Here is a 144,179-nt window from a genome sequence, read left to right as displayed (position 1 = left end):
TAAATAAAAGTTAACTTAACAACAACTGCACTGGTCACTGTGGTAAACTCTGTCTGCACAATCTCTCTCTCTCTCTCTCTCTCTCTCTTCTAATCTATTCTAATGGAGAGGACGCCAGCCACGTCCTCTCCCTATCAATCTCAATGCACGTGTGAAAATGGCGGCGACGCGCGGCTCCTTATATAGAATCCGAGTCTCGCGAGAATCCGACAGCGTCATGATGACGTTCGGGCGCGCTCGGGTTAACCGAGCAAGGCGGGAAGATCCGAGTCGCTCGGACCCGTGAAAAAAAAAGTGAAGTTCGTGCGGGTTCGGATTCAAAGAAACCGAACCCGCTCATCTCTAATTGGGACATCATTTTACTGTAAAATATATTCTGATTCTCATCTTGGAATTATACAGCTGCATTCTACAGTATTATTTGGGGCCCCCAACACTGCAAATCCATCATAGTAATCTGAGTTACTAACACTACAGTGACAACTATAGCACCCTTAGAGACTATGAACTATTATATTATAGTTTTATTGTACATATTGTTACCAGTTGCGTGATTACGTGTGACTGCAGCATTTGGGGGAAACACCTCTGTTTTTTAATGGTATTTATTGTGGGAGCACACATCATCAGCGACATTGGGGGTACACGCTAGGCGATGTGCCCGATATGTCAGCCCGATCCAGCGAATCAGATGACATATCATCTAGTGGGTACCCAGCTTTAAACGGCGAGGGTGTGTTGAGCTAGGTAGCCTAATGGATCAACTGTAATTTTATTGCCCCAGGAAAAGCAACAAAGATCGTTATCTGCATTTTAAAAAAAAGACCAATAGCAGCAGGTAGTCCCTTAAACAGCAAAGTACAGAATTTCTTTCTATTTGTTCTATGAGCTATACCTTCCTCTGCTGGTTCTGCATTATTCTGGATTATTCATTATTTTAGTCTGTTTTGTAGGTCTTCAGTTTCATTTGATAAAGCAAGATACTTTTTGCAAAATCACTGAAAGTTTTGGAGATAGTAGTCTTTGGGGTATATTTACTAAGCTCCCGATTTTGACCGAGATGGCGTTTTTTCTTCAAAGTGTCATCTCAGTCATTTACTAAACACTAATCACGGCAGTGATGAGGTCATTCGTATTTTTTTGCTAGTCCAAGTTCAAAATTACGAATGAATACACCATCGGTCAAATTACGCCTGTTTAGATATGAATCTCGGTCATTTACTAACCATTCGTAATTGCATTTGCTGCCGCGAAAATGATTTCGCGGCCGCGAAAAATTACGTTTCGCATTTTTTTCCTAAAAAAAAAACGCGCCAGCCTTTGAAAACCGCGTTTACATGTGAACTTAATTATCCATTACTCACACCTGTTTTTTTGGGCCTATAAAAGTGTTTCAGGCACATTCTGAACTACTCTCACTCTGAAATGGCGGCTGTAGTGTGTGGCAATGGTTTTTTGTTGGCTGTGGGATACGTTAGACTGCTCCATGAGGCTTCCAGGAATCAGGACCAGGTAAGTGAACATGGCCAACAGGTTGTCCAGGTACCGCGGAGGCTGCGCCAGCCTCGTTTTTTTAGAGGGCGTTTAAACTTAAATGCATTGTCCGATGATAGGGTCATACAGATGTTCCGCCTAAATAGAAACAACATTTTCCACCTGTATGACCTTGTCAAACTGGGCATAGACCCTGAGACAGCACGCTCTCGCTCTGTCTCAGGCCTACACAAACTCCTGGCTGTGTTACACTTTATGGCTACTGGGAGCTTCCAGGCTGTGGCAGGCGACGTCATTGGGATCTCACAGCCCACCTTTTCAAGATTTTTGATGCAGGTGAGTCTAAAAATACATATGCGGTTATGGCTAAGTGTTGCTTGTGTAAGTTGAAACACCACAGTATTGTAGAGAATACCTAACATGACACTCACCTTAGCTTATTTAATGTCCACTCAGGTTTTGGATGTGTTGGAGCCACACATTAAAGCCTCAATCTGCTTCCCTACTGAGGAGTCGGAGTGGAGTGCTGTCAGGGTAGCTTTCTATGAGCTTGCAGGCATGCCCAATGTGCTGGGGGCCATAGATTGCACACACGTTCAGCTGAGATCACCTAAGGGCCGCCAGTATATATATACTAATAGGCATATGGATCAATCAACTAATGTCCAGGTGGTCTGTGATGCAAATTTAAAAATTATGAGTATTGTTGCAGGTTACCCTGGTGCCTGCCATGACTCCTTCATCCTCAGTCAGTCATCGCTCTTCGATAAATTTGAGGAGGGACAAATGCCTGATGGCTGGCTGTTGGGTATGTTGAAAATGTTATGTGTGTATGTCTTTTAACCACAGCCTAGATTTTGGAGGAGGTGATAGAATAATCTAACATATGTCCTAATGTTGACTATATATGTTTTTCAGGTGATGGGGGTTACGGCTGCTACTCTTGGCTCCTTACTCCATTGTCCCAACCTGATTCTCCTGCTGAACACAGTTATAATCATGCACATAAGGCTACGCGGAATGTGATAGAAAGATGTTTTGGGGTGCTGAAGTCACGTTTTCGGTGTCTGGATAAATCTGGTGGCCTTTTGTTGTATAGTCCCTCAAAGGTGACTCGGATTGTGTTCTGCTGCTGTTTTCTCCATAATCTGTGTTTAAGTCAACATCTGGCACATGGTGAGGGAGAAAGCAGTCAGCAAGCAGAGGAGTTAGATACATCTGGTGACAGTGTGAGTACAATTGTAGGGAGGCAGGTACGTCAAGAAGTGATCCTGCGATATTTTACAGGTAAGTTTTATTATGCTGTAATTATCCTTCACTAAACACTTTGCTCTACTTTCTATTGTGTGTTCTGTTACTTACTGTTTGTTGTTTATAGTGGTGTGTCCATTGTGCTTAGTTGATGCTAACAAAACATTTACAGTCATTACCCTTGAAAAACATAACTACATACATACAGACCAGCTTAAAAAATTTTGGAGACGGACACAGGAATGTGTTTTTTTAACAAATTTTTGTATTTATTTGCACAAAAAGATTGGTGTTATTTTTTTCGCTTGTGTGTGCTGGGTGCTGGCTCACTGGCACGTGCTCTTGAGGAACGCCGGACAGGGGAGGTTACTGGCGTTTGAACAGGGGTCGTGGTCCCCGAGCTGGAGGTAACTTGCTGAGCTCCCATCATAGCAATATTGCTGCTCAAATTATTTAAACTGGCAATCAGCTGAGTGTTTGTAGCAGTGTGGCTGGCTACAATCCTGGATAAGGCCTCATTCACCACTTGATTGTGTTGAATGATCTGAACGAGTGCCTGCTGATGTCGCTGTTGCTCATCTATAATGCGGGATAAATGTGCATTCATTTGGCTGTTTTCAGCCCTAATTTGCTCCATTGAGGTAGCCATTCTCCCTACTTGTACTATCAGTCTGCCCGAGTTGCGACTAATACGCGGTAGATGATGGGGCAGACTGGCAAGGTGTTGTGTATGTTGGGTCAGGGTGGCATTGCTTTGGGCCTGTTGGCTTGTCCAACTGGCCCAAAAATCGCCAGGAATTTGGCTTGGGGGCGGAGCTTGTGCCAGTTGGGGACTGATGGATGGTTGGGGTATATCCTGCAACTGTATTGGCATGCTTGGATCAACAGCTGTAAGTTGCAGTGTGAAGGATGGCTCTTGTTCTGGTCCCTGCTGGTCCTCGGCGGACATCAAGTTGTGCTCTGTATGGGGTAGGCAACATGCAATGTTGTAATTTTTTTTAATTTGGCCTGGCTAATGCAACACATTAATACATTCCTAATACTACATTTTTGCATTATTAGCACTTGTTTTTCTCAACGTTAACAATTTATAATTTTTATATTTTAAAAAACCAACACAGGCGCAAACATTGCCAAATTTGCATATTCCTCACTTAACTAACTTCCCTCCACACCATTACACTGTTAGATTCCCTCCCCTCACCACGATATAGACTACTTACCTGTATAGTCCAGAGGAGCGGAGCAAGTAAGCCATCTACATACTGGACAGGGGCGATGTGTGAACACTCTAATGGTTTTTTTTTTTCGGTCCAACATTTAATTTTATTCATATTTTTTTAAAAATGTGAACGTGTGTGTGCTTAATGTATCCTCAAATCTGTTCTTTTCATACAAATAGGTTGTCTAGACCATCCACTAAGACCTTATCTAATTTTATTAAAGCACCTTGAGCAATTGAAGACGTTACATCACATTGATTGTTGAGGAAAACATGTAAACTCCAAACCAACTAACAACATCTTAAGTGTACTGTGTATATTATTGCTTATGTGTTTAATTTATGTTTTTACTCACCAGATAACTGAGGTGATCTGGCCTCATCACTCTGCGAACTCGACAATAGTGCCAGTGGTGGCTGGGGTGACACTGCCGAAAGTCTTCGCCTGGGTGGGGATGATGGAGGTGCGGAATCAGAGCCAAGACGCCGTGTCTTAGTTGGCCTCCTGGGTAAGTGGCCCAAGCCCTGTGATGGGCGCCTTACAGGAGGTCGGCTTCCAGAAGCAGAACCTAAGTGCAAAATTTAAACTTAATATTTTGTACTTCTATGTGTTTTCAGAATATGTGACTACAGTGAAGACTTACCTGCAATACCGGCATCATCCTGACTTGTGTGAGGCCTGTCTGGGCGGCTGGTCTGTGTGACTGTGGAAAAAGTGACCCCAACATTATTACCATGTTTTTGGAAAAATGACCCACTGAAAACCATTAATGTACTGTAAGCATCTATATGGTTTTGTTTAAAACAAATTTTTAAGCTTAAGAGCTTCTACATTCATGATTTTGAGTTGAATATCAAAATGTACTTGATGTGGCACACAATAAATTTATTTAAAATAAGTTTTTGGTCTCAGATATTGCAGAGATTGAGTACTTGCAAATATTTTTAAAATGTAATGTTTTAAAAATTTCCCCGCTTTTCTGTTTTTAAAAAAAACAAAAACCTTTTGTGGATTTTAAACAAACACACATGTTCAAGCATTATCGCCAAAAATTGCAACAAAAAAAGAAAAAAAAACATTCAAAACACAAACACACCTTAAGGGAGCATAGGCATGCAATCTGTTTTGTGAGAAAAAAATCATCCTTTAAACTTTAAAAATGAAATTAACTAAATTTTACAGACATTTTAAGAACAATATTACAAAACAAACTTACCATCCTGCGTGGGTCGGTCCGAATCCCGGACATGAGTAGCAGACACCACTTCGCCAGGAATCAATGCCCGCACAGGCTCCTCCCAGTCCCGATAGCTTACACGTAAAGGTGGCCCACCTCCGGTTCTCCGTGCAGATTTGGACTCTTTGGCCATCTTGGCCTTGACACGCCGCTTAATATCATAGAAACGCTTGCGGCACGTGTCCTCTGTCCGCCTCACCACACCCTCACTATTCACAGCAAGTATGACTTGCCCCCACAGGGCAGACTTCCTGCGGGAGGACACCCTGGCAGCATCCTGACCAAACAATTGGCGATGGTGCTTCATCAGCTCACGCACCAACGCCATGTTTTCAGCATAGCTGAACTTTATATTCCTGCCAGTCTTGGTAGTGGTGCGTGGCTGCGGTGCCACAACACCATCACTATCACTGGAAAATCCAGCAACAGGCACCCCCTCCTCCTCCTCCTCCTCACTAACCTCCTCCCTCTCACTACCCCCCTCCACCTCACTACCAGCCTCCACCTCACTACCAGCCTCCACCTCACTACCAGCCTCCACCTCACTAACCTCCGCCACCACACTGACCTCTGAGTCGGACATGACAAACAACATAAAACACACAAAAATGAAAACACAAAACACACTCCTCCACTACTCCTACTACACACCACACAGCCAACACACACGCTCACTCACTCACAAACAATGACAAAAGACTGAAAAAAAAAAACAAGGACAAAAAAGTTTACAAACTGGGAAAAAACAATACTACAAAGATCACAAGACTACTAACACACACAGTACAGCACTCAACAATCACCAAACTCCTCTCCAAATCCACCAAAAACTCCACCAAACTCACCAACTCCAAATACACCTTCCTCTCTCCTCTCCACTAGCTAAACCCACGAGGTGCGGAGTGTTTGGGGCGTTTTTATAGTAACATGCACAGACACTCCTCCTTCACGAATACAACCAATCACGGCCGCGTGACGTAAACGAAACTTAGGAGTAAAAACGCGGCCGCAAATTCCAAATCACTGCCGTAACAGACTTGTGACGCAGTCGTAAAAAAAACGCAACAACGCGGCCGCAAAATAGCAAACGCGGCCGCATTCAGCAGCAAAAAAGCACGAATGACATCGACATCGGAAGATACGGAAAATACGAATACGACTGCTTAGTAAATGAGTCGTAATCAATTCAAAAAGTTGCAGATTTACACTGTCGATGTCAGTCGTGATTGAACTTGAACATGATTCTGAAAAATACGAATCTTAGTAAATATACCCCTTTGTGTTTCAAGAGCAGTAAAAGGATTTCTATGCTGTGTCTATATATTGTGACAGTGAAGAATATAATACAGATATTGCTTATTGTCTGGGATCTTTAATGATGGTTCTCTTTATTTTTATTGTTATAGGCTAATTAGTTCCAGGAACAAGAATTAATCAGTGAAATCATTTTAGAAATGAATAAAATAAGCATCTGAACATCAGTATCAGACCCTACAGTGTCTTTTTCTGAATACCAGCAACTATTTTCATAGACCAAATGCACTGCTTATAGAAATTGAGGGTTCAGTATCTATTGCCACATGAAATTTATCAGCATCTAGCTACTCTGTTTCCCTGTAAGCAAGATGGTGGATTTCATTCAGCTGCATCCGTGTACGCTCATACAGTACAGTCAGAGCCGGTTCTGGACCTTGTGGCGCCCAGGGCAAAAGTTTCCTTTGGCGCCCCCACCCCCCGAGACGGCGGAATAGGGTTAGTGCGCGCCTTAAGCGCGCGTAAAAAATGGGGGAGTGGCTTCATAGGAAAGGGGCGTGGTCAGTTTTGCTCCCTGTAGTTTTGCCCCCTGTAGCGTTGTGCACCCTGTAGAGCTGTGCCCACAGTAGCTGTTGTGCCCCCTGCAGCTGTGCCCCAGTAGCTGTTATACCCCCTGCAGCTGTTGTGCTCCCTGCAGCTGTGCCCCCAGTAGCTGTTATGACCCTGCAGCTGTGCCCCCATTAGTTGTGGCCCCAGTAGTTGTGCCCCCTGCAGCTGTGCCCCCATTAGTTGTGGCCCCAGTAGTTGTGCCCCCCTTAGTGTGCCCCCTGCAGCTGTGCCCCCATTAGTTGTGGCCCCAGTAGTTGTGCCACCCTTAGTGTCCCCCTGCAGTTTTGGCCCCAGTAGTTGTGCACCCCTTAGTGTGCCCCCTGCAGCTGTGCCCCCATTAGTTGTGGCCCCAGTAGTTGTGCCCCCCTTAGTGTCCCCCTGCAGTTTTGGCCCCGGTAGTTGTGCCCCCCCTTAGTGTGCCCCCTGCAGCTGTGCCCCCATTAGCTGTGGCCCCTGCAGCTGTGCCCCCATTAGTTGTGGCCCCAATAGTTGTGCACCCCTTAGTGTGCCCCCATTAGTTGTGCACACAAGTAGCTGTGCACCTAGTACAGGCCTGGCCACCAGCTGTTGTAAAACTAAAAGTCCCATCATGCTTTGCCACAGTTTTGCTATTAAGGAATGCTAAAACTGTGGCAGGGCATGCTGGGATGTGTAGTTTCACAACATCTGGAGAGCCACAGGTTGGCCAGGCCTGACCTAGTAAAAAAAATAAAAAATACTTACCAGCCCCGTTCCTGTTCCCGACCACTGCACTCTGTCTCCGCCGTCGCTCCTCTGATCTATGGGAGAGACGTCATGACGTCTCTCCCATAGCGCTGCACAGAAAGGTCCTCTCTGCGAAGGGAAACTAGATGCTACCTCACTGCGCGTCTCGATTCCCTTCGTGGAGAGGACCTTTTCAAAACCACGCCGCCATCCTAGTTAGTAGCGGCTCTTGCCACGGTGCCCCGGGCAAAAGTACTGCTTGCCCGTGGCAAGAGCCGCTACTGAGTACAGTAATGTGCTCCCTTAGTTTAGGACTACAGAGATGAGTTTAGAGCTCCGATTGCACCTGTTATTACCTTGTACCGTTAAGCAAAACAAGTGACTAGTATTGGAGAATAGCCCTCATTCCGAGTTGATCGCGAGCTGTCGTTGTTCGCTGCGTAACAATCATTTAAAAAAATGGCAAAACTATTCATACATATGGGCCGTAATGCGAACGCGCTGTGTACGGGTACAAAGAGCATCAGTGTTTTGCATTGCTTCTAGCGACGATTCCATTCGCAAGGAGATTGACAAGAAGAAGGCGTTTATGGGTGTCAACTGACCGTTTTCTGGGAATGTTTGGAAAAACGCAGACGTGACCTGGCGTTTGCAGGCCGGGTATCTGGCGTCAATTCCAGGACCTTCGTCGCAGCAATCATCGCACAGAATAAGTAACTACAGGGCTGGTCTTGTTTTGCACAAAATGTTTTTGTACTACTCAGCTGCACATGCGTTAGCACTCTTGCAAAGTGAAAATACACTCCTCCGTGGGCGGCGACTCTGCGTTTGCACGGCTGCTTAAAGTAGCTAGCGAGCGATCAACTCGGAATGAGGGCCAATATTTGAGCAAACCAGCAACAATCTTAACGTGCTACATATAAAAACAGCATTCACCAGATCACTGCCCTGGATAATGCAACTCACTGATCTTATTTACCACTATTTCCTTTATTTCCTTAGCCCTTTGCTACTGATTATTCATATTGCCTGTTTAAATTCAAGTTCTCATTAACTTCTCCATACTCGCTGCTTAATAGCAATTACCTAGAGTGTTTAAATCTTAAAATCATCTCCACATTATGGAATGTGGGTACCGGTCATTGGGTCGACTCAACTTAGGTCGACAGTCATTAGGTTGACCACTGAAGGTCGACATGGGCATTAGGTCGACATGTACTAGGTCGACATGTGAAAAGGTCGACATGAGTTTTTGGACTTTTTTTGATGTTGTTTTCTTCGTAAAGTGGCGGGGAACCCCAAATAGTGCTCGCTTCACTCGCCATGCTTCGGGCAAGGTGCCTCGCATCGCTCGGCACAGGTTACCGGTCCAATCGTAGTAAACGTAGATCATCAAGTATGGAAAAATCCAAAAAATTGGAAAAAAGTGAAAAACTCACGTCGACCTTTTGACCTGTCGACCTAGTACATGTCGACATAATGACCATGTCGACCTATTGACCATGCATGTCGACCTTCAGTGGTTGACCTAATGACTGTCGTATCCCATGGAATGCACACACTGGGGTTGATGGTGAGTTTAAACACATTTGCTCCCACAGACACAGACTACCCCTTCTCTCCACCATCCAGCCACTGCAAGATGTCAAGGCTGACAGCAGGGCCGGCTCCAGGCCTACTAGCACCCTGAGCGAGAAAATGTAAAAGCGCCCCCCAACCCCTATGTGCGCGCGCTTTGGGGAAAGTGGGCATGGCCTCCTGGGAAAGTGGGCGTGGCCTCATAACTTCATATTATCAAACTATAAATAAATATATTTTCACACACCCTCTATGCACACAATTAGCAGCCTTACACAGAACAGCCACAGTAGTGTTCCTTACACACAATGGGGCAGATGTATTAACCTGGAGAAGGCATAAGGAAGTGATAAACCAGTGATATGTGCAAGGTGATAAAGGCACCAGCCAATCAGCTCCAATATGTAAATTAACAGTTAGGATCTGATTGGCTGGTGCCTTTATCACCTTGCACATATCACTGGTTTATCACTTCCTTATGCCTTCTCCAGGTTAATACATCTGCCCCAAAGAACCTTAGGGACATTTTAATAAATCTACCCCAATGTCTCCAGAATGCCAGATACACATAGGGGTATATGCAATTGCGGTCGAATTCCCGAAATTGTCGAATTTCGGGTCATTTTCGACCAAAAAAAAAATTAGCCTATGCAATTCAGTGCTTTCCGACCAAAAAACGGACTTTCAAAATTCGACTTTTTGAAATTCGAATTTTTGCAAATTCGACTTTTCTGCAATGATACAAGTGCTGCAATTCGACCAAAGCATATTCAATTCAAGTTTGGAAATTCGACAGCAGTGCTTTTAGACAGCAAATTCGTCTTTTTCAATCCGCCACACTTTGGAGGGTGAAAACAATAAAAAAAAATTTAAACATGTTTTTTTTTTTTAGGAATAGCATATCTATTTATATTAGAAGGGATTAGGTACTTTTTTTTTTTTGGGGGGAGGCACAAATATTATTTATATTTTTTTTTTTTTTTTTTTTTTTTTTTTTGCTGGAACGGTAAAATCCTTTAAAAAAATGGCGTGGGGTCCCCCCTCCAAAGCATAACCAGCCTCGGGCTCTTCGAGCTGGTCCTGGTTCTAAAAATGCGGGGGAAAAATTGACAGGGGATCCCCCGTATTTTTAAAACCAGCTCCGGGCTCTGCGCCTGGTGCTGGTGCCAAAAATACGGGGGACAAAACGAGCAGGGGTCCCCCGTATTTTTAACACCAGCATCGGGCTCCACTAGCTGGACAGATAATGCCACAGCCGGGGGTCACTTTTATGCCGTGCCCTGCGGCCGTGGCATTAAATATCCAACTAGTCACCCCTGGCCGGGGTACCCTGGGGGAGTGGGGACCCCTTCAATCAAGGGGTCCCCCCCCCCAGCCACCCAAGGGCCAGGGGTGAAGCCCGAGGCTGTCCCCCCCATCCAATGGGCTGCGGATGGGGGGGCTGATAGCCTTTTGTGATAATAAAAAGAATATTGTTTTTTCCAGCAGTACTACAAGTCCCAGCAAGCCTCCCCCGCAAGCTGGTACTTGGAGAACCACAAGTACCAGCATGCGGGAGAAAAACGGGCCCGCTGGTACCTGTAGTACTACTGGGAAAAAAATACCCAAATAAAAACAGGACACACACACCGTCGACAGTAAAACTTTATTTCATACGTCGACACACACATACTTACCTATGTTCACACGCCGACATCGGTCCTCTTCTCCATGTAGAATCCACGGATACCTGAAAAGAAAAGTTCAATATACTCACCTCAGCCATGGTCCAGAGATACATCCACGTACTTGGCAAAAAAACAAAGCGAACACCCGCTCCATGCCGGACTGAAAGGGGTCCCATGCTGACACATGAGACCCCTTTCCACGAATGAGACCTGTCAGTGACAGCTGTCACATAAAGGTCTCTAAAGCCAATCAGGAAGCGCAACTTCGTTGCGCTCACCTGATTGGCTGTGCGCTGTCTGAACTCAGACAGCGCATCGCACAGCTCCGTCCATTATATTCAATGGTGGGAACTTAGCGGCTAGCGGTGAGGTCACCCGCCGGTCAGCCGCTGACCGCGGGTTAACCCCCCCGCTACCCGCAAAGTTCCCACCATTGAAAGTAATGGAGCGGCTTTGCGATGCGCTGTCACAGCACAGACAGCGCACAGCCAATCAGGTGAGCGCCACGGAAGTAGCGCTTCCTGATTGGCTGAAGGGACTTCAGTGACAGGAGTCACATGATGTCCCGGCATTCGGGAGAAAGGGGTCTGATGTGAAAGCATGGGACCCCTTTCTTAGTCCGGTGGATCGGTGTTCGTTTTTTTTTTTTTGCCAAGTACGTGGATCATCTCTGGACCTGGATTTACCTCTGGACGCTGGAAGGTGAGTATAATTTTTTCACAGGTACCTCGGATCGTCGGAGACCGTGGCAGTCGGCGTGTCAACATAGGTAAGTATGTGTGTGTCGGTAGTGTGTAATAAAGTTTTACTATCAAGGTGTGTGTGTACTGTTTTTATTTGGGTATTTTTTTTTCCAGTAGTACTACAGGTACCAGCGGGCCCGTTTTTTTTTCACCCACATGCTGTTACTTGTGGTTCTCCAAGTATCAGCTTGCGGGGGAGGCTTGCTGGGACTTGTAGTACTACTGGAAAAAACAATATCTTTTTATTATCACAAAAGGCTATCAGCCCCCCCATCCGCAGCCCATTGAATGGGGGGGGGGGGGGGCAGCCTCGGGCTTCACCCCTGGCCCTTGGGTGGCTGGGGGGGGGACCCCTTGATTGTAGGGGTCCCCACTCCCCCAGGGTACCCCGGCCAGGGGTGACTAGTTGGATATTTAATGCCACGGCCGCAGGGCACGGCATAAAAGTGACCCCCGGCTGTGGCATTATCTGTCCAGCTAGTGGAGCCCGATGCTGGTGTTAAAAATACGGGGGACCCCTACTCTTTTTGTCCCCCGTATTTTTGGCACCAGCACCAGGCGCAGAGCCCGGTGCTGGTTTTAAAAATACGGGGGATCCCTGCCCAATTTTTCCCCTGCATTTTTAGAACCAGGACCAGCTCGAAGAGCCCGAGGCTGGTTATGCTTTGGAGGGGGGACCCCACGCCATTTTTTTTTCCGGGTTTTTCACGTTTTTCCCCGTTTTTTAAAATCGCAGCAAAATCCGCCAAATCGGCCGATTTTCGCCCGCGATTCTGGCGAGCCCGTTTTTCATTGAATATGGTGAATTCCGGCAGCCACCTGCCAGAATTCACCTGGCGAATTGAGTCGAATTAAAAAACGGCGAAAAATTGCCGCGATTCGCCGTGAATTGCATATACCCCATAATGTGCAGTGCCAGATAGACATGATATACCCCCAGCAGTGCCAGCTACACATGACATGCCCCGCAGCAGTGCCAGCTACACATGACATGCCCCGCAGCAGTGCCAGCTACACATGACATGCCCAGCAGCAGTGCCAGCTACACATGACATGCCCCGCAGCAGTGCCAGCTACACATGACATGCCCCACAACAGTGCCAGCTACACACAATATGCCCCCCAGCAGTGCCAGCTACACATGATAGTGTTCACGGTTTAGGGCAGGGTGCTGATCACAAGGAGGGCACATTTTTAAGTTAGGAGGGCAAAATGATGTACATACTGTAATGCTTGGTGCACCTCCACCCACATGCAGAAGCAGGGACAGTGCGCGCCGAAGGCGCGCAGCAAAAATTTAGGAGCGTTGCTTCGTGGGGAAGGTGCATGACCACATAATAGTGGCAATTCGCACTACACCACATAGTAGTGCAGCTAATACACATTGCACCAGGTAGAACCTCCTATACACTTTGCGCCAGGCAGAGCACGTTAGACACATTGCCTAGCCACAGACGCCTAGTAGATACACTACATGATATGCCCCCCAGCAGTGCCAGCTACACGTGACATGCCCCCCAGCAGTACCAGCTACACGTGACATGCCCCCCAGCAGTGCCAGCTACACGTGACATGCCCCCCAGCAGTGCCAGATACATAAATGGCCACACAGTGCAGATATGCCCCCAGTGCCAGATACATAAATGCCCCCACAATGCCAGATACATAAATGCCCCCACAATGCCAGATACGTAAGTGCCCCCATAGTGCCAGATACATAAATGACCCCACAGTGCCAGATACATAAGTGCCCCTACAGTGCCAGATACATAAGTGCCCCCACAGTGCCAGATACATAAGTGCCCCCACAGTGCCAGATACATCAATGACCCCACAGTGCCAGATACATAAATGCCCCCAGTGCCACAAAACATAAATGCCCCCACAGTGCCAGATACATAAGTGCCCCCACAGTGCCAGATACATAAATGCCCCCACAGTGCAGATATGCCCCCACAGTGCCAGATACATAAATGCCCCCTGTGCCACAAAACATAAAAGCCCCCACAGTGCAGATATGCCCCCACAGTGCCAGATACATAAATGCCCCCAGTGCCAGAAACATAAATGCCCCCACAGTGCAGATATGCCCCCACAGTGCCAGAAACATAAATGCCCCCACAGTGCCAGAAACATAAACGCCCTCACAGTGCAGCTATGACTCCACAGTGCCAGATATTCACTTACATGTCACTGCGGTGCTGGGAGCCGGGAGGGGGAGTACTGCGGTGGGCGCGGGCGGGTGGGCGGACGGATGAACACTTCTGTATGCGCGCTGTTCGGCGCCGGCGTCTAACATCAGACGCCGGCGTCGCACAGCGCGCTGCATAGCGCGCACACAAGCGGCCGGGACACTGAATGAAGGCTGGCTCCAGGCAGGAATATGGCGGCCGCAGCGTGCGGCGCCCATTAAGGGTGGCGCCCCGCGCGGCCGCTCTAGTCAAACATGCCTGGAGCTGGCCCTGGCTGACAGTGTCAGTGAACCAAGGCTATCTGTAAACCAAAAAGTTCATTTGACGACCAGGAGCAATGGACATGAAGACATTAGTGTGTCTCAGCAATGCTCTAAAGTTTATTAATACCATTGGGTTTATAAAGCTTTCTAAAGTAGGCATCATTTCATATGTAAATCATTAAAAATAAAGTCATATATATTTTAAACTAAATTTCATATTAATAGCAGAGGGCAGAATTGGCTAAATTATTAATAAGAAGATAACTAAAATTCTAGATTTTTCTAAGGCCTAGCAGATATTAAATACCCATTGTTCGTTATTGTATGAGAATGCTAATACTGACCTTGTAACAGATACAATTGTATATCCTTGCACCTGCCAAACATATAGGAACAATGGCTCATGTAGCAATTTTGCTAAGTAGTATGTGGGAACTGAAATCCAGCTACTTTTGTTAAAATATTTGAGATTACAAGCCTCAAAGACAGATGCACATTTATAAATGTCATCATATATTTGAACAAAACCATTATTTAGAATTTATGGATGAATCTGCCTCCATGTCACCTATATGTTGTTTTATGTATTTCTACTTTGATTGAATAGTTAATTTCCTTACAGGTGCCTATGAACTGCTACTTAATAGGGCTATATAAGTCCATTTAAGACACATACCTTTTACCTTTGATATAGCTGTTACCCCAACACAGCGAAATGCGCTAAGGGCATCTTCATCATCCACCTATTAACCCTTGCACCATCTGTGGCAATTCCGGACTAACCCCTGCTTCATTTTAAGTGCCGGACTACAAACCGGGAAGCTGTAAATCCTACATTCAACAAAAACCGGACCAAGTACCCTCACCACATTGCATAAGAACTCCAACATTGTTTTACAACTAGTTTGATTTTGGAGAACATCCCTCTAGCAGTGGATCCATAACTATAACACAAAGGGGCAGTGTATACCCAGGACTTTGTTCAGGATCTACACAAAAGGGGTCATTATAGGAACTGACACGTTCACTGCATATAGGGGGTAATTCTGAGTTGATCGCAGCAGGAACTTGGGGGGTAATTCCAAGTTGATCGCAGCAGGAAATTATTTTGCAGTTGGGCAAAACCATGGCCCTCATTCCGAGTTGATCGCTCGGTATTTTTCATCGCATCGCAGTGAAATTCCGCTTAGTACGCATGCGCAATATTCGCACTGCGACTGCGCCAAGTAATTTAACAATGAAGATAGTATTTTTACTCACGGCTTTTTCTTCGCTCCGGCGATCGTAGTGTGATTGACAGGAAATGGGTGTTACTGGGCGGAAACACGGCGTTTTATGGGCGTGTGGATAAAAACGCTACCGTTTCCGGAAAAAACGCAGGAGTGACCGGAGAAACGGAGGAGTGTCTGGGCGAACGCTGGGTGTGTTTGTGACGTCAAACCAGGAACGACAAGCACTGAACTGATTGCAGATGCCGAGTAAGTCTGAAGCTACTCTGAAACTGCTAAGTAGTTAGTAATCGCAATATTGCGAATACATCGGTCGCAATTTTAAGAAGCTAAGATTCACTCCCAGTAGGCGGCGGCTTAGCGTGTGTAACTCTGCTAAAATCGCCTTGCGAGCGATCAACTCGGAATGAGGGCCCATGTGCACTGCAGGTGTGGCAGATATAACATTTGCAGAGAGAGTTAGATTTGGGTGGGTTATTTTATTTCTGTGCAGGGTAAATACTGGCTGCTTTATTTTGACACTGCAAATTAGATTGCAGATTGAACACACCCCACCCAAATCTAACTCTCTCTGCATATGATATATCTGCCTCCCCTGCAGTGCACATGGTTTTGCCCAATTGCTAACAGAATTCCTGCTGCAATCAACTTGGAATTACCCCCTTTGTTAGCAGTTGGGCAAAACCATGGGGGTCATTCCGAGTTGTTCGCTCGTTATTTTTTTCTCGCAACAGAGCGATTAGTCGCTAATGCGCATGCGCAATGTCCGCAGTGCGACTGCGCCAAGTAAATTTGCTATGCAGTTAGGTATTTTACTCACGGCATTACGAGGTTTTTTTTTCGTTCTGGTGATCGTAATGTGATTGACAGGAAGTGGGTGTTTCTGGGCGGAAACTGGCCGTTTTATGGGTGTGTGTGAAAAAACGCTACCGTTTCTGGGAAAGACGCGGGAGTGGCTGGAGAAACGGAGGAGTGTCTGGGCAAACGTTGGGTGTGTTTGTGATGTCAAACCAGGAACGAAACTGACTGAACTGATCGCAGATGCCGAGTAAGTCTGGAGCTACTCAGAAACTGCTAAGAAGTGTCTATTCGCAATTCTGCTAATCTTTCGTTCGCAATTTTGATAAGCTAAGATTCACTCCCAGTAGGCGGCAGCTTAGCGTGTGTAAAGCTGCTAAAAGCAGCTTGCGAGCGAACAACTCGGAATGACCCCCCATGTGCACTGCAGGGGAGGCAGATATAACATGTGCAGAGAGAGTTAGGGTGTGTAACTGTACACACGGTGAGATAAATCTGTAAGATTTTGACTATATAGTCAAAATCTTATGAAAAGTTAGTGCATATCTCATGGTGCTAGGCAGCTTGCGATACAGATTCGATCCCGATGCGCGCTCCCGTGGGGTCGGTATCGTAAGGCTAGATAGACTGTGCAGGCAAGTCAATCTTGACTATCTAGTGTACTATCTAGTATAAAGTATAGTCAAAATTGGCACTTAGTCAAAATCGTACATAGACAAAATCTCAGGCACAGATAGTCAAAATCTGTCCTATCTGCGCTATCTGGGCTCTGGGGGAGTTCAAGGGAAATCGCATAGTCAAAATCGAACATAGCAGGGATCTCACCGTGTGTACACACCCTTAGATTTGGGTGTGGTGTGTTCAATCTGCAGTCTAAATTGCAGTGTAAAAATAAAGCAGCCAGTATTCACCCTGCACAGACACAATTTAACCCACCCAAATCTAACTCTCTCTGCACATGTTATATCTGCCCCTACCTGCAGTGCACATGGTTTTGCCCAACTGCTAACAAAGTTCCTGCTGCGATCAACTCAGAATTACCCCCATAGACGGTTGGGCAGGACTATACATTGCAGTTTCATTGTATAGGTGTTTGATGTTTTAAACCCTGCTATATGCATACAATGGATGTTTTTAAGTATTTAGATTAAATCTTATTTTTATGTATTGAATTGTGTAAATTACCAGCACTGACAAGCTAGCTCATTGTATATTTCTTTATCTGTAGGAATAACTATCCCCAAATGTGGTAGCTGCTATACAAAACAGACCATTACAAGCACCCGAAAAATATCTTGGTATTTCTCTTTCTCTACTACTACTAGTCAGGGCCGTAACTAGATGTGTGCAGAGTGGGCGTTGCACACAGCGCACTTGTACAGGGAGCGCAGCAAGAGTCCCCCGCTGTGCTGCGAGGACAGCCAGGAGTCAGGGCACTACATATAGTAGGCGGCGCCGCCACGACAGTTATAAAATGTGGCTTAAGTTATTATATGCATGGCCGTCCGGTCTGGCTGTCCCCTTGCCTGCTGAGCAGTCCCGCCTCCCACTCTACACTCCCACCGCCTCTGTTATCTCCTCTCTCCCCCCCCCTCCACCTTCCCACAATGCCGGTGCGGGCGCGACATCATTGCGCATGGCATTCTGGGAGCGGACGCGGTGGTGGAAGAAGACCGAAGAGCTGTGAAGATCAAGGAGCGGTGCGTGGTGACCAGCGGCGGCGTGTGGTAATCAAGGAACGACCAGCGGTGGCGCGGGGTGGCCGAGGAGCGGAGCAGATCAACGAGCAGCAGCGATGGCGCCCACCTGCCCTCTAGCACCAGCCAGGTCTGCAGCCATCCTGCGCCCCATCCTGCGCCTCTGGTACTGAGTAGGAGTCACCAGCAGCAGCACAGCTCAGAGCCAGTTTCAGCACTGCAGGGTGAGTATATATGCAGATGTACAGTATATATGCCCTGACTGACTCTCACTCTTTCTGTCCTCCCTCTCTCTCTCTCTCTCTCTCTCTATTCTGTCTGCCGCAATGAGTAAAAAGGGGGACTGTCTGCCGTAATGTGTAAAAAGGGGGACGCTATCTGCCGTAATGTGTAAAAAGGGGGACTGGCTGCCGTAATGTGTTAAAAGGGGGACTGGCTGCCGTAATGTGTAAAAAAAGGGACTGGCTGCCGTAATGTGTAAAAAGGGGACGCTGTCTGCTGTAATGCGTAAAAAGGGGATGCTGTCTGACGTAATGAGCAAAAAGGGGGACTGGCTGCCGTAATGCGTAAAAAGGGGGACACTGTCTGCCGTAATGTGTAAAAAGGGGCACGCTGTCTGCCGTAATGCGTAAAAAGGGGACACTGTCTGCCGTAATGAGTAAAAAATGAGTTTTATGGTAAGAACTTACCTTTGTTAAAACTCTTTCTGCGAGGTACACTGGGCTCCACAAGGAATGGACAATGGGGTGTAGAGTAGGTTCTTGATCCGAGGCACCAACAGGCTCAAAGCTTTGACTGTTCCCAGAATGCATAGCGCCGCCTCCTATATCACCCTGCCTCCCTGCACAGGATCTCAGTTTTAAGTTAACCAGTCCAATGCAGTAGCAGGAAAAGAGACGACAACGGTTAGTAGCCACAACACCGCATTCTCGCAACAGGAGACGTGTCAGCGGCTAATGCCATACCAACCCAAAGAAGCTAAGTGCGTCAGGGTGGGCGCCTTGTGGAGCCCAGTGCACCTCGCAGAAAGTTTTAACAAAGGTAAGTTCTTACCATAAAACTCGTTTTCTGCTGCGGGGTACACTGGGCTCCACAAGGAATGGACAATGGGGATGTCCTAAAGCAGTTCCTTATGGGAGGGGACGCACTGTAGCGGGCACAAGAACCCGGCGTCCAAAGGATGCATCCTGGGAAGCGGCAGTATCGAAGGCATAGAACCTTATGAACATGTTCACAGAGGACCACGTAGCCGCCTTGCACAATTGTTCAAGGGTCGCACCACGTTGGGCTGCCCAAGAAGGTCCAACCGACCGAGTAGAATGGGCCTTAATGTGATCAGGAGCAGAGAGACCAGCCTTCACATAAGCATGTGCAATCACTATTCTAATCCATCTGGCCAGAGTTTGCTTGTGAGCAGGCCAGCCACGTTTGTGAAACCAAAACAAAACAAAAAGAGAATCTGATTTCCTAATAGGAGCAGTTCTCTTCACATAGATACGGAGAGCCCGTACCACATCCAAAGACCGCTCTTTGGGAGACAGATCAGGAGAAACAAGTGCCGGAACTACAATCTCCTGATTAAGGTGGAACGAAGAAACCACCTTAGGTAGATAGCCGGGACGAGTCCTAAGAACCGCCCGGTCACGGTGAAAAATCAGATATGGGGAACTACAGGACAAGGCACCCAAATCCGACACTCTTCTAGCTGAAGCAATAGCCAGCAGAAACACCACCTTAAGGGAAAGCCACTTAAGGTCAGCTGAACCAAGAGGTTCAAACGGAGACTCTTGTAACGCCTCCAAAACCACCGACAAGTCCCAAGGAGCCACAGGCGGGACATAGGGAGGTTGGATACGCAACACGCCCTGAGTAAAGGTATGCATATCAGGTAAGGTCGCAATTTTTCTCTGAAACCACACCGACAAGGCAGATATTTGAACCTTGAGGGAGGCCAGACGCAGGCCTAAGTCCAGGCCCTGCTGAAGAAAAGCCAACAACTTGGCTATACTAAACTTGGAAGTGTTATAATCGTTAGATGCGCACCAATCAAAGTAAGAATGCCAGACCCTATAGTAAATCCGAGCCGAAGCTGGTTTCCGGGCCGGCAACATAGTTTGAATGACCGCCTCAGAAAACCCTTTAGCCCTTAAGACGGAAGCTTCAAGAGCCACGCCGTCAAAGACAGCCGGGCCAGGTCCTGGTAGACACAGGGGCCCTGAACGAGGAGGCCTGGGCATTGTGGAAGTAGAAATGGACGCTGTGACGATAGGCCTTGCAGGTCTGAGAACCAGTGCCGTCTGGGCCACGCTGGAGCTATGAGAAGGAGAATTCCTTTTTCTTGCTTGAACTTCCGAATTACCCTGGGCAGGAGTGACACCGGAGGGAACACGTACGGCAGCCGAAACCTCCACGGTACCGCCAGCGCATCCACGAATGCTGCTTGAGGATCCCTTGTCCTTGCTCCGAAGACCGGAACCTTGTGATTGTGTCGAGACGCCATCAGATCTACGTCTGGAAGGCCCCACCTTTCCACTAGGAGTTGAAACACTTCTGGATGGAGTCCCCACTCGCCGGCATGCACGTCCTGACGACTGAGAAAGTCCGCTTCCCAATTCAGGACTCCCGGCATGAATATTGCCGATATGGGCGGTAGATGGCGTTCTGCCCACTGTAGAATCCGTGAGACTTCCTTCATTGCTAGGCGGCTTCGAGTGCCGCCTTGATGAATTATGTAAGCCACTGTGGTGGCATTGTCCGACTGTACTTGAACAGGACGGTTCTGAATTAAATGCTGGGCCAGGTTCAAGGCATTGAAGACCGCCCGCAACTCCAGAATATTAATTGAGAGGAGGGACTCCTCCTTGGTCCACCGCCCCTGATGGGAGTGTTGCTCCAGCACCGCGCCCCAACTCTTAGATTGGCATCTGTCGTCAACAGGACCCAGTCGGATATCCAGAACGGACGGCCCCTGCACAGTTGTTGGTCCCGGAGCCACCAGAGCAGCGACAGACGGACCTCCAGAGTCAATGAGATCATTTGAGACCTGATCCGGTGAGGCAGGCCATCCCATTTGGCTAGAATCAGCCTCTGGAGAGGGCGAGAATGAAATTGAGCGTACTCCACCATGTCGAATGCTGACACCATGAGGCCCAGCACCTGCATCGCCGAATGTATCGACACTTGCGGACGAGATAGGAAGCAACGAATCCTGTCCTGAAGTTTCAGGACTTTATCCTGAGACAGGAACAACCGCTGGTTGTGAGTGTCCAATAGTGCTCCCAGATGCACCATGCTCTGAGCAGGGATCAGGGATGACTTCTTCCAGTTGATGAGCCACCCGTGGGCTTGCAGAAACCGGACCGTCACATCTAGATGATGCAGGAGAAGTTCTGGGGAATTTGCCAGGATTAACAAGTCATCCAAATACGTCAGTATTCTGACCCCTTGACAGTGGAGTACCACCGTCATCACCGCCATGACTCTTGTAAAGACTCGCGGAGCCGTTGTTAAACCAAAAGGTAACGCCCGAAACTGGTAATGGCAGTTGCCAATCGCAAATCTCAGGTATTGCTGATGAGACACAGCTATAGGAACATGCAGGTAAGCATCCTGTATATCCAGGGAGACCATGAAGTCCCCAGGTTCCAAGGCCAGAACTATAGAGCAAAGGGTTTCCATCCGGAACTTGGAAACCTTCACAAACCTGTTCAATGCCTTGAGGTTGAGAATGGGCCGGGAGGACCCATTCAGTTTCGGGACTAGAAACAGCGGAGAATAGTACAAGAGGCACCTGTACTATGACCCCTGTATCCAGGAGGGTCTGTACCACCGAGTGCAGAGTGTTTGCCTTTGTCTCGTCCAACGGGACATCTGTCTGGCAAAATCGATGAGGGGGTCGGTGTTTGAAGGCTATGGCGTAACCTCGTGTGACAACTTCCCGTACCCAGGCATCTGAAGTGGTCTTCAATCATTCCTGGGTATACCCTAGAAGCCGGCCTCCTACCCTGGTATCCTCCAGAGGGAGGTCCGCCCCGTCATGCGGCAGGCTTATCTGTCTTGGAAGCTGGCTGACGGGCCGCCCAGGCTCTTTTGGGCTTAGGCTTACCAGGTTTGGAAGTGCGGGCCTGCTTGTTGTACGCCTGACCTTTTGCTTTACCTGAAGGACGAAAGGGGCGAAAGGAAGTACCTTTAGCCTTCGACACAGAAGGAGCAGTACTTGGCAGACAGGCAGTTTTGGCAGTAGCCAGGTCAGCCACAATCTTATTTAAATCCTCTCCAAATAGAATATCTCCCATAAAAGGGAGTACCTCCAGGGTTTTTCTAGAGTCCAGAACCACAGACCAGGATCTCAGCCACAATATCCGGCGAGCCAGGACTGACGTAGTAGAGGCCTTGGCTGCCAGGATACCGGCATCAGAAGCCGCCTCTTTAATATAACGAGAAGCTGTGACAATATAAGACAAGCATTGTCTAGCATGGTCAGAGGAGATTTCAGCATCTAACTCCAAGGCCCATGCTTCAATGGCCTCTGCAGCCCAAGTAGCTGCAATAGTGGGCCTTTGTGCAGCACCCATGAGGGTGTAAATCGCTTTCAGACAACCCTCCACACGTTTATCCGTAGGCTCTTTTAGAGACGTGATGGTGGTGACCGGTAGAGCTGAGGAAACCACCATCCTAGCCACATGTGAGTCCACTGGAGGAGGCGTTTCCCAATTCTTAGACAGCTCCGGCGCGAGGGGATAGCGAGCCAGCATCTTCTTTTGAGGAACACACTTCGTACCCGGGTTTTCCCAGGGTTTCTGACGTATATCAATTAGGTGGTCAGAGTGAGGTAAAACTTGTTTAATCACCTTCTGACGCTTGAACCTATCTGGTTTCTTAGGAGGAACGGATGGCTCGGGATCATCCGTAATCTGTAAAATTAACTTAATAGCCTCCAAGAGATCAGGAACATCTACATGGGATCCACCCTCCCCATCAGCCGTATCTGAGTCAGAACCTGTGGGGTCAGTGTAAGTGCCGTCTTCATCCGACGAGGTGTCAGTGACAGCAGTGGATTGTGAGGAGACAAGCGCTCGCTTAGAGGACCCCTTGGACGTAGGCAAGCGACGGTCAGACTTTTTAGTAGTCAGGGACTGGTTCAACTTCTTTATTTGAGCAGATAAATTGTCCGCCCACGGCGGGTTAGCTGCAGGGACCACAAATGGTTGTACCGGCATTAGGGGTCCCATAGGGGGTGTTAGTTTATGAACTAGCGTATGCAGAAGCGTGGAAAAAGCGGCTCACGGTGGGTCATTATTTGCCCCCGTTGCCACCGTCCCACTGGGGGGCAAGGAGCCCCCAGAACCAGAGCCCAAAGCTGCTATATTCTCCTCATAGGTATCTGCGGCTTCAGCAACACCGGCAGTGTGTTCAGCCCCAGAACCGTTACCCTCAGAAGCAGACATGATATAACTTGCAGTATCAGGTAACACAGTACAATTTGTCAGCAGCACGATACCTCTAGCCCAAACCCCTGCGCAGTGTAGTCAGCACCAGCAGAGATAAAGGAGAGATATGGTGACTAAATCACAGGGAAAAATACGTAAAACAGTATATCTTTGTGAAAATCCTATATTAGATAAAACATGACGCACCAAGCCCCCTCAGGTTATGGAATATAGGGATAGCAGGTTGAGTGAAAGACACGAGATGGACACCACTCAGCTATCAAATGCACACACAAATAGTCACAGTTTGTACAATGCAGAGGTTATTACTAACAATAATACTGCACTGGACTAGCTTACACAGCTATATAACAATAGATATAACAGTACACAGTAAGAACTGGATGTATATCACAGGGTAATTGTACTAGGAAACCCTGACTAAATGCACTCTTTCTTACTAACACTGACTAAAAAGGCAGGTAGAATACTTAAGTGTCATGTAAAGTCACAGCACTGACAACCAGGCGTCTTTATACATAGGAGGATTTGCCCAAACAGTCCCAGGAACAGTGAGCTGAGGGATAATGGCGCCGCAGACACTGCCAGGGAGTGAGGGAGAGACAGATATGCAGCTCCAGGGCGGGAACATTTGCAGAAAATGGCACCCTGGGTCTGGGGGAGGGGCTTCAGGTCCAAGCTCTATCCCCCTGCTGGCAAAACCACCAGGTACTGCGGGCTCTAATAAAACGGTTTATAGAGAAAACCTGACCTGTGCCATGCCCTGGTGATCTAGTGGGATCGCCTGTACTGCCACAGTGTCCACCGCCAGCGCGCGGCACGCCTCCCACTGACCGAGCCGGATCGCGATAAAGACAGGGTCCCGCAAGCGGGACCCACTTACCACCTCCCGAAGCGCGGCCATGCGATCCCAGAGAGCCCCCGTTGTGTGTGCCTGACAAGAAGAATACCGGAGCCTCCAGCTGTAGTTACCCGGCAACCAGGGCTCGGGAGTGTACAGCGCCGCTGGGGAGAGCCGGAGCTGCAGCCGTGAATGTCCACTGACATGTAACACTGCTGCTGCCCTTGAAGTCTTCACTTTTTTCCTCAGAAAAAAAAGCTCTTCTTAGGGCTGCCTGGAGCAGCCCCTCTGTTAATTGCCTGCTACTGCAGCACCAACTACAAAACTGAGATCCTGTGCAGGGAGGCGGGGTGATATTGGAGGCGGCGCTATGCATTCTGGGAACAGTCAAAGCTTTGAGCCTGTTGGTGCCTCGGATCAAGATCCTACTCTACACCCCATTGTCCATTCCTTGTGGAGCCCAGTGTACCACGCAGCAGAAAGGGGGACTGGCTGCCGTAATGCGTAAAAAGGGGGACGCTGTCTGCCTTAATGCGTAAAAAGGGGACACTGTCTGCCATAATGAGTAAAAAGGGGGACTGGCTGCCGTAATGCGTAAAAAGTGGGACGCTGTCTGCCGTAATGCGTAAAAAGGGGACACTGTCTGCCGTAATGAGTAAAAAGGGGGACGCTGTCTGCCGTAATGTGTAAAAAGGGGGACTGACTGCCGTAATGTGTAAAAAGGGGACGCTGTCTGCCGTAATGAGTAAAAAGGGAGACTGGCTGCCGTAATGCGTAAAAAGGGGATGCTGTCTGCCGTAATGTATATAACGGGGGACTGGCTGCCGTAATGTGTAAAAAGGGGGATGCTGTCTGCCGTAATGTGTAAAAAGGGGGACGCTATCTGCCGTAATGTTTAAAAAGGGGGACGCTGTCTGCCATAATGTGTAAACAGGGGGACGCTGTCTGCCGTAATGTGTACAAAGGGGACGCTGTCTGCCGTAATGTGTAAAAGGGGCTCTACCTGGTGTAGTGGCACTACTGTGCATCGTAATTTGAATAATGGAGACTACTGTGCACTGTAATATGAATTAGTATTATTTTGTGGCCACGCCCCTATATATTTTTCACACGCCTACGGCGCGCACTGCCCCTATTTTACGTAGGGGGGGGCGCCAACGCCATTTCTTGCATACAGCGCTAAAATGCCTAGTTACGGCTAGGGATGTGCACCTGAAATTTTTCGGGTTTTGTGTTTTGGTTTTGGGTTCAGTTCCGTGGCCGTGTTTTGGGTTCGAACGCGTTTTGGGAAAACCTCACCGAATTTTTTTTGTCGGATTCGGGTGTGTTTTGGATTCGGGTGTTTTTTTCAAAAAACCCTAAAAAACAGCTTAAATCATAGAATTTGGGGGTCATTTTGATCCCATAGTATTATTAACCTCAATAACCATAATTTCCACTCATTTTCAGTCTATTCTGAACACCTCACACCTCACAATATTATTTTTAGTCCTAAAATTTGCACCGAGGTCGCTGGATGGCTAAGCTAAGCGACCCAAGTGGCCGACACAAACACCTGGCCCATCTAGGAGTGGCACTGCAGTGTCAGGCAGGATGGCCCTTCCAAAAAATACTCCTTAAACAGCACATGACGCAAAGAAGAAAAAAAAGAGGTGCAATGAGGTAGCTGTGTGAGTAAGCTAAGCGACCCTAGTGGCCGACACAAACACCTGGCCCATCTAGGAGTGGCACTGCAGTGTCACGCAGGATGACCCTTCCAAAAAATACTCCCCAAACAGCACATGACGCAAAGAAGAAAAAAAAGAGGCGCAATGAGGTAGCTGTGTGAGTAAGCTAAGCGACCCTAGTGGCCGACACAAACACCTGGCCCATCTAGGAGTGGCACTGCAGTGTCAGGCAGGATGGCCCTTCCAAAAAATACTCCCCAAACAGCACATGACGCAAAGAAGAAAAAAAGAAAAAAGAGGTGCAAGATGGAATTGTCCTTGGGCCCTCCCACCCACCCTTATGTTGTATAAACAGGACATGCACACTTTAACCAACCCATCATTTCAGCGACAGGGTCTGCCACACGACTGTGACTGAAATGACTGGTTGGTTTGGGCCCCCACCAAAAAAGAAGCAATCAATCTCTCCTTGCACAAACTGGCTCTACAGAGGCAAGATGTCCACCTCATCATCATCGTCCGATTCATCACCCCTTTCACTGTGTACATCCCCCTCCTCACAGATTATTAATTCGTCCCCACTGGAATCCACCATCTCAGATCCCCGTGTACTTTCTGGAGGCAATTGCTGCTGGTGAATGTCTCCATGGAGTAATTGATTATAATTCATTTTAATGAACATCATCTTCTCCACATTTTCTGGAAGTAACCTCGTACACCGATTGCTGACAAGGTGAGCGGCGGCACTAAACACTCTTTCGGAGTACACACTGGAGGGAGGGCAACTTAGGTAGAATAAAGCCAGTTTGTGCAAGGGCCTCCAAATTGCCTCTTTTCCCTGCCAGTATACGTACGGACTGTCTGACGTGCCTACTTGGATGCGGTCACTCATATAATCCTCCACCATTCTTTCAATGGTGAGAGAATCATATGCAGTGACAGTAGACGACATGTCAGTAATCGTTGGCAGGTCCTTCAGTCCGGATCAGATGTCAGCATCAGCAGTCGCTCCAGACTGCCCTGCATCACCGCCAGCGGGTGGGCTCGGAATTCGTAGCCTTTTCCTCGCATCCCCAGTTGCGGGAGAATGTGAAGGAGATGTTGACAGGTCGCGTTCCGCTTGACTTGACAATTTTCTCACCAGCAGTTCTTTGAACCCCTGCAGACTTGTGTCTGCCGGAAAGAGAGATCCAATGTAGGTTTTAAATCTAGGATCGAGCACGGTGGCCAAAATGTATTGCTCTGATTTCAACAGATTGACCACCCGTGAATCCTTGTTAAGCGCTCCATCCACAAGTCCCACATGCCTAGCGGAATCGCTCTGTTTTAGCTCCTCCTTCAATGCCTCCAGCTTCTTCTGCAAAAGCCTGATGAGGGGAATGACCTGACTCAGGCTGGCAGTGTCTGAACTGACTTCACGTGTGGCAAGTTCAAAGGGCAGCAGAACCTTGCACAACGTTGAAATCATTCTCCACTGCGCTTGAGACAGGTGCATTCCACCTCCTTTGCCTATATCGTGGGTAGATGTATAGGCTTGAATGGCCTTTTGCTGCTCCTCCATCCTCTGAAGCATATAGAGGGTTGAATTCCACCTCGTTACCACCTCTTGCTTCAGATGATGGCAGGGCAGGTTCAGGTTTTTTTGGTGGTGCTCCAGTCTTCTGTACGCGGTGCCTGCACGCCGAAAGTGGCTCGCAATTCTTCTGGCCACCGACTGCATCTCTTGCACGCCCCTTTCGTTTTTTAAATAATTCTGCACCACCAAATTCAAGGTATGTGCAAAACATGGGACGTGCTGGAATTTGCCCAGATGTAATGCATGCACAATATTGCTGGCGTCCGATGCCACAAATCCCCAGGAGAGTCCAATTGGGGTAAGCCATTCTGCGATGATCTTCCTCAGTTGCCGTAAGAGGTTTTCAGCTGTGTGCGTATTCTGGAAAGCGGTGATACAAAGCGTAGCCTGCCTAGGAACGAGTTGGCGTTTGCGAGATGCTGCTACTGGTGCCGCCGCTGCTGTTCTTGCAGCGGGAGGCAATACATCTACCCAGTGGGCTGTCACAGTCATGTAGTCCTGTGTCTGCCCTGCTCCACTTGTCCACATGTCCGTGGTTAAGTGGACATTGGGTACAACTGCATTTTTTAGGACACTGTGGAGTCTTTTTCTGACGTCCGTGTACATTCTCGGTATCGCCTGCCTAGAGAAGTGGAACCTAGATGGTATTTGGTAACGGGGGCACACTACCTCAAGAAATTGTCTAGTTCCCTGTGAACTAACGGCGGATACCGGACGCACGTCTAACACCAACATAGTTGTCAAGGCCTCAGTTATCCGCTTTGCAACAGGATGACTGCTGTGATATTTCATCTTCCTCGCAAAGGACTGTTGGACAGTCAATTGCTTACTGGAAGTAGTACAAGTGGTCTTCCGACTTCCCCTCTGGGATGACGATCGACTCCCAGCAGCAACAACAGCAGCGCCAGCAGCAGTAGGCGTTACACTCAAGGATGCATCGGAGGAATCCCAGGCAGGAGAGGACTCGTCAGACTTGCCAGTGACATGGCCTGCAGGACTATTGGCTTTCCTGGGTAAGGAGGAAATTGACACTGAGGGAGTTGGTGGTGTGGTATGCGCGAGCTTGGTTACAAGAGGAAGGGATTTACTGGTCAGTGGACTGCTTCCGCTGTCGCCCAAAGTTTTTGAACTTGTCACTGACTTATTATGAATGTGCTGCAGGTGACGTATAAGGGAGGATGTTCCGAGGTGGTTAACGTCCTTACTTATTACAGCTTGACAAAGGCAACACACGGCTTGACACCTGTTGTCCGCATTTCTGTTGAAATACTTCCACACTGAAGAGCTGATTTTTTTGGTATTTTCACCAGGCATGTCAACGGCCATATTCCTCCCACGGACAACAGGTGTCTCCCCGGGTGCCTGACTTAAACAAACCACCTCACCATCAGAATCCTCCTTGTCAATTTCCTCCCCAGCGCCAGCAACACCCATATCCTCATCCTGGTGTACTTCAACACTGACATCTTCAATTTCACTATCAGGAACTGGACTGCGGGTGCTCCTTTCAACACTTGCAGGGGGCGTGCAAATGGTGGAAGGCGCAAGCTCTTCCCGTCCAGTGTTGGGAAGGTCAGGCATCGCAACCGACACAATTGGACTCTCCTTTGGGATTTGTGATTTCGAAGAACGCACAGTTCTTTGCTGTGCTTTTGCCGCAAGTCTTTTCTTTTTTCTAGCGAGAGGATGAGTGCTTTCATCCTCATGTGAAGCTGAACCACTAGCCATGAACATAGGCCAGGGCCTCAGCCGTTCCTTGCCACTCCGTGTCATAAATGGCATATAGGCAAGTTTACGCTTCTCCTCAGACGCTTTTAATTTTGATTTTTGGGTCATTTTTTTACTGATCTTTTGTGTTTTGGATTTTACATGCTCTGTACTATGACATTGGGCATCGGCCTTGGCAGACGACGTTGATGGCATTTCATCATCTCGGCCATGACTAGTGGCAGCAGCTTCAGCACGAGGTGGAAGTGGATCTTGATCTTTCCCTATTTTTTTAACCTCCACATTTTTGTTCTCCATATTTTGCGCACAACTAAAAGCCACCACAGGTATACAATGTAGATGGATGGATAGTATAGTATTACTTATCCTTATGGACGACGAGTGACGACACAGAGGTAGGTACAGCCGTGGCCTACCGTACTGCTGCTTAGTGCTTATATATAAATATAATATACTGTATAACGGACCTGGTGGACAGTGTCAGCAGACTGCTAAACTAGTATGAAGAAAGAAAAAAAAACCACCACAGGTATACAATGTAGATGGATGGATAGTATAGTATTACTTATACTTATGGACGACGAGTGACGACACAGAGGTAGGTACAGCCGTGGCCTACCGTACTGCTGCTTAGTGCTTATATATAAATATAATATACTGTATAACGGACCTGGTGGACAGTGTCAGCAGACTGCTAAACTAGTATGAAGAAAGAAAAAAAAACCACCACAGGTATACAATGTAGATGGATGGATAGTATAGTATTACTTATACTTATGGACGACGAGTGACGACACAGAGGTAGGTACAGCCGTGGCCTACCGTACTGCTGCTTAGTGCTTATATATAAATATAATATACTGTATAACGGACCTGGTGGACAGTGTCAGCAGACTGCTAAACTAGTATGAAGAAAGAAAAAAAAACCACCACAGGTATACAATGCAGATGGATGGATAGTATAGTATTACTTATACTTATGGACGACGAGTGCACTGACGACACAGAGGTAGGTACAGCCGTGGCCTACCGTACTGCTGCTTAGTGCTTATATATAAATATAATATACTGTGTGTATAACGGACCTGGTGGACAGTGTCAGCAGACTGCTAAACTAGTATGAAGAAAGAAAAAAAAAACACCATAGGTATACAATGTAGATGGATGGATAGTATAGTATTACTTATACTTATGGACGACGAGTGACGACACAGAGGTAGGTACAGCCGTGGCCTACCGTACTGCTGCTTAGTGCTTATATATAAATATAATATACTGTGTGTATAACGGACCTGGTGGACAGTATCAGCAGACTGCTAAACTAGTATGAAGAAAGAAAAAAAAAACACCACAGGTATACAATGTAGATGGATGGATAGTATAGTATTACTTATACTTATGGACGACGAGTGACGACACAGAGGTAGGTACAGCCGTGGCCTACCGTACTGCTGCTTAGTGCTTATATATAAATATAATATACTGTATAACGGACCTGGTGGACAGTGTCAGCAGCAGACTGCTAAACTAGTATGAAGAAAGAAAAAAAAAACACCACAGGTATACAATGTAGATGGATGAATAGTATTACTTATACTTATGGACGACGAGTGACGAGTCGACACAGAGGTAGGTACAGCCGTGGCCTACCGTACTGCTGCTTAGTGCTTAATTATATATATAATATACTGTATAACGGACCTGGTGGACAGTGTCAGCAGCAGACTGCTAAACTAGTATGAAGAAAGAAAAAAAAACCACCACAGGTATACAATGTAGATGGATGGATAGTATAGTATTACTTATACTTATGGACGACGAGTGACGACACAGAGGTAGGTACAGCCGTGGCCTACCGTACTGCTGCTTAGTGCTTATATATAAATATAATGTACTGTATAACGGACCTGGTGGACAGTGTCAGCAGACTGCTAAACTAGTATGAAGAAAGAAAAAAAAACCACCACAGGTATACAATGTAGATGGATGGATAGTATAGTATTACTTACACTTATGGACGACGAGTGACCACACAGAGGTAGGTACAGCCGTGGCCTACCGTACTGCTGCTTAGTGCTTATATATAAATATAATATACTGTATAACGGACCTGGTGGACAGTGTCAGCAGACTGCTAAACTAGTATGAAGAAAGAAAAAAGAACCACCACAGGTATACAATGTAGATGGATGGATAGTATAGTATTACTTATACTTATGGACGACGAGTGACGACACAGAGGTAGGTACAGCCGTGGCCTACCGTACTGCTGCTTAGTGCTTATATATAAATATAATATACTGTATAACGGACCTGGTGGACAGTGTCAGCAGCAGACTGCTAAACTAGTATGAAGAAAGAAAAAAAAAACACCACAGGTATACAATGTAGATGGATGGATAGTATTACTTATACTTATGGACAACGAGTGACGAGTCGACACAGAGGTAGGTACAGCCGTGGCCTACCGTACTGCTGCTTAGTGCTTAATTATATATATAATATACTGTATAACGACCTGGTGGACACTGCAGTGTCAGCAGACTGCTAAACAAACTAGCATGAAGAAAGAAAAAAAAAACACCACAGTGTTTTTCAGGCAGACAAACGTATACTGGACTGGTGGTCACTGTCAGCAAAACTGTGCACTGTACTCCTGCTATAACTGCTCCCCAGTCCCCACAATTAGGCAGTGTGAGCAGTGCACTCAGCACAGATATATCATGCAGCAGTGCAGCACACTGAGTGAGCACAGATATGGTGGAGCGTTTTTTTTTCAGGCAGAGAAACAACGGATTAAACTCAAAACCCTGCACTGTACTCCCTAACAGCTGCTCCCCGTCCCCAATCCTCCCCACAATTATAACTAACTAAGTTCTAATATAATACAACGGACTCGGAGAGGACGCCAGCCACGTCCTCTCCCTATCAATCTCAATGCACGTGTGAAAATGGCGGCGACGCGCGGCTCCTTATATAGAATCCGAGTCTCGCGAGAATCCGACAGCGGGATGATGACGTTCGGGCGCGCTCGGGTTAACCGAGCAAGGCGGGAGGATCCGAGTCGCTCGGACCCGTGTAAAAAAAAGGTGAAGTTCGGGCGGGTTCGGATTCCGAGGAACCGAACCCGCTCATCACTAGTTACGGCACTGCTACTACTAGTAGTAGTAGTAGTAGTAGTAGTAGTAATGATAATAATAACATCAAATAAGTGTTAAAATACATGTTGGAACAAAATACACAAAACGTAACCATGGATCCCTGTACACCAACTAATGCTTAGCTATATTGCATACAGTATAACAGGTCATTTATGGGAAGTCCAGCAATGAAGTACAGCTCTAGTTATGAATCTGTGTGAAGGAGCACAATGTCAGAAGAGGACTCATAATTGAACAGATTGTGGTCACTGGGCGTCACTTTTGACTTAGTTCCAAGGCTGGTAATCTTCCTCATTAATACTCACTTCCTGAACATGGATTCTGGCGTTTGCAGTCTATTGTATTCTTGGCATTGCATTTACAGACATTCATTAGAATGGTGAACATGTTTACAGATCATGGCAGAATGTATTTGTTATTCTGTTTGAATAATGCAGTGCAATCCGATGGTTCCCATTTCTGATTTACCAGGCCTCCTTCAGCTTGTAATCAAGATCATATGTTTGAATGGATGTGAAATCATTGCTATTACACTTAGAGATGAGCGCCTGAAATTTTTCGGGTTTTGTGTTTTGGTTTTGGGTTCGGTTCCGCGGCCGTGTTTTGGGTTCGAACGCGTTTTGGCAAAACCTCACCGAATTTTTTTTGTCGGATTCGGGTGTGTTTTGGATTCGGGTGTTTTTTTCAAAAAACACTAAAAAACAGCTTAAATCATAGAATTTGGGGGTCATTTTGATCCCAAAGTATTATTAACCTCAAAAACCATAATTTACACTCATTTTCAGTCTATTCTGAATACCTCACACCTCACAATATTATTTTTAGTCCTAAAATTTGCACCGAGGTCGCTGTGTGAGTAAGATAAGCGACCCTAGTGGCCGACACAAACACCGGGCCCATCTAGGAGTGGCACTGCAGTGTCACGCAGGATGTCCCTTCCAAAAAACCCTCCCCAAACAGCACATGACGCAAAGAAAAAAAGAGGCGCAATGAGGTAGCTGTGTGAGTAAGATTAGCGACCCTAGTGGCCGACACAAACACCGGGCCCATCTAGGAGTGGCACTGCAGTGTCACGCAGGATGTCCCTTCCAAAAAACCCTCCCCAAACAGCACATGACGCAAAGAAAAAAAGAGGCGCAATGAGGTAGCTGACTGTGTGAGTAAGATTAGCGACCCTAGTGGCCGACACAAACACCGGGCCCATCTAGGAGTGGCACTGCAGTGTCACGCAGGATGTCCCTTCCAAAAAACCCTCCCCAATCAGCACATGATGCAAAGAAAAAGAAAAGAAAAAAGAGGTGCAAGATGGAATTGTCCTTGGGCCCTCCCACCCACCCTTATGTTGTATAAACAAAACAGGACATGCACACTTTAACCAACCCATCATTTCAGTGACAGGGTCTGCCACACGACTGTGACTGATATGACGGGTTGGTTTGGACCCCCCCCAAAAAAGAAGCAATTAATCTCTCCTTGCACAAACTGGCTCTACAGAGGCAAGATGTCCACCTCATCTTCACCCTCCGATATATCACCGTGTACATCCCCCTCCTCACAGATTATCAATTCGTCCCCACTGGAATCCACCATCTCAGCTCCCTGTGTACTTTGTGGAGGCAATTGCTGCTGGTCAATGTCTCCGCGGAGGAATTGATTATAATTCATTTTAATGAACATCATCTTCTCCACATTTTCTGGATGTAACCTCGTACGCCGATTGCTGACAAGGTGAGCGGCGGCACTAAACACTCTTTCGGAGTACACACTTGTGGGAGGGCAACTTAGGTAGAATAAAGCCAGTTTGTGCAAGGGCCTCCAAATTGCCTCTTTTTCCTGCCAGTATAAGTACGGACTGTGTGACGTGCCTACTTGGATGCGGTCACTCATATAATCCTCCACCATTCTATCAATGTTGAGAGAATCATATGCAGTGACAGTAGACGACATGTCCGTAATCGTTGTCAGGTCCTTCAGTCCGGACCAGATGTCAGCATCAGCAGTCGCTCCAGACTGCCCTGCATCACCGCCAGCGGGTGGGCTCGGAATTCTGAGCCTTTTCCTCGCACCCCCAGTTGCGGGAGAATGTGAAGGAGGAGATGTTGACAGGTCGCGTTCCGCTTGACTTGACAATTTTGTCACCACCAGCAGGTCTTTCAACCCCAGCAGACCTGTGTCTGCCGGAAAGAGAGATCCAAGGTAGGCTTTAAATCTAGGATCGAGCACGGTGGCCAAAATGTAGTGCTCTGATTTCAACAGATTGACCACCCGTGAATCCTTGTTAAGCGAATTAAGGGCTGCATCCACAAGTCCCACATGCCTAGCGGAATCGCTCCCTTTTAGCTCCTTCTTCAATGCCTCCAGCTTCTTCTGCAAAAGCCTGATGAGGGGAATGACCTGACTCAGGCTGGCAGTGTCTGAACTGACTTCACGTGTGGCAAGTTCAAAGGGCATCAGAACCTTGCACAACGTTGAAATCATTCTCCACTGCACTTGAGACAGGTGCATTCCACCTACTATATCGTGCTCAATTGTATAGGCTTGAATGGCCTTTTGCTGCTCCTCCAACCTCTGAAGCATATAGAGGGTTGAATTCCACCTCGTTACCACTTCTTGCTTCAGATGATGGCAGGGCAGGTTCAGTAGTTTTTGGTGGTGCTCCAGTCTTCTGTACGTGGTGCCTGTACGCCGAAAGTGTCCCGCAATTTTTCTGGCCACCGACAGCATCTCTTGCACGCCCCTGTCGTTTTTTAAAAAATTCTGCACCACCAAATTCAAGGTATGTGCAAAACATGGGACGTGCTGGAATTTGCCCATATTTAATGCACACACAATATTGCTGGCGTTGTCCGATGCCACAAATCCACAGGAGAGTCCAATTGGGGTAAGCCATTCCGCGATGATCTTCCTCAGTTGCCGTAAGAGGTTTTCAGCTGTGTGCGTATTCTGGAAAGCGGTGATACAAAGCGTAGCCTGCCTAGGAAAGAGTTGGCGTTTGCGAGATGCTGCTACTGGTGCCGCCGCTGCTGTTCTTGCGGCGGGAGTCCATACATCTACCCAGTGGGCTGTCACAGTCATATAGTCCTGACCCTGCCCTGCTCCACTTGTCCACATGTCCGTGGTTAAGTGGACATTGGGTACAACTGCATTTTTTAGGACACTGGTGAGTCTTTTTCTGACGTCCGTGTACATTCTCGGTATCGCCTGCCTAGAGAAGTGGAACCTAGATGGTATTTGGTAACGGGGGCACACTGCCTCAATAAATTGTCTAGTTCCCTGTGAACTAACGGCGGATACCGGACGCACGTCTAACACCAACATAGTTGTCAAGGACTCAGTTATCCGCTTTGCAGTAGGATGACTGCTGTGATATTTCATCTTCCTCGCAAAGGACTGTTGAACAGTCAATTGCTTACTGGAAGTAGTACAAGTGGGCTTACGACTTCCCCTCTGGGATGACCATCGACTCCCAGCGGCAACAACAGCAGCGCCAGCAGCAGTAGGCGTTACACGCAAGGATGCATCGGAGGAATCCCAGGCAGGAGAGGACTCGTCAGAATTGCCAGTGACATGGCCTGCAGGACTATTGGCATTCCTGGGGAAGGAGGAAATTGACACTGAGGGAGTTGGTGGGGTGGTTTGCGTGAGCTTGGTTACAAGAGGAAGGGATTTACTGGTCAGTGGACTGCTTCCGCTGTCACCCAAAGTTTTTGAACTTGTCACTGACTTATTATGAATGCGCTGCAGGTGACGTATAAGGGAGGATGTTCCGAGGTGGTTAACGTCCTTACCCCTACTTATTACAGCTTGACAAAGGGAACACACGGCTTGACACCTGTTGTCCGCATTTCTGGTGAAATACCTCCACACCGAAGAGCTGATTTTTTTTGGTATTTTCACCTGGCATGTCAACGGCCATATTCCTCCCACGGACAACAGGTGTCTCCCCGGGTGCCTGACTTAAACAAACCACCTCACCATCAGAATCCTCCTGGTCAATTTCCTCCCCAGCGCCAGCAACACCCATATCCTCCTCATCCTGGTGTACTTCAACACTGACATCTTCAATCTGACTATCAGGAACTGGACTGCGGGTGCTCCTTCCAGCACTTGCAGGGGGCGTGCAAATGGTGGAAGGCGCATGCTCTTCACGTCCAGTGTTGGGAAGGTCAGGCATCGCAACCGACACAATTGGACTCTCCTTGTGGATTTGGGATTTCGAAGAATGCACAGTTCTTTGCTGTGCTGCTTTTGCCAGCTTGAGTCTTTTCATTTTTCTAGCGAGAGGCTGAGTGCTTCCATCCTCATGTGAAGCTGAACCACTAGCCATGAACATAGGCCAGGGCCTCAGCCGTTCCTTGCCACTCCGTGTGGTAAATGGCATATTGGCAAGTTTACGCTTCTCCTCCGACAATTTTATTTTAGGTTTTGGAGTCCTTTTTTTACTGATATTTGGTGTTTTGGATTTGACATGCTCTGTACTATGACATTGGGCATCGGCCTTGGCAGACGACGTTGCTGGCATTTCATCGTCTCGGCCATGACTAGTGGCAGCAGCTTCAGCACGAGGTGGAAGTGGATCTTGATCTTTCCCTAATTTTGGAACCTCAACATTTTTGTTCTCCATATTTTAATAGGCACAACTAAAAGGCACCTCAGGTAAACAATGGAGATGGATGGATTGGATACTAGTATACAATTATGGACGGGCTGCCGAGTGCCGACACAGAGGTAGCCACAGCCGTGAACTACCGCACTGTACTGTGTCTGCTGCTAATATATAGACTGGTTGATAAAGAGATAGTATACTCGTAACTAGTATGTATGTATAAAGAAAGAAAAAAAAACTACGGTTAGGTGGTATATACAATTATGGACGGGCTGCCGAGTGCCGACACAGAGGTAGCCACAGCCGTGAACTACCGCACTGTACTGTGTCTGCTGCTAATATATAGACTGGTTGATAAAGAGATAGTATACTCGTAACTAGTATGTATGTATAAAGAAAGAAAAAAAAACCACGGTTAGGTGGTATATACAATTATGGACGGGCTGCCGAGTGCCGACACAGAGGTAGCCACAGCCGTGAACTACCGCACTGTACGGTGTCTGCTGCTAATATATAGACTGGTTGATAAAGAGATAGTATACTCGTAACTAGTATGTATGTATAAAGAAAGAAAAAAAAACCACGGTTAGGTGGTATATACAATTATGGACGGGCTGCCGAGTGCCGACACAGAGGTAGCCACAGCCGTGAACTACCGCACTGTACTGTGTCTGCTGCTAATATATAGACTGGTTGATAAAGAGATAGTATACTCGTAACTAGTATGTATGTATAAAGAAAGAAAAAAAAACCACGGTTAGGTGGTATATACAATTATGTACGGGCTGCCGAGTGCCGACACAGAGGTAGCCACAGCCGTGAACTACCGCACTGTACTGTGTCTGCTGCTAATATATAGACTGGTTGATAAAGAGATAGTATACTCGTAACTAGTATGTATGTATAAAGAAAGAAAAAAAAAACACGGTTAGGTGGTATATACAATTATGGACGGGCTGCCGAGTGCCGACACAGAGGTAGCCACAGCCGTGAACTACCGCACTGTACTGTGTCTGCTGCTAATATATAGACTGGTTGATAAAGAGATAGTATACTCGTAACTAGTATGTATGTATAAAGAAAGAAAAAAAAACCACGGTTAGGTGGTATATACAATTATGGACGGGCTGCCGAGTGCCGACACAGAGGTAGCCACAGCCGTGAACTACCGCACTGTACTGTGTCTGCTGCTAATATAGACTGGTTGATAAACAGATAGTATACTCGTAACTAGTATGTATGTATAAAGAAAGAAAAAAAAACCACGGTTAGGTGGTATATACAATTATGGACGGGCTGCCGAGTGCCGACACAGAGGTAGCCACAGCCGTGAACTACCGCACTGTACTGTGTCTGCTGCTAATATATAGACTGGTTGATAAAGAGATAGTATACTCGTAACTAGTATGTATGTATAAAGAAAGAAAAAAAAACCACGGTTAGGTGGTATATACAATTATGGACGGGCTGCCGAGTGCCGACACAGAGGTAGCCACAGCCGTGAACTACCGCACTGTACTGTGTCTGCTGCTAATATATAGACTGGTTGATAAAGAGATAGTATACTCGTAACTAGTATGTATGTATAAAGAAAGAAAAAAAAAACACGGTTAGGTGGTATATACAATTATGGACGGGCTGCCGAGTGCCGACACAGAGGTAGCCACAGCCGTGAACTACCGCACTGTACTGTGTCTGCTGCTAATATATAGACTGGTTGATAAAGAGATAGTATACTCGTAACTAGTATGTATGTATAAAGAAAGAAAAAAAAACCACGGTTAGGTGGTATATACAATTATGGACGGGCTGCCGAGTGCCGACACAGAGGTAGCCACAGCCGTGAACTACCGCACTGTACTGTGTCTGCTGCTAATATAGACTGGTTGATAAAGAGATAGTATACTCGTAACTAGTATGTATGTATAAAGAAAGAAAAAAAAACCACGGTTAGGTGGTATATACAATTATGGACGGGCTGCCGAGTGCCGACACAGAGGTAGCCACAGCCGTGAACTACCGCACTGTACTGTGTCTGCTGCTAATATAGACTGGTTGATAAAGAGATAGTATACTACTAATATTATATATACTGGTGGTCAGGTCACTGGTCACTAGTCACACTGGCAGTGGCACTCCTGCAGCAAAAGTGTGCACTGTTTAATTTTAATATAATATTATGTACTCCTGGCTCCTGCTATAACCTATAACTGGCACTGCAGTAGTGCTCCCCAGTCTCCCCCACAATTATAAGCTGTGTGAGCTGAGCAGTCAGACAGATATATAATATATATAGATGATGCAGCACACTGGCCTGAGCCTGAGCAGTGCACACAGATATGGTATGTGACTGACTGAGTCACTGTGTGTATCGCTTTTTTCAGGCAGAGAACGGATATATTAAATAAACTGCACTGTGTGTCTGGTGATCACTCACTATATAATATATTATGTACTCCTGGCTCCTGCTATAACCTATAACTGGCACTGCAGTAGTGCTCCCCAGTCTCCCCCACAATTATAAGCTGTGTGAGCTGAGCAGTCAGACAGATATATATAATATTATATATAGATAATAGATGATGCAGCACACTGGCCTGAGCCTGAGCAGTGCACACAGATATGGTATGTGACTGAGTCACTGTGTGCTGTGTATCGCTTTTTTCAGGCAGAGAACGGATTATAAATAAAACTGGTGGTCACTATCAGCAAAACTCTGCACTGTACTGAGTACTCCTAATGCTCCCCAAAATTAGTAAATCAAGTGTCTCTCTAATCTATTCTAAACGGAGAGGACGCCAGCCACGTCCTCTCCCTATCAATCTCAATGCACGTGTGAAAATGGCGGCGACGCGCGGCTCCTTATATAGAATCCGAGTCTCTCGATAGAATCCGAGCCTCGCGAGAATCCGACAGCGTCATGATGACGTTCGGGCGCGCTCGGGTTAACCGAGCAAGGCGGGAAGATCCGAGTCGCTCGGACCCGTGAAAAAAAACATGAAGTTCTGGCGGGTTCTGATTCAGAGAAACCGAACCCGCTCATCTCTAATTACACTACCAGGCTCAGATTGACACACATGCTGCTTGCAATCAAGATCATATGTTTGCATGTATGTGATGTTTTTCTTGTCATTTCCTATGTATGTGATTGAATTTATTGTGGATAGTTGTTAGAGTAATTTTTGCCTGTGTAACCACCCAGTGCACAGTGCAATCTACTGTATGTTCTTTGATCAATTAGCATTTCAATCAGGTGACCAAATGTTCAGAGGTAGGCCTGTTCTTAATCAGAGACATTAATTCTTTAGAATAAGTCAAGGGGTCAGCTTGCTTGGGGTAGCCTGCGTGGAATTTAATAAGTGTGGAATTAAGAAGTGTGTTATCCGAACAGTTTAAAAAAACAGTTGAACAAACATTGAGCAACATCAAGGAAAGGTAACTTACTTAAACAACTTATTCCTACACCACTTAACCCCAAAATATCCCACAAACAACCACAGCATGTGTTCACAGGGCCGATTCTAGACCTTGTAGCTCCCAGGGCGAAAGTCCCCCCCCCCCCCCCACCGACAGGTAAAACCCCCAAAATAGGGGTGTGTCTTTATATGGGAGGGGCGTGCCCCCAGTAGTTGTGCCTCCAGTAGTTGTGCCCCCAGTAGCTGTGCCCCCAGTAGCGACACCTACAAATACAAAAACAAAACAAAACCACACAATACTTACCAGTCCCGCTCCTGCTCCCGACTGCTGCAGCCCTCCGTCTCTGACCGCCTGCTTCTCTCTATGGGAGAGGCATCATGACGTCTCTCCTGTAGCAGCGCCGCACAGACACTAGAGGTCAATTATGACCTCTAGCGTCTGACAGTGGCGCCGGCTGCAGTGGGCACACACACAGCCCACTGCGCCTGCTGCAACCGGGGAGCAGGATGCGGGTGGGCGGCGGGCACCTGCGGCCGCACCCGCAGCGCCCCGGACGCCCGCACTGCTTGCCCGTGCCTAGAACCGCTCCTGAGTGGAGTGATGTGTTTAGTCTGTGCCTGCTTCCCGATTTTGTTTGTACAGAGTCGCAGTACAGATTTAGATGCATGTTAGCAGAATTGTATTGGAAAAGTTTGGGGCATTTCTGGCCAGTGACAGAGGTAACAGGGTAACAGCTTATCAGACGCATGGGCAGCCTAGATGGGCCAAGTTCTTATCTGCCGTCAGATTCTATGTTTCTATGTTAATTTGTTGAAAGTGCCTTTGTTATCACAAGGAGAGGTCTGTTCTCATAATTACACGGGAGAAATTAATTGCACATGGGCATAAAGTCTTTGGGCCTAATTCAGACGGGGTACGGTCGTTAGGTCGACACTCATTAGGTCGACCACTGAAGGTTGACAATGCCATTAGGTTGACATGTATTAAGTCGACATGGCCGTTAGGTCGACATGTACTAGGTCGACAGGTCAAAAAGTCAACATGAGTTTTTCACTTTTTTTTCATTTTTTGGATTTTTTATACTTATCGATCCACGTTGACTATCATTGGAACAGTAATCTGTGCTGCGAGGGGACACGGTGCACTAATTTGGGTTCCCCGTCACTTTACGGAGAAAACTACACCAAAAACAGTCAAAAACCTCATGTCGACATTTTGACCTGTCGACCTAGTACATGTCGACCTAATGGCAATGTCAACCTTCAGTGGTCAACCTAATGAGTGTCGACCTAAGTTGGGTAGACCCGACGACCCATACCCATTCAGACCTGATCGTAGCAGCAAATTTGTTAGCAGATGGACAAAACCATGTGCACTGCAGGGGGGGGGGGGGGGGGGGTAGATATAACATGTGCAGAGAGAGTAATGGGCCCTACACATTTAAAGATCCGCCGCCGAGCTGCCCGACTGCGGATACGACCGACGGGCGACCCGCGGCGGGGGGGCAGTGATGGGGGAAGGGAAGGCAAATATGGACGAGATCGTCCATATTGGCCTGCATGCATAGCCGACTGGGCACCAGCGATGAACGAGCGCGGGGCTGTGCATCGTTCATCGCTGGTGCCTCCACACTGAAAGATATGAACGGTATCTCATTCATTAATGAACAAGATCGTTCATATCTTTGACGATTGTCGGCCAGTGTGTAGGGCCTATTAGATTTGGGTGGGGTCTGTTCAAACTGAAATCTAAATTGCAGTGTAAAAATAGAGCAGCCAGTATTTACCCTGCACAGAAACAAAATAACCCACCCAAATCTAACTCTCTCTGCACATGTTATATCTGCCCCCCTGCAGTGCACATGGGGCCTAATTCAGACCTGATCGGTGCTGTGCGTTAGCGGTTGGGCAAAACCATGTGCACTGCAGGTGGGGCAGATATAACATTTGCAGAGAGAGTTAGATTTGGGTGGGTTATTTTGTTTCTGTGCAGGGTAAATACTGGCTGCTTTATTTTTACACTGCAATTTAGATTTCAGTTTGAACACAACACACCACAAACAAAAATATAACTTTCTCTGCACATGTTATATCTGCCCCCCCCCTTGCAGTGCACATGGAGGGTATTTCAGACCTGATCGCTCGCTAGGATTTTTTTAATAGCAGCGCCGTCCGGGACTGGGATTGACGTCAGGAATCCTCCCTACAAGCACATGGAAACGCTTGCGTTTTTCCAACCTCTCCCTGAAAACAGTCAGTTGCCACCCACAAACGCCTTCTTCCTGAAAATCTCCTTGTGATCGCTCTTGCAAATGGATTCTTCACACAAACCCATCACTGAGCGGCGATCCGCTTTGTACCTGTGCGACGCGCCTGCGCATTGCTGTGTATACACATGCGCAGTTCTGACCTGATCACATCGCTGTAAAAAATTGCTAGCGAGCGATCAGGTCTGAATTACCGCCATGGTTTTGCCCAACTGCTAACAAATTTGCTGCTGCAATCAACTCTGAATTACCCCCATTGTCCATTAGTCTGGTCAAATCTAGTCCTGATTGGCTAGCTAATGACAGGCTGCCCTCTCTCCTCGGATAACCCTGCTTAAATCACCCACTAGGATTGGGCAGGATTATGCTTATATGACTTGATGGCAGTAGTGAAACTGCTTTTGTGTTTGTATAAAAGTATGTTGATGTAGTGTTGTTTATATGGTGTGTATATTCTCAGTGTACCATCACTACCTCACAGTAATGTGTAACATCTCTTCTAAAGAACCATTATTGAGCAATAAATACCACTTTGCCTATAAAGTTTTTTTTATGACATTGATGTTAATATTTGTAAGTGCTTGTAGAAAGGGCATGTCTATAACACCATTAAAAAAAAAGCTAGTTTGAGAATGAGCTGGCAGTACTGTATGTTCAACTAACCATTATCACGGACAATTATAAATATTTTTTTTACAAAATAAATATTCCTAGCTGCCAATTGTGCTGGTAATTAAAAGTTGAGCAAAATCTAAACTACTTTTTATAGCATTTTAGTGAGCTATTTTTTTATGAGTTAGCGCTGACATGAGGGTGTATGTGCTGTCAGATATCTGTAAGGTTATGGGCCTAATTCAGACCTGATGGCTAGGCTGTGTTTTCGTACAACGGGCGACCAGGTCTAAACTGCGCATGCGTATGCACCGCAATAAGCAGGCGCGTTGCACGGGTACAAAGCGGATCGCCGCTCAGTGATGGATTTGTGCAAAGAATCCATTCACACGGACGTTCGCAAGGAGATTGTCAGGAAGAAGTCGTTTGTGGGTGTCAACTGACCGTTTTCTGGGAGTGGTTGGAAAAACGCAGGCGTGTCCATGCGTTTGCAGGGAGGGTTCCTGACGTCAATTCCGGTCCCGCACAGGCTGAAGTGTTCGCAGCGGCTGAGTAAGTCCTGGGCTACTCAGAGACTGCACAAAATCTGTTTGTACAGCTTGGCTACACATGCGTTCACACACTTGCAAAGCGAAAATACACTCCCCTATGGGCGGGGACTATGCAAAACGCAGGACTGCAAAAAAAACCTAGCGAGCGAACAGGTCTGAATTATGCCCTATGTAACAAGGCTGAAGCAGACACAGGGGCAACACAGCCATCCAGTTGTGGGCCCAATAATCCATTAGAGTGCTGCTTAAGAAAGTAATAGCCAGGGTTAAGCGTGCAACCAAACTTTAACTATAGTCATGCACTGACTTCAAAAATGAAATGACACAGAGATACTGTATAAGGGGGACTATATCAGTGCTATAAAACATGCAAGATGGGGTATTTGCACTGAGAATCATGAGACATCAATTTTATTACTATTATCTATAAATCGTAGTTATCTGCCCTATTTAGGTGGAATAGCGAGTATGAAACTGAGACACCTAGGGCGGTTTCAGTGCTGCATCTTGCCACAAAATGTATTTCTGCATTACATGTACTCTCCCTATTGAGTGGCAGCGCTGTGTCATTACTGTAGGTGTTAGAATAACAGAAATGGGAGCTGCTGTTCGTGCTCAGTGCCTGCAGTGCCTCTCATAGGTCATTGTGAAGCTCAGATGCAACCCGTGAGCCGTGGTTAGAGAGCTAAAGCAGGAATCAAGTAAAGATTCAAAGTTAATCTCACCTCATTGCTACAGCAACCCTGATAATCTCATTCACATCTCTCCCACAAACTCCTACCCCCTATCCTGTGCCCTCTGGAATGCTAGATCTGTTTGTAACAAACTGGTCCCTACTCATGACATTTCATTTCCAACTCCCTACACCTACTAGCCATTACTGAAACTTGAATTATGCCCTCTGACACTACTTCTCCTGCTGCTCTCTCTGTTGGGGGCCTCACATTCACACACACCCCCCCGACCTGGGGGTCGCCATGGGGGTGGTGTTGCGGTCCTTTTACCTTCTAGTTACTCCTACCAACTCATACCACCAGAACCATCCCATACATTCTCTACATTTGAGGTCCATGAAATACGCCTCTTCCAACCAGTACATCTTAGGGTAGCTGTCATTTACCGCCCCCCTGGCACTGCTTCCAAATTCATCGACAACTTTGCTTCCTGGCTTCCTCACTTCCTCTCTTCTGACATTCCCTCCATTATCCTAGGCGATTTCAACATCCCTATTGACATCCCCACACAATCCCCTGCCTCTAAACTACTTAACCTCACCTCTTCACTTGGTCTCTCCCAGTGGACCTCCTCACCCTCCCATGTTAATGGGAGTTCACTGGATCTGGTCTTCACTCACCGCTATGATATTTCTGATTTTTCCAATTCCACATTTCCCCTCTCTGACCACCACCTGCTTTCCTTTAACCTATCTCTCTCGACTTCCCCATCGCTACCTCCTAAGGCTACCATCACTAAGCGTAACATTGAAGCTATTGACACCACATTCCTTTCCTCCCTGTTTGACTCACTTCTCTCTCCTGTTCTCTCTCACTCATGCCCTGAACAAGCCACTTCCACATACAATGCATCCCTTACTTCTGCTCTTGACTCTGTTGCTCCACCAACCACTATTCACCCTCGCAAATTAACACCTCAACCCTGGCACACCAAATGCACCAGATATCTGCAAAAATGCTCACGTACTGCTGAGCGACACTGGAGGAAATCACGCTCTAAGGCAGACTTCCTCCATTTCAAACTTATGCTCTCATCCTTCAGTGCTGCCCTTTCTCTTGCTTAACAGTCATACTTCAAGAACCTCATCTCCTCCCAGTCTTCCAACCCCCGGCACCTCTTTGCCACTCTCAACTCACTCCTCTGCCCACCTCCACCTCATCTCCCTTCCTCACTCTCTGCTCTTGACTTTGCCACGTACTTCACATCCAAAATTGACTCCATACGTCAGGACATCACACCAGACCATCAGTAACCAGCCTTCTCCCATCCCTTACCAACCCTCCCCATCCCTCGCACCAACTCTGACATCTTTCTCCCATGCATCTGGAGAGGAAGTCATGGCCCTCATTCGTTCCTGTCCCCTCACAACCTCCCCACTCGACCTTATCCCCTCTCGCCTCCTCTGCTACCTCTCTCCTTCTGCTTGTTCCCATCTTTCCCACCTTCTCAATCTCTCCCTCTCATCAGGCACTGTCCCCTCTGCCTTCAAGCATGCACTCATCTCTCCTATTCTTAAAAAACCTACCCTTGATCCAAACACTCTCTCCAACTACCGACCCATCTCTCTCCTCCCTTTTACCTCCAAACTCCTTGAGCGTATTGTCTACAACCGCCTTACTTCCTTTCTTTCCTCACACTCACTGCTTGAGCCATTTCAGTCTGGCTTCCATCCTCTCCACTCCACTGAAACTGCCCTTACAAAAGTATGCAATGACCTCCATGTTGCTAAATCTAAGGGACACTACTCTCTACTTATTCTACTTGATCTCTCTGCTGCTTTTGACACTGTGGACCATCCTCTCCTACTGCAAATCCTTCACTCCATTGGTCTGCGTGACACTGCCCTCTCTTGGCTGTCTTCCTACCTCTCTGACCGTTCATTCTCTGTCTCCTCTCATGACTCCACCTCCCCCTCACTTCCACTAACTGTAGGGGTACCCCAAGGTTCTGTCCTTGGTCCTCTTCTCTTCTCTCTCTATACGTCCTCACTAGGTAAGCTCATTAGTTCTTTTGGTTTCCAATATCATCTCTATGCTGATGACACTCAAATCTGTCTTTCCTCTCCAGACCTCTCCCCTGCTCTCCTCACTCGTATCTCCAACTGTCTCTCTGCTACCTCTTCCTGAATGTCCCAGCGCTTTCTTAAACTTAACATGTCTAAGACCGAGCTGATCATCTTCCCTCCCTCCCGCATAACCTCACCTCCTACAATCTCATTATCTATTGATGGCACTACTATCTCCTCTAGCCCCCAAGTGCGCTGTCTTGGAGTAATCCTTGACTCCTCCCTCTCCTTCAAACCACACATTCAGCACCTCACAAACCTGCCGTTTTCATCTAAAAATATTTCCAGGATCAGACCCTTTCTGACCCAGGATGCTACTAAGACTCTAATCCACTCACTGGTCATCTCCAGACTGGACTACTGTAATCTCCTGACTGGCATTCCTGACAAATACCTCTCTCCACTCCAATCTATCCTCAATGCTGCTGCCCGGCTCATTTTCCTCACCAAACACACTACGTCCACCTCTCCTCTCTTACTAGACCTTCATTGGCTCCCCTTCCCTTTCAGAATCCATTTCAAGCTTCTCACACTTGCTTACAAAGCCCTCACCCACTCCTCTCCCATCTACATCTCTGACCTTATCTCCCTTTACACTCCCACATGTCCTCTTCGCTCTGCTAATGCACGCCGACTCTCCTGCCTACGGATTACTTCCTCCCACTCCTATCTCCAAGATTTTTCACGTGCTGCACCACATCTCTGGAATTCCCTACCTCTCCCCCTCAGACTCTCCACCTCTCTACAAAACTTCAAACGGGCTCTCAAGACCCACTTCTTCACCAAACCCAGCCAAATGTCATCCTAAACCTCTGTTTCATGCTCTCTATGTACCCCATCTGTCTCACCCCTGTCTGTCTACCCCTCCCCTTTAGAATGTAAGCTCTCACGAGCAGGGCCCTCTTCCCTCATGTGCTTATCCTTTTCTTAGTCTAATAATATTCAACTGCACCAAATCCAGCAGTCTTCTGCCACCTGATACTTATTCCAGTGTCATCTGCTGATGTAGCTATGCTTATTTACCCTGTACCTGTCCTATATTGTCATCAACTGTAAGTTGCTGTTTTCCTGCTTGATTATTTGTTTATGTACTCTGTAATTGGGCACTGCGGAACCCTTGTGGCGCCGTATAAATAAAGGATAATAATAATAATAAAACACAATCGCAGTGGCTTTTAAAATTGTCAGTCCTCTTCAGCAGAGGTGTCACTGGGTCTGGTGACACCCGGAGTGCACTCTGCATCCGCTAGCGCGCCGGAAGTATGACCGTGGTCAAAAAGGGGGCACGGCCTCGTGAGGGAAAACCGTGACATCACTCCGGGGGCAGCCCAGCATCACCCGAAGAAGTTTGACTGCCCCCGGAGACCAGTAACTGCAGTGTGGGCTGCCGTGTATGAAAGGAGCTGAGTGCTGCAGGAGACTGTCACACTGCAGCATCTGGCTCCAGTGAGTCTGAGAAGCTGGCATTTTGGTGTTACCCCCTCCGAGGGTGACACCTGGGTGCGGGCCACATCACCCTTCTGACGCCACTGCTATTCCGCTCCAGAGCATTTACATTCAGTGTATCGGTCACTGTCTGTCTGACCGCCCTTCTATATTATTAATAGACTTCCATAATCTATCATAATTATACAGATACAAATGTATCTAATGTATAGTTGTTAAATTTGGCAACTTAATTTGTACTGTAAATTACGCAATACTGTAACAGATCAGCCTGACTTATATAGGCACTGTTTTTTAAAGCAGTCTTATACCCCTTTTACACAGAAAGTTAAATTACTGGGTGAAGAAGTTCTATCCGGTAATTTGCTGATCAACGCGGGTCTTTTTCTGTGTGAAAGAGTCAACCCAGGTTGAAATTCCCGTGATTTCCAACCAGGAATTTACCAGGGTCGGAGACCTAGCAATTTCGACCCTTGTTGACCCTCTTACTACTCAAATGCCGGGTAAAAGCCGGGGCTTTCAGACATTTCTCTCTGAAAGTGGTATTATCCTAAAGTTATACATATTTATTTATTTACTTCTTTATTTATATAACTATATATTCTATTTTTATGTATATCATATAGAAAATATTCTCACAGTACTCCATCAACTGAGGCATATAAGCTGTTATATCTGAAACTGTGTGCTTTAAATGACCAGCTGATGTCTTGTGCACAGGGAGTTTATATGCCATTTATTGTTGGTTATGAGATTACTGTAGTTATTATAAAGCACAAAAAATGACTTTGTACCCAAATTAAAAATCATTTATATTAAGAATAAACATATTATTTTAATGAGAAACATTTGTTTCATATATTGTATATCGGAAATGAGCCAAGGTAATTATCAGGTACAAATCCTGGAAGTTTTTGTTTGTGTGTTTTTATATTTCTTTTACTATGTTTTGACAAACAGGTGAAAAGATAAATACTAAAGAAAAAGGCTACCTGTGCCAGAGGCATTCCAGGGGTTCATTCATTTATTTATTTGTTTTTCCTCTGTTTTCATGCTATGCGCCATGTGCAGTACTTTGTTGATGGCCGAGAACATGGCATGACGGCCCTGGGGGATGAGGAGAGAGGTCCTGAGCAGCTGTTTGCAGATGGCTTCTGGTGGCAGAAGGTGGGCAGCGGGATGCTAAGCTCTTGGCGCTGTGCAGATGGTGCTGCCGCCTTCTCCAGTAGTTGCCCCACTCAAACATGTCGTATAAGGAGGGGTGCAGATACTGCACTTCTCCTCCATCCAGCCTCTGTTCCATCAACTACTGCCTCCCCCCCCCCGCTGCTCCATGGGAAGATAAGTATTTAGAATAGCATCACTACAAAAACATGCAGCTCATCTATATTAGTAGTATTTCACATACAGTAATTGAAAATAAGAATTTACTTACCGATAATTCTATTTCTCGTAGTCCGTAGTGGATGCTGGGGACTCCGTAAGGACCATGGGGAATAGCGGCTCCGCAGGAGACTGGGCACAAAAGTAAAGCTTTAGAACTACCTGGTGTGCACTGGCTCCTCCCCCTATGACCCTCCTCCAAGCCTCAGTTAGGATACTGTGCCCGGACGAGCGTACACAATAAGGAAGGATTTTGAATCCCGGGTAAGACTCATACCAGCCACACCAATCACACCATATAACTTGTGATCTAAACCCAGTTAACAGCATGATAACAGAGGAGCCTCTAGAAAAGATGGCTCACTACAGCAATAACCCGATTTTTTTGGTAACAATAACTATGTACCAGTATTGCAGACAATCCGCACTTGGGATGGGTGCCCAGCATCCACTACGGACTACGAGAAATAGAATTATCGGTAAGTAAATTCTTATTTTCTCTGACGTCCTAGTGGATGCTGGGGACTCCGTAAGGACCATGGGGATTATACCAAAGCTCCCAAACGGGCGGGAGAGTGCGGATGACTCTGCAGCACCAAATGAGAGAACTCCAGGTCCTCCTCAGCCAGGGTATCAAATTTGTAGAATTTTACAAACGTATTTGCTCCTGACCAAGTAGCTGCTCGGCAAAGTTGTAAAGCCGAGACCCCTCGGGCAGCCGCCCAAGATGAGCCCACCTTCCTTGTGGAATGGGCTTTTACAGATTTTGTCTGTGGCAGGCCTGCCACAGAATGTGCAAGCTGAATTGTACTACAAATCCAACGAGCAATAGTCTGCTTAGAAGCAGGAGCACCCAGCTTGTTGGGTGCATACAGAATAAACAACGAGTCAGATTTTCTGACTCCAGCCGTCCTGGAAACCTATATTTCCAGGGCCCTGACAACGTCTAGCAACTTGGAGTCCTCCAAGTCCCTAGTAGCCGCAGGCACCACAATAGGTTGATTCAGGTGAAACGCTGAAAACCACCTTAGGGAGAAACTGAGGACAAGTCCTCAATTCCGCCCTGTCCGAATGGAAAATCAGATGAGGGCTTTTACAGGATAAAGCCGCCAATTCTGACACGCACCTGGCCCAGGCCAGGGCCAACAGCATGACCACTTTCCATGTGAGATATTTTAACTCCACATATTTAAGTGGTTCAAACCAATGTGACTTTTGGAACCCAAAAACTACATTTAGATCCCAAGGTGCCACTGGAGGCACAAAAGGAGGCTGTATATACAGTACCCCTTTCACAAACGTCTGAACTTCAGGGACTGAAGCTAGTTCTTTTTGGAAGAAAATTGACAGGGCCGAAATTTGAACCTTAATGGACCCCCATTTCAGGCCCATAGACACTCCTGTTTGCAGGAAATGTAGGAATCGACCTAGTTGAAATTCCTCCGTCGGGGCCTTACTGGCCTCGCACCACGCAACATATTTTCGCCAAATGCGGTGATAATGTTTTGCGGTTATATCTTTCCTGGCTTTGATCAGGATAGGAATGACTTAATCCGGAATGCCTTTCTCCTTCAGGATCCGGCGTTCAACCGCCATGCCGTCAAACGCAGTCGCGGTAAGTCTTGGAACAGACAGGGGCCTTGCTGGAGCAGGTCCCTTCTTAGAGGTAGAGGCCACGGATCCTCCGTGAGCATCTCTTGAAGTTCCGGTTACCAAGTCCTTCTTGGCCAATCCGGAGCCCGAATATAGTGCTTACTCCTCTCCATCTTATAATTCTCAGTACCTTGGGTATGAGAGGCAGAGGAGGGAACACATACACTGACTGGTACACCCACTGTGTTACCAGAGCGTCTACAGCTATTGCCGGAGGGTCCCTTGACCCGGCGCAATACTTGTCGAGTTTTATAAACATGTGGAAGACTTCTGGGTGAAGTCCCCACTTGCTGACAGTGCTATCACATGATTTTCCGCCCAGCGAAGAATCCTTGCAGCTTCTGCCATTGCCCTCCTGCTTCTTGTGTCACCCTGTCTGTTTACGTGGGTGACTGCCGTGATGTTGTCCGAATGGATCAACTCCGGGTGACCTTGAAGCAGAGGTCTTGCTGAGCTTAGAGCATTGTAAATGGCCCTTAGCTTCAGGATATTTATGTGAAGTGATGTCTCCAGGCTTGACCATAAGCTCTGGAAATTCCTTCCCTGTGTGACTGCTCCCCAGCCTCGCAGGCTGGCATCCGTGGTCACCAGGACCCAGTCCTGAATGTCGAATCTGCGGCCCTCTAGAAGATGAGCACTCTGCAACCACCACAGGAGAGACACCCTTGTGCTTGGTGACAGGGTTATCCGCTGATGCATCTGAAGATGCGACCGGACCATTTGTCCAGCAGGTCCCACTGGAAAGTTCTTGCGTGGAATCTGCCGAATGGGATTGCTTCGTAGGAAGCCACCATTTTTCCCAGAACCCTTTCATTGATGTACTGAGACTTGGCTCGGTTATAGGAGGTTCCCGACTAGCTCGGATAACTCCCTGACTTTCTCCTCCGGGAGAAACACCTTTTTCTGGACTGTGTCCAGGATCATCCCTAGGAACAGACGACGAGTCGTCGGAATCAGCTGCGATTTTGGAATATTGAGAATCCAATCGTGCTGCCGCAACACTACCTGAGATAGTGCTACACCGACCTCCAACTGTTCCCTGGATCTTACCCTTATCAGGGAATCGTCCAAGTAAGGGATAACTAAAATTCCCTTCCTTCGAAGGAGTATCATCATTTCGGCCATTACCTTGGTAAAGACCCGGGGTGCCGTGGACCATCCATACGGCAGCGTCTGAAACTGATAGTGACAGTTCTGTACCATAAACCTGAGGTACCCTTGGTGAGAAGGGTAAATTGGGACATGAAGGTAAGCATCCTTGATGTCCCGAGACATCATGTAGTCCCCTTCTTCCAGGTTCGCAATCACTGCTCTGAGTGACTCAATCTTGAATTTGAACCTCCGTATGTAAGTGTTCAAGATTTTAGATTTAGAATCGGTCTCACCGAGCCGTCCGGCTTCGGTACCACAACAGTGTGGAATAATACCCCGTTCCCTGTTGCAGGAGGGGTACCTTGATTATCACCTGCTGGGAATACAGCTTGTGAATGGCTTCCAAAACTGCCTCCCTGTCAGAAGGAGACATCGGTAAAGCCGACTTTAGGAAACGGCGAGGGGGAGACGTCTCGAATTCCAATTTGTACCCCTGAGATATCACCTGAAGGATCCAGGGGTCTACTTGCGAGTGAGCCCACTGCGCGCTGAAATTCATTGAGACGGGCCCCCACCGTGCCTGATTCTGCTTGTAAAGCCCCAGCGTCATACTGAGGGCTTGGCAGAGGCGGGAGAGGGCTTCTGTTCCTGGGAACTGGCTGATTTCTGCAGCCTTTTTCCTCTCCCTCTGTCACGGGGCAGAAATGAGGAACCTTTTGCCCGCTTGCCGACGAAAAGACTGCGCCTGATAATACGGCGTCTTCTTATGTTGAGAGGCGACCTGGGGTACAAACGTGGATTTCCCAGCTGTTGCCGTGGCCACCAGGTCTGAAAGACCGACCCCAAATAACTCCTCCCCTTAATAAGGCAATACTTCCAAATGCCGTTTGGAATCCGCATCACCTGACCACTGTCGTGTCCATAACACTCTACTGGCAGAAATGGACAACGCACTTAGACTTGATGCCAGTCGGCAAATATTCCGCTGTGCATCACGCATATATAGAAATGCATCTTTTAAATGCTCTATAGACAATAATATACTGTCCCTATCTAGGGTATCAATATTTTCAGTCAGGGAATCCGACCACGCCAACCCAGCACTGCACATCCAGGCTGAGGCGATTGCTGGTCGCAGTATAACACCAGTATGTGTGTAAATACATTTTAGGATACCCTCCTGCTTTCTATCAGCAGGATCCTTAAGGGCGGCCATCTCAGGAGAGGGTAGAGCCCTTGTTCTTACAAGCGTGTGAGCGCTTTATCCACCCTAGGGGGTGTTTCCCAACGCACCCTAACCTCTGGCGGGAAAGGATATAATGCCAATAACATTTTAGAAATTATCAGTTGTTATCGGGGGAAACCCACGCATCATCACACACCTCATTTAATTTCTCAGATTCAGGAAAACTACAGGTAGTTTTTCCTCACCGAACATAATACCCCTTTTTGGTGGTACTCGTATTATCAGAAATGTGTAAAACATTTTTCATTGCCTCAATCATGTAACGTGTGGCCCTACTGGAAGTCACATTTGTCTCTTCACCGTCGACACTGGAGTCAGTATCTGTGTCGGCGTCTATATCTGCCATCTGAGGTAACGGGCGCTTTAGAGCCCCTGACGGCCTATGAGACGTCTGGACAGGCACAAGCTGAGTAGCCGGCTGTCTCATGTCAACCACTGTCTTTTATACAGAGCTGACACTGTCACGTAATTACTTCCAACAGTTCATCCACTCAGGTGTCGACCCCCTAGGGGGTGACATCACTATTACAGGCAATCTGCTCCGTCTCCACATCATTTTTCTCCTCATACATGTCGACACAAACGTACCGACACACAGCACACACACAGGGAATGCTCTGATAGAGGACAGGACCCCACTAGCCCTTTGGGGAGACAGAGGGAGAGTTTGCCAGCACACACCAGAGCGCTATATATATACAGGGATAACCTTATATAAGTGTTTTTCCCCTTATAGCTGCTGTATTTTTAATACTGCGCGTAATTAGTGCCCCCCTCTCTTTTTTAACCCTTTCTGTAGTGTAGTGACTGCAGGGGAGAGCCAGGGAGCTTCCCTCCAACGGAGCTGTGAGGGAAAATGGCGCCAGTGTGCTGAGGAGATAGGCTCCGCCCCCTTCTCGGCGGCCTTATCTCCCATTATTCTGTGTATTCTGGCAGGGGTTAAATTCATCCATATAGCCCAGGAGCTATATGTGATGCATTTTTTGCCATCCAAGGTGTTTTTATTGCGTCTCAGGGCGCCCCCCCCCAGCGCCCTGCACCCTCAGTGACCGGAGTGTGAAGTGTGCTGAGAGCAATGGCGCACAGCTGCAGTGCTGTGCGCTACCTTGTTGAAGACAGGACGTCTTCTGCCGCCGATTTTCCGGACCTCTTCTGTCTTCTGGCTCTGTAAGGGGGCCGGCGGCGCGGCTCTGGGACCTATCCATGGCTGGGCCTGTGATCGGTCCCTCTGGAGCTAATGTCCAGTAGCCTAAGAAGCCCAATCCACTCTGCACGCAGGTGAGTTCGCTTCTTCTCCCTTTAGTCCCTCGATGCAGTGAGCCTGTTGCCAGCAGGTCTCACTGAACATAAAAAACCTGAAACTAAACTTTTCACTAAGCAGCTCAGGAGAGCCACCTAGTGTGCACCCTTCTCGTTCGGGCACAAAAATCTAACTGAGGCTTGGAGGAGGGTCATAGGGGGAGGAGCCAGTGCACACCAGGTAGTTCTAAAGCTTTACTTTTGTGCCCAGTCTCCTGCGGAGCCGCTATTCCCCATGGTCCTTACGGAGTCCCCAGCATCCACTAGGACGTCAGAGAAATTATAATTATTTTCCTGACTGGGGGTAAGGGTTATGCTGAAAGGAAGGAAGAGGGACATTTTCACAGAACACATCATCCTCAGAGAGATGCTCATCTGTCTAATAACTTTATTTCCTGGGTCTTTTCCTGTGGAAAATTAATTATAACCTTAAAGCCGCAACAATATAAAGAAAGCACTGTCAACATCTAATATACCATAACCAGAAAACTTCCAGTCATTTGGAAAAGCCTAATGTAAAGTAAGCCTGCTGAATTTGTAGGGCATGTGGGAAAGCCAAGCTTCACGTCACAGTATGGTTGGGGATCCTCCGATTGTACCCTCAATATTTCTCTCCCAAGCTGCTGCATCTAAGATGAGAATTCCTGAATTTCTCCTCTCACTGAATCCTAATTGGACAGTAGCATGTATCCCATTGGGTGTATACATTCACAGACATTTTTACATTTATGCCTCATTACGCTTAGGAGATACGGTCGACACAACTTAGGTCGACATGAGTTTTTCATTAAAAAAATCAAATTTTTGGACTTTTTCATACTTTATGATCCACGTGGACTACATGTGGGCACAGTAACCTGTGCCGGGCACAGTAACCTGTGCCGAGCGCAGCGGTAGCGGAGCGAGGCACCTTGCCTGAAGCATGGCGTGCGAAGCGAGCCATGCGAGGGGACACGGTGCACTAATTGGGGTTCCCCGTCACTTTATGAAGAAAACGACACCAAAAAAGGTCCAAAAACCCATGTCGACCTTTTGACCTGTCGACCTAATGACCATGTCGACCTATTGCCCCTGTTGACCTAATCCATGTCGACCTTTAGTGGTCGACCTAATGACTTTTGACCTAAGTTGAGTCGACCCAACGACCCATACCCACACTTAGAGTGGTGGAATGGAGGATGGAGGAAGCTGCAAGCATTGATAGAGAATAGAAAGGGCATGATCCTCCAGATGTGCCGAGTGCAGACCACAACAAAGAAACATTCGCCTGTCAGGAGGAGTATCACTTTTGGGTGATAAATCACTGGGGTAATATATGATTGCCAGCGGCTTCTGGTTGGCTGAGTGTATCATGCTCCACCCACTGATATTATTACTTATAGTGTACCTACTGCTGCAATCTCTTCATATTGTTTAAATATTTGCAATTGGTCCTTGGCAGGAAAACAAATTCCAATTTGACTTTTGCATTTTTTTTAAATAATTGGGAATTGGCAAGTTTACTGTTATAATACATTTAGAGGCCTCTCATAATTTGCAATACATCTTAAGCATCGAGAATAAGTTTTTCTAATATCATAGGCTTTCAAAGTCAGAGGCAGAACTCTGGGAGGCAAAGGAGTCATCTGCCGCCGGGCTCCTGCTCTGAAGGGGGGCACCTCTCCGCCCATTCTGTGACACCATTGAATTAAGTAAATTGATAGCTGCCGCTGTCTTTTCAGTGGCCGACTTCCTCACTGGTCCCTGCACCTTACAAATCACACCCACTTTATTATACTGAATATACACATTTTACAAGTGTCATACCCAGGATTAGAAACCACAACCTATTACACTGGAAGCAGACACCTTACTGATGAAGCTGTTTGCTCCTGTATATGAAATATGAGAATTCTAACTATATGAAAAAGATACTTCTCTGACAATTACACATAACTTCATATAGTTAGAATTCTCATACAGAAGCAAATAGCTCCATCAGTAAAGTGTCTGCTGTCAGTGTAACAGGTCATGGGTTCTAATCCAGGGTATGACTGTTAAGAATTGTGTGATTTAAAATAAAAGACAATTAAATGTATAAATACAGTATATACATTTTTTTCAGAACACCACACACACACACACACACACACACACACACATATATACGCACGCACGCACGCACACATACATACATTTATTTATCTTAATATAGGAAATAGGGGGGTGCCAATATTTATCTTGCCTCCGGGCAACTGGGACGAACTTACGCCACTGTTCAAAGTGTTTTCAATTTGGCATATACTGTAGCGACAGGCACAAACCCTGACATATACTGTGCACACGGAATTTGCTGCGCTATATAAGAAACTGTTAATAAATAAATACATGGTTGAATACAGGTGACATAGAAGAAGGGTGGAATCTAGCACTTGCTCACTCTATGGTAGTTTCTGGACTATAACTAACTCTCTGACTTTGAAGCCGATAACTTACCAAAATATAATGTTGGTGACTTTTACAACAATAATGATGAAGTTAATAATTAGAAAAATTAAAAACAATACATTTTTAACAGTTATGAAAACCATTCTCCTTCTGAAGAAAATTATCAGGATGGTTGTTGCAGTCCCAATAATTACTTATATGAAGGATAAGATAATGATGTGGGTAGTATACCCAAACTTCCAGGTGTTCGCAACTGGAAAAAAAAAGTCAGCCATAGGATGAGTATCAGATAAAGCATCTGATGGTTGGCAACCACTGACCACTCACAATTGGATGGGAAACGTACTTCCACTGAATCAGACACTGCCAGACTTAGGGCCTGATTCAGGCTGGATTGTACATTCTGCTAAGTAGCAGAATGTGCAATCCTTGTGAACGCATGCTGGGGGCCGCCCATTGCAACGATGAAGCAGAAATTGCAATTGCACCGCAATTTCTGCTTGATCGCAGAAATTAGGGTTGCCTCCCGCCAGCACAGCTTTGCTTCGCCCACAGGAGGCCCGTCGCCATCTTTCTGATCGCGGTGGCTGCGTGTGACATCACTCAGCCACGGCAGTCATGCTCCCGCCACACCCCCAGTCACACCGCACTGCCCCTGTTTAGAAGCCACGTACCTGCAACGCTCTGTCTCCGCCTAGGAAACGGAACATTGTCGCCCCCACCCCCGCTTCGTAAACATATCTGCCTGATTAACAGGCAGTGGCATTAGCATTTTATGCGGCCCCCTGCAGTAAATGCAGGCACATGTGCAGGAAGGGCGCTGCAAATGTGCCTGCATCCTTTTTGGAATTTTTGAGGTTGGATCGCGTTTTGTTATCCAACCTGAATCGGCCCTTAATGCATTAAAACGGAATGCTCTTTTGTGGGCATGGACTAGACGGTCTAGCCTTTACTCCCCATCAAGGAATCATATTCACAGGTCCTTCATTGGACCACTTTTGGTAGGTACTAACCACTGCCTATCGGGAACACATCACAATACCTGTCATTTTGAAATTGCTCTGACCCATTCGTCTAGCCATCACAAATTGTCCCTAGTCATAGTTGCTCAGATCCTTATGCTTGCCCATTTTCCCTGCTTCCAATACATAAGCTACTGACTGTTCACTTGCTGCCTAATAGATGCAGTTCCCTGGCAGGTGCCACTGTAACGAGGTAATCAATGTTATTCACTTCTGTCAATGGTTTTGCTGTTATGGTTGATAGGGTGCATTTTAACCTGATTCTCCCAACTTGTCAGAATGACTGGTTAAATGCATTTTACATAATTTGTGAGAAAATTGTGGACTCTTGTTTGCTCCCATACATTACCCCATGATCTGTAGATGTGTGACCAGCTTTACTTGCTTTTTTGTTTTGCTCCCAACTCATAATCATTCCCAGAATATACACCTCTACAGCTTGGCAAACATCATGAGACTCATGAGTTTCAAAAGCCCCAATGAAGTCAATAGGTTGAAAGCTGATTGGTTAAGAGAGACGACTGTCATGGCTCTCAGCCAATCAGCGTGTCCCCATAGGCTTTAATAGGGCAAGATGGCGGCCCGCATCGTGGAAATGACACCACCGCCCACACTGCCAACACCGCAGCCCGCACTGCCAACACCCCACTCTGCTGGCACCCCCGCACTGAGGATACCACCGGCACTCCCACGCTGCTGACATCCTTGTACTGAGGACATCGCCGGCACTCCAGCGCTGTCAGCACTGCCGGCACCCCTGCACTGAGGACATTGCCGGCACTCCTGCACTGCCAACGCAATAGGCACCCCCGCACTGCTGACTCCGCCGACACCCCCACACTGCCGATACTGCTGACACTCCTCAGCACACCGCCTGCACTCACACATTGCCGACACTATCAGCATCCCTGCACTGAGGACACCGCCGACACCGCCAGCACCCCAGTAATACTGACACCAACGGCAACCAGGCACTGTGGACACTGCCAGCATTGCCAACACTCCTGCAGTGGGGACACCCCTGGCACCCCCACACTGCCGACACAGCCAGCAGCAACTTCACACCAAGAACACTGCCGGCACCCCGCACTGAGGACACCACCATCACTGCCAACACTGCCAGCACCCATGCAGTAAGGACACCTCTGACACCCCCACACTGACGACACAGCCAGCAGTGCCAGTCAGCAGTATCGACACCAAAAGCAACTCTGCACTGAGGACACCACTGTCACTGCCAACACAACCAGCACCCCAGCAGTACGGACACCACAGGCAACCCAACAGGGAGGACTCTGCCAGCAGCCCTGCACTGCCGACACTCCCACACTGAGGACACCTCCAGCATCCCCTGTCACAGTAAGTGCACTATTGGTGTATCCGTCTGGCACTGTATCTTGCATTGTATCCGACGCACACTGTATTCAGCACCATTTCCATCCCACACTGTATCCCGCACTGTATCCGACCCGCACTGTATCCAATCCGCACTGTATCCAACATTGTATCCAACCTGAACTGTATCCCGCACTGTACCCGACCCCAACTCTATCCGACGCACACAGTATCCAACCCACACTGCATCCGACCCGCAGTATATCTCGCACTGTATCCGACCCAGAGTGTATTCCACATTATATTCAGCCCACACTGTATCCAACCAGCCATGTATCTCGCACTGTATTCAACCAGCAATGTATCCAACACTATATCTGTCCTGAACTGTATCCCGCACTGTACCCAACCCAAACTGTATCCAACCACACAGTATCCAACCCACACTATATCCGACCCGCAATGTATTCCTCATTGTATCCGACCCACAGTGTATCCTGAACTGTATCCGACCCACAGCGTATTCCTCACTGTATCCAACCCACAATGTATCCAACTCACACTGCATACCGCAGTTTAGCCAGCCAGCCTTTGGCCAATATTGGTGAAAACAATATTGTGAGCTGTGAGGTGGTCAAAATTGAATGGAAGTGACTGGAAATTAATGTTATTGAGATTAATAATACTCTAGGAACAAAAAGGCACAACTTAAGTGATTTTAGCTTTTTTTTTGTACATTATTAAAAAAAATCCAAAGCCAGTCATGACGGATTGGCAAATCCAAATCCAAAGCTGACCGGCGAATCAGAACCAAATCTAAATCCAGCAAAAATGGCCCGGCGCACATCCCTAATGGTTTGCCTTGTAAATGACTGCTGCTTTAAAAATCGTCTGAGGCTGGCTGGCATCCCGCACCTCCGGCAAGCTCAGATGCTATTACATCTCGCCTGTTAAATTAAACAATTATGTGATTTCCTTATCTAGCCAAATTATTGCAATCATACTGTACCTGTAGTGATGGTAACAATTCCAGGTAACAGCTCCCCACAAACAAGTTCAGCACAACCAACTCCTCTCAGGCATGGTCTACCAACCAGAGATGGCCATCCCCATAGTCAGAGCCGGCTCTAGCCAATTTGATGCCCCAGGCAATATTTTGCCTGGTGCCCCCTAGTGGAGAGGTGCTCTCCCTGCTTTGCAGCCCCGCTGCTGCACCACCCTGTCCTCCCTGTTGCTGCCGGCTGCTATGCCTGTTACACTGTATGACAGGCAGCGGCGCAGCATGAAGCCTCCTCCCCTTACCCTGGTGACAGCATCAGTGTTGGACACCGAAAAGTGAGTGGGGCTACACGGGAACAGCAGACTGCCACAGAGAGGACGTGCTGCTCCAGATCCTGCCAGCCAGACTGTGATAAGTAAGTGAAGGGAGAATGAGTAAGAAAGTCTGTGTGTTTGTAATGTATATATGTATGTATGTATGTATGTATGTGAGTGTGTGTGTGTGTGTGTGTGTGTGTGTGTGTGTGTGTGTGTGTGTGTGTGTGTGTGTGTGCGGGGGGACAAAACGTGAATAAAGTGCACTTCTGTGGGTGTTATGTTTAAGCTGCACTACTACTGCACTACTACTGGGGTCATTATGTGCAAGCGACACTACTACTGGGGCGTTATGTGTAAGCGGCGCTACTACTGGGGTCGTTATGTGTAAGTGGCGCTACTACTGGGGGCATTATGTGTAAGCTGCGCTACTACTGGGGGTGTTAAGTGTAAGCAGCGCCACTACTGGGGCATCATGTGTAAGCGGCGCCACTCTGGCAGCACCACTACTTGGGGCATTATGAATAAGCAGCACTACTACTGGGGGGCATTATGTGTAAAAGCAGTTCTATTTGCGGTGTAATGTGAATAAGATTGTGCTACTGTGTGGCGCAATTTTAAATGGCGGTATTATTGTGTGGCCATGCTCCTTCCTTGTGAGACCACACCCCTTTTTACTGGGGTCGTTATATGTAAGCGGCGCAACTACTGGGGTCATTATGTGTAAGTGGCTCTACTACTGGGGTTGTTGTGGGTAAGCTGTACCACTACTGGGGTCGTTATGTTACTACTACTAATAATAATTATATAGATATATAGAGTAAGGATATTCGGCGGAACTCCAGCAGACTGTTTATAGGTTTAAAGTAACCAAATAAAGGATGTTACTTTAAACCTATGAACAGTCTGCTGGAGTGCCGCCGAATATCCTCACTATATATATCTATATAATTATTATTAGTAGTAGTAGTAGTAGTAGTAGTATTTTTTTTGCAGGCCAAAGATCTAAATCCTCTTTTCACAGCGCATAGCACACCCTTTACAGTTTGTTCCACTTTTAATGCTAAGCTGAATATGATGAGGTAATGGTAGCTTAATTTTGTACAAAAAGTGGGGACACCTCTGCTTAGGTTACACTTGTCACTTAATCAGGGCCGAAACTAGGATTTTCGTTACCCGGGGCAAGGCAGTAATTTTCCCCTATGTACCCCAGATGCCCCCCCAGCAGCGTGTTCCACTGCATACCCCCCTGTGTGTACATATACATTGCACTATATTACTGCACTATATCATAACACTTCATCACTGTACTACATTCCCCTATTCACTGCACTACATCACTATACTACATCTCCTACACGCTGAACTACATCACTACACTACACTACACGCATTGGACTACATACCCTATATGCTACAATACATCACTACACTACATCCCCTTATAAGCTATATCAAATCCCCCATCTGGGAGGCAAAGCGGAGGCTGATACCATACCTCCCAACTTTTCCCTTCTGTAAAGAGGGAAACACGCGCGCGCTCCCGAAAAGGGGGTGTGGCCTAAGAAAAGGGGCGTGGTTTTGCGGGAGGACCCCGCGATCGCGAGCCACGCCCCCGTTTTCCTCACTGAAGGGGCATGCCCAGCGCTCTGTGAGCCTCTGGCATGCCCCCTCTCCCTCTGTCTCCAATGAATAAACGCTGTGCGCATGCGCACAGTGTCTATTCACCGCTGCTCTGCTAAGCAGGGCAGTGAGAGACAGAGCCTCCACCGCGGGACACTTCGGCCCGCGGGTGGGACAGCAGGACAGTCCCCAAAAAACGGGACTGTCCCGCGAAAATCGGGACAGTTGGGAGGTATGTGATACTGCTAACTGGGAGCACAGTGCCGATAATAAAGTCTGTCTTTAAACTCACCACAAAGCTACTGCAGTGATACTCAGTGAAAGCTGGAGGTTGGCTTGTTATCAGTTAATACTGGGCAGGCAGCCGGTATGATAGCCTGCTGAAAAACACAGCACCAACAGCTCGCTTCTATAGCTTGCACAGTGCACTGCACGCTAGTCACAGCACTGCATGGCAAAGAAGAGAGTTTAAGACAGTAGCCAGCATAGGAGAAATCCCAGGTACTGGAGCTCACCTGCACAGCGTCTGAGCCAGCTGCGGGCAGACAGGTGGGTCAGAGACACTGCCCCGGGAGCCATCTGCTGTCTCACTGGAGCAGCACAGCACTGCCGTTAACAAAAAAACAAAATCCTGCTCCTCTGTAACCCCTCAGCGCCCCCTCAAATCCCGCACCTGGGGCGCATGCCCCCTTAGGGCCCCAGCTTATTTTGTGAAAACAACTTAATACAACCTCTGTATGGTACACACTAAAAATTAAATTTCTACACATTTTATTGAATAATTACTATTTATATGCTTAGTCACAGATTAAAACTATAAATCAAATGTGACATGTAAAAATTTGGGATCCTTTCCAGTTTATTCAATACAATTTAAAAAAAATTTGATGCATGAAATTGATTGAGCAATTATCCTTTAAATGAATCCAAGTAAAGACCAGATACACGTTCCAGGGATTGAATAAATATGTTTTAACCGCTCAGAATCCTGTAACTACAATTCAGAGTACTGGAAAATAAAGAGAACTGATTATTACAAAACGGGAAGAATATAAAAGTATTCTGAAATGAGTCCACATTGAAATTGTAGAAGTCAAAGAGCTTCCAAATTGGATCTGGTAGCCATAGAAACAGAAACTAGAGACCACATGTAACTGGAAAGGTATCACAGTGGGCAGTACTGCTGCCTCAGTGTCCTGTTTGCCTGAGTTTCTTCCCGTGAAACTAGGTCCAGCACAGTCCAAAACCTGCAAACACCACCCTGCAGAATAGCACTTCAACTTTTCCTGAAGCTCTAGGGTGTTGTGTGCCAATGTAACGGTTTATAGTCAAACACAGATTAAGCCCAGCACCAACATGCCTTGGTAGCTAGCACTCGCTGGTACGTGCAGTACATAATAATAGAAGAAGAAAAAAACAAGCCAATTTTAAAGTCATTTAAACTCTTTGATAGCCCATTGTTACCTCTTTATTGGTGAAACCATCGATGACTTCCTAGCAGATAGGTTTATGCAATCAATGGTACCATCAATGGCAACCATCGATGGATAACCCACCGATAGCCATCCCTACTGTAAGAGGGCGGCGGTGCGTGTGGTGGTGCCTGCTGCCGTGCAGGTGTAGTTTCGGTACTCACCAGGCGCCGCTCTCTCTCACCTTCAGGTACCGGAACCTTCAACGGACCTAGCAATCTTCAGTCGGATCCGGACACGGCGATTCCCTCTCGGAGCTGACAGACGAACGAGCTGAGGAGAAAATAGTCTACCTTAAGGGGGGTATCAACCCTTCTTCCACCGGAAGAGGGGATACCCCAGGGGTGACGGCGACCTTCACCGGTTGGGTGAAAGGTCATCACTGGCACAAACCCTCAGCCACCCAGATTTCACACACTCGCACTCTCGCGCGTAGTGTGATGAAGGGGATTCTCACGTCCGTGAGCAATCCCTATTCCGGCGCTCGGGGACAGACAAGGGACAAACGTACACAGATGCTACTCACCGTCAGTTCCGCACTGCGAACGTCTTCTTCTCTTACAGGTCCCTGTAAGGTTGCAAACAAACAAGCAACCAGCCGTGCAGGGCCTAACTCTAACCTAGTGTCACACCCCTATACTAACTACAACGGCAGAGCCCTCAAACTAGCTCTGTGGGTGTGGTGCAACAAAACTAAACACACTTAACAAGCTCACACTTTGCCTCGCACGGTAACAACATACATCACGATACACAGTGCAAGCAACTACCACGGTGCTGTCCCTTTAAGTACCCGACTCAGAACACCCGGTAGTGGGGGCCGCACAGCTCACCCACCTCCCGTACTCTCTTCTCAGGGGCTCAGGCCGAGCGGGCCTGCCTGCCTAAACACCTTGGGGTGGACTGGGCCTAGTGCCCAGTGCCACCTTTATCCACCTTTGAGGAGGGCCACTTATGGACTGGGCCTAGTGCCCCCTATTTGCGCACGGGCACGAGGCCCGATATTACCCACGGGCCTAGCGCCCGCCTAACTGGTCACCCGTTGGATGACCTGGGCCTAGGGCCCAGGGTCACCTCATAGCCCTAACTGCCGACAACCAAACTAGGGCCTAATGCCCTCTATTTGTCCCCCAGGCCTATTGCCTGTTTTTGCCCCTCGGGCCTACTGCCCGCCTACTACGCTGTTTAGGCGGCTTGGGCCTAACGCCCAAACCACCGACTCAGATGGTGACCCCCAAACTCCTATCTGTGCAACAGGCCTAGTGCCTGAACTGTGCCCCCGGGCCTATTGCCCGTCCCTGATGGTCTAGGGAGGAAAAGGGGAGGGGGTGAGAGTAGCCTCACTGAGGCCTCACCTGATCCGGGGGTCTCCGGCGCCCTCTTCTGCCACTGACCCGTCCTGGCCAGCGGCGCCTCCTCCGCTCCTCAGCGTCCAGCCGCCGCTGGACATCTTCCTCCTGCAGGCCGACGTCTTCTGGCCTCTTCAGCGGCCACCGGAGCTCCTCTTCAAACGGCCGTCTTCTTCTCTTCGCGGCGTCTTCTCCTGCGCTCTTCCGCGCGCGCGGCCTCTTCCTAGGCTCCAGCCCGGCGTCTGACGTCAGACGCCGGGGGCGGGGCCCATGACGCGGCGAGCGCCGATTGACTCGCCACGCCCGCCTCCGATTGGCCGGCGAGCCGCGATTGGCTCGCGGACGGCGCTAGCTTTGAAAAGACGCCGGCGGCGCTTCTCATTGGCGGCCCAAGTGGCGCCAAGTTTAAAGCGCCGCCGTGCCGCTACCCGCTGACAGTCCGGTGCAGGTAAATATCTGGTCCCTGCACCGGACACCCGCCGCCACGATGTGCCCTGTAGTACAGGGCACATCTCCACATTTGCCCCCCCTTTTTCCTTTGTAGTCCCTACAAAGGTCTCCACGACGTCCATCGTCCGCGGGTCAGGGAATTCCGAGGTCCCTCCGGCGAGGTTGTGTTCGAGGGCCCAGCCCGGACAGACCGTGACCCCACATCCTTCTTCCTCCAGCTCCAGGTTCCTCTTCTTAACTCCTGACCTCCATCGGCGGATCCTCTGGGGGAGTGGCATCTCCTCACGGTCGCTCGACGTTGGCCACCAAGGGGAATCTTCCTCCACGGGGACAACAGTCACCCACTCTTGACCTCCGATATCGTCTGTGGCTTCGTCCCTGTCTTCAGGGTGTGGTACCGACCACCACCCAACAGCGGAATCCTCCGGGGCATCCGTTTCCTCCCGGGCAACAACCACCATCTGTCGCATCGCCTCGTGGGGCATCTCCAAAGGTCCCATGTCTTCCTCTGGAAAGGGTCCTCCCACGGCATCACGATCCTCTCCCCGTACGTCCGTCCATTTCGGCACTTCCGGCAGGTATTCTTGCTCCAGGACTATCTCCTCTTCTTCACGGAGGGCAATCAACTGGGAGCACGGCTCCACCCGATCCTGCCAGTCCCACTTTTCGGCACTCCCGATGCCCGGGTCGTCCTCCATCTGCTCTTGGAGGGATTCGTCGGCGGACATCTCACCGTAGTCCGAGTCCTCCTCCACCGATACCTGGACTAGGGGATTATTTTCCTCCTCAGCGTACTCCTTCGCTTCCGCTGGCATCTTTACTTCCTCAGCGTACTCCTTCGCTTCCGCTGGCATCTTTACTTCCTCAGCGTACTTCTCTTCCGCTGGCATCTCTAGGTACCCAGGACACACCTGTTCCGCACGTCCTGGTCGTGGACGGTCCCAACGCGGGGAGATTCCGGACATCCTCGTCACTGGGTCTTCACGCCTTTCTTCACAACGTGGTTTCGTCTCCTCCCAGTCGTCCACCTCCGCCTGATGCGGGAAAGGATCCTTCGTTACTGGGGTCGCTTTCTTGGGACAGAGTAGGTCCGCGGCATCTTCCCAGGGGCACTCACTGGCCGCATGTCCTGGTCGCCAACACTTCCAACAAGGGAGGGCCACTGCCACCTTCTCCAAGACGGGTTCCTTGGCCACCTCCTTCACTGGGGAATCTTCACCCGTTGGTTCCGGCTCAGAGGAAATGGGCACCTGCGAACTAACTTCAAGCAGGGTCTTCCGCTCCATTTCCCTCGTTTCCTCCTCCCATCTCTGGGCACGACCATCCGCAATCATCCAGTCTTCATTCCACGGACAATCGGGAAGCGCATGTCCTCTCGCCTCGCAGAGCGCACACACGGGCTCTGCAGCCACCCGGTTCCGAAGTAGCTGACGAGACTCTGTCAGCTGCTTCACTGTGGCCTTGTAGTCCGTCCTGTCTTCAGTCCATGGACACTCCGGGAGTCTATGTCGGGGATCTCCACAGCTTTCACACTGGAAATCAACCTCGTCTTGGCTCCACTCTTCATCCCAGGGACAACGGTTATGCTCATGCCCGTAGTTTCCGCAGAGCAAACACCAGGACTCCTTCGCTTGGCCCTTCTGACATCTTCGGTCCGCTTCCTGGACCACCTTCTTTGGGGACGTCTCTCGCCAAGTACACTCGTCGGCAAAGTGCCCCGTTTGCCGACATTTCTTGCAGGGCGTCACAGCGGCCTTCTTGCACCCCTTCTCCCGGCGCTCTTCCTTTTCACGCTGGACCGACCGCTGCACCATCTTCAGGAGGTCTGCCCCAGACACCGTCACCCAGTCGCTCTAGTCCGCACACGTCCGGGGGTGAGTCTGTTCCGGAGCCGTCCGCAGGGAGGTCTTCTTGGTGACGTTCCACATCGTGTCCGTGATCCTGTATCCTTGATCCTACCGACTACGCCAAAATGTAAGAGGGCAGCGGTGTGTGTGGTGGTGCCTGCTGCCGTGCAGGTGTAGTTTCGGTACTCACCAGGCGCCGCTCTCTCTCACCTTCGGGTACCGGAACCTTCAACGGACCTGGCAATCTTCAGTCGGATCCGGACACGGCGATTCCCTCTCGGAGCTGACAGACGAACGAGCTGAGGAGAAAATAGTCTACCTTAAGGGGGGTATCAACCCTTCTTCCACCGGAAGAGGGGATACCCCAGGGGTGACGGCGACCTTCACCGGTTGGGTGAAAGGTCATCACTGGCACAAAGCCTCAGCCACCCAGATTTCACACACTCGCACTCTCGCGAGTAGTGTGATGAAGGGGATTCTCACGTCCGTGAGCAATCCCTATTCCGGCGCTCGGGGACAGACAAGGGACAAACGTACACAGATGCTACTCACCGTCAGTTCCGCACTGCGAACGTCTTCTTCTCTTACAGGTCCCTGTAAGGAGGCAAACAAACAAGCAACCAGCCGTGCAGGGCCTAACTCTAACCTAATGTCACACCCCTATACTAACTACAACGGCAGAGCCCTCAAACTAGCTCTGTGGGTGTGGTGCAACAAAACTAAACACACTTAACAAGCTCACACTTTGCCCCGCACGGTAACAACATACATCACTTAAGTACCCGACTCAGAACACCCGGTAGTGGGGGCCGCACAGCTCACCCACCTCCCGTACTCTCTTCTCAGGGGCTCAGGCCGAGCGGGCCTGCCTGCCTAAACACCTTGGGGTGGACTGGGCCTAGTGCCCAGTGCCACCTTTATCCACCTTTGAGGAGGGCCACTTATGGACTGGGCCTAGTGCCCCCTATTTGCGCACGGGCACGAGGCCCGATATTACCCACGGGCCTAGCGCCCGCCTAACTGGTCACCCGTTGGATGACCTGGGCCTAGGGCCCAGGGTCACCTCATAGCCCTAACTGCCGACAACCAAACTAGGGCCTAATGCCCTCTATTTGTCCCCCAGGCCTATTGCCTGTTTTTGCCCCTCGGGCCTACTGCCCGCCTACTACGCTGTTTAGGCGGCTTGGGCCTAACGCCCAAACCACCGACTCAGATGGTGACCCCCAAACTCCTATCTGTGCAACAGGCCTAGTGCCTGAACTGTGCCCCCGGGCCTATTGCCCGTCCCTGATGGTCTAGGGAGGAAAAGGGGAGGGGGTGAGAGTAGCCTCACTGAGGCCTCACCTGATCCGGGGGTCTCCGGCGCCCTCTTCTGCCACTGACCCGTCCTGGCCAGCGGCGCCTCCTCCGCTCCTCAGCGTCCAGCCGCCGCTGGACATCTTCCTCCTGCAGGCCGACGTCTTCTGGCCTCTTCAGCGGCCACCGGAGCTCCTCTTCAAACGGCCGTCTTCTTCTCTTCGCGGCGTCTTCTCCTGCGCTCTTCCGCGCGCGCGGCCTCTTCCTAGGCTCCAGCCCGGCGTCTGACGTCAGACGCCGGGGGCGGGGCCCATGACGCGGCGAGCGCCGATTGACTCGCCACGCCCGCCTCCGATTGGCCGGCGAGCCGCGATTGGCTCGCGGACGGCGCTAGCTTTGAAAAGACGCCGGCGGCGCTTCTCATTGGCGGCCCAAGTGGCGCCAAGTTTAAAGCGCCGCCGTGCCGCTACCCGCTGACAGTCCGGTGCAGGTAAATATCTGGTCCCTGCACCGGACACCCGCCGCCACGATGTGCCCTGTAGTACAGGGCACATCTCCACATTTGCCCCCCCTTTTTCCTTTGTAGTCCCTACAAAGGTCTCCACGACGTCCATCGTCCGCGGGTCAGGGAATTCCGAGGTCCCTCCGGCGAGGTTGTGTTCGAGGGCCCAGCCCGGACAGACCGTGACCCCACATCCTTCTTCCTCCAGCTCCAGGTTCCTCTTCTTAACTCCTGACCTCCATCGGCGGATCCTCTGGGGGAGTGGCATCTCCTCACGGTCGCTCGACGTTGGCCACCAAGGGGAATCTTCCTCCACGGGGACAACAGTCACCCACTCTTGACCTCCGATATCGTCTGTGGCTTCGTCCCTGTCTTCAGGGTGTGGTACCGACCACCACCCAACAGCGGAATCCTCCGGGGCATCCGTTTCCTCCCGGGCAACAACCACCATCTGTCGCATCGCCTCGTGGGGCATCTCCAAAGGTCCCATGTCTTCCTCTGGAAAGGGTCCTCCCACGGCATCACGATCCTCTCCCCGTACGTCCGTCCATTTCGGCACTTCCGGCAGGTATTCTTGCTCCAGGACTATCTCCTCTTCTTCACGGAGGGCAATCAACTGGGAGCACGGCTCCACCCGATCCTGCCAGTCCCACTTTTCGGCACTCCCGATGCCCGGGTCGTCCTCCATCTGCTCTTGGAGGGATTCGTCGGCGGACATCTCACCGTAGTCCGAGTCCTCCTCCACCGATACCTGGACTAGGGGATTATTTTCCTCCTCAGCGTACTCCTTCGCTTCCGCTGGCATCTTTACTTCCTCAGCGTACTCCTTCGCTTCCGCTGGCATCTTTACTTCCTCAGCGTACTTCTCTTCCGCTGGCATCTCTAGGTACCCAGGACACACCTGTTCCGCACGTCCTGGTCGTGGACGGTCCCAACGCGGGGAGATTCCGGACATCCTCGTCACTGGGTCTTCACGCCTTTCTTCACAACGTGGTTTCTTCTCCTCCCAGTCGTCCACCTCCGCCTGATGCGGGAAAGGATCCTTCGTTACTGGGATCGCTTTCTTGGGACAGAGTAGGTCCGCGGCATCTTCCCAGGGGCACTCACTGGCCGCATGTCCTGGTCGCCAACACTTCCAACAAGGGAGGGCCACTGCCACCTTCTCCAAGACGGGTTCCTTGGCCACCTCCTTCACTGGGGAATCTTCACCCGTTGGTTCCGGCTCAGAGGAAATGGGCACCTGCGAACTAACTTCAAGCAGGGTCTTCCGCTCCATTTCCCTCGTTTCCTCCTCCCATCTCTGGGCACGACCATCCGCAATCATCCAGTCTTCATTCCACGGACAATCGGGAAGCGCATGTCCTCTCGCCTCGCAGAGCGCACACACGGGCTCTGCAGCCACCCGGTTCCGAAGTAGCTGACGAGACTCTGTCAGCTGCTTCACTGTGGCCTTGTAGTCCGTCCTGTCTTCAGTCCATGGACACTCCGGGAGTCTATGTCGGGGATCTCCACAGCTTTCACACTGGAAATCAACCTCGTCTTGGCTCCACTCTTCATCCCAGGGACAACGGTTATGCTCATGCCCGTAGTTTCCGCAGAGCAAACACCAGGACTCCTTCGCTTGGCCCTTCTGACGTCTTCGGTCCGCTTCCTGGACCACCTTCTTTGGGGACGTCTCTCGCCAAGTACACTCGTCGGCAAAGTGCCCCGTTTGCCGACATTTCTTGCAGGGCGTCACAGCGGCCTTCTTGCACCCCTTCTCCCGGCGCTCTTCCTTTTCACGCTGGACCGACCGCTGCACCATCTTCAGGAGGTCTGCCCCAGACACCGTCACCCAGTCGCTCTAGTCCGCACACGTCCGGGGGTGAGTCTGTTCCGGAGCCGTCCGCAGGGAGGTCTTCTTGGTGACGTTCCACATCGTGTCCGTGATCCTGTATCCTTGATCCTACCGACTACGCCAAAATGTAAGAGGGCAGCGGTGTGTGTGGTGGTGCCTGCTGCCGTGCAGGTGTAGTTTCGGTACTCACCAGGCGCCGCTCTCTCTCACCTTCAGGTACCGGAACCTTCAACGGACCTGGCAATCTTCAGTCGGATCCGGACACGGCGATTCCCTCTCGGAGCTGACAGACGAACGAGCTGAGGAGAAAATAATCTACCTTAAGGGGGGTATCAACCCTTCTTCCACCGGAAGAGGGGATACCCCAGGGGTGACGGCGACCTTCACCGGTTGGGTGAAAGGTCATCACTGGCACAAAGCCTCAGCCACCCAGATTTCACACACTCGCACTCTCGCGAGTAGTGTGATGAAGGGGATTCTCACGTCCGTGAGCAATCCCTATTCCGGCGCTCGGGGACAGACAAGGGACAAACGTACACAGATGCTACTCACCGTCAGTTCCGCACTGCGAACGTCTTCTTCTCTTACAGGTCCCTGTAAGGAGGCAAACAAACAAGCAACCAGCCGTGCAGGGCCTAACTCTAACCTAGTGTCACACCCCTATACTAACTACAACGGCAGAGCCCTCAAACTAGCTCTGTGGGTGTGGTGCAACAAAACTAAACACACTTAACAAGCTCACACTTTGCCCCGCACGGTAACAACATACATCACTTAAGTACCCGACTCAGAACACCCGGTAGTGGGGGCCGCACAGCTCACCCACCTCCCGTACTCTCTTCTCAGGGGCTCAGGCCGAGCAGGCCTGCCTGCCTAAACACCTTGGGGTGGACTGGGCCTAGTGCCAGTGCCACCTTTATCCACCTTTGAGGAGGGCCACTTATGGACTGGGCCTAGTGCCCCCTATTTGCGCACGGGCACGAGGCCCGATATTACCCACGGGCCTAGCGCCCGCCTAACTGGTCACCCGTTGGATGACCTGGGCCTAGGGCCCAGGGTCACCTCATAGCCCTAACTGCCGACAACCAAACTAGGGCCTAATGCCCTCTATTTGTCCCCCAGGCCTATTGCCTGTTTTTGCCCCTCGGGCCTACTGCCCGCCTACTACGCTGTTTAGGCGGCTTGGGCCTAACGCCCAAACCACCGACTCAGATGGTGACCCCCAAACTCCTATCTGCGCAACAGGCCTAGTGCCTGAACTGTGCCCCGGGCCTATTGCCCGTCCCTGATGGTCTAGGGAGGAAAAGGGGAGGGGGTGAGAGTAGCCTCACTGAGGCCTCACCTGATCTGGGGGTCTCCGGTGCCCTCTTCTGCCGCTGACCCGTCCTGGCCAGCGGCGCCTCCTCCGCTCCTCAGCGTCCAGCCGCCGCTGGACATCTTCCTCCTGCAGGCCGACGTCTTCTGGCCTCTTCAGCGGCCACCGGAGCTCCTCTTCAAACGGCCGTCTTCTTCTCCTCGCGGCGTCTTCTCCTGCGCTCTTCCGCGCGCGCGGCCTCTTCCTAGGCTCCTGTCCGGCGTCTGACGTCAGATGCCGGGGGCGGGGCCCATGACGTGGCAAGCGCCGATTGGCTCGCCGCGCCCGCCTCCGATTGGCCGGCGCCCCGTGAGCCGCGATTGGCTCGCGGACGGCGCCGAGTTTGAAAAGACGCCAGCGGCGCTTCTCATTGGCGGCCCAAGTGGCGCCAAGTTTAAAGCGCCGCCGCGCCACTACCTGCCGACAGTCCGGTGCAGGGAAATATCTGGTCCCTGCACCGAACACCCGCCGCCACGTTGTGCCCTGTAGTACAGGGCACATCTCCACACTGCAGTACATGTGAGAAGTGGAAATGGCTGCTTACAGCTTCTTTGGCCCAGAATTCATTGCTATACTAACTACAAGTTAAGAGGTTTAAGGGCCCCATACACTTATACGACATGACGGTCCGTCGTGTCATATAATATTTCCTCCAACCTCCCGGCAGCATCCCCGTTGGCAGGATAGTATTAGATATATCGTATGCAACTTTTTTTTTGCATACAATGTATCTTTTACTTTCCCATCAATTTACTGCGGGATCCGACATATAACGAGTGCAGCACTCGTGATATGTCGGATCTAGGGGAATCCGATCCGATGCACACAGGAACGCGCATTGGATCGGATTGGGGGAAAACCACACCGAAAAATGCCCGATTTCACCCAATATATCTGGCAGAATGCCCGAATTGGGCTGAAATCGGGCATTATCGGTCTAGTGTATGGGGCCCTACAAAATGGATCAGCTTTGAGCTACTTCTGTGCTGACCACTAGATGGGGCTGATGACACAAATTACTGTTAACAGAAATTAATTCGATTTCATAAAACCTATGCTGAAAGGCATGACACCTACTGTATGGTATCCGGACTCCTGGTTGACACCAAAAAGGTCGACACATCTTAGGTCGACACCAATTGGTCGACACACCTTATGTCGACATGGACAAAATGTCGACGTGGCCAATAGGTCGACATGAGTTTTTCACTTCCCCCCCTCCCCCCCATTTTTTGAACTTTTTCATACTTTACGATCCACATGGACTACAATTTGGAATGGTAACCTGTGACAAGCGCAGCGGTAGCGGAGCGAGGCACCTTGTCAGAAGCATGGAGAGCAAACGCGGTGCACTAATTGGGGTTCCCGGTCACTCTACGAAGAAAACGACACAAACCCCCCCCCCATAAAAAACGCATGTCGACCTTTTCCCATGTCGACCTTGCTCATGTCGACATTTGTCCATGTCGACATTTTTGGTGTCGACCTGGAGTCCCATACCCCTACTGTATATGAAAATGCACTTATGTGTAACAATGCCAGGCTGAATGTGTCCAATGTATATTTAAAGCCGCATTAACACATGTAGAAGTTTTTTTCTCTTTAAGTATCAAGTTTAGTATCTATTAAGCACATATCTAATAATATAATGTTTTCACATATCCTACAAATATTCATCTATTTCATAAATTGGGACTGATGCCTTAAGGTGAGCATAACACACAAGGTGTATGAATAAACCATACCGCCCAACTGTCACCATTTTTGCGGGACAGTCAGGTTTTTTTGGGACTGTCCCGCTCTCCCACCTGCAGTGTCCTGCGGTGGTGGGGGCTGTTGGGAGGCGCTGTCACTCGCTGCTCAGCAGTGAACAGACGCAGTGCGCATGCGTGCAGAATCTATTCACAGAGACAATAGGGACAGGGGGCATGCCAGCAGCTCAGAGTGCTTGCCATGCCCCCCATAGGGAAATGTGGGGCGTGGCTCACAATCACGACTTTACAGCAAGGTCACACCCCCTTTTCTGAGACCACGCCTCCTTTTTCCGAGTCCCTCTTTCTACCTCCAAAAAGTTGGGAGGTATGAATAAACTATGGTGGTTATTCAGAATTGTAAGCAAACCAAAAAAGTTAGTAATTGAGCATGTTTGCACTGCAGGGTGGCAGATATAACATGTGCAGAGACATTTAGATGTGGGTGGGTTATATTGTTTCTGTGCAGGGTAAATTCTTGTTGCATCATTTCTACACTGCAATTTAGATTTCAGTTTGAACACAGCATGCCCAAATCTAAATCTCTCTGCACATGTTACATCTGCCCCACTTGCAGTGCAGCATGGTTTTGCCCAATTGCTAACTTTTTTGGTTTTCTAACAACTCTGAATAACCCCCTATATCTGTGCATACAGGTATGTAAAATCATTTTTTGGTTTAGGTATACTGAAAAAGCCTGCCTAATTGTGCCTGCTACAGATTTGTGTCGTATTGCAGTCAGATTCCAGTCCTATTTGCATAATCTTTCTTTTTTAGTATATGACATGACATCCAAAATATAAATTCCCAATTTAATTAGGTTAAAATTAAAAATAAGTTTTGAAGTGTGTTTGGGTTCTATTTACTAAGCCTTGGATGGAGATAAAGTGGATGGAGACCAGCCAATCAGCTCCTAACTGCCATGTCACAGGATGGGTTTGAAAAATGACAGTTAGGAGCTGGTTGGTTGAGACATAATCTCCATCCACTTTATCTCCATCCAAGGCTTAGTAAATAGACCCTAAAATGCTAAGGGGCCAATTTATCACAATCCGCATCTGACGATGCAGATGTGAAGTGGCATCATACGGCCAATCCTTAATGTGATTATTGATTTCATTGCATGAATGCAGAGGTGTAGCTAGGTGCCATGGTGCCCGGAGCAAGGGCATGTTTTGGTGCCCCCCTCCCCTATACTGAATACTGAATTGGGGGCCTAGCCAACATGTAGTGGCATGTTACATTTGAAAAGAAACAATATTTAAAAATCCTAAATTGGTGACAAGGGTGGTTGTAGACCTTGTGGCGCTCATGGCAATCTGATAATCTCCCAATGCCTCAATTGAAATAATGCCCCAAATGTGACCCCCCACAGACCCAACCCCCCCCCCCCCCAAACTCTCAATGAAAATACTGCATCAAAATCCCCCCCCCCCCTCCCCCGCCACACACATACACGCACTATTTTATAGTACCTAATGCCTCAACCCTAGAATTGATATTCAAGGCCTGATAATCCCACTATGCTTCAATGAAAATAATGTCCCAGAATTTCCTGAGAGGCAGAGAGAGGTGCTGCAGCAGCCTGAGAGGCAGAAAGAGGTGCTGCAGCAGCCTGAGAGGCAGAAAGAGGTGCTGCAGCAGCCTGAGGGGCAGGGAGAGGTGCTGCAGTAGCCTGAGGGGCAGGGAGAGGTGCTGCAGCAGCCTGAGGGGTAGAGAGAGGTGCTGCAGCAGCCTGAGGGGTAGAGAGAGGTGCTGCAGCAGCCTGAGGGGTAGAGAGAGGTGCTGCAGCAACCTGAGGGGTAGAGAGAGGTGCTGCAGCAGCCTGAGGGGCAGAGAGAGGTGCTACAGCAGCCTGAGGGGTAGAGAGAGGTGCTGCAGCAGCCTGAGGGGTACAGAGAGGTGCTGCAGCAGCCTGAGGGGTAGAGAGAGGTGCTGCAGCAGCCTGAGGGGTAGAGAGAGGTGCTGCAGCAGCCTGAGGGGTAGAGAGAGGTGCTGCAGCAGCCTGAGGGGTAGAGAGAGGTGCTGCAGCAGCCTGAGGGGTAGAGAGAGGTGCTGTAGCAACCTGAGGGGTAGAGAGAGGTGCTGCAGCAGCCAGAGGGGTAGAGAGAGGTGCTGGAGCAGAGGGAGGTCTGCAACATCAATGTACAGAGAAGTGATGCAGCAGCCGGGGCAGAGAGATGCCACAGCAGCCTGGGCAGGACAGAAGTAACCCTGCTGCACAGCTATAAGCAGAGAGTAAGACATATAAAGAGGGCGGGCAGAGCTCCAGCATGTGCCGGCTTTCAGTGTCTCCTGCTGTCGCCTCTGGCCAGCCCTGTTCCCTACCTAGTATCCGAGTCAGTGTGCGCCCTCTGCTTCTCCTGTTCTGTGGCTGCCAGTACAGTGGCCCGCGGGAAAGGTGTGGGGGTTGGCGGCAGCGCGCCCTCTAACTTTTTCGGCACCCAGAGCTTGCGCTCCACTGGAGCCACCCTCGCTACACCCCTGCATGAATGTATCAATAATCGCATGAAGGGACAGAGCTTGCAAGAAAGCTTTGTCCCTGCAATATCTCTCTGCAGCATTAACAGGGTATTTTGAGTAAAAAAAATAACCCAAGTATGAGCAGCACATGCACCGCCAACATCACCGATACCACCGCCGGACTCACCTCAGTGTGACAACCCCCCCCCCCCCCCCCACACACACACACACACACAGACGCACACACGCTGTGAACCCCCACCACCACTGACCACTAAAAATTGAAGGGTTTGGAGCAGTTTTTTACGAAAAGCGCTCCAAATGCCCTTTAACCACAATGCCGACACACTGTGTCCCCTAGTTTTTTGACGAAGAGATCAGTTCTGCAGATATGCATAATATAATATTTAAATATACTGTATATTTAAAAAAATATTTTCAAACTACACTAAATAAAAAAAATTCAAAAAACAATTTTATGAATGGTTTTGAAGGGAAAAAAATCATCAGTTAAGTAGTTAATACATTTAAGTGAAACTAAAACTAAATAATGTGGAAGGGTACAGAAACACCCTTTTTCACATTATTTTAGTAAAGGTGCGCTTTTTTGGTGATTTTTTTTATGTCACTATTAATTTATTGGAATGTCTGAATGCTCCTGCAGCTCCCATGTGATCTACGCATTGTCTGCGATTTTATGCACAAATCCCATTAAGCATGCAACTCATGTCATCCTCTTTCCATTTAAAAGACAACAAAGCTGTTTGATATTGTGACTTGTCAACTGTTAAGTTTTCAATATAATTATAAATAATGTCACAAATTAAAGATTGATTATCCATGAAATTATTTATTTTAAGTTATCAAGTTGCATATTTTCGTTACTGATGCTAAGCTCTATTTTCTGTCTCATCACTGCACACAACCAATGCTGCTATGAGTTTATAATTAGCCATGATAACTCAGTAGCACCTCTCTGGGATTACTCCTGACAGTATGAAAAGTAGTATATCTGTCTGGGGGTTTAGTAATCCCGAACAGGAAGTACCTGGAAAAGGGCCTGATCAATAGGCTAATCAGGCTGCAGCCTTGAGCGCTGGGTCCTGTGGGGACGCAGCGGGTGCGTGACATCACGCGCATAGACGTGGCGCCCTGCCGCCCACTCAGTCCACTCCTGGTGCTTAATGCTTATACTAATAGCGGGGGGCGCAGCAGGTGCAGACGTCATGTGCGTCAAGAAGTCGTGCGCATAGGTGTTTGCGCACGGATCCCACTGCATCTGCATAGTGATCCGATCCCACCTCCACACAACGGTGCCCCGCCGTTACCCCGGCAGTAATACTAATAGCAGTCGCGACTCTCTGCAAAGTTCCCGAATCCCCTGGATTCCCCTTCATGTTAAATGTACACACGTGCAATGTGACGCGATGACATCACACCACGCGCGCACCCCTGCCCTGTGCTGTGCCCCATGAGGAGGTGGAGGAGCTGCATGATGCGATGCTGCTCTTCTTAGGAGGACTGCGCTGGCTGGCGCATAATAACTTTCCTTGCAGCCAGCATTGGCTCGAGCAGCAGCTGTGTTAGCCTGCTGCCTCTCAGCAGTTGCAATGGTAGTTCCAGCCGGCGTAACTCCTGTAAGTAAACTGCTGCAGCCTGCAGGGGAAATAGAGGGGGGAGTGGGCCAGGCAGGGGGAATATATAAGTAAAATAATTCAATTAATTTTTAGGATAATTATATGATTATAAAAAACATATATATATTTTAACATCTATTGTCAATATATATGTTAAAATATAAATGGTTTTTAATAATATTTAATATTATGAGCAAAAAAAAATCTAAGCCAAAAAATTGAGCCAGCGGCTACTTTTATATTAGCCTAGGGCGTTTGGAACCCTTAATCAGGCCCTGACCTGGAACTTGCAAATCCACTGCCCGGCCCTGTTCCCTTCTGCCGCCTCCTCTTCTGTCTACCTCTATTCACCTCCTTACCCCTTTTGCACTTAAATTAAAGCCCCGGGTATTTGCATGTGAACATGCAACAACACAGGATTTTGGCAAGTGTGAGACCCGCGATGAGGCTGAACATATCTGTTTATAAGAGGCTCACACCACATATGGTGCCCCCAAATAATTATATTTATCTCTCTGATGGCACCACCCCACATATATGTAACTGAACATAAGGTCCTAATTCAGACCTGGTCGCAAGCAGGCGTTTTTTGCACTGCTGCGACCATGTAGTCGCTGCCTACAGGGGGACGGGGTAATCGCTGTGCATGGGGTGCGAATGCATGTGCAGAGAGCTGCACAAACAAAAGTTTGTGCAGTCTCTGCACAGGTCAGGACTTACTCTTTCAGTGCGATGATCTGACCCGGAGCTGACATCAGGAACCCTCCCTTCAAACAGCTGGACAGTGGACACGCCTGTGTTTCTCCGGACACTCCTAGGAAACGGTCAGTTGACACCCACAAATGGCCTCTTCCTGTCAATCTTCTTGCGATCACCGGTGCAATCACTTTCTTCGGCCATCTTGATGCTGTCCTGCACTCCCCGTTGCTGGGGGGACCTTGTGCCTGCGCATTGCGGTCCATACGCATGCATAGTTCATACCCGATTGCACAGCAGCGATCGGGTCTGAATTACCCCCTAAGAGTGACAGGTAAGCACAATTTCTTTTGATATATTTTTTTACATTTGTCAATAATAAACTTTTTGTTCTAGGGGTGCCTTGCAAAATTGTTGATCCTCTAGCGCGCCATGATTCCAGAAAGTTTGGGAACCACTGCTCTAGACCTTGATTAAACACATCGGTCATATTTGTAAACTGTGATAACTACACTAAAATAAGATTTTAAACCTACCGGTAAATCTTTTTCTCGTAGTCCGTAGAGGATGCTGGGACTCCGTAAGGACCATGGGGATAGACGGGCTCCGCAGGAGACATGGTCCTTACGGAGTCCCAGCATCCTCTAGGACGTTAGAGAAAACATTTTTCAGGGCCATTTCTCATATTGTTTAAATGGGATCGATATGTTATTCCAATGCACGGGATGTCGAATGTCACTATACCGACATCGGCATCCCGGGGGCGCTAGAATGCCGGCAGGGGGGTGAGCGCAATGAAGCCCATTGCGAGCTTTGCTCACCAGAGGTTCTTGTGTCCACAACACCCATAGAGGGGGAATCACCTACCTCACTGGTATTAAGGCGTCGGTATAGTATCCCCGTCGGAATTCCGGCATCGGTGTTTAGACAGCCAGGATCCCGATGGGTGGTATGTTAACCGCATGCTGTTTAAAGTGTGTTGCTGTAAAAAGTAAGGATTTTTTTTTTGTACTTTTGTCCCATTTATTGAATAGAATAGGGAAAAAAACTCACAAAAATGTGACTAATTGTATAGCTGATGCAAAGTTGCACATTCTTGCACTGAACATGCTCGCAATTCATTTTCATTAATACTTAAGACTGAAATGTTACTGGCACTGGGCCAGGAAGAAGTCCGTATGCATGGCAGGAGTATGTCTAATCTGACCTGTAGCAAGATCCTAGAAATAGCAGAAGATGTATGCATGTGCATACTAATAGGATAGGGTTGCGACCTGTCCAGGATTTCTCCAGACAGTCCAGAAATCCGAAGTTCTGTCCTAAGGCTAACTAACCATGGATGGTTAGAATGTTTGAATCCCATGGCTGGAAGTGGTAAGGTGCTTGAGTGGCTCTGACCTAGCATATAAAGGGGCATGATGGGGTTTTGAGGCACATAAAGAACATGGATTGGGACTGAGACATACTGTATACAGGGGTATAGAAGGACTCTGAGATATATATATATAGGGGTATACTAGGGCATATATAGAGGCATGATGGGGCTCTCTATTACAGTGGTAATAAAATGGTTTGAAATCTGAGAAATAAAATGGTTGTACCCTCCTGCAGATTTGGCCATGCCCCTTTGTTACACCCCCTGTCTGGGAATCTGGAAATGAAAAGGTGGTAACCCTTTATATATATGGTCCACATGCTTGTCATCATCTATATAAAATGTCTGTATCAGGAATAGAATCTTCTGATGTGACATCAGTTGTAGACGTATCGCTTCAACAAACAAAGATTGTACTAGATGCACAGCACCAAAAAACGCATTGGCGGACCATCACCCAGATTCAGTGGCGGATCTAGGATCAGGGCAATTGCCCCTGTAACTGTTATGGGCCCTACACACTGGCTGATAATATTGAAAGATATGAACGATCTTGTTCATTAATGAACGAGATACCATTTATATCTTTCAGTGTGGAGGCACCAGCGCTGAACGATGTGCGGCCCACGCTCGTTCATCGCTGGTGCACTGTCGCTTGTGCATGCAGGCCAATATGGACGATCTCGTCTGTATTTGCCTGCACTGCTATGGAGCCGAGTGACAGGGGGCGTGAAGAAACTTCACTCCCCCCGTCACTGCCCCCCTGCCACCGGGTCGCCCGTCGGCCGTATCCACCATCGGGCAGCTCGGCGGCGGATCGCGCAATGTGTAGGGCCCATTACACACAGCTTCTCCATATTAGCACTTCAGACGGCCTCCGTCTCCTCCCCAGTGCCTCATCTCCTCCCCGGGGCTGAGCTCACAGTAGGATAGGGAGGCCGGGCCCCGGGGAAGAGAGGGAGACCATCTGAAGTGCCCCCACCTCTGGATCTGCCACTGACCAGGTCATCTACATATACAGTAAGGGTACTTGTATTCCACCTTCTAGAGAGATACACTGTACCTCCAAACCTAAATGTATGAGGCAGGAAATCTAGTAAGGGATACTGTGCAGGAGTGTAAATGTCACATCAAAATCCAACCTATTACCATTTTAGAATAATTCCTTATATTAAATGATACTTTTTTTTTACAAATACAATTTTGCTTGCTTACCCTCATTTATGGTTTACCAATTAGGAACAAATAAATACAAGACCAGCACTGGCTTGGAAGAAAATTCTAATCTTTAAAAAGAAAGTAAATAAATTGTTAAAATTGAATACATGCTTTGGCAGAATGAGTTTGTTAGAGCAATTTGTATTTACTGTACTCATTATAATATATTTTCTCATATAATGTATTTTCTGTGGCTAGAATAGTTTTCCTGCCCAGCACTGGTCTTGTGGTAATTTGTGTTTGCTTTAGTGCAGAGCTGGCCAAACCAGTCCTCGAGATCTACCAACAGTTCACATTTTCCAGACCTCCTAGCTGGTGCACAGGTGTAGTACAGGTAAGATGTGCTGCATTCATTCCTAACTGACAATTCTACAGATCTCCAGGAGGCCTGGAAAACATGAACTGTTGGTAGATCTCGAGGACCGGTTTGGCCAGCCCTGCTTTAGTGGGATTAGCAATTTTTCCCACATTGGGGGTAATTCCAAGTTGATCGCAGCAGGAAATTTTTTAGCAGTTGGGCAAAACCATGCGCACTGCAGGGGAGGCAGATATAACATGTGCAGAGAGAGTTAGATTTGGGTGGGTTATTTTGTTTCTGTCCAGGGTAAATACTGGCTGCTTTATTTTTACACTGCAATTTAGATTGCAGATTGAACACACCACACCCAAATCTAACTCTCTCTGCACATGTTATATCTGCCTCCCCTGCAGTGACCATGGTTTTGCCCAACTGCTAACAAAGTTCCTGCTGCGATCAACTTGGAATTACCCCCATTGACCAGCTGCGCTCAGGTTACTTTTTTTTATCGTTCTGAATTACAACAGTCCCATACTGGCTAAGGTTTTCTTGCATTTCTAAGAGGATGTAACATTTAATCAGGATAGTGGGCCGTGAGGAGATGCTGGGACTGACTTCATTAGGGGACTAATTCAGATCTGATCGCAGCAGCAAATTTGTTACGAAATGGGCAAAACCATGTGCAGTGCAGGGGGGGCAGATATAACATGCAAGGAGAGTTAGATTTGGGTGGGTTATATTGTTTCTGTGCAGGGTAAATACTGGCTGCTTTATTTTTACATTGCAAATTAGCTTTCAGTTTGAACACACCCCACCCAAGTCTAACTCTCTGAACATGTTATATCTGCCCCCCCCCTCACACACACACACAGAGCACATGGTTTTGCCCATTTGCTAACAAATTTGCTGCTGCAATCAGATCTGAATTAGGCCCTCGATGCGGTATTTCTGTGTGTTTGAGAAAACTAGCTTCTTTATCAAAGTACATTTGGAAAGCACAGAATGCATCACATTAGAAATAGAATGATCCTTTCTTATACGTTGGTAGCAACACGCCCCGGCTTCGCACAGGAGCAATGTCACATTTAGCCTTTTTTTAACCAAGGTCTTATAAGATTTCCAAAATAACAGGTGTAGGGGTCTAGGGCACTGACAGCCACAAAACTCCTGCTGTCAACACCAACTATTAATAAAAGAAGGGAGTCTGTAGCAGGCAAATCCAGGGCTATATCAATTGATGAACAGGAGCTGACTGACCACCTCAGGCTGAGCGTAGTCATGCCAGCACCCACTGCAGTATCAGCACTCCATTGTCAGACTGTGGGGCAGATGTATGTTCCGGGTATATGGAGGGAAGAGATATCGCGCTGATACCGCTCCCCTCATGCATGACGGCAGCGGTGTGTGCACGGTGACAGGCGATATGCGCCCCTGATCATATCGGTGCTGCTGTTTAAAAGATAACACGCCAATATGCGGGGCAATGTATGAACAGTCAGCATTGCGGATCTTTCCAACACCTGCAGCTATTGATTTCAACAGCTGCAGGCAGAGCCGGTGCTAGGGTTTTTGGCGTCTCCCTGCAAACTATAATTTTGTGCCCTCCCTTAACTCATAAAGGGACAGCGCGCACAGAGGGTGCACGCTGCAAAAAAGGGGGTGTGGTCTCACAAGGAAGGGGCATGGCCTCACAGTACCTTCAATTCGAATTGCCATTCGAATGCCTCACTGTAGCACAATCGTATTCACATTACATTGCACGTAGTTCCCATGACATATATTACACCACATAGTAGTGTCCCTTAGACACGTTACACCACACAGTAGTGCCCCTTTTACGTGTTATGTTACACAGTAGTACCCCTTTACACAATGCCCGCAGTACTGCCCTTCATACACGTTACGCTACACAGTAACAACTCTTATACACAATGCCCACAGTAGTGCCCCTTATACACAATACCTTATCAGCAGAATATGCCCCTGGGCAAAGGAATCCACAGGGGCCCCTACCCTATTTGCTGCAGCTGTGATGTACAGGGGGAGGCAGGGGTGGTCAGGGACAAATACAGTATTTTTAGGGAGGGAGTTGCTATATATTTTATAGATCTGAGAACATTCAAAATTCGTCAGATATGTTGGCAGAATAACCCAACGGCCTAGGTGTCTACCCAGCTTAACAGAAATATATATAACACACAATATATACAAATATATTAACACACACTAGATGTAAGTCCAACGTTACCTGGGTTTATTTTTATTTTTTTACGCTATTATTCCCAGCACTGCCTGATGCTATTTTTTGTTTTACTCTCTTTTTCCTCCCCTCTCTCTCGACACCCCCAACCCCATATGTTATCCCTCCCCTCTTTCCCCTTCTTACTCCCACTACTTTGGGAGTTAGAGGTAGGGTGAGAGCAAGGATGCTGAGGGGAGTTAGAGGGAGGGTGAGAGTAGGGACGCTAAGGGGAATTAGAAGGAGGATGAGGGCAGAGACGCTGATGGGGAATTAGAGGGAGGGTTAGGGCAGGGACGCTGATGGGGATTTAGAGGGAGGGTGAGGGCAGGGACGCTGATGGGGAGTTAGAAGGAGGGTGAGGGCAGGGACGCTGATGGGGAGTTAGAAGGAGGGTGAGAGCAGGGGCGTTGAGGGGAGTTAGAGGGAGGGTGAGAGCAGGGACGCTAAGGGGAATTAGAAGGAGGATGAGGGCAGGGACGCTGATGGGGAATTAGAGGGAGGGTTAGGGCAGGGACGCTGATGGGGAGTTAGAGGGAGGGTGAGGGCAGGGACGCTAATGGGGAGTTAGAAGGAGGGTGAGGGCAGGGACGCTGATGGGGAGTTAGAAGGAGGGTGAGAGCAGGGACGCTGATGGGGAGTTAGAGGGAGGGTGAGAGCAGGGACGCTGATGGGGAGTTAGAGGGAGGGTGAGGGCAGGGACGCTGATGGGGAGTTAGAGGGAGGGTGAGAGCAGGGACGCTGATGGGGAGTTAGAAGGAGGGTGAGAGCAGGGGCGTTGAGGGGAGTTAGAGGGAGGGTGAGAGCAGTGACACTAAGGGGAATTAGAAGGAGGGTGAGGGCAGGGTTGCTGATGGGGAATTAGAAAGAGGGTGAGGGCAGGGACGCTGATAGGGAGTTTGAGGGAGGGTGAGAGCATGGACGCTGATGGGGAGTTAGAGGGAGGGTGAGAGCAGGGACGCTGATGGGGAGTTAGAGGGAGGGTGAGGGCAGGGATGCTGAGGGGAGTTAGAGGGAGGGTGAGAGCAGGGACGCTGATGGGGAGTTAGAGGGAGGGTGAGAGCAGGGACGCTGATGGGGAGTTAGAGGGAGGGTGAGGGCAGGGACGCTGATGGGGAGTTAGAGGGAGGGTGAGGGCAGGGACGCTGATGGGGAATTAGAGGGAGGGTTAGGGCAGGGACGCTGATGGGGAGTTAGAGGGAGGGTGAGGGCAGGGACGCTGATGGGGAGTTAGAAGGAGGGTGAGGGCAGGGACGCTGATGGGGAGTTAGAAGGAGGGTGAAAGCAGGGACGCTGATGGGGAGTTAGAAGGAGGGTGAGAGCAGGGACGCTGATGGGGAGTTAGAGGGAGGGTGAGGGCAGGGACGCTGATGGGGAGTTAGAAGGAGGGTGAGAGCAGGGACGCTGATGGGGAGTTAGAAGGAGGGTGAGAGCAGGGACGCTGATGGGGAGTTAGAGGGAGGGTGAGGGCAGGGACGCTGATGGGGAGTTAGAGGGAGGGTGAGAGCAGGGACGCTGATGGGGAGTTAGAAGGAGGGTGAGAGCAGGGGCGTTGAGGGGAGTTAGAGGGAGGGTGAGAGCAGTGACACTAAGGGGGATTAGAAGGAGGGTGAAAGCAGGGTTGCTGATGGGGAATTAGAAAGAGGGTGAGGGCAGGGACGCTGATAGGGAGTTTGAGGGAGGGTGAGGGCAGGGACGCTGAGGGGAGTTGGAGGGTGAGAGCAGGGACGCTGATGGGGAGTTAGAGGGAGGGTGAGAGCAGGGACGCTGATGGGGAGTTAGAGGGAGGGTGAGGGCAGGGACGCTGAGGGGAGTTAGAGGGAGGGTGAGAGCAGGGACGCTGATGGGGAGTTAGAGGGAGGGTGAGAGCAGGGACGCTGATGGGGAGTTAGAGGGAGGGTGAGGGCAGGGACGCTGATGGGGAGTTAGAGGGAGGGTGAGAGCAGGGACGCTGATGGGGAGTTAGAAGGAGGGGGAGAGCAGGGGCGTTGAGGGGAGTTAGAGGGAGGATGAGAGCAGTGACACTAAGGGGAATTAGAAGGAGGGGGAGGGCAGGGATGCTGATGGGGAATTAGAAAGAGGGTGAGGGCAGGGACGCTGATAGGGAGTTTGAGGGAGGGTGAGGACAGGGACACTGAGGGGAGTTAGAGGGAGGGTGAGAGCAGGGACGCTGATGGGGAGTTAGAGGGAGGGTGAGAGCAGGGACGCTGAGGGGAGTTAGAGGGAGGGTGAGAGCAGGGACGCTGAGGGGAGTTAGAGGGAGGGTGAGAGCAGTGACACTAAGGGGAATTAGAAGGAGGGTGAGGGCAGGGATGCTGATGGGGAATTAGAAAGAGGGTGAGGGCAGGGACGCTGATAGGGAGTTTGAGGGAGGGTGAGGGCATGGACGCTGATGGGGAGTTAGAGGGAAGGTGAGGGCAGGGACACTGATGGGGAGTTAGAGGGAAGGTAAGGGTATGAAGCTGCTAAGGAGAGTGCAGAGTTCTCTGTATATGTACAGTATAACACACACACTAGACACAAATATATTAACACACACTAGATTGAAGTCCAATGTTACCTTACCTGGGTTTCTTTTAATTTTTTTACGCTATTATTCCCAGCACTGCCTGATGCTATTTTTTTTTTTTTTTACTCTTTATCCTCCCCTCTCTCTCGACACCCCCAACCCCATATGTTTTCCCTCCCCTCTTTCCCCTTCTTACTCCCACTACTTTGGGAGTTAGAGGTAGGGCGAGAGCAGGGACGCTGAGGGGAGTTAGAGGTAGGGCGAGAGCAGGGACGCTGAGGGGAGTTAGAGGGAGGGTGAGAGCAGTGACGCTAAGGGGAGTTAGAGGGAGGGTGAGAGCAGGGACGCTGAGGGGAGTTAGAGGGAGGGTGAGAGCAGTGACGCTAAGGGGAGTTAGAGGGAGGGTGAGAACAGGGACGCTGATGAGTTAGAAGGAGTGTGAGGGCAGGGACGCTGATGGGGAATTAGAAGGATGGTGAGAGCAGTGACGCTAAGGGGAATTAGAAGGAGGGTGAGGGCAGGGACGCTGATGGTGAGTTAGAGGGAGGGTGAGGGCAGGTACATTGAGGGGGAGATAGAGGTAGGGTGAGGGTAGGGAAGTTGATGGGGAGTTAGAGAGAGGGTGATGGTGGGGATGCTGAGAGTGAGTCAGAGAGAGGGTGACGGCAGGGATGCTGACAGGGAGTCAGAGGGTGGGTGACGGCAGGGACGCTGACAGGGAGTCAGAGGGACATTGGGGGCATGTGTACATGTGATGCAGTAATCCATGTACATAAGACATACTTCTCCTGACATATGCCTTCTGCATAATTTTATTTAAAATTGTGTGTATATAAATATGTGTGTGTGTGTGTGCGTGCGTGTGTGTGTGTGTAACATTAAAAAATTTAGCTTTATTAGAATAAATGAATGCTTTAAATCTATGTGTGGGGTTTCTGACAATTACACTTAATGTGTAGTCTATATGCTATGCAGAGAGCCCCCCTGACTGTCACTTATCTGATATTGGCTGAAGCAGTGCCTCCTCTCCACTTCAGGGACAGGCAGCTCTCACACGTGGCTCTCTATCTCTGGTGTCTCATCTCCTGCTCCTAGTTATTGCGCGCTGCTCCTCCTCGGTCTTGCAGGCTCTTCTCCTGGTGTGACATCATCACGTCACACCAAGCAGCTACCCATGGATTTAATCAGCGCACAGGGTGGGGTGGAGCACAATGACCGGGCACGGTCATCGACAAGAGAGGGGGAGGCGGGACGCGCTGTTCCTACTGCTGGTGCCGCTACAGCCTGTCATTCAGTGAGGGGCAGAGGCTGTGGCAGCTACACTGCACATCTGCAAGGTCGCAGAGTGGGGAGAGCACTTCTACAGCTTGGCGCCTCCCTGCTTTGCAGACCTTGCTGAGCGGGTAGCACTGGGCCTGGCTGCAGGTGTCGTTGCCCTGTCTTCACAGAAGGGACAACGCTGTCCCTGGCTGTGGAGGCTTCAAGACTACGGACTGCACAGGAGATTTTGCATGAGTAGCGAGATCTCGTGCATGCCCAGTGAGCTGGCCGGGAGAGTGATACAACGCATCAGCACTAGACTGATGCTGTGGGGAGGCTAGCAGAGATCGCCGGTGTGGAGAGAGAGAGAGAGAGAGAGAGAGAGAGAGATTTATTATTATTATTATTATTTTCTCTGACGTCCTAAGTGGATGCTGGGGACTCCGTCAGGACCAAGGGGGGATTAGCGGCTCCGCAGGAGACAGGGCACAAAAGTAAAAGCTTTAGGATCAGGTGGTGTGCACTGGCTCCTTCCCCTATGACCCTCCTCCAAGCCTCAGTTAGATTTTTGTGCCCGGCCGAGAAGGGTGCAATCTAGGTGGCTCTCCTAAAGAGCTGCTTAGAGTAAAAGTTTTGTTAGGTTTTTTATTTTCAGTGAGTCCTGCTGGCAACAGGCTCACTGCATCGAGGGACTTAGGGGAGAGAAGTGAACTCACCTGCGTGCAGGATGGATTGGCTTCTTAGGCTACTGGACACCATTAGCTCCAGAGGGAGTCGGAACACAGGTCTCACCCTGGGGTTCGTCCCGGAGCCGCGCCGCCGACCCCCTTGCAGATGCCGAAAAGTGAAGAGGTCCAGAAACCGGCGGCAGAAGACTTTTCAGTCTTCATAAGGTAGCGCACAGCACTGCAGCTGTGCGCCATTGTTGTCAGCACACTTCATAGCAGCGGTCACTGAGGGTGCAGGGTGCTGGGGGGGGCGCCCTGGGCAGCAATGATAGTACCTTATTCTGGCTAAAAATACATCACATATAGCCCCTGGGGGCTATATGGATGTATTTAACCCCTGCCAGGTCTCAGAAAAACGGGAGAAGAAGCCCGCCGAAAAGGGGGCGGGGCCTATTCTCCTCAGCACACAGCGCCATTTTCCCTCACAGAAATGCTGGTGGGAAGGCTCCCAGGCTCTCCCCTGCACTGCACTACAGAAACAGGGTTAAAACAGAGAGGGGGGGCACTTATTTGGCGATATGACTATATATATTAAAATGCTATAAGGGAAAAACACTTATATAAAGGTTGTCCCTGTATAATTATAGCGTTTTTGGTGTGTGCTGGCAAACTCTCCCTCTGTCTCCCCAAAGGGCTAGTGGGGTCCTGTCCTCTATCAGAGCATTCCCTGTGTGTGTGCTGTGTGTCGGTACGTGTGTGTCGACATGTATGAGGACGATGTTGGTGAGGAGGCGGAGCAATTGCCTGTAATGGTGATGTCACTCTCTAGGGAGTCGACACCGGAATGGATGGCTTATTCAAGGAATTACGTGATATTGTCAACAGAGACGGCCGGCAAACAAAATAGTACCTGTCCAGGCGTCTCAAACACCGTCAGGGGCTTTAAAACGCCCATTTACCTCAGTCGGTCGACACAGACACAGACACGGACACTGATTTCAGTGTCGACGGTGAAGAAACAAACGTATTTTCCTTTAGGGCCACACGTTACTTGTTAAGGGCAATGAAGGAGGTGTTACATATTTCTGATACTACAAGTACCACAAAAAAGGGTATTATGTGGGGTGTGAAAAAACTACCTGTAGTTTTTCCTGAATCAGATAAATTTAATGAAGTGTGTGATGATGCGTGGGTTTCCCCCGATAGAAAATTATTGGCGGTATACCCTTTCCCGCCAGAAGTTAGGGCGCGTTGGGAAACACCCCTTAGGGTGGATAAGGCGCTCACACGCTTATCAAAACAAGTGGCGGTACCGTCTCCAGATAGGGCCGTCCTCTAGGAGCCAACTGATAGGAGGCTGGAAAATATCCTAAGAAGTATATACACACATACTAATGTTATACTGCGACCAGCGATCGCCTCAGCCTGGATGTGCAGAGCTGGGGTGGCTTGGTCGGATTCCCTGACTAAAAATATTGATACCCTTGACAGGGACAGTATTTTATTGACTATAGAGCATTTAAAGGATGCATTTCTATATATACGAGATGCACAGAGGGATATTTGCACTCTGGCATCAAGAGTAAGTGCGATGTCCATATCTGCCAGAAGATGTTTATGGACACGACAGTGGTCAGGTGATGCAGATTCCAAACGGCACAAAGAAGTATTGCCGTATAAAGGGGAGGAGTTATTTGGGGTCGGTCCATCGGACCTGGTGGCCACGGCAACTGCTGGAAAATCCACAGTTTTTACCCTAAGTCACATCTCTGCAGAAAAAGACACCGTCTTTTCAGCCTCAGTCCTTTCGTCCCCATAAGAGTCATATCTGCCCAGGGATAGAGGAAAGGGAAGAAGACTGCAGCAGGCAGCCCATTCCCAGGAACGGAAGCCTCCACCGCTTCTGCCAAGTTTCTCAGCATGACGCTGGGGCCGTACAGGACCCCTGGATCCTACAAGTAGGATCCCAGGGGTACAGATTGGAAAGTCGAGACGTTTCCCCCTCGCAGGTTCCTGAAGTCTGCTTTACCAACGTCTCCCTCCGACAGGGAGGCAGTATTGGAAACAATTCACAAGCTGTATTCCCAGCAGGTGATAATCAAAGTACCCCTCCTACAACAAGGAAAGGGGTATTATTCCACACTATGTTGTGGTACTGAAGCCAGAAGGCTCGGTGAGACCTATTCTAAATCTGAAATATTTGAACACTTACAAAGGTTCAAATCAAGATGGAGTCACTCAGAGCAGTGATAGCGAACCAGGAAGAAGGGGACTATAGGGTGTCCCGGGACATCAGGGATACTTACCTCCATGTCCCAATTTGCCCTTCTCACCAAGGGTACCTCAGGTTCGTGGTACAGAACTGTCACTATCAGTTTCAGACGCTGCCGTTTGGATTGTCCACGGCACCCCGGGTCTTTACCAAGGTAATGGCCGAAATGATGATTCTTCTTCAAAGAAAATGGACGACCTCCTGATAAGAGCAAGGTCCAGAGAACAGTTGGAGGTCGGAGTAGCACTATCTCAAGTAGTTCTACGACAGCACGGGTGGATTCTAAATATTCCAAAACCGCAGTTGTTTCCGACGACACATCGGCTGTTCCTAGGGATGATTCTGGACACAGTCCAGAAAAGGGTGTTTCTCCCGGAGAAGAAAGCCAGGGAGTTATCCGAGCTAGTCAGGAACCTCCTAAAACCAGGAAAAGTGTCAGTGCATCATTGCACAAGGGTCCTGGGAAAAATGGTGGCTTCTTACGAAGCGATTCCATTCGGCAGTTTTCACGCAAGAACTTTTCAGTGGGATCTGCTGGAAAAATGGTCCGGATCGCATCTTCAGATGCATCAGCGGATAACCCTGTCTCCAAGGACAAGGGTGTTTCTTCTGCGGTGGCTGCAAAGTACTCATCTACTAATGGGCCGCAGATTCGGCATTCAGGAAGGGTCCTGGTGACCAGGGATGCCAGCCTGAGAGGCTGGGGAGCAGTCACACAGGGAAAAAATTTCCAGGGAGTGTGATCAAGTCTGGAGAATTCTCTCCACATAAATATACTGGAGCTAAGGGCAAGTTACAATGCTCTAAGCTTAGCAAGACCTCTGCTTCAAGGTCAGCCGGTATTGATCCAGTGGGACAACATCACGGCAGTCGCCCACGTAAACAGACAGGGCAGCACAAGAAGCAGAAGGGCAATAGCAGAAACTGCAAGGATTCTTCGCTGGGCAGAAAATCAGGTGATAGCACTGTCAGCAGTGTTCATTCCGACGCCCGGGAGAGTGGGGATTTCATCGGGAAGTCTTCCACATGATTGTGAACCATTGGGAAAGACCAAAGGTGGACATGATGGCGTCCCGCCTGAACAAAAAACTGGACAGGTATTGCGCCAGGTCAAGAGACCCTCAGGCAATAGCTGGGGACGCTCTGGTAACACCGTGGGTGTACCAGTCAGTGTATGTGTTCCCTCCTCTGCTTCTCATACCCAAGGTACTGAGAGTTATAAGACGTAGAGGAGTAAGAACTATACTCGTGGCTCCGGATTGGCCAAGAAGGACTTGGTACCTGGAACTTCAAGAGATGCTCACAGAGGACTCATGGCCTCTGCCGCTAAGAAGGGACTTGCTTCAGCAAGTACCATGTCTGTTCCAAGACTTACCGCGGCTGCGTTTGACGGCATGGCGGTTGAACGCCGGATCCTAAGGGAAAAAGGCATTCCGGAAGAGGTCATTCCTACCCTGGTCAAAGCCAGGAAGGAGGTGACCGCACAACATTATCACCACATGTGTCGAAAATATGTTGCGTGGTGTGAGGCCAGGAAGGCCCCACGAAGAAATTTCAACTCGGTCGATTCCTGCATTTCCTGCAAACAGGAGTGTCTATGGGCCTCAAATTGGGGTCCATTAAGGTTCAAATTTCGGCCCTGTCGATTTTCTTCCAGAAAGAATTGGCTTCAGTTCCTGAAGTCCAGAAGTTTGTCAAGGGAGTACTGCATATACAACCCCCTTTTGTGCCTCCAGTGGCACTGTGGGATCTCAACGTAGTTCTGGGATTCCTCAAATCACATTGGTTTAAACCGCTCAAATCTGTGGATTTGAAATATCTCACATGGAAAGTGACCATGCTGTTGGCCCTGGCCTCGGCCAGGCGAGTGTCAAAATTGGCGGCTTTGTCTCACAAAAGCCCATATCTGATTGTCCATTCGGACAGGGCAGAGCTGCGGACTCGTCCCCAGTTTCTCCCTAAGGTGGTGTCAGTGTTTCACCTGAACCAGCTTATTGTGGTACCTGCGGCTACTAGGGACTTGGAGGACTCCAAGTTGCTAGATGTTGTCAGGGCCCTGAAAATATAGGTTTCCAGGACGGCTGGAGTCAGGAAAACTGACTTGCTGTTATCCTGTATGCACCCAACAAGCTGGGTGCTCTTGCTTCTAAGCAGACGATTGCTAGTTGGATGTGTAGTACAATTCAGCTTGCACATTCTGTGGCAGGCCTGCCACAGCCAAAATATGTAAATGCCCATTCCACAAGGAAGGTGGGCTCATCTTGGGCGGCTGCCCGAGGGGTCTCGGCTTTACAACTTTGCCGAGCAGCTACTTGGTCAGGGGCACACCCTGACTGAGGAGGACCTGGAGTTCTCTCATTCGGTGCTGCAGAGTCATCCGCACTCTCCCGCCCGTTTGGGAGCTTTGGTATAATCCCCATGGTCCTGACGGAGTCCCCAGCATCCACTTAGGACGTCAGAGAAAATAAGAATTTACTTACCGATAATTCTATTTCTCGTAGTCCGTAGTGGATGCTGGGCGCCCATCCCAAGTGCGGATTGTCTGCAATACTTGTACATAGTTATTGTTACAAAAATCGGGTTATTATTGTTGTGAGCCATCTTTTCAGAGGCTCCGCTGTTATCATGCTGTTAACTGGGTTCAGATCACAGGTTGTACAGTGTGATTGGTGTGGCTGGTATGAGTCTTACCCGGGATTCAAAATCCTTCCTTATTGTGTACGCTCGTCCGGGCACAGTATCCTAACTGAGGCTTGGAGGAGGGTCATAGGGGGAGGAGCCAGTGCACACCACCTGATCCTAAAGCTTTTACTTTTGTGCCCTGTCTCCTGCGGAGCCGCTAATCCCCCCTTGGTCCTGACGGAGTCCCCAGCATACACTACGGACTACGAGAAATAGAATTATCGGTAAGTAAATTCTTATTATTATCCTTCTTCTAAAATGAAGCGTCTGGAAATCTTGCCCCTGCTTTGTGCTGCTCCCCAGGCAGCTATTCCCTAATTCGTACTGCAGATTAACCCAAAAGGCTGCATAACTGAAAGGCCATGGCAGGTATTTATTTATACATATTAATTGACAAACACATGAAACATAATTAGTCGCACACTGTCACATATCAGTATGTGTCACGTACAGACCTCCCGAGCACAAATAGCTATGTTACACTAGGTGAATAAAACCACTGACTTCTGTAACTTCTGCTTCATATACTCAATGGAACAAGTCAGGGGCAATCCCCCTGCTTAGAACCCCAGCCTAATGAAGGGCCATTGCCCTCCTTGCAAAACATAACCTCTTGTAAATGTCTCTGTATCTGTAATTGACCAGACAATAACCCTTAAATGCATATGAGTGCCACGCAGATATCCTGCTCATTCAGATATTATTTATGCATGTTGCCATATGCTAAGCTAAGGATTTGACATTAAGTTCAGTGACTGGAATTTAATTCTAACTGTATGTAAGTAAGTGTGATAAAGGCATTTAATATATGAGAAGCAGCTGTGATGATGGAGTTTCTCATGTTGAAAAACTGATTATTCAGCACAGAATCAGGAAGAGATTATTCACCTTTATTTTTAGAGGGGGTTTGAATTAAATAAAAGTCTGGTCCTAAGTAAAATATAACACTGCTTATAGAAGTTTTACTGGAAATGTAATTCAATTGTATTACCATCAAAACTATGTACATCAGTAAGTGGTGGCAGATCCAGAAACATATGACAGGGGGCACCATAATTGTGTATGTGTGTAAAGGGTAGGGGGGGGGGGGTGAGTAAGGAATACTTTCTGAGTTTGTTTTAAACAGCTAGGGACGACCATCGACAGTTGCCAAACATCGATGGTTAACTACCGATCCTTAATGGTTTTGCCATTGATGACAGAGAGCCAATGGTTCCCTGCCATCAATGGCTCAGTATAACCAATTTTTTTTTTTTTTTACTGGCACTGATCTTAGCCCCGCCCCTGGTTCCCGCTAAGCCCTGCCCCCACTTTTCATTGGCCCACGGCCCAGCCAGCACCTCCCAATGGTGGCCATCAAGCGGAGCAAACCATTGATGGTTCACCATCGATTGTTCACCAATGGTTGCATCAATGACAACCATCGATGTGCAGCCCACCGGTGGCCACCGATATCCACAAATTGTTTGTCAAAATTCTGGCTAATAACCTGCATGGAGTGTTGACTACACTAATATGCCCAGACCAATTAGGCTTTGTCCCTACTGGCCAGGCCTCAGATAATACAAGATGCACTGTAGATCTGATTCACTAAATTATTGTACATAAACTCCCCTCTGTGGTTTTAGCATTAGATGCAGAAAAAGCGTTTTATCATTTTCCACCTTGTCCTCCATTGGTTTACATAGAAACTTTATGAGGGCCATTTTAGCATCGTATTCCCAAACTTCCTCATCGGTTGTGACAAAAGGTTTGCACTCTTCATGTTTTGGGTTGAGCAACAGAACCAGACAGAGATGCCCTTTGTCCCCACTTTTCTTCTCTCCTTGCATTGAGTACTTAGCAACTACAATTAGAGCTAACTGTAACATTAAGAGAGTCGAAGTGGGGAAGATTTGCTACAAGATTTCTCTCTTCGCAGATGATTTAGTCTGAATTGGACTCTTATGGAGCACTATATTGGATACAAAATTAATAGCACCAACCCTGTAGCGTTAGCTATAAATTTTCTCCTCGCAAGTGAAGTCCATTCTCTCATCTAAAATTAATTTCGTCTGGGGTCCCAATGCTATAAAATAATACAAGGGAATCTTTATTGCTGAATCGCATTCCTGCTTATATCAAGCAAATTACTCTCCAGTCTTTCAATCACTCACACAGGACTTACTTAAATGGAAGTCTTTATATATTTCCTGGTTTGGTAAAATTAACGGCGTCAAAATAAACCTCCTCTCACAGCTACTAAATTTATTTCAAACATTACCAATCTTTGTCCTGAATTCAGCTCTGGGCTACATGCAAACGCTCTGCAGCAGACTTATCTGGGCAAACAGTAAACCTCTGATTCATAGATCCATTTTAGCAAAGCCAGTATCTGAGGGAAGCATGGGTTTTCCGATACTTAAGTCTTACTTTCAGTCAGCACAACACAATCATAGGGGGAAATTCTATTGTTTAATTGTGCCCGATCTCCCGTCTAAAGTGACGGGAGATTGCGGGGTGATAGTCAATTCTCCCCTGTTATCACACTTATCGAGTCCATTTCAGTCGGGTTTAGCCATGTAAAGCGTCAAAACCCAACTAAACGAGGCAAAAAGTCCCGTTTAGGTGCCCAAACAGGTCACTTTTCATGAATTTAAACTCGCTACCCCCAGTGGTAGCAAGCTGAAATGAAGATCTCGTGCCCGTTGGCAGCAACATATGCATAGCTGCCGGCACGCACGCATGGGGACCCGCAATAACATTTGAATTCACCTCCATATTGTCTCCTGGCACTCCAATTTGGGACATAAATGTTGGAGAATGATATGCTCCAAACTGGGAGGGTTGATGGAATTCTCTGGTTGCCTCAGTACAGCCTCGCCTATACAATCCCTTTAGTCCATTTTGCTCTTAATATTTGGGATGACTTCGAGCATGCTTGGACTTATCTCCTCACCCTTCCCCTATGTCTCCCATATGGGGTCACCCATTGTTTCCTCCGGGTAATGATGCTATTATGTCCTCCTTCTGGCACGGGATTAAGGTGATAAGATTTTGCAAGGTAAATTTTTACCATCTTCACTTGCAGTCCTTCAAGCTCGCCGCTCATTTCCTTCCTCCTATCATTATGAGTATCTCCAAATTGTCAGTTTTGTTCAATCACAATCGCCTTCTTGTTTCCGTCGGACAATGACCCCCTTCGATTTGCTTTGTGCCTATTTCTATAGGACCCAAAGGCAGCATATCAGTTATATATCACTCTAATCTAGCGCCACTTTCTCCTGATCATGAACCCCATGAACTGGCATGGGATTTGGACATTTTAACCCCCATTGATGTCGAGGTATGGTCAAACATTAGGTCCAGGATTGTTAAGGCCTTCGTTATAGCAATTCAGGAAACATGCTACAAGGTCTACACTAGATGGTATCTTGTGCCATCTAAACTGCACAAGATGTTTCCTGCGACATTGAATACCTGCTGGAGACAATGTGGAGAGGTGGATGTGTTTCTACACACTTGGTGGTCTTGTTCTATTATTAGCTCGTTCTGGGATCTTGTTTGGTATATGATCTCACAGGTGTTGGGAATATCGGTGCCTTGTGATGCTCCCAATAGCATTTCTAAGTGCACTGGTGCCATATACTGATAAACATCTGGACAAACCGGTAGTCCATATTTGTAATGCTGCCAAATCTTTAATAGCTTAGAACTGGAAGTCTCCCTTGGCACCTTCATTAGCGGCCCTTTAGGCCCAGATTCATTATGTGGCCTCAATGGAGTACATTACTTGCTTGAAAAACAACTGCCTAGCCACTTTTCACAAGGTGTGGTCCCCATGGTTCTTTTCCAATCATCACCTCTCCCTGGTCTCTTTTTCTCCTCACTTTGGTATCTCCATTTTTATTTTTAATGGGTTTTTGTTCCCTATTCCCATATTCACCTTCCATTTTTGCTTTCTCCTTGTTGTTCATTAATATTGTTTGTTTTTACACCCTAATGTGCATATATTATGTTATGTCACTCTATAGCAAATGCACAGTGGGTCCTGGGCTAGTTACTTGAATCACTGGCTGAACTCTTTAGTCTTTGGGATTCTCCTTTCTATACTGTTTTAAAATAAAAGACAGCACTTTTGTCCAAAATGGAAGAACCCACTCTAGTCTACTTTATTACCAGAAAAGATTAAAAGCTCAAACTTGTTATTAATAATAATTGTAACCATCATATGAAAATGTACTTATACTGGGTTTCTAAACACAATGACTTTGTTATATTGTGTGTCCCAATGCCATGAATAGATGTGATGATAGAATTACTGCTATACAGAGCTGGAGCTGTCATTTTATATTAAGAATCTGGCAGTATATTATTTATATACTGCCAACAGCACCTCATAAAATAACAATGAGGAGAAAACACAAACCAGCACAATGTTGCAGCTAGGAGATAATATAGTGTACACAAAGGCCTCGTCCCATTAATTCACTGACGACTGACGCATGTTCTCAGCCAATGTTTTTTTCTAATCATACACAGAAAGATATTTATAAAATAGTTTCAGGTCAGTTATGTCACACTATTACACAGTGACACAATACAGTGCATTTACTGTGTACATACTAATAACGTACCTACAAAAGTTAGCACTCCTCAATTATGCTTAAAAATGTAATTTTAAGTGTGAATCCCAGCTCCATATTGTTGGCATACTAAATAACGTTACATTTATTTTCTAACACACTATTTAGGTGACAATAAATACATGTCTTGGGTATAGATAGTAATCAGTTTGGGTTTTATGTATAATACGTGGTTCATTTAAAAAAAAATTAGGATTACTACTTCCTTTGTCTTTTAGTAGGCATATCTCTGGTGCAGGCCTTGCCAACTTGTGGATCTGCAGTGTTGTGGAACTACAAGTCCCAGCATTCCCTTCCACTGATCAGCTGATAAAGCATGCTGGGACTTGTAGTTTAACAACAGCTGGAAAGCCACAGGTTGGTCAGGCCTGCTCTAGTAGGTACTGAAGGAGTTATGCAACCAGAAGCGATAATGACAATGAGTCTCAGTATCGAGCAAACTATAATTGTCTGATGATTACCTCATGACTCGTATAGAGCTCCAGGTACGCGTGCTTAGCAGCAGAAAACATACAGTATGTTTAACCTTTTCATTTAAGTTACCAAGTAAAGTTTAGACTGCAACATCAAATTATAATAATCTGAAGGCAGAGGAAGGAGTAAACCCAAGGAAACATCAGAGTCTAGTATATCCCATTCTTAATTTCCACAATCTGCTAATTGTAATTTCCTACAGATATTCTGTTCCAGTTCCCAGGTTTATTTACAGGGTATTTTGAGCCAGTCTGTAGCATGGCATAGCCTTATAAGGAGACTGAACATATGAGGATGGTAATATGTAATGACACACATGATTTTAGGGGAACTCAAATGAATGCTTTTTAGATACATAATCAAGACATTGCAGACGGTTACATAAAGATTTGGCACGCAGCGTATAGTGGTCTATTTCTACGAGTATATAGATGATCTGCCATAGTAACCTGTCTGTGACAAGAAAGTATTTAACATACTGCACAGTCCGGTCTGGTTTTATAGCGTGTGAGGAGAAGGCCGAATTGTTACATTATAATCTGATGATAGAGAGAGATTCTCCTGGTGTCTCTTGTCTGGTAACATGTCTCTGTATGAAACTGAACATTGTAAATTAGCGAAGTTAATATCACTTTATAATGTTACAGCATACCAATGACATCATTTTCTATGCCTCGTGGTGGTTTTTATATGCTAAAAGGCCTACAGAATTAAAAAGGCCTACAGAATTAAAACCTTTATGTGTTTGATATTCATTACTGTATCTCCCTTATAAGAATGATAAAAATCAATCCAATATTTTTAACAAGACTGTACGGTATATGAAGCCAAAGAAAATATTGGCAAACAGAGACTAGAGAGTGCCACTTGGGACCACTGGAATATAAAATAAGCTACAGGCTATAATTATTTGAGTGACTTTACTGCACGGACAGCTGGTGGCACTGTATTTATTTATTACCAGTTATTTATATAGCGCACACATATTCCGCACCACTTTACAGAGAGAATGTTTGCCCATTCACAACAGTCCTTGCCCCAGTGGAGCTTACAATCTATATTCCCTATCACAAGTACACGCACACATTCACACTAGGGTTAATATTGTTGGGAGCCAATTAACCTACCAGTATATTTTTGGATTGTGGGAGGAAACCGGAGCACCCAGAGGAAACCCACGCAAGTACGCAGAGAATATACAAACTCCGCACGGTTAGGGCCATGGTGGGAATCAAACCCATGACCTCAGTGCTGTCAGGCAGTAATGCTAACCATTACACCATCCGTACTGCCCACTGTATTCTAACTTGTTTCAGTGTAGGCTGTCCTGTGATAATGATGTTTTCTGTCCTCTCATTTGTAGTTGTTACCACTCCAGTCTCCTGTAATAGTCTCAGCAACATTTTTTTCATATACTTCCCCTGTGTGTTGGTGCTTGATTACAGCAACAGAAACTGCAACAGGTTTTAGGCCCAGACACAGCACAACAGACAGCTACAGTGTAATCTGATGTATGGCCGTGATGCTGAGTTAAGGTTGCGCCTAATTGTGGTGCATAACTTGTGTAATCTTTCTCTGTGGCTACTCCAGAATCGGACACCTGTATTTTATTTGCATGTCCACTTTTCAGTGAAGATGTGTCGTAGTATTTGCTGGAAATGCAAAATTGTATGTAAGCTTTTAATGTGCATATTTTCCAATGTCTTCTTTCACCTAGTATAGTGCTGCTGCAAGTATTGTAGGTACAGATAATGATGGTGTGCACCTAACCAAACACACCATACAAATAAGGAAGGGGCACACTGCAAGATGTGTACAACTCTGCGTAAGGTGAATATACACTGTCTTCTTGTGCATGCAGTGTGAGAGAGGGATGCCATTATGTGACCGGCAGTCGGGAAACCGCCGATCACTATACCGATGCCAGAATCCTGCCTGGTGGAAAGCCCAACAGTCGGCATGCCGACTGACAGGGACTATTCCTACTCGTGGGTGTCCACGACACCCATAGAATGGGAACAGAACCTGTGGTTAGTGCAGCAGCCACCAAGCCCATTGAGCTCGCAAGGGGCTTCATTGTGCTCGCACCCCCCCCCCCTGCCAGCTATCTAAACACGAGGATCCCGGCGTCGGTATGGTGACCGGCAGTATCACAACCGTCGGTCACCCATACCCAACCAGTGAGAGTACATGTGCTGGATTTCAGTCCAACTCAACATCAGGCCCTTTGACAGTAACTCTGTCCTGTATTTCAAAGGGAAATAAGATAAAGAAATAATAAAATGGGCAGCAGCTTAGAGATAATAACTGGATAGGGTGCTAGTCAGGCACAAGTAACCAAAAGTTTATTTTATGAAAACAACTAGCTACAACAGCCCAGATGCACAAGAGCATGTTGCAGAAAATGAGAGCCACTAAATCCTTAGTACTGAGGAGGGTGTTCCTGCACCTGCAAGCACAAAGTCATACCACGCATTGCATGTGTGTCAGATGCTGTAGATAAATGTCTGCATTAGTGTTGCACTTGCACCAGTCCCAGTCTAGGTGAAAGAGATCATCAGAAACAAGCGTTCCCACACCATGCGTGCAACTCCGAATCACACAGAGCTTTAGCTACAAACCTAGGGCGTTCCATGCTCTCACATTGTTGACTGAAACACCCAAACTCATGGAAAGACAGATCCAAGTTCCATCCAACTCAGAATAGCATTGAGAAATACAAAAATGTGTACATTTACATCAGTGCACGTGCTGTATGCAAAAACATTCCATTTGCATTCGAACTCCGAGCCAGAAACAGACCCAATTTCTTAAATGGTGCAGTCTGAGAACTCCGGAAGAGCATCCAAGTTTCCCAGGGCTGCACCAAGTCTTCCAGCAGCACTCACTTCCCGAGTAAAGTGATCAGTACGGGGGGGGATGCTGATAATCCCATCTTCATAGCCATGCCTCCAGCTTTACAGTGCTGGTGATCTTGGAATTGTATAGCAATGGCGGAGCCAAGATGACAAAATCGCATCATCATTCATGCCTAACACACCGCCTACCTGGCTGCAGAGATGTTACTTCCTCTGTCCTATGGCGGAGCCCATTAAGTATCCGATGAGGAATCTGGAGGATTCCTCATCGGATACTTAATGGGTAATGCCAGAAGATTGCAAACATCTGCCATATTGGAACACCCACTATTGCCAGCAGGTATGGGTGTTGTACAGTATATGTTTCCTGTATTCTAATAAGCCAATGGTGTGCAATTTCAGCCATCTAGTCACCTCTTGCAGGAGTTTGTGAAACTGCAGCTTAATGTATCGAGTGGTTTGTATTCTTTACATGGTGATTTGCTGCTCATTGGGTTTAATAATGCCACTTTGAGAGCAAATTTCCTGAGGCTTTTAACATGCCCATGAATGCGCCAAAAAGCTGCAATACAACCAAATCGCTTCTTGATAAATTTACCTGGTAGTTATGTGGTAAGGCATATAGATTCCAATCACTAGGACTAGGACTGATGTAACTGAAAAGTTACTCCCTGCACTTTGTAATATGTAGTCACTATATACATATAAGTTGATAAAAAGTGGACACTGCCTACTCCATTGTACAGCGCACCCCATTCCAGTGGACATCTGTGAGTTAGAAATAAAATATGTGTCTCTTAAATCCTGTTGCCTTTTTTACAGATATACTAGTATGCTGGCGCTATATAGACAAATAAGGGTCTCAGTGAAAAAGAGGCATTGCCAACTGATGCCCATTGGTGTAACTATAATAGGTGCAGGGTGTGATTACTTACCCCTCCGAAATCCCGCAGTGGCCACCAGTGCTGCAGATAGAAATCACTGGGAAAATGGCACAGTGGCCATTTTTCCTGTGATTTGCGCATAACAGTACATATGTCTCCCACAAGAACAAGGCGTGGGTGCCATGTTACTGGAGCCCTGCACATGTGCAGTAGACTCTGGCACAAAGCCAGTTGCCATAGTCTACAGCGCTGCTGTAAGAGGAGGGAGTCCACACACAGCCTGAACACAGGCCCACTCCTCTCTTAACCTGCCACTTTTCAACTAGATATGTCTTGAAATATAATACCAGGGATTTATATTTTGCTGCTGGTGAGAAACAGGCACATGCCACTATAAGTTAGAAGTTAGTGGAGTAGACATTAATGGCAGAAGCTACTTGATAGCAGCAAAAATGTTAAATCTATTTAGATGTGGCATGTGCCTCTTGTCCACTGAGCCCCTCAAATAATAATATCTTCTGTTGAAGACTCAAAATGCATAAAATGATGACATTTAGGGTGCTCAATGTAAAATGAAGGAATATTTCTATGTGTTAAGCACTTTAAAGAAGCCATAGGAAAACTACCAGTGCACCACCAAGTACATTCAATAGTAAGTCTTAGGGGCCAAATGTAATAGTTGCTTTAAGGGCAGAGAATTCAGTGATTTATCTGTAAAGGTCCATACACAAGAGTGATTTTGACTATGAGTGATTTTGACTGAGCGATTTACCTTGAACTGGCAGTAGGAGATTTTGACTAACTTTACCAGCAATTTTGACTAATGCTGCTTTCACATCGCAAAACCTGCTTTTGAAATGGTTCTTTAAACGGTTCTTAAAACGGGTCTGAGCAGTTAAACCCCCTTCACATCGCATGTTGTAACCAGTATATTACCATTTCATTACCGTTTTGGTACCTTTCACACTGAACCCGTTTCACCCATACAAAACAGTGGTTGTCATTTTAAATGTTTATTTCCTGCTTCTGCCTGGTGACATCACACATGGAGACAGCCTATCACCTTCTGGGGCTTGCAAATACCGTTTCAGACCCTTTCACACTGCACAATGAAACGGGTCTGAAACGGGTAGGACCCTGCTTTTTTACCGTTTCAAAATACCGGTGTTTTGAAAACGGTAAATTGAAGGTGGCCCTTTCACATCGCAGCTCGAACCGTTTAGGAAGCCTGAAAAATCGTCAATTTACCGGGTTCAAGCTGCGGTGTGAAAGGGGTATAAGTGTGCAAGCAATTTTGGCTATGGGCGATTTTGACTAACTCATTTAAACAGGGGAATGTTTTAACTTTTCCAGCGACATAGTCTAAATTGACTTGCCTGCACAGTCTGTTTTTCATAGCGATAGCGACCTGGTGGGGACGCGCCTCGCTATCGCTGGCTGTGTACACACGGAGCGATATGCACTAACTTTCTTAGTGATTTTGACTATATATTCAACATCGCTGAGCCATATCGCTCCGTGTGTACACACCTTTTAGATTTAAAGCAACATTGTTTAGAAAAAAAAATGTAAAAAAAAAAAAAAATCAAAACCATTACGCTGGTTTTGTCTTTAGAAAAATGACTGCTCTAAATCTTGTGGCTAAATTGCCAAAATCTCAGCACTTGCTGCAACTTATAGGCTGTCTGCAAACAGCAGAATACTATTGTTCTTCTTTCCTGTTTCTGTTGTTTCTATGCCACTAATTGCACATTCTGTGTTCTAACTGCACATTATTTAGGCAGGAAATTTGTTTTCACAATGGATGAGCAGATTTGTCTTCTCTTGTTTAATTATACTGTTAAGTAAAGCACCAATGAACTATTAATGGTTTATGAGTAGTTCAGTTTTTCATTACAGTATCATAAAAATAATTATATTTTGGCGCCACCTAGTGGATAATCACCATAACTGCATGCAAGTTTCCTACCTACAGTTTGTATTAACTATTATTGTTTATGATTTACTAAGTGCCACCTTTCCCAGCACTGCCGCCATAAAACACATTAAAACATATTATAAAACTGTATTGATTTTAACAATTATACAAACATGAGACAATGATCATGAAAATCCTGTTCTAAAGTATGCTGTAAAACATGGGTCTTCAACCTGTGGCCCATTTCTGTTCACACATAGCAAAACCCAGGTGGATGCACGTTCACAGGAAAAAAACTGGGTTTTTGCTGTATGTCTAAAATGGATACAAGTTGGGGCAGGTATTCCCAACCTAGGTGACTAATACTGCTTTCACATTGCAATAGTGGGTTGCACCCGGGGCTTGTACACAGGTCCTTCCCGGGTGCAACACCCGCTTGAGACTCCTTTCAGACCTTTCTTTTTAAATAATTGTTTGAGCAATGCTGCCTACCTAGTAGGGTTATTCCCGGTGACGTGTGCAGTGACGTGTGTGGAGGCGGTGCCTGGAGAACAGATGTAAACGGGACCTGGTAACTCGTTCACACTGCACTTTAACCCGGGAATGACCCTACTTTATTCTAACATGCGGGAATTCTAACATACCCCTTTCACAGAACACCTTGACCCACGTCAACCCAGCAATATATAGGGTTATTGTGTGATGTGTAAGGGGTATACATTTGTACCTCAGTTAGCAGCCACCATCTGTACTGAAGCCTGGATATTACTAAAACCTGGACTGTTAGTGTGCCTTGAACACAGGGGTTGGGATGCCTGAGTTAGGGCTATATTCACAATTATGGCCATATTCATAACACAGTAAGCACTACCTTATTGCAACACAGCTCTAGGCCAAGCATTACTGTTAATATGACTATTAAAAAGTTCACTGTCCTAAGAAAAACACTTACACGTGCAGACGTGATTTAAATGCATGTAAAGCCCCTTTCATACACGTCTAGACTGTAGTGCTGTGCTGTGGTGATGAATACGTAATTGGTACATCTTTCACCTTTCTCTGTTCCTGGCAATGCCTCCACCTGTACTTGATAGCCCACAGGGTCAGGAACAGATTTTCCTCCAACAGAGTTTGACTCTAAAATCTGCCCCAACATCTCACAACCCCAGAAACTAGTGAATATGAGGCCCACAACGTCTGTTGTAAAAACCACCATGGTACATTTATTAACTGTAGCTGTAGGGAAGGGTGGGTAGCTTTTTTTTGTAATTTTTGATAAAAGAGGATTATCAGTAATGAACATTGGCAGGCACTGTAATAGAATGCAATGGTACTTAAAATACACACAATTACAATCAAAGAACACTTATGCTGGGCATACACGCCACAATTATCTGGCCGATCTGCCCAATATCAGCGGCATTGTCCAGCATGTCCCTTTGATGCAGTATTTTCAAGTGTCCGGTCAGTCGCATCGGACAGAGTATTCCCTACGGGAAACGGGCGGCACTGTGATACAGGTAGGCTGAAAAATATAGTTAACGCCGCGGCGTGCATCACTCCGGTAACACATCCCCCCCTGTCACCTCTCCAGTCACCATACTGCCTATGAATTAAGTCATCTCATTACGCCCGGCGCACCGCACCCGCACTACGCTGTGCCCGCCCTCCCTGCCTCGCCTGTTCTATCCCTGCCATGGAGTACATCCGCAAAGAGCAGGAGGAACACTGTTCCTGGCTGGAACCGCAGTGTGACGTGATAGCGGCAGGAGGAGGCAAATGGATCAGGGCACAATCTGCAGCACTGCCGACTCCACACAGCAGCTGCAGGCATTGACCAAAGAAGAAGCTGACTCATGAGGAAGCTGACAGCGTGATAAGTGTCAGCATACTTTTACTACTTTATTTCCATTCTCATTCCCCTCCCCCTCCCTCTGTCTCCTACCCTTCTCTCTCTCTCCCTCTCTCTCTTTCTCCCTCCCCTCTCTCTCTCCCTTCCCCTCTCTTTCTCTCTCCCTCCCTCTCTGTCTCTCTCCTCCCCCCCCCCCCCCTCTCTCCTTCTCTCTCTCTCTCTCTGTGGAAGTCAAGGTGGTGACTCGTGGGTCCCCAGATATGTCAGTGTGTGTGTAATATATGTCAGTTTGTATGTATGATGTAATATTACAGTTTTGGGCACCATTGTATAAAAAAGACATCAGTGAACTCGAAAGTGTTCAAAGGCGAGCTACTAAATTGATTAAAGACCTAGAAGTACTGGACTATAAGGAAAGAATTAATAGGCTAAATATGTATACACTAGAAAAGAGGCGCCTAAGAGGAGATATTATTAATATCTTCAAATATGTAAAGGGACATCACAAAGAGTTATCAGAGGAATTATTTATTAAAAGAACACAGCTTAGGACACGTGGGCACTCGCTGCGACTGGAGGAGAGAAAGTTCCGAACGCAACGGAGGAAAGGGTTCTTCACTGTTAGGGCAATCAGGATGTAGAAATTCCCTGCCAGGGAAGGTGGTAATGGCGGACTCTGTAATTGGATTTAAAAAAGGAATGGATAAATTTCTGAATGAAAAAGATATCCAAGGTTATAATACTTAAAATATTAACGTGGTTAATCCATGGGTAACATGAGTTATAGTAGCTAACTAGTCATAAAACATTACTCAGCAAGTATGTAGAATCATCACAACTTAAAACAGGTTGAACACGATGGGCAATTTGCCTCTATTCAACCTCAAATACTATGTTACTATGTTACTATATATATGTATATATATATATACACACACACAGTCAGGTCTATAAATATTGTGACATCGACACAATTCTCATATTTTGGGCTCTATACACCACCACAATGGATTTGAAATGAAACAAACAAGATATGCTTTAACTGCAGACTTTCCGCTTTAATTTGAGGGTATTTACATCCAAATCAGGTGAACGGTGTAGGAATTACAACGGTTTCTATATGTGCCTCCCACTTTTTAAGGGACCAAAAGTAATGGGACAAACTAAACAATCCTAAATCAAACTTTCACTTTTTAATACTTTGTTGCAAATCCTTTCTAGTCAATTACAGCCTGAAGTCTGGAACGCATAGACATCACCAGACGCTGGTGATGCTCTGCCAGGCCTATACTACAAATGTCTTCAGTTCCTGCTTGTTCTTGGGGCTTCAGTTTTGTCTTCATCAAGTGAAATGCATGCTCAATCGGATTCAGGTCAGGTGATTGACTGGGCCATTGCATAACATTCCAAACTCTTTGGTTGCTTTCGCCGTATGCTTCGGGTCATTGTCCATCTGCACTGTGAAGCGCCGTCCAATGAGTTCTGAAGCATTTGACTGAATATGAACAGATAATATTGCTGGAAACACTTCAGAATTCATCCTGCTACTTTTGTCAGCAGTCACATTACCAATAAATACAAGGAGAGGGATTTAGTGCAACAGCGTTTTTTAAAAACAAGGTCCTCAAGATTTCAAAGAAGGTGAGTGTCTGTATTCGTTTTCCTTGGAGTTAGTTTAAGCAGGTGGACTTTACGGTAACTCCAAGGGAAACGAATATGGACACTCTCCTTTGACATCTGGAGGACATTGACTTTCTGGTGTATAGACCGGCTGGTTTCCGATCTCCATTTCAGTGTGAGCTGTCTATCCCTGTGGAAGTTTTTATGTGCTTTGTGAAGTTTATCATTGTAAGTATAACTTTGTTAATAAATTGACCTTGTTTTTATAAAACGCTGTTGCACTAAATCTCTCTCCTTTTGAGTTACATATACTCCATTGGAGGATGATGTTTTAAGAAACACCCCACATTTTGGAGGATGATGAACAAGTTTTACACATATTAAATGTGAGTTGATATCCTACTAAAAGGTGCTAAAAATCAGATATCAAACAGTGTTGCACTAAGTTGTTTCTTTCCTGCCTGAGGTACAAATATTGAAGTGGAGTACTTAAAGGAAAAATTACCTGCCTTGAAGAAATTGTTGATGGGTCTAATCACAGAAAAAAACTATTTTGAATTTTTTATTGTATCTTTGTCACATGTAACTTTTCCTGCGCCACGTGGTCTCTCTTTTTCGAGTATTAAACTGTAATTGCCAAGCTCTTGACCATCCCTCTAGTCTACCTAGATCCTCAATCATTTGTTTTACCCCTCCTGGTGTGTCTACCCTGTTGCATACCTTTGTGTTGTCTGCAAAAAAGGCATACTTTCCCTTTAATGCCATTTGCAATGTCACCAATAAAGATATTAAAAATCACTGGTCCAAGCAGAGATCCCTGGATTACTCCACTGGTACCAATTTCATTTTAGTATCTAATCCCAAGATTTCAAGTTTATTAAGCAGTCTGCGATGTGGGTCAATGTCAAAAGCCTCACTAAAGTCTAGATAAGTTATATCTATGGCTCCACCATTATCTATTACTTCAGTCACACAGTCAAAAAAGTCAATAAGATTTGTTTGACATGATCCCCTCCAAGTGAATCCATGCTGTTTGGGATCCTGTAAATTGCTGGATTTGAGATAATCTACAGCTCTTTCTTTAAGAATGCTTCCATGAATTTCCCTACTACTGATGTAAGGCTCACTGGTTGGTAGTTGCTTGCCTCTTCCTTGCTTCCACTTTTGTGCAGTGGGACCACGTTCACTCTTTTCCAGTCCTCTGGAATTTCTCCTGTAGCTAGTGATTTATTTAATAATTCTGTTACTGGTGCTACCAGCACCCCTTTAAGCTTTTTTTAGTATCCTTGGATGTATCCCATCTTACCCCATTGATGTATCCACTTTCAGCTTTGAGAGTTCTGTTAGGACCTTCTCCTTTGTAAATTTACTTGTTTCATTGTTTCTGAATATCCCTGCAACTTAACTGTAGCCTCTTCCCCTCTCTTTAGAAGTGAATACTGAGAAAAATAATTATTAAGATGATCTGCTATTATTGTCTGCCTCAACAAGACTCCCAGGGCCAAATGTAATAGAGTGAGAGTTTCAGAAAGTGAGAGATTTGGTAAGGTTTTTTTTTTTTTTTTTAAAGTGGCAATCATTTACACTGCAAAACCAGGTTGATCTTGCTGTGTAAATGATTGCCACTTTTAATAAAAAACTGCAAAACCTTACCAAATCTCTCAATGTTTGAAACTCTCACTCTATTACATTTGGTCCCCAGTCTCTGTCTTTAGTCTTATTATTCCACCTTTTGTTTTTCTCCTTTCGCTTATATACTAAAAAAAAGTTTTGCCTCCTTTACCCACTGACTGGGCCATTTTCTCCTCATCTTGTGCCTTTGCACATCTGATTACCTTCTTAGTCTCATTCTGTCTAACAAGATATATCTCTTTGTCTTCTTTATTTTCTGTCTGCTTAATATTTCTTAAAAGCCATCTTTTTTGCTTTCACAATACTTGATACTTCTTTTGCAAACCACACTGGTTTCTTTGTGTTTTTCCTAACACTTTTGATACAAAGTTCTGTTGCCTTTAATTTTGCACTTTTTAATGTTTCCAATCTTTCCTGCACTGCTTCCAAGTTTCTCCACTCTGCAAAAAGAATTGCTTACACATTCTGAGTGGGCCCCTTTTCCAATTGGTGGAGGGATGCTCCCTGCAAGGAATTCCAAATGTCCCTACTTCTACTGGAACTAGCAACAGACACCTCCCAGTTTACATCAGGAAGATTAAAGTCTCCCATGATTATTACCTCTCCTTTTAATGCCATTTTACTGATGTCCTGCAGTAGGTTCTTGTCCAGTTCTCATCCTATCCTGGTGGCCTGTACATCACCCCAATACAAAGAATCAACTTCTCCCCTATTTCTACGGTAACCCAAAGGGTCTCAGTTTGTTTTTTTCAATACTTTTTATTAAGGTAGTATTTATGCTTTTTTTTTTTTTTTTTCCATACATGTTTCTTACATACTTCTGATTCTTCCCATTCTGTCCTTCCTCTATAACATATATCCTGGTATAGCTTATGTCCCAGTCATGATTTTCATTGCACCATGACTCTGTAATAGCTACAATATCTAAATCATCCCTTGTCATTATTGCAATTAGTTCTGGGATTTTATTTCCTAAGCTCCTAGCATTTGCACACATAGCTTTTAGAGTTTTGTTTGTGCTTTTCCTGTTTGTAGCTATGTTCATCTCTCTGCCTATGTTTATTTGGTTTTGATATGAATTATCTTCTGTTTCTGTGGATATGCTTCTTATTCCTTTTACCTGCAGAAACAATACCTCTGGGTTGGGGGAGCAGATTGCTTTATTCCTATTTGGTTCACTGTCCCCCTCTGAACAGTTTGGATGCTTCATCAAGAACTATTTAAACTCAGTTAGTATTCTTGTTCCCCATGAAGATGGGTGCAGGCCTTACTTGTGTACAAGCTCCTATCTTGCCAGATGGTGTGACTATGGCCTATAAATCCAAATCTCTCCTCATAGCACCATGTCCTTAGGCAAATATTGAAGTTTCTAATGCAATGAGTTCTGTCTTCCCCTCTGAGTACTGACAATACTTCTGAAAAAGTTACAGTGGTTACCACCTGCTTCAGAGCAGTCCCTAACTTCCTGAATTCATCTTTTACAGCCATCAGTTCAGCATTAGCCAGGTCATTTGTCCCTAGGTGGACAATGACATCCACCTCCCCATCTTTTCTTGCTGCCTTCACAATTCTTAGCATGCGCTCTTTATCCCTTGGAGCTGTGGCTCCAGGTAAGCACCTTACTTGTTTCTCTACTTAATTTGCTTTTCCCAGATGTGTTCCTCTAATAATGGAATCTCCAAAGAGAAGTGCAGTCCTTTTTGGAGATGCATTTTTCCGGTTCCTATAGTTTGTAGAAGTCCCCATATCCTCCTGTTCTGTAGTGCCTCTATTAGTTGTATCTTCCAGCCCTGCAAGAGCAGCATATGAGATTTGCAGTGTCACAGCTTGCGGGAGGTGTCTGTGTCCCTCTGGAAATCTCTGCCCTTGAGAGCCCACAGTAGTTCAGGCAGAATGTCTTCTGGTGGCTCTCTGAGGCAGTGGAGGCCTCAAAGACACAGACATCCTACATATCTCAGCATGCAGTTTAGCTATCTCCTCCTTCAGCAGAGGAAATTGCTCACAGATTGGACAGCAGCTGAGTCTCCACAATGCCTCTTTCCAAACAAATGCATTACATCCATTGCACTGCACTAGCCCAAACATTGCATCAGATGTTAATGGTATTGCCAATATTTGTGTTCCTGTTTGTGTATTATAAAACTCACCTTTTTCTGTATTCTAACTCACCTGCTTCTGTTTCAAACTCACAATTCACTTAAAAAGCCAAGCTATCACTTTAGAATGCAAGCTTCTCACAATGAGTATACAAGCATTGTTACTTTCTCTGACGTCCTAGTGGATGCTGGGACTCCGTCAGGACCATGGGGATTAGCGGCTCCGCAGGAGACAGGGCACAAAAATAAAAGCTTTAGGACTAGGTGGTGTGCACTAGCTCCTCCCCCTATGACCCTCCTCCAAGCCTCAGTTAGGTTTTTGTGCCCGTCCGAGCAGGGTGCAATCTAGGTGGCTCTCCTAAAGAGCTGCTTAGAAAAAGTTATTAGGTTTTTTATTTTCGGTGAGTCCTGCTGGCAACAGGCTCACTGCAACGAGGGACTTAGGGGAGAAGAAGTGAACTCACCTGCGTGCAGGATGGATTGGCTTCTTAGGCTACTGGACACCATTAGCTCCAGAGGGATCAAACACAGGCCCAGCCATGGAGTCCGGTCCCGGAGCCGCGCCGCCGACCCCCTTGCAGATGCCGAAAAGTGAAGAGGTCCAGAAACCGGCGGCAGAAGACTTTTCAGTCTTCATGAGGTAGCGCACAGCACTGCAGCTGTGCGCCATTGTTGTCAGCACACTTCACACCAGCGGTCACTGAGGGTGCAGGGCGCTGGGGGGGGGCGCCCTGGGCAGCAATGATAATACCTTGTTCTGGCTAAAAATACATCACATATAGCCCCTGGGGCTATATGGATGTATTTAACCCCTGCCAGGTCTCCCAAACACCGGGAGAAGAGCCCGCCGAAATAGGGGGCGGGGCCTATCTCCTCAGCACACAGCGCCATTTTCCTGCACAGCTCCGCTGCGAGGAAGGCTCCCAGGACTCTCCCCTGCACTGCACTACAGAAACAGGGTAAAAAAACAGAGAGGGGGGGCACTTTTTTGGCGATATTGATATATTAAGCTGCTATAAAGGAAACAACACTTCTGTGGGGTTGTTCCTATATATTTATAGCGCTTGGGTGTGTGCTGGCAAACTCTCCCTCTGTCTCCCCAAAGGGCTAGTGGGGTCCTGTCTTCGATAAGAGCATTCCCTGTGTGTCTGCTGTGTGTCGGTACGTGTGTGTCGACATGTATGAGGACGATGTTGGTGTGGAGGCGGAGCAATTGCCGGTAATGGTGATGTCACCCCCTAGGGAGTCGACACCGGAATGGATGGCTTTGTTTATGGAATTACGTGATAATGTCAGCACGTTACAAAAATCAGTTGACGACATGAGACGGCCGGCAAACCAAAACGCCCTTTACCTCAGTCGGTCGACACAGACCCAGACACCGAATCTAGTGTCGACGGTGAAGAAACAAACGTATTTTCCAGTAGGGCCACACGTTATATGATCACGGCAATGAAGGAGGCTTTGCATATCTCTGATACTGCAAGTACCACAAAAAGGGGTATTATGTGGGGTCTGAAAAAACTACCTGTAGTTTTTCCTGAATCAGAGGAATTGAATGAAGTGTGTGATGAAGCGTGGGTTAACCCCGATAGAAAACTGCTAATTTCAAAGAAGTTATTGGCATTATATCCTTTCCCGCCAGAGGTTAGGGCGCGCTGGGAAACACCCCCTAGGGTGGATAAGGCACTCACACGCTTATCAAAACAAGTGGCGTTACCGTCTCCTGAAACGGCCGCCCTCAAGGATCCAGCTGATAGGAGGCTGGAAACTACCCTGAAAAGTATATACACTCATACTGGTGTTATACTGCGACCAGCCATCGCCTCTGCATGGATGTGCAGTGCTGGGGTGGTTTGGTCGGATTCCCTGACTGAAAATATTGATACCCTGGATAGGGACAGTATTTTATTGACTATAGAGCAATTAAAGGATGCTTTTCTTTATATGCGAGATGCTCAGAGGGATATTTGCACTCTGGCATCGAGAGTAAGTGCGATGTCCATATCTGCCAGAAGAAGTTTATGGACGCGACAGTGGTCAGGTGATGCGGATTCCAAACGGCATATGGAAGTATTGCCGTATAAAGGGGAGGAATTATTTGGGGTCGGTCTATCGGATTTGGTGGCCACGGCAACAGCCGGGAAATCCACCTTTTTACCTCAGGTCCCCTCCCAACAGAAAAAGACACCGTCTTTTCAGCCGCAGTCCTTTCGTTCCTATAAGAACAAGCGGGCAAAAGGACAGTCATATCTGCCCCGAGGCAAAGGAAAGGGTAAGAGAGTGCACCAAGCAGCTCCCTCCCAGGAGCAGAAGCCCTCCCCGGCTTCTGCAAAGCCCTCAGCATGACGTTGGGGCTTTACAAGCGGACTCGGGCGGTGGGGGGTCGACTCAAGAATTTCAGCGCACAGTGGGCTCACTCACAGGTGGACCCCTGGATCCTGCAGGTAGTATCTCAGGGTTACAGGTTGGAATTCGAGAAGTCTCCCCCTCGCCGGTTCCTAAAGTCTGCTCTGCCAACGTCTCCCTCAGACAGGGCGACGGTATTGGAAGCCATTCACAAGCTGTATTCTCAGCAGGTGATAGTCAAGGTACCCCTCCTACAACAGGGAAAGGGGTATTATTCCACACTATTTGTGGTACCGAAGCCGGACGGCTCGGTAAGACCTATTCTAAATCTGAAATCTTTGAACCTGTACATACAAAAATTCAAGTTCAAGATGGAGTCACTCAGAGCAGTGATAGCGAATCTGGAAGAAGGGGACTTTATGGTGTCCCTGGACATCAAGAATGCTTACCTGCATGTCCCAATTTGCCCTTCACATCAAGGGTACCTCAGGTTCGTGGTGCAAAACTGTCATTATCAGTTTCAGACGCTGCCGTTTGGATTGTCCACGGCACCTCGGGTCTTTACCAAGGTAATGGCCGAAATGATGTTTCTTCTGCGAAGAAAAGGCGTATTAATTATCCCTTACTTGGACGATCTCCTGATAAGGGCAAGGTCCAGAGAACAGCTGGGGGACGTAGTAGCACTAACCCAAGTAGTGCTGCAACAGCACGGGTGGATTCTGAATTTTCCAAAATCTCAATTGACCCCGACGACACGTCTGCTGTTCCTGGGAATGATTCTGGACACGGTTCAGAAAAAGGTGTTTCTTCCGGAGGAGAAAGCCAGGGAGTTATCCGAACTTGTCAGGAACCTCCTAAAACCAGGAAAAGTGTCTGTGCATCAATGCACAAGAGTCCTGGGAAAAATGGTGGCTTCTTACGAAGCGATTCCATTCGGCAGATTCCACGCACGAACTTTTCAGTGGGATCTGCTGGACAAATGGTCCGGATCGCATCTGCAGATGCATCAGCGGATAACTTTGTCTCCACGGACAAGGGTGTCTCTTCTGTGGTGGTTGCAGAGTGCTCATCTGTTAGAGGGCCGCAGATTCGGCATACAGGACTGGGTCCTGGTGACCACGGATGCCAGTCTGAGAGGCTGGGGAGCGGTCACACAGGGAAGAAACTTCCAGGGAGTGTGGTCAAGCCTGGAGATGTCTCTTCACATAAATATACTGGAGCTAAGAGCGATTTACAATGCTCTAAGCCTGGCAAAACCCCTGCTTCAGGGTCAGCCGGTGTTGATCCAGTCGGACAACATCACGGCAGTCGCCCACGTAAACAGACAGGGCGGCACAAGAAGCAGGAGGGCAATGGCAGAAGCTGCAAGGATTCTTCGCTGGGCGGAAGATCATGTGATAGCACTGTCAGCAGTGTTCATTCCGGGAGTGGACAACTGGGAAGCGGACTTCCTCAGCAGACACGATCTACACCCGGGAGAGTGGGGACTTCATCCAGAAGTCTTCCACATGATTGTGAACCGTTGGGAAAAACCAAAGGTGGATATGATGGCGTCCCGCCTCAACAAAAAACTGGACAGGTATTGCGCCAGGTCAAGAGACCCTCAGGCAATAGCTGTGGACGCTCTGGTAACACCGTGGGTGTTCCAGTCAGTGTATGTGTTTCCTCCTCTGCCTCTCATACCAAAAGTACTGAGAATTATACGGCAAAGGGGAGTAAGAACGATACTCGTGGCTCCGGATTGGCCAAGAAGAACTTGGTACCCGGAACTTCAGGTGATGCTCACGGAAGATCCGTGGCCTCTACCTCTAAGACGGGACCTGCTTCAGCAGGGACCGTGTCTATTCCAAGACTTACCGCGGCTGCGTTTGACGGCATGGCGGTTGAACGCCGAATTCTAAGGGAAAAAGGCATTCCGGAAGAGGTCATCCCTACCCTGGTAAAAGCCAGGAAGGAGGTGACTGCACAACATTATCACCGCATTTGGAGAAAATATGTTGCGTGGTGTGAGGCCAGGAAGGCCCCGACGGAGGAATTTCAACTGGGTCGATTCCTACATTTCCTGCAAACAGGATTGTCTATGGGCCTCAAATTAGGGTCCATTAAGGTTCAAATTTCGGCCCTGTCGATTTTCTTCCAGAAAGAATTGGCTTCAGTTCCTGAAGTCCAGACTTTTGTAAAAGGAGTACTACATATACAGCCCCCGGTTGTGCCCCCAGTGGCTCCGTGGGATCTTAATGTAGTTTTGGATTTTCTCAAATCCCATTGGTTTGAGCCACTCAAATCGGTGGATTTGAAATATCTTACATGGAAAGTAACCATGCTACTGGCCCTGGCTTCAGCCAGGAGAGTGTCAGAATTGGCGGCTTTATCGTATAAAAGCCCATATCTGATTTTCCATTCGGACAGGGCAGAACTGCGGACGCGTCCTCAGTTTCTGCCTAAGGTGGTTTCAGCGTTTCACCTGAACCAGCCTATTGTGGTGCCTGCGGCTACTAGCGATTTGGAGGATTCCAAGTTGCTGGACGTTGTCAGGGCATTGAAAATATATATTCAAGGACGGCTGGAGTCAGAAAATCTGACTCGCTGTTTATACTGTATGCACCCAACAAGCTGGGTGCTCCTGCTTCAAAGCAGACGATTGCTCGTTGGATTTGTAGCACAATTCAACTTGCACATTCTGTGGCAGGCCTGCCACAGCCTAAATCTATCAAGGCACATTCCACAAGGAAGGTGGGCTCATCTTGGGCGGCAGCCCGAGGGGTCTCGGCATTACAACTCTGCCGAGCAGCTACGTGGTCGGGGGAGAACACGTTTGTAAAATTCTACAAATTTGATACCCTGGCTAAAGAGGACCTGGAGTTCTCTCATCCGGTGCTGCAGAGTCATCCGCACTCTCCCGCCCGTTTGGGAGCTTTGGTATAATCCCCATGGTCCTGACGGAGTCCCAGCATCCACTAGGACGTCAGAGAAAATAAGATTTTACTTACCGATAAATCTATTTCTCGTAGTCCGTAGTGGATGCTGGGCGCCCATCCCAAGTGCGGATTGTCTGCAATACTTGTACATAGTTATTGTTACAAAAAAATCGGGTTGTTATTGTTGTGAGCCGTCTGTTCAGAGGCTCCTACGTTGTCATACTGTTAACTGGGTTCAGATCACAAGTTGTACGGTGTGATTGGTGTGGCTGGTATGAGTCTTACCCGGGATTCAAAATCCTTCCTTATTGTGTACGCTCGTCCGGGCACAGTATCCTAACTGAGGCTTGGAGGAGGGTCATAGGGGGAGGAGCCAGTGCACACCACCTAGTCCTAAAGCTTTTATTTTTGTGCCCTGTCTCCTGCGGAGCCGCTAATCCCCATGGTCCTGACGGAGTCCCAGCATCCACTACGGACTACGAGAAATAGATTTATCGGTAAGTAAAATCTTATTTTCTGTGTAATCTGTACAGGTTGTATTCCCTAGAATTGTATTTTTACAATAAAATTTTTTTTTTTGTATTTTTCATTTTTATATTTACTTTTCATTATTGGTTGATGGTGTAAGGTGTTTTCTTCAGTGTTTTTAAGTATTGTAACACTATTGTATAGCGTAATATTTCTTCTGCACTATTAATGTGGGAAACCATGGAGCTGTGGCCACTGACTGCCGGACCCTGTGAGCCCCTGATGTTGAGACGCAAGTGATGAGTGTCGCATGTTTATGGTGTCATGAGCCTGGCAGTGCATGGGTCCGGCACAGCCTACGGGGAATAGGGTCTTATATATAAGGTATGTCTTACGTGTATCACTTTATGTTCTTGATAAAAGTCCACTTAGTCGTGATTTTTGTGTGCTGCCTCTTCGACAAATAATATATATGTGTGTGTGTGTGTGTGGTTTTTTTCCAAAGGTACATAGGTAATGTCTATTATCTCTTTTTCATATCATATAATACGTAAATGCTACTGACCTGAAAACTGTGAACATATGCATTTTTACTATTATTGCACCCAGGTATTTATTATATTATAGAGAGATAGTAAAGCTTGCATCACTAGTTGATATAGTGCATATAGAGTGTACTGCATATAGAGCGTAAATGATATATCATGCATATACAGTGTAAACGAGGATCAGAACAAACCTTAACATACAAAACAGAACATTAAAATGTCCATATGATTGACTCCTGGTTTTCCGGTGTGTAGTCTAACTCTAAATATAAAAAGAACCAAAGTAGTATGTTAAGATGCATATAATCAGTGTGAAAACTTAATATTGGCCCTCATTCCGAGTTGTACGCTCGCTAGCTGCTTTTAGCAGCATTGCACACGTTAGGCTGCCGCCCCCTGGGAGTGTATCTTAGCTTAGCAGAATAGCGAACGAAAGATTAGCAGAATTGCTACTAAATAATTCTTTGCAGTTTCTGAGTAGCTCCAGACCTACTCCTAGATTGCGATCAGCTCAGTCCGTTTAGTTCCTGGTTTGACGTCACAAACACGCCCTGCGTTCGGCCAGCCACTCCCCTGTTTCTCCAGACACTCCCGCGTTTTTCCCTGACACGCCTGCGTTTTTTAGCACACTCCCGGAAAACGCTCAGTTACCTCCCAGAAACGCCCCTTTCCTGTCAATCACTCACCAATCAGCAGTGCGACTGAAAAGCGTCGTACGAACACCAGCAAAACTGCTAAGTTTTTAGTTAAATAACTTAGGGGGTCATTCCGAGTTGTTCGCTCGGTATTTTTTTCTCGCAACGGAGCGATTAGTCGCGAATGCGCATGCGCAATGTCCGCAGTGCGACTGCGCCAAGTAAATTTGCTATGCAGTTAGGAATTTTACTCACGGCATTACGAGGTTTTTTCTTCGTTCTGGTGATCGTAATGTGATTGACAGGAAGTGGGTGTTTCTGGGCGGAAACTGGCCGTTTTATGGGTGTGTGCGAAAAAACGCTGCCGTTTCTGGGAAAAACGCGGGATTGTCTGAAGAAACGGGGGAGTGTCTGGGTGAACGCTGGGTGTGTTTGTGACGTCAAACCAGGAACGACAATCACTGAACTGGAAGAGTAAGTCTCGAGCTACTCAGAAACTGCACAGAGAAGTCTTTTCGCAATATTGCGAATCTTTCGGTCGCAATTTTGATAAGCTAAGATTCACTCCCAGTAGGCGGCGGCTTAGCGTGTGCAAAGCTGCTAAAAGCAGCTTGCGAGCGAACAACTCGGAATGACCCCCTTAGTGCATGCGCGCTGCGTACCATGCGCATGCGCATTTAGCAGCAAATCACAGCATAGCGAAAATCGTCAACGAGCGAACAACTCGGAATGACCACCATAGAGTAGGTATCTGCAAATGATCACCTGTCATATGTAGGGACGTGCGCTGGCCCAAATCTTGGGTTTTGGTTTTGGATCTGGATCTACTTCATGTTTTGGATCTGTATTGGTTTTGCCAATACCGCCCTTGCAGGTTTTTTTGTTTTTGGTTTTAGATCTGTATTTCTCTGACGTCCTAGTGGATGCTGGGAACTCCGTAAGGACCATGGGGAATAGACGGGCTCCGCAGGAGACTGGGCACTCTAAAAGAAAGATTAGGTACTATCTGGTGTGCACTGGCTCCTCCCACTATGACCCTCCTCCAGACCTCAGTTAGATTTCTGTGCCCGGCCGAGCTGGATGCACACTAGGGGCTCTCCTGAGCTCCTAGAAAGAAAGTATATGTTAGGTTTTTTATTTTACAGTGAGACCTGCTGGCAACAGGCTCACTGCAACGAGGGACTAAGGGGAGAAGAAGCGAACCTACCTGCTTGCAGCTAGCTTGGGCTTCTTAGGCTACAGGACACCATTAGCTCCAGAGGGATCGACCGCAGGACCCGTCCTTGGTGTTCGTTCCCGGAGCCGCGCCGCCGTCCCCCTTACAGAGCCAGAAGCATGAAGATGGTCCGGAAAATCGGCGGCAGAAGACTTCAGTCTTCACCAAGGTAGCGCACAGCACTGCAGCTGTGCGCCATTGCTCCTCATACACACTTCACACTCCGGTCACTGAGGGTGCAGGGCGCTGGGGGGGGGGGGCGCCCTGAGCAGCAATAAAAACACCTTGGCTGGCAAAATAATCACAATATATAGCCCCAGAGGCTATATATGTGGTAATTACCCCTGCCAGAATCCATAAAAAAGCGGGAGAAAAGTCCGCCGAAAAAGGGGCGGAGCCGTCTCCCTCAGCACACTGGCGCCATTTTCTCTTCACAGTGCAACTGGAAGACAGCTCCCCAGGCTCTCCCCTGTAGTTTGCAGGCTCAAAGGGTTAAAAAGAGAGGGGGGGCACTAAATTTAGGCGCAATATTGTATATACAAGCAGCTATTGGGGAAAATTCACAATATAGTGTTAATCCCTAAATTATATAGCGCTCTAGTGTGTGCTGGCATACTCTCTCTCTGTCTCCCCAAAGGGCTGTGTGGGGTCCTGTCCTCAGTCAGAGCATTCCCTGTGTGTGTGCGGTGTGTCGGTATGGCTGTGTCGACACGTTTAATGAGGAGGCTTATGTGATGGCAGAGCAGATGCCGATAAATGTGATGTCGCCCCCTGTGGGGCCGACAGCAGAGTGGATGGATAGGTGGAAGGTATTATTAACCGACAGTGTCAACTCCTTACATAAAAGGCTGGATGACGTAACAGCTGTGGGACAGCCGGCTTCTCAGCCCGCGCCTGCCCAGGCGTCTCAAAGGCCATCAGGGGCTCAAAAACGCCCGCTCCCTCGGATGGCAGACACAGATGTCGACACGGAGTCTGACTCCAGTGTCGACGAGGTTGAGACATATACACAATCCACTAGGAACATCCGTTACATGATCCCGGCAATAAAAAATGTGTTACACATTTCTGACATTAACCCAAGTACCAAAAAAAAAGGGTTTTATGTTTGGGGAGAAAAAGCAGGCAGTGTTTTGTTCCCCCATCAAATGAGTGAATGAAGTGTGAAAAAGCGTGGGTTCCCCCGATAAGAAACTGGTAATTTCTAAAAAGTTACTGATGGCCAGGGGTGTATCTAGGGGTCCGAGCGCCCCTGGCAAAGTAAGGGGTTGGTGCCCCCTACACACATTTGAAATAAGGTGTGAGTATTGGAAATGAGGCATGGTCTTGTGTGTGAAGGGCGTGGACACAATAGTACTTCCAATTCAAATTATGTCACACAGTAGTGTCCCTTATTCACACTATACTTCACAGTAGTGTCTGGTATTCACGTTACACCATCCCTCCCCCCTAACCCTAATACACATTTCCCACCGCCTGACCCTAAACTAGCCCCCCCCCCCCCCGCCCCCAGCATCTTCAGTGGTGCCTAACCCTAATCCACCCTTGCTAATCTCCCTCCCTGCCGCCTAACGCTCCCACCCTCACAGCCTAAACCTTTACCCTTCCATGCGGCTTGCCAGTGGTGACTTTGGCACCAACTCGGTCTGGATTTTGGCATTCTGCATCGCAATCTATGTTGGGATGCCAGCATCAGCATTCCGAGCAGTTTCGGGATGCTGGCGTCAGCTTTCCGACCGCCGGGATGCCAAACGCCGGCATCTTGACTGCATCCCAAATGAAATGCTAATGAGATGCTGGGAGATGAGCCTCAAATGGACCCAGCCATTAACCAAACACCATTAGTTGGATGATAGAAGTGCTTCCTGTTAGAAAAAACATCAGGGTGCCATCACTTCCGATATAAAATGATCAATTATGCAATTAACTGATATACATTTCCTTGAACCTGGGCTTGAAATAGGTAAGATGTGTATTTTCTTTATTACACTCAACAAGTTAAAGTTTTCTCTTACTTACTACTTACTTACATCTAACATGCATGAAAATCGTGTCGTTTTCCAGGTACTACAGTCCCTTCTCCCAAACACTGACACTATTTTATTATCTTCAACAACAAATAGATCTATAGCACTGTGCTGTATAATAATTGCTGTGTACCTGGTGAGAGACTGTTACTGCCGGCGCGGCGCCAGTGTCCGTCAGCACCGCACTGCACTAGTGATCAGACTAGTGTCCGGCAGCACCGCACTGCACTAGTAATCAGACTAGTGTCCGGCAGCACCGCACTGCAGTGTTGATCAGACTAGTGTCCGGCAGCACCGCACTGCACTAGTGATCAGATTAGTGTCCGGCAGCACCGCACTGCACTAGTGATCAGACTAGTGTCCGGCAGCACCGCACTTGTAATCAGACTCAATATAAACTACAGTTCCCAGCAGCCTTTGCTGCCGGGAGCACCCAGCAACAAGGGCTGCTGGGAGCTTTAGTTTATTTTGAGTCTGATTACAAATGCCGTGCTGCCGGATACCGGTGCCGCTCCAGCAGTAACAGACTCTCCCCAGGTACAGTCTGACAGTACTACTTCTCTACCCTTTGGCCGCGGGTGGCACAGCCAGGCGGCGCCTCCTCCTTGCCTGGCGCCCCTGGCGAGTGCCATCCTGGCCAATGGGTGTCACGATCCGGGTATCTGGACGCCATTTCTTACCCATCAGATGCCTCCTAAGGCTGGCTCAGCGCTCCAGGACCGGATCCCATCTGTTATCCTGATGTGTACATTCCTGTATCCTTTCCTGTCACTCTGGGACGCTGTCACAGTAAACGCCATATTACACCTGGCATGGCGTCTCCCGCGGCCTCCGCCGCCGTCCCTGAACTTCTGCATGCAGAGTGTCTGAGTGGCGATTACGTCAGCCGCGGCCTCCGCTGTGTCCGCGTGGTTGGATGTGCATCTGTCAGCCTGGCGCCTCCTGTCTCCGGTGGCCGGCGCCGCCATTACTGTTTTCATTACCACATGGATTACAAACCAAACTTCCCTCCAAGTGTCTGCATGGGCGCAGCCATCTTGGATTCTGTCAGCTGATCATTTCCACCAATCTGTTCTCAGTATTGATAATCTGCATAATTGCCTAGCCAATCCCTTCCTTGCTGCAGGTATAAATACACTGTGCCTGAGCAAGGAAGGCGTCAGTGCTTTGGTTGTCAAACCTAGTTCCTGTTTGTCTCTCTCCTGTGATTGTCTTCCAGGTTCCAGCTCCTGTCTCAAGACTTCCACCATAGAGACCCGCACCAGCATTCCACCTGCGGTGTAGCCTGACTCTCCAATCCATTGTGGATTCATCTGTTTCCAGCTACAACATTACCTGCTTCCAGCTCAGCTTCCAGCAGAGTACAGCTTCCCTTAAAGGGCCGGTGTCCTTTCTACACTTTACCACTCTCCACCGGTATTATTATTTCTCCGCTCTCAAGTTCTACATTTCAGTTCATATTTCATCGCTCCCAAGTTCATTTATTATTTAACTGGTTCCAGCCAGTATCCACTCCGTGCTAACAACAGTCTGGTTCCAGCCAGTATCCACAGCAGCTGTTTTATCTTCAGCAACCCAGCTTTTCCTGGAACACCAGCTGGCACAATCCTGGGTTATCTCCATTGCTACAGTCGGGCCTGGTAAGGACTTTCCATCTAGAAGATCATAAGAACTATCTCACACTACCAGTGCCCTGTGGCTCCTGCCATCCTGTAGTACCCAGGAACTGTATTTATTCTTTGCTGACTTTTATGTTTTCTTTTACTGCTGCTGTGTTGCGGAGTTGTCATAATAAACATCATTGACTTTTATCCAAGTTGTCGTGGTCACGCCTTCGGGCAGTTATTATTCATGTTACTTACATGTCCAGGGGTCTGATACAACCTCCCAGGTTCCGGTACATCTCAGCCCCTACAACTGAGGCTGCCTCCCGTCAGCTCAGGCCCTCAGTTGTGACAATGGGTAGATACACCCCTGACTGTATGCACAAGTAACTACAGCATACATCTGATAATTAGTACACAATACATTAAAGAAGACATATGCAATATGGAGAAACAAAACAATACTCTAACAGAACAAATGACCATCACATCAACTCATGTAACCAGAAGGAAGGACACTGCTAAGGCGCTGTTAAGCCTAAGGAGAAAACTCTGCGCATAATAGTCAGAACCTAGTAACCATCCAGGATCATAGGAGAAGCTTCTCAGGCAGTGACCATTCCGTGTGAGGTGAAGGTTGTTTCTAAGGCCCAGAGGAAAACTTAACAGAAATGTCCCAGTCCAACAGCAGCTTGACTCTAGCGCTTAAGAAGGACATTATATATATATAAAGAGCTTATTGGAGATAATTAACTTTACCGAAAACCCCTAACGATATGGGATCTCCGGTACTCGTAAGGCTGTCGTGATAGGGGCCAACGATCTCTGTTTTGCAATGGTCAGCGCAGAGAAGTCAGGAAACAGCTGTGATCCGCTAAGGGTGTCGAGTTAGAGTTAGCTTTGGGTGGGTTATTTTGATTCTGTGCAGGGTAAATACTGTCTGCTTTATCTTTACACTGCAATTTAGATTTCAGTTTGAACACACCCCACCCAAATCTAACTCTCTCTGCACATGTTATATCTGCCCCCCCTGCACTGCACATGGTTTTGCCCATTAGCTAACAAATATGCTGCTGCGATCAGATCTGAATTAAGACCCTAATTTGGAGGTGTCGGCACACCCGACGTTTCCGTACATTTCTGATGGTGTGAGATCTTATTCTGGAACTTCGCTTGCAGTGCCCTGGAGCGCCTGATTGAAAGGCTGTGGCCGTTTGGGGACAGCGATGGTGAGCGTTTGTCAAAAAGGGATGTGTCAGCCACGTTTTGTAGGCATGCAGAGGCCGGTGTCTGTGTCTTCCAATGCAGACATACTGGCCTCCGCAGTGCATTTACACCTGGCATCCTGGATAAGCGGGGGGTCACGCAGATGATCCGATGCAGCGGTGGATCAGAGAAAATGGCAGGAGGGATACTTTGCACTGTCACACTGTTTCCTGGCTTAGGTCCACCTTGGGGTATGAGCATGTGGAGTCATTGGTTTGCTTATGTGTCATTGGGGCAGAGGGAAAGGGATCTCTCTCCGGTAAAATCCACATTAGAATATCCCGTAGGCTACTATTGGTTAATTTATATATTATTTATTTATTAACATTTTATATTGCAGCATATTCCATTACTCTTTACAACTGGAACAGTGATAGAACAAAACTGGGTAATAACAGTCATAGAGGAAGGTTCTGCTCGCAAGCCTACAATCTATAGGGAAATAAGCATTGATACACAATGACAGGTGCTACCTATTGCATAATGATCCTGCCTGGTTGCGGAGGATCTTGGTGGGCTGTATGATATGGTCGCACAGCAATGTTGGCCTGGGGACAGGAGAACGGGAAAGTGAGGATATGTGTGGACTCTACAGTGGGGATGTAATTGGATAGGAAAGTTTATGAAGGTTATGTGGGTGGATCTGGCATTTCATAGGCTTGCCTGAAGAGGTGGGTTGTCAGGGAATGCTTGAAGGTTTAGAGACTAGAGGAAAGTCTTATTGTGTGTGGGAGGGCATTCTACAGACTGGATGCAGCCCTAAGATAGTCCTACAATTGTGAATGGGAGTGAGTGATGAGTGTGGATGAGAGACGCAGATCTTGCGCAGAGCGGAACGCAGTAAATCCGACAGCATAGCAGCCATGGAGGCTTCCTTGTGGCCGGAAAAAGAGGGACTGCGGCAGATATTGGGGGGATTCTGGGGATCCTTAGATGTTGCGGTGAAAAAGACTGCGTAGGGTATATAATGTGACCGAGCAACATAAACGCACCACTGGGCTTGCGGAGCGCCGCTCAATGCATCACCTTGGCTCGGAAGGGGTTAATGTTTATGTGGTGGGAGGAACGTAGAGAGAAGGTCCAGGAGGCTGATTGGCTGGATTGTGGATAGGGGCTGGCCTGCCATGCATATAGGCTGCTGACCTGGTACTTCCTGCCTCTTTTCCAGCACTTCTCGTGAGGCTGAAAGTACTATTCAATTTACATATATATTCATATATCCTTCTTCTCTCTCATACTTCTCTATAAATCCCTTTACACTTATTTACTCTCTCCTCTGTTCCTTTCCCTTCTATATCCCCTCTACTCCTCTACTTTATTTATCCTTCCTGCCTTTGTGCCTTTCCTGTGTGTACTGAACCCCCTATGGCCGCCAGAATCTGACCCAGCCGCACCGCTGGCCTCCCCGCCCGGCTCCTGGACGCCTCTGATGTCCAGCCGGCCCGGGGAATGCCTGCTGCAGCTGCCATGCAGGAGACATGAGGCGCGCGTGGCCGGGCTCGGCCGACCGCTCGTGCTCCCCCGCGCTTGCGCTCTCCGTCCCCGCTGCTAGCCGCGGCGGGGGACGGAGCGCAGGGGGATAGAGGACGTATGCGGCGGCTTGCCAGGGACGGTGTCCTGTGTAGCTACCCGCGGCTGCTCCGATCACGTGGGGCCCGGGACGTCCAGTCTAGGCAGCGCGCGCGTGCCGCTGTTCACCCTGCCAGCTGGGGGGCCCAGATGAGGCCTAACCCCTCTGGTAGGCTCTCCCCTTCGGCCGGTCAGGTCCGGCCTGCGCCCTCCCCCGACAGGCCCCCGCTCTGCTGCTGTGTATCCCCCTTTGCCGGTTGTGGATAGGGCAGGGCCGGTCAGGCGAGGGCGTTCTGCGTCCGGCCCACCTGGTCTCTCCTGCCGTGGATGGCCCCAGAGCGCCTGCCCCTTCCGAGTTGACTCCCATGGCGAATGGCGCTGCTGTCGCCGCCCATGCGGCTCCTACCGGGGTCACCCACCCCATCAGGGGGCGACGTGCGCCGGTGGATGGCGACCGTTCTGCCCCTCACCGCGTCCAGTCGTCTCCTGACGCCACTGCGGACGGCTCTCATTCCGACGTCGCGCTGCCTCCTTCCAGTAGTGACGACGCTCCGGTTTCTCATCCTGAGGCCAATGCTCGGGATAGGAGGAGGTCGCGGCGCTGGCGGTTTGCGCGAGGTTTATCGCAGCGGGACGGCTGTACCGTGATACCCGATAGTGAGTGACCATCCGGGTCCTTGCTCCCGACGGGAGGTTTACGAACCTCCCGTGGGGCGCACGACTCGTGTGGCGGCTCTGATCTTCCTGCGGCTGCACCCTTGGTGGACGCCACCGTTCTGTCCGCCATTTGTGCCGCTGTTGTGTCGGTGGTGGCGCCCTTGTTATCCTCCGTACCCGGGGGACTTGGGCGGCCCGCTGCTTCTTTGGCGGATAGCATTGCGCAATCTCTTACCCCGCTTCTGTCCTCTGGCGCGACGGTTCCCCCGCCTGCCCCGCTCCCGGTGGCTGCGGGTCCGGTGGGGGAGCTGGGGAACAATGTCTCTTTTGTCTCCCCAGCCGCGGAAGTCGGGTCCGGAATGGAGTCAGTCGGTGCATCCTCGAGTCGTCCGGTGGCTGTTGGGACGGACAGTGTTCCCTCTCGTGCAGGTGAGTCTTCATCGGACCCCGACTGGTCCAGGGGGAGTGCGGTTTGACCCCGTAGTGGCTTGGGAGCAGGTACTCACTCCAGCTCCTCTAGCGTAGGCAGCAGTGCGCGTAGGGTTTCCAGAAAGCGCAGCAGGCGCAGCCGCAGGCATCGGGGCACGGGCTCTTCCCTTGCCTCAACATCCTCAGAGGGTCTGTCCTCCTCCGATGGCGGCTTGCACAAGGTTAAGCGTCGCAGACGGCGCGAGCGTCGGTATTCAACCTCGTCCGCCTCCCAAGTCTTGGTGGAATCGGACACCGTGCACTGCGCTAATACGGCTATGCAACGTGGACTCAGGCCCCGGGTCCGGGACCGGATCCGTAAGGGCCAATATGTATATATTTTTGCTCTTACTAGTGACGATCGAAAAGCCTTACTTTCAGCTAAGAAAAAGGGCCAGGGCAGCGAGGACGCTTTGCGCTCCTACCCGAATTGGGTTTCGATGCATGTTGATCTTTGCCGCATGTTACCTAGAGACCCGCCCGGACGAACACATGAACATTGTGTGATATCAATTCCTCATACACGTGCTGTACCATAAGTACAAAGGGTCGGCCTGGCGTCGTTATGATGAGGATTTTCGGCGGAAACAACACGGGCGGCAGATCTATAGCTTCGGTAAAAAAGATGGGGAATTGTGCTCGGAACTGACTCAGGGTTCGGCCGGCACTGAGGAAGGCGGCACGGCGAGACGTTGGGCAAAACGATCTGCCTCTTATTCTGCCGGCTTTCGCGGCGGTTCAGGGCGCGCGGGGCATGGCAAATGCTTTGCTTTTAATAATGCCCTTAGGCGGCCGGTGTCGTTTTCGTCACTCCTGTATCAGATGTGGCGGGGGCCACGGGATTAAGGACTGTCCCAGTCCAGGGACCGGAGGGGCTTTCGGACCACAGACCCGGCAGAGCCGCGCTCCCGTGGCCTCTGGCGTTGGCCACAGCCCCCACCCCAATTAGACTTCGGGCACTCATTCCCTGGCTGCGACGGTACCCGCGGCCGGCGGACGCCCAATTCTTACACTCGGGTTTCGCGTCGGGCTTCCCCTTGCCGATACATGGCCGGGTGGGTCCCGGGGCGGGTACGAACCTGCGCTCGGCTCGGGAGTTTCCGGACGTGCTCCGCCAGAAGGTGGAGGCTGAGGTGGCGTTAGGAAGAATGATAGGCCCTTTCCGGGAACCCCCCTTACCAGATTTGGTCTTGTCCCCCGTAGGCATTGTGCCCAGAAAGACCGTGGGAAAATCTCGGCTTATTCAACATCTTTCCTGTCCTCTGGGGTCATCGGTTAATGATGCCATCCCTTATGATCAGTCTAGGATTGTTTACCTATCCTTTGATTCGGCTATAGACACCATCCGGTCCTTTGGCCTGGGGGCAGTTATGTGTAAATTGGACATCCAATCAGCGTTCCGCCTCCTTCCGCTGCACCCATCCGCCTTTCGGTTTATGGGTTTTAAGCTAGACGATGGCTATTTCATCGACCGGTGCCTCCCTATGGGCTGTTCTATCTCTTGCGCCTACTCCGTGAGATTCAGTTCTTTCCTCCACTGGTGTCTCGAGCAGGCGACGGGTGAATGGGAAATTTCGCACTACTTGGACGATTTTCCTTTTATCGGCCCATCAGACTTGGATCGCTGCGTCAACTTGCTGCAGGTGGCACTGGCCCTCTTCGCACACTTCGGGGTTCCGGTGGCACCAGAAAAGACGGAGGCTCCCTCCGCCTCCTTGGTTTACCTCGGGATTCAGATTGATACGGTCGGTGGTCTATGTAGGCTCCCTGCGGACAAGGTGTTGCGTTTACACAACAGTATCCTATATGCGCTGGCTGCGGGCAAGCTCACTCTAAAGCAGGCTCAATTCTTATTGCGAGAAAAGAAAGAGAGGCGCCCGTGACTTACAACCTCGGTGAACTTCCTGGTGCTGCACAGTGTGGAAAAATGGGGAAGCTGTCAACCCCCAAAAATAGCATTAACAAGAAAAAAGAACCAAAACGTGCGCAAAAGGAAGAGCCAAAAAATAATATTTGGATTTATTTTTTATTTTTATTAAATATTTATTTAATTGTAGTTAATACCAAATAAATTAATTATAAATATAATCCTTAGAGTGACCACAATAAGATATTGAAAATAATATTAAAATGAAGAAAACAACACAATCATGAAATATATAACCATCTAACTAATTTCTCATATATGGTTAGTATTCCAAAAGACCAATAATAGATACAAATGTATAAAATCCTGAAGAATAAATGGTTCCTAAAACAGGTAATACTGTATCACTTAGGATACATATTTAGATCACAATGATGCAAAGAAAAAATATTAATGAATAGACTAAGAAGTCCACATTGGCTGGCCAGCCTTAATTAATACTTATTATATTGTGCACAAATAAAAATTTATCCAAGATCAATAGAGTAAATAAATGGAAGATGTATTGCCTGTAAGATATCATGGAATTGAATAAACAATAAGGAATCAAAATTCTTCCAATAACGATCTAAACTAGTAATAATTATCCGTTATATATGTATCCAAAAGTCTTGTGTGGCTCATTAGCTCCTAACCTCGTACGGCTGCTGATGTAAATGTTAAATGTTGGAGCAAATGGATAGAAGCCAGTCCCGTCCCTTTGACCAATGCTATTTGAAAGTCTCGATAAAGGCACCTAGCTTTATGCGGCCGTAAGTGTGGGCAGCCAATGCCGTAATGTTACAGTCCCGTAATACGATGATTGTTATGAATAAATAAAAATACTAATACACAGTCCCGAATGGCTCAAATAGCCCCTAGCCTAATAAGGCCATTGGTGTGGGTGGCTATAATGACGGGATAATGTATTGATAAATAAACCCCGTCTCACTCGTAGCAATCTCACCCGTGCCAGTGAATGCAGTAGCCGTCCGGCCGGCCGGATGTTCACCGGACCTCCGCCGTTTCCAATCCACAAGCCGTTCTGTGCTGCGCTGTCTGGGTGCTCCTCCGACAGCGCAGCTGGGTAATCCTTAGGCTGGGATGAAAGAGATGGAAATAACTGTGGCGGTTTAAGGCGGGTTAGGGCTGTCGGTGATGTCCGTTCGTCTCCAAATGGCAGAGAGATGGTATAGATCCGTGCTTGCTTGCAAGGTCATCCCCATGGGCAGGGTTTTCTGTAGAAAATTGGAACGGGCTACAGTGGGGGTTAGACGCCTGCATCACTTTCTTAGTCGCTCTGGAATTGTGGTTCGATGCCCTGCGTAACAAACATGTCATCTTCTGGTGCAACAATTTGGGCGTGATTTTTGCCATAAACCGCCAAAAACAACGTCCTTGCCGGTCCTGCGGGTCATTGCGCAGATAGTCTTGTTATGTTTGGTGAACAACATTACGTTGCGAGCCCAGCATGTCCCTGGCGTGCGTAACGAAATTGCGGCTGCCCTGTCTCGCGGCGATTGGCAGCGGTTTAGGCGCTTGGCTCCTGCAGCGCTAATCCAAGGGGAATCATGTCCTGCTTATGTGTGGCAGGTCATCCACCCAGATTGGAGGAGTTAGCCCAAAGGTCATTGGCCCCTGCAACTTTTGCGGCCTATCGGGCCGCCTGGGAGCGGTGGAGTCGCTTCCTCCTGGAGAGAGGCCAGAGTGCTAAGACCTCTCACGATTTACTCTTAGAATACATCTGGATGTTGTACTACGACGGGATTTCACGGGCATCTGTTAGCAGGATTCTGGCGGGTATATCATACTTTCTGCAGCTTCGGGGGAAGCGGATTTTACGGAGTCCTTTTTCCTCCGGCGGGTGTTGAAAGGTTGGGCTCGGGCAACCCCACCCCTCCCGGATACTTGCCAGCCGATCACGGGTGCTTTGCTGAGGCGGATTTCGGGATCCCTACGGAGTATTTGCTCCTCAGGATGCGAAGTTCGCCTCTTCATGGTGGCCTTTACGATGGCCTTCCACGGTGCATTCAGGGTGGGTGAGCTGGTGTCCGTCTCTCGGACTTCTGCCTCGCCCATGCTGGTGGCCCACGTCGTCATACGCCCCGACGGTTTGTAGTGTAGGATTCAGCCCTCCAAGACTGACGTAGTCAGCAGGAGGCAGTGGGTTCGAATTAGTCGGGCTCGTGCACGGGGCATTTGTCCAGTTGCCGCGACCCAGGCTTATTCGTCCCTTCGGCCTCCAACGCCCACCGGGTGGCTCGTCCATAGTGACGGTTCCCCGTTGACCAGATATCAATTCCGGTCGGTTTTGGGACGTTGTCTTTTGTACCTGGGTCTACCTCCGGCCGACTATGGGACTCACTCTTTCCGCATCGGCGCTACTTCAGCCGCTGCGGCGGGTTGGTCCGAAGTCGAAGTCCGGGCACTGGGTAGGTGGAGGTCTGGTGCATTCAGACGCTATATCAGGCCTTTTCCTCCCAGTGCGCCCATTTGAGGACTAGCCGCTTGTCGCAGTTGCACTTTGCAATTGCGGGGGCCTTGAGGAATTTTTGTTTTATCGTTGGTTTTAATTACGGCTTTTGCCGGCTAACTAAGTTTTCTGTTTTTGCCTCAAGTCAAATTGGGTGGCCCATCCCCCCTCCCATCCCCGTTAGGGACGCAGTTAGGTTGCCCATTTACAAATACTATCTTTATTTCGTTTATTAACCTTCGTCACACCCTTCTTTTGCAGGACGGCGGTTAGATCCGCACTTTATATGGTTTGTCGGCCATTCATACATCTACTGGCTGTCTTTGTCGGCTCTGGCCTGCGACACAACCCGGTTTCCGGAGCTGCGGGCTGTGCGCTGGTTGGGGCGTAGAGACCTCCGCTGGGACGGCCTGCGGGACTGGCTTCGGGCGGCAGTTGGCCAATTTGGGTACCCGCTGTTTCTGGTCTTGCATCTGGGTGGCAATGATCTGGTGCGCCGCACAGGGCTTGACATTCGCCTCGAGTTCAGACGTCAGCTGTTGGAACTTATGGCTGACTGGCCGTTTTGCCTGATCCTCTGGTCAGACATCGTCCCTCGGCGGTCTTGGCGTGGAGCCTTTAACCCCGGGGCGATTGACCTAGTTCGGAGGCGGGTCAATTCGGTTGTCGGTCGTGCTGTCCTCCAGCACGGCGGGCTGGTCGTGCCGCATGGTGGTATCTCCTTCCATGATCCGACATAGTACTGGTCTGACGGAGTGCATTTGTTGCCGGCTGGCATGCTGATCTTCTTGGAGGATATTATTCACGTTCTTCGGTCCCCTTAGGTAGTTTTTCTCTTTTGATGGTCGATTTGAGTTTCGTTGCGTTAGTTTGTGTTCTGCTTTTTAGGTCTCTGTAGTTAGTTTTGTTCTGCTTTTTAGGTCCCTTTAGTTAGTTTTTCTGCCTTTTGGGTTTTTGAGTTCGGTGGCAGGTTGGTAACCTGGCAGTTGGCCGGTTTCTGAACGGTTACTTAATTTTAATTATGAGTTCAAGGTTAGTAAGTTTGGGCGTACTTTTAGGTAAATTTTATAGTTTTATAATTAGTTTACGGGCATCACTTTACCAAGTGGGTCCATATAATTGGTATAAGCATATGTGGATGGCGGGGCCGATGACCCAATTTTTTACCCCGTAGGGGCGGAGCGTACCTCCGTCCCTACAACTATTGGTGGGCAGGGGTAGTGGCAGAAGGTCGACCCCTGTCCTTGGATTTTTGATTTTCAATGTCTGGGATGGAGGCAGGAGGCCGATCCCGGAACATCTGGGGCAGAAGGCTCCCTCACACATAATGTTTTTATTGCTTGTTTTTTCTGTATTATAATGTTGATCACCCATATTACGTTTATCATGTTTAACCGTTCTTCTCCCCGCCACCTTAGTTAGAGAGGGAAGTCTGCATTTTAGTTTTAGTATTTAATAGGCCTTCCTCTCAGTCAGAAAATAAAAGCTGACCCCTTTCACGCCAATTACAGTTGTTGTGTCTTTATTTTATAAGATAAGTGTGCTTGAGTGGCGCATGGATGCATCTGACGTGTGAGGTTTAAGACTGCGTAGGGAATATAATGTGACCGAGCAACATAAACGCACCGTCTGGGCTTGCGGAGCGCCGCTCGATGCATCACCTTGGCTTGGAAGGGGGTTAATGTTTTTGTGGTGGGAGGAATGTAGAGAGAAGGTCCGGGAGGCTGATTGGCTGGATTGTGGATAGGGGCTGGCCTGTCATGCATATAGGCTGCTGACCTGGTACTTCCTGCCTCTTTTCCAGCTCTTCTCGTGACCCGCCCTCCCGCCCTGGGGACTTGGTTTTGTTTTACTGATGGGTTCATTGTGTCGGCTTTTGTGGCCGGTTTCTGAACGGTTACTTAATTTTAATTATGAGTTCAAGGTTAGTAAGTTTGGGTGTACTTTTAGGTAAATTTTATAGTTTTATAATTAGTTTACGGGCATCACTTTACCAAGTGGGTCCATATAATTAGTATAAACATATGTGGATGGCGGGGCCGATGACCCAATTTTTTACCCCGTAGGGGCGGAGCGTACCTCCGTCCCTACAACTGTTGGTGGGCAGGGGTAGTGGCAGAAGGTCGACCCCTGTCCTTGGATTTTTGATTTTCAATGTCCGGGATGGAGGCAGGAGGCCGATCCCGGAACATCTGGGGCAGAAGGCTCCCTCACACATATGTTTTTATTGCTTGTTTTTTCTGTATTATAATGTTGATCACCCATATTACGTTTATCATGATTAACCGTTCTTCTCCCCGCCACCTTAGTTAGAGAGGGGAGTCTCCATTTTAGTTTTAGTATTTAATAGGCCTTCCTCTCAGTCAGAAAATAAAAGCTGACCCCTTTCACGCCAATTACAGTTGTTGTGTCTTTATTTTATAAGATAAGTGTGCTTGAGTGGCGCGTGGATGCATCTGACGTGTGAGGTTTATAGATTTTTAGTGGATTTCCAGCAATTTCAGTTTAATAAATATGCCCCAAACGGTTAATATGGTCCAAAAAGTTGTCATGTAACAGGACACTGGTAACACTTGGCGCTAACTAGCTGATCTTCTTTAAACAAGATGCCTGGGCAAAATGTTTTTTTAGTTTCATTTTTTAAAAGATCAACCCTCTTCCCCTGAGCAGGTAAAACTGCGTGGTCTCCATGTCCGATCCTTGCAGTTCCTAAAACACCTCACCCCTTCTAGTAAGAGTCTCCTCTCCAGGACCTGAAATGAATGCACCGCACATGTCGATAAAGCCATAGGAAGCCACAGCGGCCTCCCAGCCAGCTTTACCATTCCAACAGCACACTGAGCAGAGAATCCCTCAAACCTCTAGGGGGCAGTGAGCCAAGGAGACATGGCGGTTACATCTGGGATACATTAACCTTGTCATTATCCTGATTTTCTTATAAGTAGTAAACTGAAGTTCTACATGATCTGACTGAAGGCCTTCTTTTGGTGTAATACTTTATGTAAACCTGTATCATGTACTAGGACAATTCTTTGCATACATTGTTCCACGCGGTGCAGGTGTGACTTTTACAAATATAACCGAGGAAACAATATCCATTAACTTGAGATGCACTATAATACATGCCAGGATTGCTATCATAGCAAGAGGGCTGTAGCAAAATGTAGATGCAGATTCTCGCCTAGTGTTGGCTAGACTAGTGTATGTTTAATCATCATGGCCCTCATTCCGAGTTGTTCGCTCGCAAGCTGCTTTTAGCAGCTTTGCACACGCTAAGCCGCCGCCTACTGGGAGTGAATCTTAGCTTATCAAAATTGCGAACGAAAGATTAGCAGAATTGCGAATAGACACTTCTTAGCAGTTTCTGAGTAGCTCGAGACTTACTCGGCATCTGCGATCAGTTCAGTGCTTGTCGTTCCTGGTTTGACGTCACAAACACACCCAGCGTTCACCCAGACACTCCTCCGTTTCTCCAGCCACTCCAGCGTTTTTCCCAGAAACGGTAGCGTTTTTTCGCACACACCCATAAAACGTCCTGTTTCCGCCCAGAAACACCCACTTCCTGTCAATCACATTACGATCACCAGAACGAAGAAAAAACCTCGCAATTCCGTGAGTAAAATACCTAACGGCATAGCAAATTTATTTGGCGCAGTCGCACTGCGGACATTGCGCATGCGCATTAGCGACTAATCGCTCCGTTGCGAAAGAAAAATAATGAGCGAACAACTCGGAATGACCACCCATGTCCTTGTATGGAAGCCAGGTCTGTACATCTGCGCCTTTTCTGCAAATGTTTAGATTCCCCCCCACACACACACACACACACAATATTTAAAAAATGTACCATGTGCCTTTCATGCATACCTCCCAACTGTCCCGATTTTAGCGGGACAGTCCCGCTATTCAGACACTATCCCGCTGTCCCTCCCGCGGGTCGCAGTGTCCCGTGGGCGGGGGGGGCAGTTGGGGGAGGCTTTGATCACCCACTGGTGATCACTGAATAGATGTCGTGCACACCCCGCACGGCATCTATTCAATGCTAGTGGGCTGCCCAGCTGCTCGGGGAGCGCTGGGCACGTCCCCAAAATGGAAAAAAATGGATCCGTGAGGCTCGACCACGCCCACTCGACAGAGGTCACACCCCTCCCACATTAAGCCACACCCCTTTTCGGGTCACTCGCGGCTTCACCGCGCAGGGGTCCCGTTTTCTCCCTCATCAAAGTTGGTAGGTATGTTTCATGTACAGTATAACAAGCTGAGCAGTCACACAAATGCCTGATCAAAGTGCAACATCCGTATCTGAGAAAGGGTCGGCAATCAGCAGAGCAGCTCTGATATCATTGCAGAAGGAAATACTGAGCCCTTCATCCCGATGCACTGCAGCACAATGGCATCTACAGGGCATTGCCCCACAAGGGGTACTATGTATCCCCAGGAGGGCACAACAGCCAATGCTCTCACATTATCTATCCCACAGTAGACTCCTGCGTCATCACCTGTGAATGGATGATAGATCCCAGCAGTTTGGATCTGTGATAAGGATGTCATAATAAATGAGAAAGTAAAAGATTTACATCCCAGGACAATGTATATTCAGCTACTGTATATAGATGTTAGTAGATACAGTATGATACATAGATTAACATTAAGTAACTCTTAGTATTGTATGCACAATCACATGCTGTATACAGGGGCGTTTGAAGAGAGGAGGGGGACCGTGGGTAGACTCCAGGTGGGCCCCCCTCCTCTACACAGCGCCGTGGGCTCCAGCACTGTGCTGGAGTCTACAGCGCATGCACAAGTCTCCAGAAACATGGCACCTGCCGTTGTCCAGAGACTAATTTCCTAGTGCGCATGTGCGGTGCCCATTTTGGGACTGATTTTTTTCTGCAGCTGCTGTGGCTTCAGCGCTGTCGTGGGACTCTGGAAAGGTAAGTATTAACATAGCACGGGTGCAGTGTGTGCCCCCTGGACCCAGAGACCCATGTGCACCGCACACATGATTGCACCCATGGTAGAAACGCCAATGGCTGTATAGAATATACGTAATATTGTATATAACGCAGATAATAGTTGGATAGAATATTATTTTCTGCAGATAGAAAATTTTCCGGCTGATTTATACAGTGATATGTACTGTAACACTACATTATACTGTGGTATGTACTGTAACACACTGTGTGCTATGCTGCTGTATGTACTGTAACACACTGTATGTTATACTATGGTATGTACTGTAACACACTGTATGTTATACTGCGGTATGTACTGTAACACACTGTATGTTATACTGCGGTATGTACTGTAACACACTATGTTATACTATGGTATGTACTGTAACACACTGTATGTTATACTGTGGTATGTACTGTAACACACTGTGTGCTATGCTGCTGTATGTACTGTAACACACTGTATGTTATACTGTGGTATGTACTGTAACACGCTGTATGTTATACTGCGGTATGTACTGTAACACACTGTATGTTATACTGCGGTATGTACTGTAACACACTATGTTATACTATGGTATGTACTGTAACACACTGTATGTTATACTATGGTATGTACTGTAACACACTGTATGTTATACTGCGGTGTATGCTGTAACACACTGTATGTTATACTGCGGTATGTGCTGTAACACACTGTATGTTATACTGCGGTATGTACTGTAACACACTGTATGTTATACTGTGGTATGTACTGTAACACTGTATGTTATACTATGGTATGTACTGTAACACACTGTATGTTATACTATGGTATGTAACTGTAACACACTGTATGTTATACTATGGTATGTACTGTAACACACTGTATGTTATACTGCGGTATGTACTGTAACACACTGTATGTTATACTATGGTATGTACTGTAGCACACTGTATGTTATACTATGGTATGTACTGTAACACATTGTATGTTATACTGCGGTATGTACTGTAACACACTGTATGTTATACTATGGTATGTACTGTAACACACTGTATGTTATACTGTGGTACGTATAGTCTCACACAATGTAAGGGGCTTAGTTGTACCATTAATGTAGACTATGCTTTTTTCCATTTATACTGTCCAGACCATTCCAGCTACTAACTGCCATGTTACAGGCGGTGTTTTTAAAAAATGACAGTTAGAAGCTGATTGGTTGGTACTTTATCACCGTGCTATTTATCACTCTCCGAGGCTTGATAACTCTGGGCCTATATTCCCTACCACATGTACACGTACACACATACACGCTAGGGTTAATTTTAGTTGGGAGCCAATTAACCTACTAGTATATTTTTGGATTGTGGGAGGAAACCGGAGCACCCGGGGAGAATTTACAATCTCCACACAGTTAGGGCCATGGTGAGCAGATGTACTAAGCCATGAAACGTGATAAAGTTGAAAGAGATAAGTACCAACCAATCAGCTCTTGTCATTTTTCAAACACAGCCTGTAACATGGCAGTTAGGAGCTGATTGGTCAGTACTTTATCTCTCTCCACTTCATCCCTTTTCAAGGCTTAGTACATCTCACCATAAATTTTAAGTGTCCCTGTTGTCCTATAGGAATGACAGGAGGTTTGGTTTATATGTTGAATTCAATAAAAACTCACAAAGTATAAAACAAAGAGTTTAACAAAGAAGCTACGGATGGATATTGGTTATAAAATGACCCACAATAGTCCGGTAACGCAGGTGTAATAGCCGCTCTTCAGCGGACTCTTGGTCACTATTAGGACGGCTTTACCCTCGTATTGTAGTTTATTTTATTTGAACCAATATCCTTTATCGCACAAATCATGGAGAACGTATTACAGAGTGATGTTATGTAGATACAGTTACACCCTTTATATGCCATGGCCTGGACACTGTTATTAGTGAAATGTGATGTCATAGTTACACATTCCGTACTTACTACTGCTCCCAGGCTGCAGCAGGTCACTGCACCCCTGACCATCCAGAACATCAGACGTGTCTTGGTAAGTGAGATTTCCTTGGCTTTATATAGTACAACTATGCAGAAACTAATACCAGAGTAATAATTATCAGAATAAACACGTATTCAATAATAAATAATAGCGGCAAAGCAAATCTCTTTATGTCACTGATTACATTATGTGACATTGTAGGTGGAGTGGGTAAAACCATGCTGCGCTGTAGGTGGGGTGGGTAAAACCATACTGCGCTATAGGTGGGGAGGGTAAACTATACTGCGCCGTAGGTGGGGTGGGTAAAACCATGCTGCGCTGTAGGTGGGGTGGGTAAAACCATACTGCGCTGTAGGTGGGGTGGGTAAAACCATACTGCGCTATAGGTGGGGTGGGTAAAACCATACTGCGCTGTAGGTGGGGTGGGTTAGACAAGTACATACAGCTTCACACATTGACACCTAGGTAATAATGGCGGATGACCTGTCCCTGTTACTACTTTGCATTTCTCCGCCACATTTATTAATATGTATATATATTATATAGGTTACTAATAATTTTTTGTATTTGCACTCTACAGCTTCAGAAAAATGGCAGCAAAGATGGATATTATCCAGGTCTGTGCCCAAAGCATGGCCCGCTTTTACATCAGTAAGTAGATACAGCTGTGAAATGATATATATGTATGTTGCGTTGCTCCTGCTCATCACACTACCTAATTGTGAGCGCACTCATTTTCTATGATGTTTAGAGGGGGAAACATGGGGAAATCAGCCTGTACCCCCCAAAATGTGCAAACTAACACTAGATAGCAAAGTAATTGGGGCTCTTATAAGGTGTCAAATGGCTGATTTTCTCATTATTTAATAACAATAAAAATGAATAGGAAGCCGGTGTTTTTCAGCAAATTAATGCGATAAAGATAAAGATCGGGCATAAAAATGCCTGGAAGTAGATTTTTCTGTCATTTTTGCCAATTGTTAATAACACCTGTAACTCCCACCTGCAAACCTAAAGCACCAATCCCAACAATACAACACCCCTATATGCCAGCTAATTAACCCATTATTCTGCAGAATATCATCCCAAAAATAACATGTCATGATTGGCCATATTAAGCTATTTAAAAATTAATTGCCTAAATAATCATTAGTGGGAGTGTCCCAGGGGTCCTGAACCAAGTCCTGACATTTATACCTTAAAATAGGGATTTCCCAAACGTTACAGCTGCTCAGGGGCTGCATAGAAAAGGCCGCATTATGTCCTATGGAGAGTAAACGTGGCTATATTTGTGCAGCTAATTATATAGAAAAAACATTTGTGCCCATTCATTTTAAGCTGAATTCAGCGGCTAATTACATTTTACCCATAGTGTGTAATATACAGTGTAGTAGAGTATATAGAAACAGTCTACCAGCCACAGTGCCCATCAGCGGCAGCTACAGAATCCAAGACACTAGTGTGACTGTTGCTTTGCATTTTATTTACAGGCGTTGTCCTGGCATTTGACGAAGTTGAAGACAGCATCAGGAGAGTCCAAGTAAGTGAATAATAATACATCTGTACATCAGTCTAGGGAATGTGGGGGAGACTGAGCTGTATGGCTCTGGTATACAACAGTCGGGCAGTACGGATGGTGTAATGGTTAGCATTGCTTCCTCACAGCATTCAGGCCATGGGTTCAATTCCCACCATAACCCTAACTGTGTGGAGTTTGTATATTCTCTCCGTGCTTGTGGGCTTCCTCAGGGAACTCTTGTTTCCTCACAAAATCCAAAAATATACTGGTAGGATAATTGGCTCCTACCGAAAATGAACCCTAGTGTGTGTATATACATGTAATTAGGGCAGACTAGATGGGCCAAGTGGTTCTTATCTGCTGTCATAATTCCAGGATTCTAACAGTTATTAATATTTGGTGGTGGAAACTGTGTTAAATAATGTTTCACCTCTATATTTTTACATCACCAAAGTTACCCCAACAGTAATTGCTGCAGTGTGCGGAAGGCATAGAGACTGATAACCTGTCCTCCCGCATCACATGCTCCTGGGAAACGCTGTCTTACATTATTATGCACTTTCACTGTTACTTTTAGTCCATATCTATCCTTGCTCTGTGGTGGAGAGAAATCTATATATAATCAGCTATGACCTGTCCTGAGGAGGATATATGCAGCGGGGAACAGAGGGAAAGGAGTCGGGACCATGGGGTGCAGAGAGAGGGGGCCAGGGAAAGTGTTGGGGAGAGGGAACCCTCGCCCCAGCGATCACTGTGTCTAATATACAGGTTGAGTATCCCTTATCCAAAATGCTTGGGACCAGAGGTATTTTGGATATGGGATTTTTCCGTATTTTGGAATAATTGCATACCATAATGAGATATCATGGTGATGGGACCTAAATCTAAGCACAGAATGCATTTATGTTACATATACACCTTATACACACAGCCTGAAGGTCATTTTATCCAATATTTTTTATAACTTTGTGCATTAAACAAAGTGTGTATACATTCACACAATTCATTTATGTTTCATATACACCTTATACACACAGCCTGAAGTCATTTAATACAATATTTTTAATAACTTTGTGTATTAAACAAAGTTTGTGTACATTGAGCCATCAAAAAAACAAAGGTTTCACTATCTCACTCTCACTCAAAAAAGTCCGTATTTCGGAATATTTGGATATGGGATACTCAACCTGTACTAGTGTATGTAATGATGGAATATTGTTCCCATTACACTGACACCCCCACCTTTGCCCACCCTAGTCTGCTGACGGTCACCTGTAACCTTTATGGCCATCTTGATATCTTCTGAATGAAATGTAATAAACCTGTAACATTTATTAAGTAGCTTGTAATGGTAATTACATTCTATATTCCTCCTAAAATGTATTTTCCTTCCTGTAACACAGTACCATCGCAGACTGAAAAAGATGGAGAAAAAGAGAAATAAGTAAGTGACTTTCGTAGCTGCAGAATGCCAGTATAACTATTATCCAATAACTCCTTACAGGCCTCCCTCACTCCCATCTCACTCCCCTTCAATCTTCTTTTCTCACTGCTCCACATCTGTCTACTCCCCCACTGCCAAGCCTTAGAAACACAGAATTTGATGGCAGATAAGAAGCATATGGCCCATCCAGTCTGCCTTATACCTGCTCTCCTTCCCCTACAGAATACTCCTCAAACCCTCACCTCAGGTACAAGGTCCCCTCCAGCTCCACTGCTCCCTACATCTCCAACTTCATCTTCATAGATGCTCCCTCCCGCCCTTCCTCCACTCTAGTAACTACAGCATTTTCCCATTGTCTTTCCCTCATAATGTCCATATTTATGGCCTTCTACACTGCTTGCATTCTGTCCATAAGTACCTATAGCTTTGTCACTTAGAAGGTTTCTCTTCTCTTTATAGGACCAAGACTCCACACCTCTCATGGGTCAACTCATGGAGCAATGACAACGCCTATGAGAGGTTGATTTAAAAAAAAAAAACCATCAAAACAAAAAACCATCAAAAAAAAAACCAGCATCAAAAAATAAAAATAAAATATCAATGGGGGGGTATTGTCGTACTGAGGTGGATGTTGAGGGCAGCTGTGATCATGTGGTAATTTTCTTGACTCTAGGAGAGGCTGGTAGACTGGAGGAAGTGTTGGTACTTACCTTAGGTGTAACTGTGGGGAGTAAACCCTTTGTTACCCATTTATTTGGTAACTCCCCTCAGCTACACCTAAGGCAAGTACCAACACTTCCTCCAGTCTGCCATATTTCTTCTGGCCTTTCATAGAGCTTTACCACATGATCACAGCTGACCTCAACATGCATCTCAGTACGGCAATTCCCCTCCCATTGACTCACATGGATTGTAATGTCATTCTGACCTGGGTGCCTGTGGCTGGGCAATGTCAGGGGAAACAACACATTCAGCCTGCCCAAAGACCATCACTTCTTTGCCACTTATCCAGCTGAGGAATGTGAGCAAGCCACCAGGACCAGTTGCAGCTGCTTCAAATCTGAGGCCTTTCCACCTCCCGCAGCTGAAACCAGGAAGTCCATCTGATGCTCCGGCACTCAACATGAAGACCAGCACCCCCTGAGGTTTCATGTCATCAAGAAACTGTGACATACATGAACCAGGGCAATTATTACATCATTCCAATTCATGCAACAAAAAAATATATAGAAAAATAAAACAAAATAAAACTCTGGCTCTTTGCTGTCTAAGAGTAATTTGTGTGGGGATCTGCCGATGTGATGCATATTGGGCCTGATTCCGATGCCGTCGCAAAGCGGCTACAGTTCGCAAATCAGTCAATGTTTACTTACTGTGCACACATCTGAGCCACACGAGAGAGTGAAATGCAGTGGCGGTCGCAACAAGAAATGAGTTGCAAAGGGAGGGACAGGAAGACACTGGGGGTCATAACGGGGAGTATTTGAATAAACACAGGTGTGTCATGGTTGTCCAGACAGTGTTTTCTGGGCGTGTGTATAAATTAGCAGTTGCGATCCTGACTTGCTACTGGAGAGCAGCTCAGCCTGTGCGTCTACAGTCACTCAGACTCTGTGACATGAGCCAATTTGCACTGATGGTACCGATGTGCGACAGCAGTGGGCATCCCTATGTTCAGGTTAGCTTCTGCCCATATTAACATATAGACGCAATTGCGTACGGCAAAAGATAGCAACAGCAGCAGCAAGAACAACCGCACCTGAATTAGACGCATTGACTGTAACAAAATGAATGTTCTTATTTGTTGGCTCTAGTTTTATGTTTCTTTCGCTACGTACACACTGGTGCGACCAGCGGTGGTGCAGATGTGCAGGGCGATTACCCTTTGCCCTGCGCATCGAAATATTGCCGGTACACACTAGGCAGATATTAATGAGCATCCGAACAATCACTGTTCTGTCCCTCATTAATAATCACTGCATGGCATGCAAGGTTGTGAGATTCGCCATGCAGTAAGGCCAAACGCAAGTTTGCATCCAGCGTTACTTACATTTTTACTTACATTTTGTCTCTAGTTCTCCTCAAGTAAACCCGTTAAGATAAGGAAATGGACATTTTTATCGGCTAATTGGGAATGTAACACAAATGAGACCGAATTACTGAAAAGAATGGTCATGCCATTCCGTTTAAAGGGGCAATTTGCGAAGTATCCCTGCGGGTATTTACGATCTTCGAAAACAGATGGTCCTAGAGAGGAATAGTGGGTCTCTTGTAAAGACACAACATCTGCTTAAAAAAGATGGATAGGTCTAATCTTCACTTATTAGGGGAGTTGAACACCTTAACATTTAATGACAGAACTTGCACCATTTAAACAACAGGTAGGGAACTATAGAATTTGAGGCAAGAACCCAGTGAAGACTAGGCGAGTCAGAGTCTGTGGAGCATTTTCCAGAAAAATAATTCAAAACCCAAAGGGGGAAGGCGGATGTGACATAAAAAAACGAGTGACACAGAGGAGAAAACCAAAACAACCCAGTTTATTGGGTCTGCATAACTACTGCAGGGAGAGAAACTAGGTGCAGTAGTACAACA

General features: G+C 47.7%; 1 long non-coding RNA gene across 3 annotated transcripts; it reads left to right on the top strand.

Moving 5' to 3' along the window:
- Window positions 1-78,173: 78,173 nt before the first annotated feature.
- On the top strand, window positions 78,174-142,839 carry LOC134935474 (uncharacterized). Of its 3 annotated transcripts, none has more exons than XR_010180166.1 (5): window positions 78,174-78,413; window positions 139,202-139,272; window positions 140,112-140,161; window positions 141,544-141,584; window positions 142,044-142,839. It is a non-coding gene; the product is annotated as an uncharacterized LOC134935474 (long non-coding RNA). The 3 variants fall into 3 exon arrangements; XR_010180168.1 differs by lacking the exon at window positions 78,174-78,413 and adding an exon at window positions 79,176-79,443; XR_010180167.1 differs by lacking the exon at window positions 78,174-78,413 and adding an exon at window positions 138,627-138,672.
- The last annotated feature ends 1,340 nt before the right edge of the window (window positions 142,840-144,179 follow it).

This window comes from Pseudophryne corroboree, chromosome 6 (assembly GCF_028390025.1).
Source record: "Pseudophryne corroboree isolate aPseCor3 chromosome 6, aPseCor3.hap2, whole genome shotgun sequence".
Taxonomy (NCBI): domain Eukaryota; kingdom Metazoa; phylum Chordata; class Amphibia; order Anura; family Myobatrachidae; genus Pseudophryne; species Pseudophryne corroboree.
The sequence above is the reverse complement of the archived record's forward strand: the minus strand, read 5'-3'. Positions and strand labels throughout refer to the sequence as shown.